The sequence below is a fragment of the Coffea arabica genome, chromosome 6c, assembly GCF_036785885.1.
Source record: "Coffea arabica cultivar ET-39 chromosome 6c, Coffea Arabica ET-39 HiFi, whole genome shotgun sequence".
Lineage (NCBI taxonomy): Eukaryota > Viridiplantae > Streptophyta > Magnoliopsida > Gentianales > Rubiaceae > Coffea > Coffea arabica.
Window position 1 is genome coordinate 35,899,989 of NC_092320.1, and position 144,179 is coordinate 36,044,167.

At 39.0% G+C, this 144,179-nt stretch overlaps 1 protein-coding gene across 1 annotated transcript; it reads right to left on the reverse strand.

Moving 5' to 3' along the window:
- Positions 1–39,336: 39,336 nt before the first annotated feature.
- LOC140008743 (uncharacterized) lies at positions 39,337–95,917 on the reverse strand. Its single transcript, XM_072053607.1, has 4 exons — positions 95,285–95,917; positions 43,564–45,051; positions 40,512–43,376; positions 39,337–40,326 (listed from the first exon to the last, which is right to left on the reverse strand). Exons 1-4 carry the CDS (start codon positions 95,915–95,917, stop codon positions 39,337–39,339), a joined length of 5,976 nt encoding a protein of 1,991 aa, XP_071909708.1.
- Between the last annotated feature and the right edge of the window lie 48,262 nt (positions 95,918–144,179).

Genomic DNA, 144,179 nt, shown 5'->3' on the forward strand with positions numbered 1-144,179 from the left:
TTGCAAAGGGATCATCGAGCGGCTCCTTAGCTGCAAATACAGGGAAAGTTGCTGAAGTTTTAGGGTTGGGGTTTGCTCATATAAAAGCCAAGAGAAAGGGGAGCCGCGGGAGAGAGTTTAGGAGAGAGGGGATAAAAGATTGACGGCTGAAAACTGGGCAGAGGGCTACGAAGGGAGAGTGAGGGTTTGCGGCTGAAAATCGGGAGAAAACAAAGCAAAGAAAGATCAAAGATAGAGAGGTAACTACGGGCTGAGGGTTTGAGGAAAGAAAGAAGAACCAAGTGAGGAATAAGCGAGAAGAGTAAAGAAAATCTGGGGAAAGAGACGAAGGAAAACAAAATTTTCTGCACAAACCTTTGGAACAAAAAATAATAAAACTTCATCATTTTCAACCAAAATCAGGAAATCAACCATAAAATCACTTATTCAACCACCACCAATCACTAATTGAACATTATCAAGATCAAAGGAAAGGTTCCTTAGTCACTTACCTTACAAACCCAAGAAAAGACCCAACTTAGCACCTTTGCTTCTCAAACCACTTCACTACACACCTTAATACTACCAAGAGAAAGGTTTTTATGGAGCAAATCCAAGTTTAATCGGTTAAATTGTTTGATTGAAGCAAGAAATGAAGAAGTAAGATGAAAGCTTTCCTTTCTTCCTTTCTTGAGAGAGGTTCGGCCATGAAGCTTGGAAATGGAGCAAATTTTTGGTAAAGTTTTAGTTTATTAAGTCAAATGGTAAGACATGGCATAAAAGTCAAAAATTCCACCCAATGGCCAAGCGACACTTGTCACTTAAATAATGAATCTCTATCTCTTTGTTCCCTCTCACACCAATCCATAAATATCTCTTAACACCTTGTAGAAAAATATCACTTAGCACAAAACTCCAACAAGTTATCAAAAATATATTACATTTACCGCACTTGCGGGTCCCACGTTCAAAATACGCTCTTAATTTCTCAAAAACTAATCGATACTAGAAAAATCATTTTAAAACTATCTTTGCTCATAAACTTTATCTGGGGAATTTTTCTAATCAAGAAAATGTAGAAAAGGCGGGCGATTAAATAAATAAACCCTAGAAAATTAGAAAATTTTCGGGTTCTCAAACTCATTTTTTTCCGGGGCGTCACAGATATACGGAATGGATGGAATCGGCAAGACAACTCTCGCCCAAAAGGTATATGGGGATTCTTCCGTCCACCGCCATTTTGATTGCTTTGCCTGGGCTTCGGTGGGGAAGGACTTCCGCACCAGAAGAATTCTTCTGCAACATGTCTGCCGAGCCAGGGATGACATGGCCTCATTTCCAGACTTGGACTTGGCTCAGAAGCTTTACGAGTTCCTGCAGTCCAAGAGATTCTTGATTGCTTTGGATGATGTATGGTCTGCCGATGCTTGGGAGTGCCCCCCGCGTTGCATTTTCGTCTCGAGAACCAACCGCCAGCAGAGTGCTGCTCACCGCTCACCACTCGGAACGACGGAGTTGCGGAGAAGATTTCTTCTTCATCAGCCGAGAACTTTCTCGGTTCCCTTTTTTCTGCTTAGTTTTCTCCAACCCTCTCTCAGCCGTTCTTCCTTCTCTTTCTGGTTTTTCTTTCAATTTCAGCCCTCAGCTTTCTTCTTCACGGTGGTTCCTTCCCCCTCACTCTCTAACTCTCAGCCGCCGTTTTTCTTTTTTTAGCCAAAAACCTCCTCTATACTCTCTACTCCGTTGCTGTTTTCTTTTCCTTTCCTTTCCAGATTTTCGGCCCTCTCCTCTCTATCCGTAGCTTTCTATTTATACTGCAGCCCCACCTTAAACCCTCAAGCATCTCTTCCATATTTGCAGCTAAGGGGCTGCTAAGAGCCCTTCCTTGCAAGTCGCGTATCCACCCTTTTTTTTAAATCTTTAATTAAATAAAATTGATTGATAATAATAAAAAAAATCAATAACAAAAACAACTTAATTAACATTGGATAAAAATAAAAAAAAACTAGAAACAACAAAGTGCAACTTTTCATTTTTCCTTTTTTTTTCATTTTTCATTTTCTCATTTTTCACTTTTTCCTTTTTCTTTTTTTCTTTTTTTTTTCTAAATGAACCAAGCAAAAATAAAAGATAAATTAAGTAGAAATGACTAAAATAGATAAATAAAGCCAAATAAAACAAAATTGCTCTTTTTTCATGATTTTTCTTTTGCCTTTTTTTCATGATTTTTCCTTTTTGAATTAATAAATGAAATAAATGTTCGTAAACTAATTAAAATAAGAGACACGAAACAAGAATCAAATAAAAAAACCTAAAATTGAAATAAATAAATCTCAAATTAAACTAATTAAATAAGTAAAATTCGAAACCAAAAATTTGGTGTCTACAGTTTGCCCCTCTTTGTCTTAGTTTTGGAAAAACTTGAGACAAAGAAGTAGACACCAAATGCTCACCTGTGTTATTCGGCTACGAGCGTCTCGAACAATGGACGCTTTAGAAATGGGGACTGACCCCTTTTGACAAAAATTTAAAATGGGATTGACCCAAACAGAAAATTTAAAATTGGGACTGACCCGAACAGAAATTTAAAACGGGACTGACCCGAACAGGAATTTAAAATTGGGATAGACCCACGGGATAGACCCGAACAGAAATTTAAAATTGGGATAGACCCACGGGATAGACCCGGACAGAAATGTAAAATTGGGATAGACCCACGGGATAGACCCGAACAGAAATTTGAATTTGGGATAGAGCCGAACAGAAATTTAAAATTGGGATAAACCCACGGGATAGACCCGAACAGAAAATACAAACGGGATAGACCCGGACAGAAATTTAAATGGGATAGACCCAGAGAGAAATGCAAATGGGATAGACCCGAACAGAAATTTAAATGGGATAGACCCAGAGAGAAATGTAAATGGGATAGACCCAAACAGAAATTTAAATGGGATAGACCCACGGGATAGACCCGAACAGAAAATGTAAAATGAAGAACTGTATAAGACTTGTTTGAAAAATTATCTAAAAATTTGCCCCAGTGTGATAAATTGGTCGGTGGGATAACATCTGAGCCTGACGGGGTGTGGACGGTCAGCGGGATAGAACCCGATCCTGCCGAGGTTGGCGGGATAAAACCCGGTCCCAACGTGATAAAAACGGTCAGCGGGATAGAACCCGGTCCTGCCGAGGTTGGCGGGATAAAACCCGGTCCCAACGTAGATAAAAACGGTCAGCGGGATAGAACCCGGTCCTGCCGAGGTTGGCGGGATAAAACCCGGTCCCAACGTGATAAAAGCGGTCAGCGGGGATAGAACCCGGTCCTGCCGAGATTGGCGGGATAAAACCCGGTCCCAACGTAGATAAAAAGCGGTCAGCCGGATAGAACCCGGTCCTGCCGAGAGAATTGGCGGGATGAAACCCGGTCCCAATGCGATAAGCGGTCAGCGGGATTATACCCGGTCCTGCCGAGAGAATTGGCGGGATGAAACCCGGTCCCAACGAAGTGAGCGGCCAGCGGGATAAAACCCGGTCCTGCCGAGGTTGGCAGTCAGCGGGATAAAACCCGGTCCTGTCTAGGTAAGTGGTCAGCGGGATAAAACCCGGTCCTGCCGAGATAAGCGGTCAGCGGGATAAAACCCGATCCTGCCGAAATAAGCGGTCAGCGGGATAAAATCCGGTCCTGCCGAAGTAAGCGGTCAGCGGGATAAAACCCGGTCCTGCCGAGATAAGCGGTCAGCGGGATAAAATCCGGTCCCAACATAGATAAAAAGCGGTCAAGAAATTGAATTTGATTTTCCAAGAAACAAGAATTTGAACTTGATTTTTGACTTTTGAATTTTTTGAATTTTTCTGATTTTTCGAGAGAATTTTTTTCAAAATAATTTGCCCCCAGTGTAGGGCCCTTTTCCCTTCTTTCTTCTCTTTCTTCGGCATCGGCCTCCCACATCACCAGATGCTTTTTCGTCGATTTCAACTATGAATACCTGCACAGGGGTTCACCAAAATATGACATGCACTTGAATTTCAAAAAAATTGCAACTACTATTCATAGAAAGAGTAGTGTGACTGAAAAATTTGCCCCGGTGTGGGTTTATTTTACGCAATCTTGCAAATAAAAATTTTGCCCCAGTGTGGGCCCATTTGATTGCAAAAATTGATTTGGATGCCCTTCCAAGTAAGAAACTGTGTTTCCTATACAATGTGAAGGAAATTGAATGTCTTGCTTAACTCATATAGGAAATTTCATGATTAATTTCTCAAAATAATGCCAAATTATGAAAGATCAATGCTTTGGGTAATGGATCACAATTTATTGGCTCATTTTTCAGGAGCAATCCAGTGATCTTATTTCTGATTTGGCTAAGGAAATGGGAGGTCAGAATTTGTCTCATTTTTGTGCCCCAGTTGTATGTAACCCATTCAATGTCACATCTTAATGAAAGCAAATAGTTTGTCACCTTCATTTCTTAAGAAAATTGAGTCAACATATAAGCTTTAAGTTCGCAACAAATGGGTAAGAACGATAGCTAAACACGCGAAAACTGGTTATACCCTTATGATCACAAATGATTGATGGATTTCTTATGAGCATAATACTCACTTTGGATTGTCATGAAGGAATAAGTCAACGATGGACTTTATTAGCTTGTAATGTGGCTTGAAACGATAGCTAAAGAATAAAACTTTCAAGGACATAGTACCGAAGATCGCATTTTCCCAAAATTGCCCCTATTTTGAACTCAAAAGATTTCAGACTTTGTCTGGATTTTCTCGTCATTCCCCAGGGACTTCAGCGTCGAATTTTTCTGCATTTTCCTTGCATTTACTTTTCTTGCTTTGCTTTTTGCCTCTTTTCCCTTTCCCTCAACTTGGTGGATTTTCACATGGTGAGTAGCGTCAACCCCGTACCCAAACAATTCAGAAATACAGCTAAAATTTTCCGGCATCAGAAATTTTCTTGACAGGGCCATTGCAAAGAACAGAAGTCAGGACTTTCGGCTTTCGTAATGAGGTCAGGTGGGGTGCTTAGAAAGGTTAAAACTTGAAAGCGGATTTCAAAAGTGGTTTAAAAATTCTGAGATCGCATTGTTATGCCAACCCTATTTTAGGGTTAAATCAGATTTTGCCCCAGTTTATGCTCAATTGAGGCTTTTTCTCTTTCATTTTCTTTCTGATTGAATTTTCTTTTGGCCTTTTGCCATTTTTTTTGAACTTTCACAAAATTTGTCCCAGTTTATTTGTAAACTGAGGTTATCTCTTCTTCTTTTGTTTTTGATTTTACTGCCTTTCACTTTTTCACTTCTTGAAATTTTCCTTTTCAACTCAAACTTGCCCCAGTGTGGGGTTTACGATTCTCAGGGGTTGCCAAACGAAGTATTTTATTCTGAAGGCTCAAAAGGGATAACTAGAGATAGAATGTTTGATTGGAAAAGAAGATGGCCTGACTTTCATTCCGCTCCTTACAATAACTCTGAAAGGAAACTTTCATTAATGGGAAATTTCTTCTTCTTTTTTTTTTTTTTTTGCATGTATTTGAATTAACTGACTGAGGAAGACCCTTGCTCATCCATATTTGTGAAACATAGGCGGTCCGCACGGACAAATCTCTTCATTTTCTTTCTTTTTTTTTCAAAATTGGACCCCAGATAGATTCAAATTTCTCCAATCTGTGATTCCCTCTTTTCTTTTCTTTTGGCATTTTTGCTTCTTTTTCTCTTTCTCTTTTTTTTTTCAAAAAATTCCCCAATGTGGGGGGCGATCATATGTGCACTCGAAAAGAACCACCAATTTTTAGCTCAAATGAGGATGCAAGGGATGATCAGTGTTTAGGTTGTAGAAATGATGGCCAAAGTATCATTCTTACACCTCATGACAACCCAAGTAACGAAATGGTCATTGAAAATCCATTCCCCTTTTTGATGTTTGAAAATTTTCCATGTAGGGTAGTGATCATCAAGGCGTTTATTTGAAACGAAATTATTCTTTTAAAGGCTCAAACGGGAGAGCAAATGATAAACTCTGTATAGATAGAGAAAAGAATGCTCGAAGTATCATTCCGAATTTTCAAAACAAACAAGAATAATGCACATTTTTGCTTTCACTGAGATGTGAGTTGAATCTATTTAGACACAACGGCCATTTTCAAGCCAAGGTTGCCCCAATTTGCAATTTATCAATCAATGTGACTGATTTTATTCTGGGCCAATAGAAGTGGGCAAAAAATATGAATTGTACAGTGAAAGAGAAAAGGTATCTCATTGGGCCTTTTGAGTGACCTCTTTCAATCTTGAGCACTCTTATTGATCACCAATTTAGTGTACACAAGGATTTTAGAAAGCATACACTGGCGAATTTTCAGGCTGGAGGTTGAAAACAAATCCCAATTTAGTCTTATTTCTTGAAATTCATCATGAAATTTCCAATGAGTAAGAATAAAGAATGAAATGTACACAAATTTACACAAAACAATAATTGTCCAAAACTTTATTGCTGAAAAAGTTTGAAACAAAAATTTCTCGTTCAATTATAACACAAATGAGAAGAGAAAACTTCTACAAAACCCCACATATACACTTTTGTCTCCCTTTCTTTTGGAGAAAAAAAAATGTATTAACGAATCAAATAAACAGAATTTTCCTTTGAAAAACAATTACAAAGCCTCTCAGAGACTTTAGCTTAGAGCTTTCAGATGGATCTTCCATGTTTTCAGATGGATCTGCCCTAGAATCAGATAATACTTGTAATTTTGACACCTTATTAGATCAGAAGTGTCATTAGATATAGAAAAATATTTTCCCTTTTATTGAAGTTTTTTATGAATGCAGGGGAGGGGGAAAACAAAAGAAAAATACCCTGAGTTAGTAAGAAAGAATATAAAATCGGTATGCATGTCCTATGGGGGGACCCTTTTTGTGCCAAGGGTAGGCCTAGCATGAAAATGCAATCCTCTAGGGTAGGCACTATACCATACCTGACGGATCCGATCAACTCATTGAGTAAAAAAAAATAATTTCAAAAATTTGGTCAATTGGATTGACGAGAGACACTTGTCAAAATGAGGTAAACATCCGAATGGTTTGATCACTTTTGATTGATACAAGAATTTGCAAAACGCACGGGTTTGACCTTGACGAACTTCCTATCGAAGAGACTGGAATTCGTTGCATGGGTAAAAACCCCAACTGATCAAATGGCTGAATGCAATGGATGGTTTTCTCAAAATCGACTAGGTTTTCCAATTTGAATTTTTTCATTGAAACTCTAATTGGTCAAATGGATGGAATGAAAGTGACAATTTATTTAAAATCGACCGAATTACCCTAAAAAGGGAAACAGGTCAAATGAATTGAATGAAATTTAATTTATCCAAAATTAATCAGATCACTCTAAAAAGGGTAAATTGATCAAATAGATTGAACGAAACTTGATTTATTCAAAATCGGCTCGGTTGCCCTAAAAATGGGTAAATTGGCCAAATGAATGAAATTGAATTAGCGATTTATTCAAAAATCTGCCGAATGACCCTAAAAAGGGTAAATTGGTCAAATGAATTGACAATTTATTCAAAATCGACCGGATGACCCTAAAAAGGGTAAATTGGTCAAATGAATTGATGATTTATTCAAAAATCGACCGGATGACCCTAAAATGGGTAAATTGGTCAAATGAATTGATGATTTATTCAAAAATCGACCGGATGACCCTAAAAAGGGTAAATTGGTCAAATGATCCTAAAAAGGGTAAATTGGTCAAATGATGGTTTATTCAAAATTGATTATGAATTGACAAAATGGATCGATTGAATCGGCCGGCCATTGGTGGTTTCAGAAAATTAGCCTATGAGCCTTCTAAAATCACGATTTGGCCTCAATTTATTCATCGTCTCAACAGGAGGAATCATTTGTGAATTTCTTCAAATTAATGTCCTTCACGTAAGGGATTTTTACCAATTTTTGATAAAATGGCCAAAAAGTGATTATTAGATGCTCATATTCCAAAAATCGTTCTTATGAAGATGATCGGATCCTACCTTACCTTGTGCACTACCCCTTTGGATGGTACAAAATGTAAACGTGCAAGTCTCACTGGATTAAGTATCCGAGACACAAGGTGGCTTATTCCTAAACACGGGATTCCCTATGTGGCATTCCCTTTTTAGGGTTATGCATGATGCCATTTATTAAAGCGATGTAAATATGCAATTCGAAATGAAACGTGACCTAAGGAACCCTTTATTTGCCAGGGTAGGCCTAAAATGGTATGGCATTATTAATTTATGAACAAAATGTACCACAATTTTCAAACGTGCAATAGCCTAACTACAAGGGTAGGTCCTAAAGGGAGGTCATGCCAGACCTCTTATTTCCTAACGTTTGTGAATGCAAAGGATAAGAAACAAGGAAACGTTAGTTCAACACATAATCACATAACACGTTGGACAATTAGATGATACAAAAGCAACAAAGAAATAAGGAAAGAGGGTGGGATCCCTCCCCTCGTGCATGGTGTCCCTAATAGGGTAAGGTCGACTCTACCCTAGGCAATTCTAAAATGGATGCATGAGGTTGGGGTTCACTAATCCATCTAGACTCGACAAGCTCAGGTCCCCAAGCCTTCAGACTTGGAAACCAAGGGTCATCACTCCCAAGGTTCCTTGTCGGTGGCTCGAGCGATTCCCCAGACGTTGCTACGCACACGTCGTGTTACGGCTACCCGTCTGGGTGAATCTAAAAAGAATCCTCAACCTTCGACTAAAAACTAATAGGTCATCAACCTAATGTTTAAAGCGGAAGATCGAGTGACCCCTCGGATCATGCTACGCGCACGTCGTGTCACGATCACATGTCCAAGTGGGTCGCCTAAAATCCTAATAGGGTGGAGTGGCGTGACAAGCCACTAAAAGAAAAATAAATGAGGGGTAAAAATAATTAAAGCGTATGCGCGTATGCTAGTGCTCGTTTGGAGGGGAGGGATCAAGAACCAACGCGAGGCTCTAAGGTGACACACACCCCTCCAAATGCAATGCAAGCGCGAGATAAGCAAGTAAACATACATCCAATCAACCAATCATACATTAGTGAGTGAGGGGGTAGTTTGATACGCGTGAAATGCAAAATCCTAAAAAAAGGAAAAAAATGCAACCCTAAAACACCCAAATGTGATATATGAAAAGGTTAAAAGAAGAAAAAGGTTGATTAAATCAAATTTGCTCGGACTCTCGAATTTCCCCAGTGGAGTCGCCAACTGTCGCGCCCCATTTTTTAATAAATAAATAAATAAGTTTAAAAAATGTATTTTTTGTGTTTGGAAAATGAATTGTGATTTAAAAGAAAAAATGGGTCTAAATGGGGGGTTGAAAATGCGACGATTTGACCCAAAATTATAGTTTAAAAAGGGTTTTGAAATAAAAAAATCGGAGTCGCCACTTGGTAATGAGTTAAGGTGTACCAAGTCACCTAAAAAATGAATTTTTAAAGAAAAAATAGGAAAAAGTAGTAAGAAACCCCTTTTAAACGACTCCTAGTCCACGTAAACCAAAGAAAAAGGTTTGGGAGTCACATTTGACAAAGGGGAAGGTAAGGATAAAATCCAAGGCACCCCTTTGACCTAGCCAGGGCTAGTTGCATGATTTAATCAAAGTTTTCCTTATTTTAACCAAAGAATTTATTACATTTGGATGCACTACATGAATGCAAAAGAAAGAAAAAATGCAAACCTAAATTCTAAAATGTCTCTTGTAAGGTTTTTGGTCCCAACCACATGAATTGTGGCGGCCAATAAAGGAAAACCTTATAGAGGTCGATTAATGCAAATGATAGCTAAAGTGTAAGTGTGCAAGTGTATAAAAAGATGCACGTGTGAAATTGTATGAAAAATCCAAGTGTTTGTGTGCCAGTGTATGAAAAGGTGCATGTGTGAAATTGTATGAAAAAATCCAAGTGTTTGTGTGCAAGTGTATGAAATATAGTGATAAGTGCATATAGGTGTAATTAAGTGCAATTTTGTGAAGTAGAAATCAAAATGAACAATAAGGAAAGGAAAAGTGATGAGGAAATGTGAATTGAAAAATGAGTAAGTGATAAATGAGAATGAATGAACCTAAAGGAATGCATCAGGTCGGGTGTGGGAATGACTCCTAACTTTTCGACTTCGATTTTCCCTTTGATTAGAAAGCAAAACTAGCATGCTAAGGCTATCGAATAGCCACACTCGCTCGTTTCCCTTATCAAAAGGGGACTCTTCAGGCAAATGTACCCTAACTAGCATGAGATGTAAGACCTAAAGTGAGGGGAAAGGGGAACCGAGGAGCATGCAAAATGATAGAAAAACTAAAAAAATGCATGACATGTAATGAACATGCAAACATGTACTAACGAGGGGAAATCCCTAAGGGTCTAGCATTGGACTAGCCCATTCTATGAATTCCGACTAGCGTTGGACTAGTGGAAACGTACATTCATCCATTCCATTCATCTACACTACGGAAAGCTAGTAGACATGCCAAACACTCATAAACACGTAGCACGTAGCACTTAACATGCTTGACTAGATGCAAAACCTAATAAAGCAAGTAACACGTAACACATAGGCATGCAACCAAGCTAATGAACCTATTACATTCACTAACTAAAACAAAAGGGGAAGGGGAAAATGGACCAAATTGCTCGCCACAGCCCTATCTATTACAAGCCAAGAGGTGTACACATACCCCATTAAAGAAAAAAAACTTAATAAAGCAAAAGTAAATGAAAGGAATGAAAGGAATTAAGGAAATGTAAAGAAAGCGAAGTAGACATGCAATTCACTTAGCACATTGGATCGCATAGGAGAGATAAAAAAAAAGGGGGTAAAAGAAATTATACCTCCCTTGGAATGGTGCCTTAAATGGAGTGAAATCACTTATTTATCTTCCAAAATAAAAGAAATGGTCAATGTACCAATTTATTTGAAGAAATTAAAGAAAATAGGCAAACACGAGCTCATTCGGTCATAAAGCCCCTAAAGTCATGACTTAAGTGCAATTGACAAAGCATGGTAGTTAATTGAAGCAAAACAATCAATGAAATCGCAAAACTAAAGCTGCCAGGGACCAAATTGAAGACATTATTCAATCGGTTGGGTCATAGTGGAATAAAGGAAGACTTGTAGGGTTAAAATGCAAACTACAAAACCTTTTGCATGCATGCAACGAAAGAAACATTCATCTGCAATTTTTCAACCATTTTCTGCAATTCTTGTGTTCATCGTAATGCCATCTTTCCATCCAAACTAAGCTAATATTTTTAACCCAACATCGCAGCCTTGATTCCAAAAACAACAAATTCACAAATATCAATATCCAAAACAAACCAAAAGAGACAAAGAGAAATGTAAGAATGGGAGCATGCGATTTTCTGAAAAAATTTCCTGCTATTGCTACCATGAACAAATGAATCAACATTTTTGATCAACGACACAAGCACAATCCATCTAAAATGATACAACGTGAACTGAACATTTAAAAAAAAATCAGCAGCAAATGGCCAAGCATAGAATCTGAATATTCATTTGTTTCTAGGTCCCCAACAAGAAAAATCTAGACCCATCTTTGTTAGAAAACGTTTGCAACATCTTAAACAATCAGTAAATAAAAACAAGATCATCAAATGAGCAACCCAAGAGAGAAAAACCGATTTTTCCTGTACTGCTGTATCGAGTCGAGCCTTAAGTTTGTTGCAGCGAATTTTGTGCTCGACGCTTAGTTTAAGGCAAACTGAAGCCCAGGTGATAGGATCGGCAAGTGTTTTCATACTGTTTGGTAGAAAGTTCTGGAGTTTAAACACCAAACCAATGGATCAAAAGGCATATGAAAATCTGGAATATTTCTGTCATTGTTGCTGGTTTCTATTGCCATGTTCACAAGTTCCACATAATAGCTTGCTACCTATACTCGTCATTTTCGAAACCCAACAATAACAACCCAGAAATGGATAACCAGCAGCAGATAGCTACAACACTCATCAAACTCACTCAACTTTCATGCTTATGAATCCGACCTCAGCTATTAGCACACGGGCTCTGACCAAACTCGGTCTAGTCAGAGTTTCTTTTGAAATCATTAAGACTGACTCTTTCAGCTCAAGATTGTCACATTAAGGCAATTTATCAGACAAACAACAAGCATGAGAGGATTCAATAATGCATAAATGAAAGAACAACAAAGAAAAGTTACCTCCGCTCCTTTTGGTAGCAAACAGCGCTTGAGTAGCAGAAACGATGAGCTTCAGCGCGGGTTAGAGGAACCTGGAAGATGTTCCACCTTCGGCTTCGACTGTTTTCGATGGAGATTGAATGCGGTGGTGGTGATGGCGAACAGCAGCAGCCGTGGATGAGGACTAGTGGTGGCTCTGGCAGATGTGTGAGGAAGAAGTTGTTGTTGGAGTGGGTGATGCTCAGAATGACCAAGGAAAAGGAGTTACTTGATCTGACTCGATGGATCCACCTTGTCAACGGTCGATTATTAGCGAGAGCCGCCCCTCGTTATCTAGACGAAATGCCAAAGCTGTTCCTGCCCTCCTTGGTCAACGGGAAGGAGCTGATAATATTTGCAAGAAGGTTCATGCTTGGAAATCACCCTCCCCTCCTGTTGAATCAGACGGCTACTTGGATGTTGATGGCATTCGTTCAGAGGACCAAAAAGACGATTTCGTCGTTATTGGCAGGGAAGACAAGCGGAGGGAGGTGATTTCTAGATTGCTGGCTGCTGATGACGCCCTCAATATTACTGGGATATACGGAATGGATGGAATCGGCAAGACAACTCTCGCCCAAAAGGTATATTGGGATTCTTCCGTCCACCGCCATTTTGATTGCTTTGCCTGGGCTTCGGTGGGGAAGGACTTCCGCACCAGAAGAATTCTTCTGCAACATGTCTGCCGAGCCAGGGATGACATGGCCTCATTTCCAGACTTGGACTTGGCTCAGAAGCTTTACGAGTTCCTGCAGTCCAAGAGATTCTTGATTGCTTTGGATGATGTATGGTCTGCCGATGCTTGGGAGTACCCCCCGCGTTGCATTTTCGTCTCGAGAACCAACCGCCAGCAGAGTGCTGCTCACCGCTCACCACTCGGAACGACGGAGTTGCGGAGAAGATTTCTTCTTCATCAGCCGAGAACTTTCTCGGTTCCCTTTTTTCTGCTTAGTTTTCTCCAACCCTCTCTCAGCCGTTCTTCCTTCTCTTTCTGGTTTTTCTTTCAATTTCAGCCCTCAGCTTTCTTCTTCACGGTGGTTCCTTCCCCCTCACTCTCTAACTCTCAGCCGCCGTTTTTCTTTTTTTAGCCAAAAACCTCCTCTATACTCTCTACTCCGTTGCTGTTTTCTTTTCCTTTCCTTTCCAGATTTTCGGCCCTCTCCTCTCTATCCGTAGCTTTCTATTTATACTGCAGCCCCACCTTAAACCCTCAAGCATCTCTTCCATATTTGCAGCTAAGGGGCTGCTAAGAGCCCTTCCTTGCAAGCTGCAAAAACGCAGCTTGCAAGTCGCGTATCCACCCTTTTTTTTTAAATCTTTAATTAAACAAAATTGATTGATAATAATAAAAAAAATCAATAACAAAAACAACTTAATTAACATTGGATAAAAATAAAAAAAAACTAGAAACAACAAAGTGCAACTTTTCATTTTTCCTTTTTTTTTTCATTTTTCATTTTCTCATTTTTCACTTTTTCCTTTTTCTTTTTTTCTTTTTTTTTTCTAAATGAACCAAGCAAAAATAAAAGATAAATTAAGTAGAAATGACTAAAATAGATAAATAAAGCCAAATAAAACAAAATTGCTCTTTTTTCATGATTTTTCTTTTGCCTCTTTTTCATGATTTTTCCTTTTTGAATTAATAAATGAAATAAATGTTCGTAAACTAATTAAAATAAGAGACACGAAACAAGAATCAAATAAAAAAACCTAAAATTGAAATAAATAAATCTCAAATTAAACTAATTAAATAAGTAAAATTCGAAACCAAAAATTTGGTGTCTACACTCGTTATCGAGTCTCATGGTATTTGTTTACGTGTTCTAAGGCGTGACGTTAATGCACGACGTACTTTGGACGGTGGTGCATGAAACCTCACCTACGTGAGTGGTGAGTATACTACTCACTTGGATGTTTATAATGTGGCTTTGCTATATGTGATTGTGATGCCTTGAAGGCTTGTTTGGCTATTGGAAATGATTAGGATGAGGGTGTACTTGACCGCCCTCATTCCTTTTATTCCTGTGAATGACTGTTTACCGTTTCACTGTATTACTGTACTTGCTATATGAGTTATTGGATTCCATTCATGGGATATTGTTTGGGTGTCGGTTGGACGAGTATCCAACGGCCCTACTGTATTACTGAGCTCGACCCCGTTGGTAGTCACTTGAATCGAGCCAGCGAGGGCTTGGTCGTGAAAATTGACTAGCCACGGGGACTGAAATGGGAATCTTGTGGTAATGAGACCCTTGGTTCCGGTGTACTCGAGTATCACCTAAAGTTACTGCTTGGAGTGCGGGCCCGGTTGGGGTATGTTGGGTGGAAGGAATGGAAGTAAAGTGAGGTCTACGGTTTGGTACTTTTAACATTGACGGAGGGTCAATGAGGTTGGATCAAGAATATAAGCGAGGAAATGGGCTCTTGAGAGCCGTCCGTATCCTTTTACCGTTTTGTTTCATTCCTTAATTGTGTACTTTAATTGAAAGGACATGCTATATGCTCTTTGTTGCTTATGTGGTAGTAACTCACTGGGCTTAAGCTCATTCCGTTCCATTTGTTTTCCTTACAGGAAAATGATCACTTTTGGAAAGGTTGTACTAGCAAGTTGAGCTCATGTAAATGTATCTTTTGAATAGCTCTTTGAATGAAACCCTAATGTGTATTGGGTTCGTTTTCTTTTGATTGGCAAACCAAACATGTATATTCATGATGAATGGTTTTTGTGGCATGCCATTTGGTTGTAAATGTTGAATTTCAATGTATGTATATGTTGGATTGAGGTATGGTTGAACTCCGGATTCTGACGTGTCCGGCATTGTTCATCATCGGCGCGTTTTTCATTTTTTTTTTATTTTGTGATTTTGACTTGTTTGCGCGTGTGGGTATGTTCTGGACCGTATTAGATCGACGTAAACTGATCCGTTAGTCCTGGCGAGAGTTGGGTAGGCAGTCCGCTAACCCCTTTGGTTCGCCTTAGGGGAAGGTGGGGCTGTCACAGGTGGTATCAGAGCCAGGTTTGAATTAGCCTGGGTGTTATAGGACTGTTTGATTTGAGGATTTGTTGTTTATGGCCTGTAAGCTTATATTTATGGTTAATTGTTCTTGTGGTGTAGGATGGCCGGACAGGGTGACCCTAGTACTAGTCCTTCGGGAGTGAGACCTCGCAGAGCACTCCCCGTGATCCCATATCAGATACGGCCAGGAGGGGCCGTTATTCGTTGGAGCCCGTCTAACCGTCTCCGACGGTGCGCGTGTAAAGAGAAGTATGCCTATCCGAACGCTCTCGTGTTTGCTCTGGACAAGGATCGTAAGGTGTTGGCTAGAGAGAATGCTCGACTTGAGGTCGAGGCGATCCAGGATAGGGCGACCAACGAGAAGCAAGCTGTACGTATTAAAGAGCTAGAATACGACGTGCTTGAGGTCGAAGATAGGGTTGACGACCTATGCAACCAACTGAGGGAGGCACGAGAACGCGAGCTCAAGCGAGCTCGCAAAGTCAGGGGTCGCGCTGAGGTGATCCTTAATCTGTGTGATGACGGGCTCGAGGAGGATAGTGATGAGGCCTCGTGTGCGGGGGCCGAGGCTGGGGAGGAGTCTACCCCGTCACCTGGGTCCCAGACCCCGGCAACTGACCAGGCCTTGACTTCTAGGCTTCTTTTGGGATAGTTTGGTGGGTTTTGTATGTACATAAGGATAGGGATAGAGCCTTAGCTAATCGTTTTGGTTGTTGGATTAGTTACGTGTAAATTTCTTTTGATAAGGCCATTCCTCGGGGAATCGTCTATATTTTTCTGACTTGCCTGTACATGACTCGACTGATTGTATATATGTGTGTGGCTTGATCTTGCTTGGCTTGTATATATGTTTGTGATCATGTTTGCAATGTATAAATATGTGTTATGTGAAAGTTTCGAGTGTTACTTACATGCCTTGTTACTACTTTGGTTTAGTACTCTTGCCTAGACCAAGTAAAACTTATGGAAGGTACTCGGAGTGGTCGGGGACGTGGGCGCGGAACTAGACAACCCACACCGGTTAGGGGTACGGGGGAAACCTCGACTGGACCCGATCTTGAACCACAAGCCGACCCCAATGTGTAAATAGCTGCTGCTATGCAGCAAATGACAAACCTGCTAGCACAAGTAGTGCAGCAACAAGCCCAGAACCCAAACCTTAACCCTGGAAACCCCAGAAACTCTGGCCATCATATCGAGAGCGAAGATAGAGCTCTCGAACATTTTCAAAAGTTTGCTCCGCCGAAGTTTGTTGGGGGACCCGACCCGGACGTTGCCGAGAGGTGGCTTGAAAAGATGGTTGACATATTTGCAGCCCTACACTACCCTGACGAACGGCAGGTGACTTTTGCTGTGTTCCAGCTTGAGGGGGCGGCCCGTTCCTGGTGGAACGTGATCCGACAGAAATGGGAACGGGAGCAGACGCCCAGGAATTGGGTGAACTTTATTCGAGAGTTTAATGCGAAGTTCTTCCCTCCTCTAGTCCAGGAGAGGAAGGAGGACGAGTTTATTAGGCTCCGCCAAGGGGGTCAAACTGTGGCGGAATATGAGAGTCAATTCACCCGCCTGTCCAAGTTTGCGCCTGAGTTAATCATGACTGAACAACGACGGATTCGGCGCTTTATTCAGGGTTTGAATGTTGAGATTCAGAAAGACCTCGCCGTGGCTCAAATCAATGCGTTTAGCGAGGTTGTTGAAAAAGTCCAATAGTTGAAAGTGCGCGGTTGCAAGTCCGGAACTTCCAGGCGAAGAAGCATGGCTTTCCTGGGAGTACTTCCGGACAGGGTGAAAAAAGTACTCCCTTTAAATTTGGACGAGAAACGGGTGGTGGTCGACAATCTGGTTCAGGCAGAGGGACTCCATTCAGGGGTGGTCAAGTTGGGCGAGGACAAAGGGGAAATGCTCAGAGTGGCTCGGCTTCAGCATCTCGCGGTCCCTGCAGGTATTGCGGGAAGTCAAACCACAACGAAGATAACTGCTGGAGGAAACAGGGTAAATGTCTGCGATGTTGAAGCGCAGACCACCAATTGGCCACTTGCCCAGTTCTGAAACAAGATGGAAAGGGAAGCCAACCACCGCCGAGGACCAATACTGGACCAGCAAAAGGAGATGGGTCCAAACCTAAAGTTCCAGCTAGGGTGTATTCCTTAGAGCCCCATCAGGTCCCAGAGTCTTCAGAGGTCGTAGAAGGTACGATCCCTATTTTCCACCGCTTTGCCAAAGTTTTAATTGATCCTGGTGCCACTCATTCGTTTGTTAACCCTGATTTTATGTGTGGCATCGATATAAAACCTGCTAGTTTACCATATGACCTAGAAGTTAGTACACCTACGGGAAATCAACGTTTGGTGACTAGTATGGTTTATAGGGATTGTGATGTATGGGTAGGTGAAAGGAGATTTTTAGGAGACCTGATTAGCTTGTCCATTAAGGGGTATGATGTGATTCTGGGTATGGACTGGCAAGCCAAATATAACGCCCAACTGGATTGTAAAACGAAAGTGGTAGAATTTCGCATTCCTGGCGAGGCAACCTTAAGGTTGGATATAAGGGGTAGGTTAGCCTCATCTGCTTTAATTTTGGGCATCCGAGCTAGGAAACTGATAAGTAGAGGGGCGCAAGGATTTTTGGCCTTTTTTATTAACACCCCTACGGATAAATTAAAGGTGGAAGACGTGGCCGTAGTGAGGAAATTTCCGGATGTATTCCCTGATGAGTTAGTAGCCTTACCTCCAGAACGGGAGATAGAATTCCGAATAGACCTGTTACCTGGAACTTCACCTATCTCAAAAACCCCTTACCGAATGGCGCCTGCAGAACTTAAGGAGCTTAAGCTGCAATTACAAGATCTTTTGGAGCGGGGATTCATTCACGAGAGTGGGTCTCCTTGGGGGGCTCCTGTCCTATTTGTGAAGAAAAAGGACGGAACCTTGAGGATGTGTATTGACTATCGGGGTCTGAACAACGTAACAATCAAGAATAAATATCCACTGCCCCACATTAACGAGTTGTTTGACCAGCTGCAAGGAGCAGTGGTCTTCTCAAAGTTGGACCTCCGACAAGGATATTACCAGTTGTTAATTAGGAAGGAGGACATTCCGAAAACTGTTTTCAACTCAAGATACGGGCATTACGAGTTCGCCGTTATGCCCTTTGGACTGACCAATGCTCCCGCCGTCTTCATGGACCTAATGCATAGGGTTTTTAAACCCTATCTGGACCGATTTGTCGTTGTGTTCATTGACGACATTTTGGTCTACTCTAAGACACACGAGGAGCATGAGGAGCATTTAAGGGTGGTGTTGCAGACTTTACGGGAACATCAACTGTATGCCAAGTTTAGTAAATGCGAGTTCTGGTTGGAGAAAGTAGCATTCCTAGGGCACGTAATCTCCCACAAAGGCATTTCGATGGACCCGGCAAAGGTAGAGGCTGTGACAAATTGGAAGAGGCCAGAAAATCCCACGGAAATTCGCAGCTTTCTAGGGCTAGCTGGGTACTACCGAAGGTTCATTAAAGATTTTTCCAAATTAGCAGGACCTTTAACTGACCTGACAAAGAAGCATGGTCGATTTATCTGGAACGCCCGATGCGAAACAAGTTTTCAGGAACTAAAGAGAAGATTGACTATGGCTCCAGTGCTAGTTTTGCCAAATGGAGTGGACGGGTTCGCGGTTTATGCAGACGCGTCGCGAGAAGGCCTGGGGTGCGTATTGATGCAGAACCGGAATGTGATTTCTTTCGCCTCTAGGAAATTGAAGCTTCACGAGCAGAACTACCCGACTCACGATCTGAAACTAGCCGCAGTTGTCTTTGCACTGAAAAAGTGGAGGCATTACCTATATGGGGTGACCTTCGAAGTGTATTCGGATCACAAAAGTCTTAGGTACCTTTTCTCCCGGAAGGAATTGAACATGAGGCAACGAAGGTGGATGGAATTCCTGGAAGATTACGACTGCACAATCAATTACTATCCGGGAAAGGCAAATGTGGTAGCAGATGTTTTGAGTCGTAAGGTGCAAGTAGCAGGGTTGATGATTAAGGAGTGGGATTTATTAGAATCCGTGTGCGAGTGGAGACCCTGTCTTGGGAGCCATAAGGTGATATTTGGCAATGTTAGGGTGACCTCCGCTCTACTGGAACGCATAAAAGAGGCGCAAGGCGAAGATTTGATGGTACGGAAGTGGAGAGAGAAAGTGGAAAAGGGAGAAACTATGGACTTTAATTTGAGTCCTGTGGGCATTTTGAAATATCGAAACCGAACAGTGATACCGAAGGATGAGTCGTTGAAAATGGAAATTCTGGAGGAAGCCCATCGGTCTAAGTATACAATCCATTCGAGCAGCAGCAAGATGTATCAGGACCTGAAAGGAACTTATTGGTGCGACAATATGAAGAGGGAAATCGTTCAGTACGTGCAAAAATGTCTTGTTTGCCAACAAGTGAAAGTAGAGCATCAAAAACCATCGGCTCTGTTACAACCCTTGGAGATACCCGAGTGGAAGTGGGAAAACATCACAATGGACTTCGTTTCAGGTTTACCGAGGACGAAAAGAGGACATGATGCCGTTTGGGTGATCGTGGATCGATTAACCAAATCGGCCCATTTCTTGCCGGTGAACATGAAGTATTCAATGGACAAGTTGGCCCGACTGTACATGGACGAGATAGTAAGACTACATGGTGTTCCTGTGAGCATCGTCTCTGACCGGGATCCACGGTTTGTATCCCGGTTTTGGCAGAAGTTTCAAGAAACCCTAGGGACGAAACTCAATTTGAGCACGACCTATCATCCTCAGACGGATGGCCAGTCAGAACGGACAATTCAAACTCTCGAGGACATGCTACGAACTTGCATTCTGGACTTTGGAGACAACTGGGGTCAGCACATGACCTTAGTAGAGTTTGCGTACAACAACAGCTTCCATTCGTCAATTCAAATGGCTCCGTACGAAGCCCTCTACGGATGCAAGTGTCGGTCGCCGATTTACTGGGATGAAGTTGGCGAAAAGAAAGCACTAGACCCAGCAACTATTCCATGGATGGAAGAGGCTCAAGAGAAGGTCAAGTTGATACGGCAACGAATCCAAACAGCTCAAAGTCGACAAAAGAGCTATGCAGATAATCGAAAAAAAGACTTGGAGTTTGAAGTTGGAGATCATGTATTTCTCAAGATCACACCCTTACGAAGTATCACAGCGGGCAAAGGAAAGAAACTTCAACCGCGGTACGTCGGACCCTACAAGATCCTTCAGAAGGTAGGAGCGGTCGAGTATCGATTGGAACTGCCATCCAGTCTCTCTCGAATCCACGATGTGTTCCACGTTTCGATGTTAAAGAAATATCATCCCGATCCATCCCATGTCTTACAACCGGAGGAGATTGAAGTAGACGAATTGCTTGCCTATGCAGAGAAACCGGTCCAAGTGCTCGATCGGAAAGTCAAAGAGCTCAGAAACAAGCGGATTCCGCTAGTGAAAGTGCTATGGAGGAACCATGGGGTAAAGGAAGCTACCTGGGAAGTGGAAGAGGAAATGCGAAAGAAGTATCCAAACCTTTTCGGGAATTAAGGTGAGAAATTTCGAGGACGAAATTCTTTTAAGGGGGAGAGAGTGTGAGAACCCGTAAATCCCTAATAATTTTCTTAGGGTTTTTCCCATTTAAAGGCATAATTTTTGCATTTTCTGGCTTAGGAAAATTCTCCTGGTAAATTTTATGAGTAATTATAGTTTTTAGATGATTTTTCTAGTATTGGAGAGTTTTTGAAAAATTAAGGATATATAATGGACGTGGGACCCACTAGTGCGAAAAACTCGGAAAAATTCGGCCATTTAGGTTAAATTCCGGATACTGGTAAAAATTTATCGGGTGTTAAGAGATAAGTAGAGGATGTGAAGTGATTGATGTGAGAGGAAAAAGAAAAGATAGGATTGCATTAATGGAGGTGACAAGTGTCACCATTGTATTGGAAGTGACTTATGACTTACTATTCATTTTTTTGACTTTTGACCAATTGCTTAAATATCTCAAAAATCACACAAAATTCATTCTTGTCTTCAACCTCTTGGCCGACTTTCTCTCTAGGAAAAGAAGGAAAAACTTCTCCAATTTTCAAGCTTCCAACTAGCTCAAATCCTCCAAAACAATTGCTTAAATTAGTTTCTACTCCATAAAATCCCTCCCTTTGGTGCTAGTAAGTGTTTTTGTGGAAGTGTTCAAGGAAGCTAAGATGTTCTACAACTCCTTTTCACTTGTTTACTAGGTAAGTGGTGCTTGAACTTCCTCCTACACCTAATGATGCTTAATTTGTGCCTAGTGGTGGCTAAAGTGCTGAAATTTGTGGTTTATTTCTTGGTTTGAGATGAATTGGTGAAGTTTTTATTTTATTGATGAATTTTCTGGTTTGATGTGATCATGATGTTGTGGTTGTTTATAATGGTTGGTAATGAGGGGTAATGACTCTAGTAGGTGTAAATGATTGATAATTGCAACCAATTTTGAGTTTGGAAGGAATTTGAGGAAGTTAGGGTTTCATAACCTCCTTTTCAGTCTGGTTTTGTATCATATGGTTAGAGGCCGAATTGGCCTTTACTTAAAACATGAAAGTTGTAGGTATTGATGTGTTGGAGGTGGCTGTAAAATTTCAGGTCATTTGGAGTAGTGTAGAGTGAGATATGTCGATTTTACTGTTGCTGTTCTGGGTTGATCAGAATGTGCGAACTGCGCTTGTAATCGTCTGTATTTACTGGAATTGCTTTGGATTTGGATGTTCGTGTCTTCTGATGAAATGTAGCTGGATGTCTTGGCTACCACATGCCTTTGGAATCAATGCATTTGGACCTGTATAGACTGAGTTGGACTAATTACAGCATAGTGTGATTTGTAAACCTGCAATTACGGTTCTGGTTTGGTATTCTGCAATTTTGACCGAGTTGTGCTAGGATTTGGACTGAGTGGCCTTCTACATTGTTGTAACCCTGTCTTTTAGCTTCGAGATGGTGGGTCTTACACCCTCATCCGATAATCGTAACGCATTTTGTACCATTACCGCATAAGGAGGCCAAAACTGTTTTGTTGTTAGGGCTAATATAATTACATTTCCTGATTTTCTGGTTTGCTATCATGCTTATATATGCATATGAAACCCTATTGGGGTTGTGATTGGCATGGCTTTATGACTCGTTATCGAGTCTCATGGTATTTGTTTACGTGTTCTAGGGCGTAACGTTAATGCATGATGTACTTTGGACGGTGGTGCATGAAACCTCACCTACGTGAGTGGTGAGTATACTACTCACTTGGATGTTTATAATGTGGCTTTGCTATATGTGATTGTGATGCCTTGAAGGCTTGTTTGGCTATTGGAAATGATTAGGATGAGGGTGTACTTGACCGCCCTCATTCCTTTTATTCCTGTGAATGACTGTTTACCGTTTCACTGTATTACTGTACTTGCTATATGAGTTATTGGATTCCATTCATGGGATATTGTTTGGGTGTCGGTTGGATGAGTATCCAACGGCCCTACTGTATTACTGAGCTCGACCCCGTTGGTAGTCACTTGAATCGAGCCAGCGAGGGCTTGGTCGTGAAAATTGACTAGCCACGGGGACTGAAATGGGAATCTTGTGGTAATGAGACCCTTGGTTCCGGTGTACTCGAGTATCACCTAAAGTTACTGCTTGGAGTGCGGGCCCGGTTGGGGTATGTTGGGTGGAAGGAATGGAAGTAAAGTGAGGTCTACGGTTTGGTACTTTTAACATTGACGGAGGGTCAATGAGGTTGGATCAAGAATATAAGCGAGGAAATAGGCTCTTGAGAGCCGTCCGTATCCTTTTACCGTTTTGTTTCATTCCTTAATTGTGTACTTTAATTGAAAGGACATGCTATATGCTCTTTGTTGCTTATGTGGTAGTAACTCACTGGGCTTAAGCTCATTCCGTTCCATTTGTTTTCCTTACAGGAAAATGATCACTTTTGGAAAGGTTGTACTAGCAAGTTGAGCTCATGTAAATGTATCTTTTGAATAGCTCTTTGAATGAAACCCTAATGTGTATTGGGTTCGTTTTCTTTTGATTGGCAAACCAAACATGTATATTCATGATGAATGGTTTTTGTGGCATGCCATTTGGTTGTAAATGTTGAATTTCAATGTATGTATATGTTGGATTGGGGTATGGTTGAACTCCGGATTCTGACGTGTCCGGCATTGTTCATCATCAGCGCGTTTTTCATTTTTTTTATTTTGTGATTTTGACTTGTTTGCGCGCGTGGGTATGTTCTGGACCGTATTAGATCGACGTAAACTGATCCGTTAGTCCTGGCGAGAGTTGGGCAGGCAGTCCGCTAACCCCTTTGGTTCGCCTTAGGGGAAGGTGGGGCTGTCACATCTCGCGCTTGCATTGCATTTGGGGGGGGTGTGTCACCTTTAGAGCCTCGCGTTGGTTCTCAACCCTTTCCCTCAAAATAGGGAGCACTTCATACGTGCACGTTTATTTATTGTTATCCCCTTTTATTTTTATTTTCGTGGGTGTTTCCCACACCGCCTTGTAGGATTAGGATCGATCGCCTTGGGTAGGCGGATGGTGTGCGCTGCGCCCATAGCGCTACCTAAGGGATCACTCGAGCCACCGATCGAAGGCCTTGGGAGTGATGACCCTTGGCCTTTGGGTCTGAAGGCTTGGGGACCTTTTAAACCTTATCGAGTCTAGTCGCATTAGTAAACCCCAGCCTCATGCATCCATGTTAGAATTTTCCTAGGTTAGAGTCAGCCTCACCCTCTTTTAAGCACATTAGGCACGAGGAAAGGGGTTCCACCCCTTTTATTTGCTTTTACTGTATTTCTTTTCTTAATTGCTCCCAATATGTTATGTGTACTATCAATTGCACTAACCATTTCGTTGTTTTCTTGGCTTGCATTCATGTGCCTTAGCAAATAAGCGGCCTCTTTGGCTCTTTTTAGTGACTTACCCACAAGATAACTCACATGTTTAAATTTCAGTTATTACACTTAATTTTCAATAAGTACATCTCATTTTTAGACCTTTTCCCCCCGATGCATTATTTATGTCCTTTAAGCCATATTTGTCACATATTTACATCGCTTTAATAAACTGGCATCATGCATAAACCCTAGAAGGGAATGCCATTTAGGGGATCCCGTGTTAGGAATAAACCACCTTGTGTCTCGGATACTTAATCCAAAGAGACTTGCACGTTTACATTTTGTACCATCCAAAGGGGTAGTGCACAAGGTAAGGTAGGATCCGATCGTCTTCATAAGAGCGATTTTTGGAATATGAGCGTCTAATAATCACTTTTTGGCCATTTTATCAAAGTTGGTAAAAATCCCTTGCGCAAAGGACATTAATTTGAAGAAATTCACAAATGATTCCTCCTATTGAGACGATAAATAAATTGAGGCCAAAATTTGATTTTAGAAGGCTCATAGGCTAATGCATCATAATAATTTTTTGAAACTACCAGTGGATAACTTGATTTTTTAATAAGTTCCCAATTCCATTCAATCCATTGGACCATTTCCTTCATCAATTTCATCCAATCCATTTTATCAATTTGTTCATTTTTAGGGCAACCTAGTCGATTTTCAATTCATTTGACTAATTTACCCTTTTTGGGTGATATGGTCGATTTTTGAATAAATCATTAATTTCAATCAATTCATTTGACTAATTTACCCTTTTTGGGTGATTTGGTCGATTTTTGAATAAATCATCAATTTCAATCAATTCATTTAACTAATTTACCCTTTTTGGGTGATTTGGTCGATTTTTGAATAAATCATCAATTTGATTAAATTCATTTGACCAGTTTACCCTTTTTTAGGGCGATTCGGTCAATTTTGAATAAATTCTCGATTTCATTCAACTCATTTGACCAATTTCTCTTTTAGGATGATCCGGTCAATTTTGAGTAAATTGTCAAATTTTCATTCAATTTGTTTGACCAGTTTACCCTTTTTAGGGCGATCCGGTCAATTTTGAATAAAATTCTCAATTTCATTCGATCAAGTTCCTTTTTTAGGATGATTCGGTCAATTTTGAGTAAGTTTTTAAATTTCACTCAATTCATTTGACCCGTTTCCCTTTTTAGGGTAATCTGATCGATTTTAAATAAATGGTCAATTTCATTCAAACCCATTCGACCAATTAGGGTTTCAATGTCGAATTCCAAATTGGGAAATCTAGTCGATTTTTGAGAAAACCATCCATTGTATTCAACTATTTGATCAGTTGGGGTTTTGACTCATGCTTCACTGAGGAAATTTGTCGACGAATTCCAATCTCTTCGATAGGAGGTTCGTCAAGGTCAAACCCGTGCGTTTTGCAAATCAAAGGTGATCAATCTATTCGGACGTTGTCCTCATTTTGACAAGTGTCTCTCGCCACTCCAATTGGCCAAATTTTTTAAAATTACTTTTTTTCACTCAATGAGTTGATCAGATCCATCAGGTATGGCATAGTGCATACCCTGGAGGATTGCATTTTCATGCTAGGCCTACCCTTGGCACAAAAAAGGGTTCCCCCATAGGACATGCATACCGATTTTGCAGTTTTGCCTACTAACTCGGGGTATTTTTCTTTTGTTTTCCCCTACCCTGCATTCATAAAAATGTTTCAATAAGGCGAAAATATTCTTCTATGTCTGATGATAATTTTGATCCAATTAAAGTGTCAAAACTGCAAGTGTTATTTGATTCTTGGGCAGATCCTACAATGAAAACATAAATGATCTATCTAGAAGCTCTACGCTAAAGCCTCTGAGAGATTTTGTAATTGTTTTCCAAAGGGAAATTCTGTTTATTTGATTTGTTAATACATTTTGTTCCAAAAGAAAATGAGACAAAAGTGTATATTTTGAGCTTTTTACGAGTTTCTCTCTTCTCATTTGTATCATAATTGAATGAGAAATTTTGTTTCAAACTTTTTCAACAATAAAATTTTTGGATAATCATTGTTTTGTGTATATTTATGTACATTTCATTCTTTATTCTTATTCATTGGAGATTTCATGATGAATTTTGAGAAATAAGACCAAATTGAGGTTTTTTCAACCTCTAGCCTGAAATTCACAAGTGTATACTTTCTAAAATCCTCATGCACACTAGGTTGGTGATCCGAGCTATACAATAAGAATGCTCAGAAAAGAGGTGAATGATCACTCAAAAGGCCCAATGAGATATATTTTCTCCTTTATTTAACCCCAAAATAAAATCAGTCACATTGATTGATAAATTGCAAATTGGAGCCATCTTTGCTTGAAAATGCCCACTGTGTCTAATTATATTCAATTCACATCTAAGTGAAGGCAAAAATGTGCATTATTCTTGTTTGTTTTGAAAATTTGGAATGATACTTCGAGCATTCTTTTCTCTACCTATACACATTTTATCATTTGCTCTCCCATTTGAGCCTTTGAAAGAATAATTTCATTTCAAATAAGAGCCCTAATGATCACTACCCTTCATTGGAAAATTTTTTTTCAATGACCATTTCGTTACTTTGGTTGTCATGAGGCGTAAAAATGATACTTTGGCCATCGTTTCTACGACCTAAACACCATTTATCCCTTGCATCCTCATTTGAGCCAAAAATTGGTAGGTTCTTTTTGAGTGCACATATGATCGCACCCCACATTGGGGAAGGAGATTGGGGAATTTTGAAAAAGAAAAAAAGAAAAAGGGGAAAGGGAACCGCAGATTGGGAAAATTTGATTCCACTTGGGTTCTAATTTTGAAAAAAAGAAAAGGAAGAGATTTGTCCGCACGGACCGCTTATGTTTCACAAAATATGGATGAGTCAGTTAATTCAGATACATGCCAGAAATTTCTCATTAATGAAAGTTTCCTTTCAGAGTTATTGTAAGGAACAGAATAAAAGTCAGGCCCTCTTCTTTTTCCAATCAAACATTCTATCCCTAGTTATCCCTTTTGAGCCTTCAGAATAAATTATTTCGTTTGGCAACCCCTGAGAATCGCAAACCCCACACTGGGGCAAGTTTGAGTTGAAAAGGAAAATTTTCAAGAAGTGAAAAAGTGAAAAGCCACAAAATCAAAAATCAAAAGAAGAAAAGAGAACCTCAGTTCACAAATAAACTGGGGCAAATTTTGTGAAAGTTCAAAAATGGCAGAAGGCCGAAAATCAAAAGAAGAAAGAAAATGAAAGAGAAAAGAGCCTCAGTTGAGAATAAACTGTGGCAAGCTTTGATTTAACCCTAAAATAGGGTTGGCACAACAATGCGATCTCAGATTACTTAAACCATTCTTGAAATCTGCCTTCAAGCCTTAACTTTTCTAAACATCCCACCAGACCCCATTACAAAAGCCGAAAGTCCTGATTTCTGTTCTTTGCAATAGCCCTGTCAAGAAAATTTCTGATGCCGGAAAATTTTAGCTGTATTTCTGAATTGCTTGGGTATGGGGTTGACGCTACTCACCATGTCAAAATCCACCAAGTTGAGGGAAAGGAAAAAGAGGCAAAAAGCAAAGCAAGAAAAGTAAATGCAAGAAAAATGCAGAAAAAATTCGACGTTGAAGTCCCTGGTGAGTGATGAGAAAAATGCAAACAAAGTCTGAGATCTTTAAGTTCAAAATAGGGGCAATTTTGGGAAAATGCGATCTTCGGTGCAATGTCCTTGAAAGTTTTATTCTTTAGCTATCGTTTTTAAGCCACATTACAAGCTCATAAAGTCCATCGTTGACTTATTCCTTTATGACAACCCAAAGTGAGTATTATGCTCATAAGAAATCCATCAATCATTTGTGATCTTAAGGCTATAGCCTGTTCCCACATGATTAGCTATCGTTATCCATATTGTTGCAAGCCTAAAAAGCTTATGTGTTGACTAAGTTTTCTTAAGAAATAAGGGTGACAAACTCTTTGCTTTCACTAAGATGTGATATTGAATGAATTACACACATTTGGGGCACAAAAAATAAGACAAATCTTGGCCTCCCATTTCCTTCAGACACTTCCCAAATCAGAAATAAGGCCCACTCGATTGGTCCTGAAAGATGAGCCAACCAGAAATGGTAACCCGTTATCCTAAGCACCGATACTAAAAGTGAGGAAGAAAACTTTTTGAATTTGGTGTTACTTTGAGGGATTCATTATGAAATTTTTGCATGAGTTCAAACTCGACGTTAAGTGTCTTCACATTGTATATATGACTATTTTCTAAATTTTAGAAGTGCTATTTCTCTTTGTTCAAATAAATGGGGAATCATCTGAACAAATTGTTGCAATCAAGGGAGCCCACACTGGGGCAAAATTTTTATTTGTGAGATTTCATGAAATAAGCCCATACTGGGGCAAATTTTTTGTAATACATTTGAGATTTTTGTCCAAAAATCAAATAATAACATTCTTCGAATCAATCCCGCTGCTCTGTCCAAAAATCAAATAATAACATTCTTCGAATCAATCCCGCTGCTCTTTTCATGGAATTTAAGTGCATGTCATGCTTTGTTAAGCCCCCCTGTGCAGGTATTCATGGTTCAAAATGACGAAAAGCATCCAGTGAGGCGGAAGGCCGATACTGCAAAGAGAAACAAGAAGAAGGGGGGAAAAATGGACCCAACACTGGGGCAAATTAGTTTGAAAAAATTCTCTCGAAAAATCTGAAAGGAAGGAAAAAATCAAAAGAAAAAAAATCAGAAAAAGAAAGAAAAATCAAAAATCAAAAAATCATCATCAGAAAGGTCAAAAATAAAAAAACTCAAGTTTAACTTCTTGCTTCTTGACAAATCAAATTCAATTTCTTGTTCACAAGATCACGTTGGGCCTGGACTTTGTGCCGCCAACACCGCTTACTTCGTTGGGACCGGGTTTTATCTCGCCAACCTCGGCAGGACCGGGTTTTATCCCGCCAACCTCGGCAGGACCGGGTTTTATCCCGCCAACCTCGGCAGGACCGGGTTTTATCCCGCTGACCGCTTACTTCGTTGAGACCGGGTTTTATCCCGCCAACCTCGGCTGGACCGGGTTTTATCCCGCTGACCGCTTACCTCGGCAGGACCGGGTTTTATCCCTCTGACCGCTTACTTCGTTGGGACTGGGTTTTATCCTGCCAACCTCGGCAGGACCGGGTTTTATCCCGCTGACCGCTTACTTCGTTGGGACCGGGTTTTATCCCGCTGACCGCTTACTTCGTTGGGACTGGGTTTTATCCCGCCAACCTCGGCAGGACCGGGTTTTATCCCGCTGATCTCTTACTTCGTTGGGACCGGGTTTTATCCCGCCAATCTCGGCAGGACCGGGTTCTATCCCGCTAACCGTCCACACCCCGTCAGGCTCAGATATTATCCCAGTGACCAATTCATCACACTGGAGCAAATTATTTCGACAAGTCTCTCTCAGTCAGAAAAAATCAAAAAATCAAAAAATCAAAAAATCAAAAAAATCAAAAAAATCAAAAAATCAAAAATCAAATCAAGTTCATCACGACAGGCTCGGGTTTGATCCCACTGTCCGATTGTCAAGACATTTCATTTTCACAGCCACTGGAGCGTGAGGTTAGTCCCGCCAGTGAGCACTTCATTTTCTCAGCCACTGGAGCGTGAGGTTAGTCCCGCCAGTGAGCATTTCATTTTCATTGCCGCTAGCCGTGGGTCAGTCCCACTAGTGTGCATTTCATTTTCATTGCCGCTAACCGTGGGTCAGTCCCCACTAGTGAGCATTTCCTTTTTTGCACCGCCACTAGCCGTGGGTCAGTCCCACTAGTGAGTACTCCATGATTTTATTTTATTCGGGCCAGTCCCATGATTTTTAAATTTCTTGTTCGGGTCTATCCCGTTTTAAATTTCCTGTTCGGGTCTATCCCGTTTTAAATTTTCTGTCTGGGTCTATCCCATTTACATTTTCTGTTCGGGTCTATCCCGTGGGTCTATCCCATTTACATTTTCTGTTCGGATCTATCCCGTGGGTCTATCCCATTTAAATTTCTGTCCGGGTCTATCCCGTGGGTCTATCCCATTTACATTTCTGTCCGGGTCTATCCCGTTTTAAATTCCTGTTCGGGTCAGTCCCGTTTAAATTTCTGTTCGGGTCAGTCCCGTTTTAAATTCTGTTCGGGTCAGTCCCGTTTAAATCCTGTTCGGGTCAGTCCCGTTTATATTCTGTTCGGGTCAGTCCCGTTTAATTTCTGTTCGGGTCAGTCCCATTTAAAATTCTGTTCGGGTCGGTCCCGCTTAAATTTCTGTCCCGGTCTATCCCGTGGGTCTATCCCATTTAAATTTTTTTTTGGGTCTATCCCATTTACATGTCTGGACGGGTCTATCCCGTGGGTCTATCCCATTTAAATTTCTGTTCGGGTCAGTCCCGTTTAATTTCCTGTTCGGGTCAGTCCCGTTCTAGAATTCTTGTTCGTTGGAATCATTTTGCAGCCGAATAATGCAGGTAAGTATTTGGTGTCTACTTCTTTGTCTCAAGTTTTTTCAAAACTCAGACAAAGGGGGGCAAACTGTAGACACCAAATTTTTGGTGTAATTTCATTTACTGTTTATTTTTAGTTTTTTATTTGTCGTGTTAGTTTTTAGCATAGAATTTCTTGGAAAAAAGGAAGAAAAAAAAAGGGAAAAATCATTCAAAGGACAAAAACAAGACACATGAACCTATTTTGAGGAGGAGATCTTGGCCTTTCATATTAGGTTTAGGGTTTAGTGTTTTGGGGGGCCTTAAAAGGAAAAAGAGCCGAAAACAAAAAAGGGGGGGACAATTAGATAGGAGGCTTCGTCGGAGGCTAGAGAAAAAGAAAAAAAAACAAAGAAAAAAGAAAAGAAAGGAGAGACGGACGGACTGAAAAACGGTGGTTGAAGGCAATCGAGAGAATTAGGAACCAGAAAACAGAGGCGGACGGATGAGGAGAGCTTCGATTGGAGAAGAAAAAGGTGGCCGGCTATAGGAAGAAAAGCAACAAGAAAAAGGCTGAAAAAAAGGGAAAAAGGGCTTGAGAGCTGAAGAGGACGGCGGCAGAATTTTGGGAACGAAAAAAAAAGAAGAAAACAGGGAGGCGGCAGAGTGAGGAAAAAGCAGAGCAAGGAGGGCAAAGGCTTGGGCAGAACAGAGAAAGAAAAAAAAAGAGAAAGAGAAATAGAGGGGCGGCGGCGTGAGATAGCTGCGGGGAAACTAACAAGTGAAGGAAAAGGGGAGGTGTCAGTGATCAAAGCAGGGAAAAGAATAGAGAGCAAAGAAAAAGGAAAAGAAGGAGGGAGAGTTCTGGCAGGAGGCTAACGGCGGCTAAGAGGAAAAGCCGAGGAAGCGTAAAAGAGCTACGGGAGTAGGAGAGGAGCAAAACGAAAAGGGGAAATCTGGAACGAGGAGAACTTCGTGAAAACTGGGCAGTGAAAGAAAACAAGGCAAAGACCCAAAAAGAATGGCGGACAGTGGAGAAAGGCTTCGGCAAGCTTGGGGAAAAAAAGAAAAGCAGAAGCAAGAAGGGAAAGGCCGCGACCAGGTCTGCCATTGCCGCCACCGGAACCCACCATCATCGCCCGTGGCTCTTCATCGTCAAGAGCTCTGTAAGTTTTCTATTTAAATTTCAGTTCTTCTCAAGAGTGTGAAATGGGTCTGCCGTGGCTTCGTCTAGTGTGATTCTCCTGTTAATTGACTTCATTTTTGAATACACATGCTGCATATGTTGATTGAGTTGAATGTCTTGATTTCTGATAAATTTTGGGGCTGATTGACTTCAATTTGAACAAAAATCTGATGAAACTTTTAATGCCCCCAATCTGTTCGATGTAATGTCTAGCCGAAAATTCTTTGTTAAAAGATGGTTTTGTTGCATTTGTACGTTTGAAAGAAATCGGACAAATCAGTGAGTTAGGTTTGTTACATCAGTTCTTTTGTTTTCCCTTTTGGTTGGCTGACGTATTGTTTCGAATGTCAATAAGGTTGTCTTGTGTCACTTCTGTCATTTATGATCTGCTCCAGAAGCCTAATTCATCAGTTTGGTACTTAAATCAATGTTTGTTTCTGATTTTTTTTAGAGGAGTAAATTGTTTCGGCCATGGATTTTTTTTGTGGGGAAAAGCAGCTACTGGAACTCTGGTTTTGTATTATGATTTTGTTTGTTTGGTCCTGAGTGACTCGGTTTGAGTCTTGGGGCATTAGTTGGTGTATCTACATGCTCCATTGGGGCTTATAAATTCTGTCCCATGCATGCTGAAATGGTAGAGAAGAAGCTGCCGCATGATTCGTTAGTCATCGTGGGTTGCTGAAATTCATAGTTGCTCCAAATACTTGATTCTCTTGCTGTGCAATTAGGATAGCTGGTATAAAATTACTATAAGCTATGAAGCTCTGACTTGCAAAGTGGCCTAAGGCAGATTTCGCAGGTCTTTCACCATGTTGCAAAAATCTGAACTTTCAAAGTGCTATTGGCTTCATTTCGAGTTTATTGATTTATAAACATAGCTTGCTTTTCTGGTTCCCTTATGAAGATTATAATTTAATTGGAAAAAAAAAAGAGAAAAAGAGAAGAAAAACAATGAAAAATGGAAAATGAAAAAAAGGAAAAGAGGAAAATCTTAGTCTTTTATTTTTTTATCTTTTGGTTACTAATTTTGTATATTTTATTTAAGTTTAAGTTTGTTTGAATTATTATTACTTTTATTGTTATTTAAACTAGGTTAAAAAAAAAAAGGGATCCGTTCATGCAAGCCGCGTATTGTCGCAGCTTGCAAAGAGAGGACTGGGCAGCCCCTTTGGTTGCAATTATGGAAGAGTTTGCTAAGGGTTTAGGGTGATGATTCCCGTATAAAAGGAAAGAGATGCAAGAGGGGGAAAGGACGAGAAGGGTGGCGGCTGCAAAATCTGGAAAACGGCAAAAGAAAGAAACAGAGGTAGGAGGGACGGCTGAGTTTTAGGAAGGAAAAAAAAGAAAAAGGGCCGAGAGGGTGCAGAGAAAAGGGAATGATGGCTGGAACAGAGCGCTGAGGAGAAAGAAAAACAGAAATCAAAGGGAGGCAGGGAGCGACCAAGAGGCTGGGGACGGCTGGAAAAATCTGTAGGGTAGGAAATTTGAGGGAGTAACTGCTGAAGGCCGAACGAAAGGGCTGGAGAGAAAGACACCGAGAAGAGAAAAGCTGAGGGAGATTGAGGGCTAGGAGAAAAGGAAGAAAATTGACGGCTGAGAGAGTAAAAGGGAGAGCTTTGAGAGTTTGGGAGAGACCGGCCAGAAGAGGAAGTCACGGCCAGGAGGGAGACCGAGAGAAGCCCAGATATCACCACAGTGGCTGATCTCCTGAGAAGCGGTCGTCGTTCACCACGCCTTGCAGACCGGATCATCGACAAAAGAGAGGCCACTGTAAGCCATTCTCCCCTCTAAATTTTGAGTTTTAAGTGCTGATTCCTTAAGCTTTCCAAGCATGTATATGCGTGATTGGAACTTTACAAATTCAAATCTGTGAGTTCCATGTTGCCTTGCTCTTGCCTTTAGCATCAAAGCTGTTGTCTTTTATGTCTGCCATTACCTTGCACGTTCAATGGGGAAAGTTTTAGGCCCATTTGGTGTTTGTTCATAGATTGAAATTCAATAGCAAGTCCCTAGCTTTGAAAAGAAAGGATTTTAGCATGGCCTGTCCATTCGATTTGTCGAATACAATCATGAAGAAAAGTCGCCTGTTTCGTTTTTTTATTGTCTGGTTTGGTTCGAATGTTGGAGCATTTGTCTTGGTTGTTGTTGGAACTTTTTGTTTGGACTGAAATCTGGGATTTGTTGCTCAGTTCATACACCACATGCATGCCCAAGCCAAAATTCTGATATTCAGCCTGAGTTGATGAAATGATAAGAAAGTTATAGCAGTTTTTGTCCTTCCTTTTCTGCATTTTTTTTCCAGAATTATCGTATGGTACCTTTCCAAGTTTCTGGTCATTTGATTGTGATCATCATGTAGTTTTTGTTGCTCAGTAAAGTGGGATTTTGAAATGAGGAATATCTAATCAAAGCTGTGCGTTTGAATCAAAAATCTGGTTTGCATGATGAAAATGAAAAGAAATGCCGTGGCTGGGATCTGCCGAATGCATGAGCTTCTTTGTGTCTTTTGCATGAAAGTTTCCATGCTATGTTCTTTACTTGATTAGATGTCAAAGTTAGGTGTTATGCTACCTCTTTTAAATTTTGGGTGTTGGATTGAGGAATGTTGGGACCAAACTTCATGCATTGTAATCTGAAATTTGAGTTTGGAAAGTAAAAGGCAGCAGTCCTGCACTTTTGGCTGCTGAGGTTTTTCATGTTGTTTGGAAATGTTTAATTTGTCCGTCGTTCGGCTGAGATGTCGTGAGATTGTTTTGGGAGCTTAGCAGTAGAGGCCAGCAGTGTTGCTTGGTCTGTGATTGCCGAAAAGAAAAATTTTTGCTGCAGTTTCCTTCCCTTCTTTTGTTGTTGATCAAAACCAGATTTGCCATCTTAATCCTGCAAACAGAATTTCATGCTTTGATTTGAGTCAATAATATCTGGTTTGATGAACTTGTTTATATGATGAAATGAATGTAGTTGTTGCTGGTTTGAATGAGGGGTTACTATTCACTATTGGGTCCCATTAGCAGTTGCTACTTTGGAAATGTGATTGATTAATTTTACTTTCTTTGTAACTATGTGTTGTTGGGTTGCAATTAAGGTGCAAATTGAGAGGAATTTGGGAATATGTTGAATTTGTTTTTGTTTATACTTTACTATTTAATTGGTGCCTTGACCCTTTTATTGTTTTGAAGCCATTTTTCTTTCATTTGGACACCACTCCAAGGGAGGTATAATTTCTTTTATCTTTTTTGTCTCTCCCCTATGTGATCCAACGTGCTAAGTGAGAATTGCATGTCTACTTGCTTCCCTTGCTTTTCCTTAATTCCCTTTATTTATTTCATTTTTACTTTTGCTTTTTATTTAAGTTATTCTTTATGGGGTATGTGTACACCTCTTGGCTTGTAATAGATAGGGCTTGGAGAGCACTTGATGAAGACCTATTGAAGACGTGTGCCTAGCTAGCAAATGTAATAGGTTCATTAGCTTGATTGCTTGCTTTTGTTGCTATGTGTTAATTTGCTTTATTAGGCTTTTGCATCTAGTCGAGCATGCTAAGTGTTATGTGCTATGTGTTTATGAGTGTTTGGCATGTCTACTTGCTTTCTATAGTCGTAGATGAATGTGATGGATGAATGTACGTCACCACACTAGTCCAATGCTAGTTGTGGCTCTTTATTCCGTTAGGAATTCATAGAAAGGGCTAGTCCAACGCTAGACCCAATAGGCCGTCCCCCTTTGGTTAGTGCATACTTGAATGTTCACTACATTTCATGCATTTTTCTTAGTTTTTATCATTTGGCATGCTCCTCCAATCCTTTTCCCCACATTTTAGGTTTTGCATTCTCATGCTAGTTATAGGGTACATTTGCTTGAGAGTCCCCTTTCGATAAGGGAAACGAGCGAGTGTGGCTACAAAATAGCCTTAGCACGCTAGTTCTTCCTTCTAATCCAAGGGAAAATCAAAGTCGTGAAATTAGGAGTCATTCCCGTGCCCGACTTGATGCATTCCCTTAGGGTCATACACTTGCATTCCTTTTATATCACCTACTCACTTTTTTAGCCACATTTTCTCACTACTTAGACTTTTTTCAATCTATACTTTCTCACCACTTTCTTCCTATCACTTATTCATTTTTCTATCTCACAAATGGCACTCAAATTGCACTTATACGTATCTAATATCCTATTTTTATTCATTTGCACACACAAGCACCTTTATTTTCTCACTCTTGCACACTTGCACGCTTGCACTTGAGTCCTCACTTGCATTAATCACGACTTCCATGAGAGCTATCCTTATTGGCCACCACAATTCATGTGGTTGGGACCTAAAAGCCTCATGAGAAACATTTTAGGTTTAGGATTGCATTTTTCTTTCCTTTTCGCATCCATTAGTCATATCCAACATGCGATACATACCTTGGGTAGAAAAATTAGGAAAAGTGGGGCTAAGTCACGCAACTAGCTTTGGCTAGGGTAAGGGAGTGCCTTAGGCTTTGCCTTTGCCTTCTCCCTTATCAAATGTGACCCCCGATCCCTTTCTTTGGTTACGTAGACCTAAAAGTTCTTCAAAAGGGTTTGTTTACTTTTTCTTTCAAAAACAAAACAAAATCATTTTTGGGTGACTTGGTACACCCTAACTCCGTACCAAGTGGCGACTCCATTTTTCATCCAAAAACCCTTTTTGAATTTTATTTGGCCAAACCGTCGCATTTTCAAGTCCCACGGCCTTTTATTTTCATTTTTTCACACACGTTCACATACACACTACTTTCACACACACTACACTTTCACACCACCATCAAAAAGTGGGGCGCGACAGTTGGCGACTCCACTGGGGACTTCCTAAGTAGGTCCAAGCATTTGATTTAGTCATTCTTTTCCCTTTTCTACCCTTGTTATGCATAGCATTTGGATATTAGGATTGCATTTTCCATTTTAGGACTTTTTGCCTCGCACACGTATCAAACTACTCCTTCACTCATGTATGTATGATTGGTTTTTTGTATGTATGTTTTACTTATTTTATCTCGCGCTTTGCATTGCATTTGGGGGGTGTGTATCACCTTTAGAGCCTCGCGTTGGTTCTCAACCCTTTCCCTCAAAATAGGGAGCACTTCATACGTGCACGCTTATTTATTGTTATCCCATTTTATTTTATTTTTGTGGGCGTTTCCCACACCGCCTTGTAGGATTAGGATCGATCGCCTTGGGTAGGCGGGTGGTGTGCGCTGCGCCCATAGCGCTACCTAAGGGATCACTCGAGCCACCGACCAAGGGCCCTGGGAGTGATGACCCTTCGCCTTTAGGTCTGAAGGCTTGGGAGCCGAAGCCTTATCGAGTCTAGATGCATTAGCGAACCCCAGCCTCATGCATCCATATTAGAATTGCCTAGGGTAGAGTCAACCTTACCCTATTAGGAAACACTAGGCACGAGGGAAGGGATCCCACCCCTTTCCTTATTTACTTTTCCTGCTTTTTATATCATTTAATTGTCCAACGTGTTATGTGATTATGTGTTGAACTAACTTTCCTTGTCTCTTGCCGTTGCATTCACAAACGTTAGGAAATAAGAGGTCTGGCATGACCTTTCTTTTAGGACCTACCCTTGTAGATAGGCTATTGCACGTTTAAAAATTGTGGTATATTTCGTTCATAAATTAATAATGCCATACCATTTTAAGCTTACCCTGGCAGATAAAGGGTTCCTTAGGTCACGTTTCATTTCGAATTGCATATTTTCCTGCTTTAATAACTGGCATCATGCATTAAACCCTAGAAAGGGAATGCCATTTAGGGGATCCCGTGTTAGGGATAAGCCACCTTGTGTCTCGGATACTTAATCCAACGAGACTTGCACGTTTACATTTTGTACCATCCAAAGGGGTAGTGTACAAGGTAAGGTAGGATCCGATCATTTTCATAAAGCGATTTTTGGAATATGAGCGTCTAACAATCACTTTTTGGCCATTTTATCAAAGTGGGTAAAAATCCCTTGCGTAAAAGGACATTAATTTGAAGAAAATTCACGAATGATTCTTCCTATTGAGATGATAAATTAATTGAGGCCGAAATTTGATTTTAGAAGGCTCATAGGCTAATGCATCGTAATAAGGCTTTTTGAAACTATCAGTGGATGGCTTGATTTTTTAATAAGCTCCCAATTCCATCCAATCCATTGGACCATTTCATTCATCAATTTCATCCAGTCTATTTTTATCAATTTGCCTTCAATTCATTTGATCAACTTACCCTTTTAGGGTCATCTGGCCGATTTTTAAATAAATCTTCATTTCATTTGGCCAATTCACTCATTTTTAGGGCAATCTAGTCGATTTTTGAATAAATCACCAATTTCATTCAATTCATTTGATTAGTTAGGGCAATTTTGTCGATTTTCGAAAAATCATCAATTTCATTAAATTCACTAGACCAATTTACCCTTTTAGGGCGATCTGGTCAATTTTGAATAAATTTTCGATTTCATTCAAATTCATTTGATCAAGTTCCTTTTTTAGGGCGACCTGGTCAATTTTGAATAAATTTTCGATTTCATTCAAATTCATTTGATCAAGTTCCTTTTTTAGGGCGATCCGGTCAATTTTGAATAAATTCTCGATTCATTTGACCAAGTCCCTTTTTTAGGATAATCTGGTCAATTTTGAGTAAATTTCACTCAATCCATTTGACCCGTTTCCCTTTTTAGGGTAATTCGGTCGATTTTAAATAAATTGTCAATTTCATTCAACCCATTTGACCAATTAGGGTTTCAATGTCGAATTTCAAATTGGAAAACCTAGTCGATTTGTAGAAAAACATCCATTGCATCCAGCCATTTGATCAGTTGGGGTTTTGACCCGTGCTTCACGGAGAAAATTTGTCAACGAATTCCGGTCTCTTCGATAGGAAGTTCGTCAAGGTCAAACCCGTGCGTTTTTGCAAATTCTTGTATCGATCAAAAGTGATCAATCCATTCGGATGTTTACCTCATTTTGACAAGTGTCTCTCGTCAATCCAATTGACCAAATTTTTCGAAATTATTTTTCACTCAATGAGTTGATCAGATCCATCAGGTATGGTATAGTGCCTACCTTAGAGGATTGCATTTTCATGCTAGGCCTACCCTTGGCACAAAAAAGGGTCCCCTCATAGGACATGCATACCGATTTTATATTCTTGCTTACTAACTCAGGGTATTTTTCTTTTATTTTCCTCCCTCCCTTGCATTCATGAATATATTTCAATAAGGTGAAAATATATTTCTATATCTGATAACAATTTTTATCTGATAAAGTTGAAAATTACAAGTATTACTTGGTTTTTGGGCAGGCCCTACAATGTGAATTAAAAAATTCATCTGAAAGCGCTCGTGCAAAACATCTAAGGGATTTCATTGCTCAAAGGGAAAAGGGGCTATTAAGAGAGAAAAGTGTGTATACACGTGTAAAGAAGTCCTTTAGAATTTTTCTCATATGTATTACTTTTTAAAAATTTTCAAACATTTTTTTTAATTTAATATATATATTATTTATTAAAAAGGAATCCTGAGTACATCAGACCCTATCATACATATCCCACCATCCGTCTACGGATCGAGGGAATTCCCAACTGATCCAATCTAATCGCCCCCCGAATCCATTGAGGCAAATCAAGCAATGACTGAAACAGTTGAGAGTCACTAAAGTCAGCCCCTAAATTAGCCAACCGATCTGCGGGAACATTCGCCTCTCTGTAGCAGTGAACTACTGTCCGAAAGTGCTGCTTGAACTGAAGCAAGTCATCCAAATCTCTCTGCATCTCCCAAGGACAAACACTCTCCCCTCGCACCATCCGAATCAAAGAAAGTGAATCGGACTCCAGGTGAATCTCCAGAAAGCCCCGGGCAATACAATGCTTAATCCCCACAAGTAGAGCACGCATTTCAGCCCGAAGGCTAGTTAAAAGACCAAAACGCTCCGAAAAACCGAAAACAAACTCCCCATTGCAGTCCCTCACCAATCCACCCCCTCCACTCAAACCCAGATTCCCCCGAGAGCATCCATCCACATTCAACTTCCACCCACTTTGTGGCATTACCCAATGCACCGTCCGGACACTCCATCTTTCTTGCCGACAAGACATCTCCCTCACTAATCCTTCCCACGAAGCGTCCGCACACCTTAGCGTAGGAAAGCGTGCCTGACAAACCTCTACTAACACCTGGAGTACACGGGTCTCCATATCCTGACCCCGCAACCTCTGACCTTCAAACACTCCCCGATTCCTCGCCTTCCACAACTCCCAGCAAATTACAGACGGTACTATGCGAAACACGAACCGCAAAAACTCATTGCTCCCTTTCCTTAGCCACCAAAGTCCTGCCATGTGCCGAAGAGTATGCACCCCTGCCATTTCTCCCGGATGGATCTCAAAGTACCGCCAAAGTGTTCGTGCCCCTTCACCAGAAAAAAACACATGTTCCAGACTCTCTTCTTGTGGCTCCTGACAACACCAGCATCGGGACGGCCCACAAATGCCAAACCTAGCCAGCTTATCCATGGTAGGAACCCTGCCCTGCATTAGCCGCAACATAAAGAAAGAAACTTTAACCGGGAGCCCCGCTGCCAGACTGAGGTATAGATCCACGAACGATGATCCACATTGCGAACAAGGGAATAGGCTGAGGATGTGGAAAACACACCAGCCGCTGTGGGTCTCCAAATCATACGATCCGGTCCTCGGAAGGAAGGGGGATTCACCTGCAGAATTTGGCCCACTAGCCCGGCATCTAAGTACTGACGAAGCATATGGACATTCCAAGCCCCCCCATCCACAAAGTCTGCAACCGAATGAGCCAAGAAAACGTCAACCTTACCACAAAGCGCTCCAGACCCCATCCAATTGTCATGCCAAAAATCCATCGAACCCTGGCGTATCACCCATCCGATGTTATCCTCTGCAACCTGCTGAACTGCTACCATCCGTTTCCATGTGGAGGAACACAGCGGACTATCGTCCGTAAAACACGGATGCTGACCCACGCAGTACTTCCCCATCATGAACTCCGCCCAGAGCGATTGCTGCTGCCTGAACTTCCACCAGAGTTTAACCGATAATGAATCATGCACACCCATCAGGGTCCGCAACCCCACCCCTCCCTCCTCCTGAGGGCGACAAATGTCCTTCCACCCAAGCCAATGGAACTTTGACCCACCATCCGATGCCCCCCACAAGAAATCAGCGAACAATCTCTCCAAGGCACCCATCACCCCATGAGAAGGGGACGCAGCCGCAAGTAAATGTATCGGCATTGATGCTAAAACACTTTGGACCAACACAATACGGCCTCCAACCAATAATAGCTGGTTTTTCCACGATAAAATACGCGATGCCACCGCATTATACATGTCTGCAAAATAGATCTTTTTCCTCCTGCCCACATATAACGGGCATCCAAGATACCGTACTGGAAATGCACGCTTCTGGAAACCCAAGACCTGACCTGCCGCGGCCGCCTGCCTTGGTGGAAAACCCGAATGGGTCAAAAAACAGCTTTTGTGGGAATTGATCCGCTGACCCGAGGCCCTACTGTATTCATCTAACACCTGCTTAAGCCTAGCTAGCGAGGAACGCCCTCCACTGGAGAAAATGATAACATCATCGGCATACGCCAAGTGCGTGATAGCCGGGCACCTGAGAGGAACTTTGAACGGAATGAAATGACCTTGATTAACCAACGCATTTAGGGCACTCGATAACACTTCAGCACCAATAACAAAGAGAGCCGGCGAAATGGGATCCCCCTGCCGAAGACCCCGCGTGGACCGAAAAAACCCGTACGGGGTCCCATTTACAAGAATGGAGAACCATATATTAGAGATTAACCGCCACATCATGTCAATCCAAGTTTCGGAAAAACCAAACCGACGGAGCACCTGTAACAGGAAAGGCCACGAGACCCTATCATAGGCCTTCATCATGTCCAACTTGATAACAATATTCCCCCCTCGATTCGGTTTCCTGATACCAGTCAAAAGTTCCTGGGCTAATAAAAAGTTATCTGCAATCTGTCTGCCCTTTACAAACCCGCTCTGCTGCGGAGAAATAAGTTTTGGTAGGATCAGTGCCAACCGCTCTGCTAATAACTTCGAGATGATCTTATTGGCAAAGTTACATAGGCTGATGGGCCGAAATTGCGAAAAATCCTGTGGGCTATCCACCTTCGGTAGTAAAACCATCGACGTAGCCATGATACCCCTAGGTATTTCCGCCCCACAGAAAAAGCTCACCACTGCTCGATACACATCCTCCGCAATCACTTCCCATGCAACCATAAAAAACTTCCCTGTAAAACCGTCCGGGCCCGCTGCACTCTCCGCATCCATGCTAAACACTATTCCTTTCACTTCCTCCAAACTAGGTATCCTAGATAGCATGTCGTTATCTTGGGTACTGACTAATCCCGGAATGTGATCCATGATGTGGTGGGGGGACTGAATACCGTCTGCTGAAAACAAACCCTGGAAAAAGTTCACAGCCGCCTCTCCTATTTGTGCCTCCTCCTCAGCCCACTCCCCATCAACCCCTCTCACCCGATGGATCATAGCCCGCCGCTTTTTCTCAGCGACCACCGAGTGGAAGAACTTGGTATTATTGTCCCCCTCCCGAAGCCACTTCACCCGTGCCTTCTGCCGCCAATAATCTTCCTCTACACTCAGAGCATACCTCAACCGTGCCTGTGCCTGATGTAGCTCACTCCTTAGCATACCCGTCGGATCCAAGTCATACCTCCGCTCCGCCTCCATTACCTCTTGCTCGGCCCCCCGTACCGTCGCAAAGATGTCTCCAAACGCTTGCCGCGACCACTGCCTCAGAGCCTGTTTAGCTCCCCGTAACTTCAGTGCCAAAACCTGCATGGGAGGCCCACTAACCGGCAGCGTCCAGCAAGCTCTAACTACATCCAAGAAACCCTTGTGCATAGTCCAGAAGTTCAGGAATCGAAAAGGCCTGGGCTTGTCATCCAATCGTGTAACCACCGACAACAGCAATGGCGAGTGATCCGACGGATCACGTCCCAAGTGTTGTACAGCCACCTGGTGCTGCAGATGCAGAGCTGCCCCATTCACCAACAACCTATCCAACCGTTTCCATATTCGTGTTGTGCCTGGGCGATTGTTACACCAAGTAAAGCGGGAGCCCGAAAAACTAACATCACTTACCCCCGCCTCCGCCATGAACTGTAAAAAATCCACTCCCTCCCGAGCTCTGAAGGGTAACCCGCCCCTCTTCTCACTCTCACTAATAATCACATTGAAATCCCCAACCAGAAACCATGGTGCCGAGGCCGGCTTATCTCTCAAAAGGTCCGCCCAAAGAACTTGCCTTTCCTGCGCTGTGCATTTGGCATGAATACCAGAGAGAATCACAGGAGAAGGAAACATTTGGGACTGAATATGAACCGTTAAATGCTGGGGAGACTCCCCTATGCAAGCACAATTAAACCCAGCTCGATAAAACAACCACACCGTCCCCCATTGATTAGCCATTCCCCAGTCCATCCCCAACTTTAGTCTTAAAGACGTTAAGTTCTGGACACCTGTCTTAGGTTCAACCACAACAACCAGCTGTATGGAATGCATCTTAATAATCTTCTTTAAACGTTTTAAATTAGGAGGTCGAGTCACCCCACGAATATTCCAAAATAGAAATTTAATCATGGACTAAAGTAGAGAAATCATTTTTGGAAACATGGACCCTAGGGCGCAAGATTCTGTCAGAGGGAAATCCCGCGCGGAGGCCGCGAGTACGAACCTTCGAATTGCTACCATGACTATCACCCTCCTGATTTCTCTCATGTATAACTGCGTCCAAATTCAATGCGTCCAGCTGCGACATCGACTCCTGCGCACGGAATCTGGGACTACCACCCCGTGGAGACAGGTTCCCCGCCCTTCGCTGTACCTCCAGGAACTCCGCCTCTGCCCTCGAGGGCCATTCCTGCCACGGCTCAGAGGACACGACGCCTTCCCGTTCAGGTTGCTCAGGTTGCTCAACAACCAGGCTGCCATTGGCCATGGCACCGCAGCCCTTCTCGCAAATAGCCTCCGCCATTACCCCAACATCTTGGTATTCTGGCACCTGAGCTTGTAACGTAGCATTCCGACAGTGCACTTGGGTGTTGGACTGCCCTCCCAAATCTGTGACCGTGCAGCCTGCCTCCTTCTCCTGCTCCTGCTGTGCCACTGCTGCCCCTTGCGGCTGGCATAACCCAGCACCCTCCATCAAGCTGATCATTTGGCGGTCCTGCTCCTGCAAATGCTCCTCCTGTCTCACCAAATGACCCGCTGACAGCGCGACCAGTGGTGGCCCTTGCTCAATCATCCCCACAGTTTCTGCGCCCCCATCCCTCCCAGCTGCCAAAGGTGGAACCACAGTCCCCTGCCCAGCCTCTATAGTGCCCGCACCATCGCCGCTTGTATCTCCTCCTCTTCTCTTCTGATAAATCTGCTTCACCTTAATCCTGGGATTGTTTGCTTTCAAACCAGGGTTCTTAACTCTACACTCCGCCTCCCCATGGCCCTGATGAAAACAATGCCCGCAATATCTGAGAAGATGTTCGGCTACCAACGATTGCCAGAACCCAATTCTATCACCGAATGCTATCCACACCCGAGTGGGAAGTTCTCTCAACAGATCCACTTCAACGCATACCCTTGCAGCAGTAGGCCTTGTTCCCTGCGCCGTCGCAGCATCCACACATAGCGGCCGCCCCAAGCAAGACACTATAGGGAACAAGCACTCCTTTTGGAACAGATGCACCGGCAATTTCGGCAGCGAGAACCACACGGGAACGATCGACCTCTCTCGATCTACATGGAAATCGATGGACCATTTAAAAACTCTCATGGGCAAAGCCTTGATATACCAGATTCCCCTTGCCCAAACTCGATAATAATTCGCTTCATCCGATAAACGAATTAAAACATGTCTCCTGTCCAGCAACCCAACAGAAAATTGAGCCTTCAAATCCATCGCCTGGAAAAACCTGCGCAAATCCTCCAGCACTGGTCGCCCTCTAGAGAAAAGTTCCCCGCGATGAGTAGCCACCACCGCGTTCACCTTTGGACCTGTCGCATTGGATGAAATAGACGAAAAAGATTTGGCATTGAAGCCCACCGCTTTGGACGCCACAACCTCAGCAAAAGATCGCCCTACATCAGGCGGATCTGCAGTTGGACGGCCCCCCTCCCCCGAAGAGGAGGAGATGGCGGCTATGGCGACCACGACTGACAAAAAACCCTAGTATACTAAAAATAGAAACCTCACCTCATGCACGGAAAAAACCTTCATTGGCAATAATGAAGCTTTTGTTCAGACAATTATTTGTTTTGTATAATACTCGAGTACATTTCATTCTTTATTGAGCTCATTGGAGATTTCATGATGAATTTTAAGAAATAAAACTAAATTGAGATTTTTTTTAACCTCCAGCCTGAAAATTCGCAAGGGTATGTTTTCTAAAATCCTTATGTACACTAGATTGGTGATCCGAGCTACACAATAAGAGTGCTCAGAATTAAATGAGGTCACTCAGAAGGCCCCATGAGATATCTTTTCTCCTTTACTTAACCCCAAAATAAAATCAGTCACATTGATTGATAAATTGCAAATTGGGACAATCTTTGCTTGGAAAAATCTCCATTGGTCTAACCAGATTCAGTCACATCCAAGTGAAAGCAAAAATGTATGTTATTCTTGTTTGTTTTAAAAATTTGGAATGATACTTCGAGCATTCTTTTCTCTATCTATACACATTTTATCATTTGCTCTCCCATTTGAGCCTTTGAAAGAGTAATTTCGTTTCAAATAAGAGCCCTAATGATCACTACCCTATATTGGAAAATTTTCGAATATAAAAAAGGGAACGGATTTTCAATGACCATTTCGTTACTTTGGTTGTCATGAGGTGTAAGAATGATACTTTGGCCATCGTTTCTACAACCTAACCGCTATTTATCCCTTGCATCCTCATTTGAGCCAAAATTGGTGGTTCTTTTCAAAACATCTATGATCGCACCCCACATTGGGGAGGGAGATTGGAAAATTTTTCAAAAAAAAGAGAAAAGCAAAAATGCTAAAAGAAAAGAAAGGAGGGAACCGCAAATTGGGGAAATTTGATTCCGCTTGGGGTCCAATTTTTAAAAAAAAAGAAAAGAAAAGAAAGAAAAGGAAGAGTTTTGTCCGCATGGATCGCCTATGTTTGAACAAGGGTCTTCCTCAGTCAGTTAATTCAGATACATGCCAGAAATTTCGCATTAATGAAAGTTTCCTCTCAGAGTTATTGTAAGGAACGGAATACAAGTCAGGCCATCTACTTTTTCCAATCAAACATTCTATCCTTAGTTATCCCTTTTGAGCCTTCAGAATAAAATACTTCATTTGGCAACCCCTGAGAATCGCAAACCCCACACTGGGGCAAGTTTGAGTTGAAAAGGAAAATTTCAAGAAGTGAAAAAGTGAAAAGCCACAAAATCAAAAGACAAAAGAAGAAAAGAGAACCTCAGTTCACAAATAAATTGGGGCAAATTTTGAAAATTTCAAGAATGGCAGAAGGCCGAAAAATAAAAAGAAGAAAGAAATGAAAGAGAAAAAGCCTCAATTGAGCACAAACTCTGGCAAATTTTGATTTAACCCTAAAATAGGGTTGTCATAACAATGCGATCTCAGATTACTTAAACCACTCTTGAAATCTGCCTTCAAGCCTTAACTTTTCTAAACACCCCACCAGACCCCATTACAAAAGCCGAAAGTCCTGACTTCTGTTCTTTGCAATGGCCCTGTCAAGAAAATTTCTGATGCCGGAAAATTTTAACTGTTTTTCTGAATTGCCTGGGTATGGGGTTGACGCTACTCACCATGTGAAAACCCACCAAGTTGAGGGAAAGGAAAAGAGGTAAAAAGCAAAGCAAGAAAAGTAAATGCAAGAAAAATGCAGCAAAAATTCGACACTGAAGTCCCTGGTGAGTGATGAGAAAAAATGCAAACAAAGTCTGAGATCTTTGAGTTCAAAATAGGGGCAATTTTGGAAAAATGCGATCTTCGGTGCAATGTCCTTGAAAGTTTTATTCTTTAGCTATCGTTTTTAAACCACATTACAAGCTCATAAAGTCCATCGTTGACTTATTCCTTCATGACAACCCAAAGTGAGTATTATGCTCATAAGAAATCCATCAATCATTTGTGATCTTAAGGCTATAGCCTGTTCCCACATGATTAGCTATCGTTATCCATATTGTTGCAAGCCTATAAACCTCATATGTGGACTACGTTTTCTTAAGAAATAAGGGTGACAAACTATTTGCTTTCACTAAGATGTGGTATTGAAGGGATTACATACAATTTTGGGCACAAAAAAATAAGACAAATTCTGACCTCCCATTTCCTTAGCCATTTCAAAAATAAAGTCACTTGATTGGTCCTGAAAGATGAGCCAACCAGAAGTGGTGACCCGTTACCCTTAGCACCGATGCTAAAAGTGAGGAAGAAATCTTCTGTAATTTGGTGTTATTCTGAGGGATTCATCATGAAATTTCTGCATGAGTTCAAACTTGACGTTTAAAGTTTCTTCACATTGTTCTATATGTGCATTCTTTTCTAAATTTTAGAAAGTGCGGTTTTTCTTTGTTCAAATAAATGGGAAATCATCTGAACAAATTTTTGCAATCAAGGGAGCCCACACTGGGGCAAAAAATTTTATTTGTGAGATTTCATGAAATAAGCCCATACTGGGGCAAAATTTTTTTTTTTTGTAATACATTTGAGATTTTTGTTCAAAAATCAAATAATAACATTTTTCGAATCAATCCCGCTGCTCTTTTCATGGAATTTAAGTGCATGTCATGCTTTGTTAAGCCCCCTGTGCAGGTATTCATGGTTCAAAATGACGAAAAGCATCCAGTGAGGCGGAGGGCCGATACTGCAAAGAAAAGGAAGAAGAATGAGGGAAAAATGGACCCGACACTGGGGCAAATTATTTTGAAAAAATTCTCTCGGAAAAATCCGAAAGGAAGGAAAAAATAGAAAAAAAAATCAGAAAAAGAAAGAAAAAATCAAAAAATCATCAAAAAATCATCATCAGAAAGGTAAAAAATAAAAAAACTCAAGTTTAACTTCTTGCTTCTTGACAAATCAAATTCAATTTCTTGTTCACAAGATCACGTTGGGCCTGGATTTCGTGCCGCCAACTTCACAAGATCATGTTGGGCCTGGATTTCGTGCCGCCAACATTTCATTGGGCAGACTCGGGTTTAATCCCACTGACCAATTCATCACACTGAGGCAAATTATTTCGACAAGTCTCTCTTAATCAGGAAAAATCAAAAAATCAAAATCAAAAATCAAATCAAGTTTATCACGGCAGGCTCGGGTTTGATCCCACTGTCCGATTGTCAAGACATTTCACTTTCATAGCCACTGGAGCGTGAGGTTAGTCCCGCCAGTGAGCATTTCATTTTCACAGCCACTGGAGCGTGAGGTTAGTCCCGCCAGTGAACATTTCATTTTCACGGCCACTGGAGCGTGAGGTTAGTCCCGCCAGTGTGCATTTCATTTACATCGCCACTGGAGCGTGGGTTAGTCCCGCTAGTGAGAATTTCATTTTCATAGCCACTGGAGCGTGAGTTTAGTCCCGCCAGTGTGCATTTCATTTTCACAGCCACTGGAGCGTGAGGTTAGTCCCGCCAGTGTGCATTTCATTTACATCGCCACTGGAGCGTGGGTTAATCCCGCCAGTGAGAATTTCATTTTCACAGCCACTGGAGCGTGGGTCAGTCCCGCCAATGTGCATTTCATTTTCATCGCCACTAGCCGTTGGGTCAATCCCACTAGTGCGCCTTTCATTTTCCCCCGCCGCTAGCCGTGGGTCAGTCCCACTAGCGTGCGTCCCATGATTTTCATTTTATTCGGGTCAGTCCCATGATTTTCGTTTTATTCGGGTTAGTCCCATGATTTAAAGCTTATTCAGATCAATCCCATGATTAAAAGTTCATTCGGGCCAGTCCCATGATTTTCGTTTTATTCGGGTCAGTCCCATGATTTTCGTTTTATTCGGGCCAGTCCCATGATTTTCATTTTATTCGGGCCAGTCCCATGATTTTAAAGCTTATTCGGGCCAGTCCCATGATTAAGAGCTTATTCGGGTTAGTCCCATGATTTTCATTTTATTCGGGTCAATCCCATGATTTTCGTTTTATTCGGGTCAGTTCCATGATTTTTGTTTTATTCGGGTCAGTCCCATGATTTTAAAGCTTATTCGGGTCAGTCCCATGATTAAGAGCTTATTCGGGTCAGTCCCATGATTTTCATTTTATTCGGGTCAGTCCCATGATTTTTGTTTTATTCGGGTCAGTCCCATGATTTTAAAGCTTATTCGGTTCGGGTCAGTCCCATGATTTTAAAGTTTATTCGGGTCAGTCCCATGATTTAAAACTTATTCGGGTCAGTCCCATGATTTTTAAATTTCTGTTCGGGTCAGTCCCGTTTTAAATTGCTGTTCGAGTCAGTCCCGTTTAAATTCCAGTTCGGGTCAATCCCGTTTAAATTTCTGTTCGGGTCCGTCCCGTTTAAATTCCTGTTCGGGTCAGTCCCGTTTTAAATTTCTGTTCGGGTCGGTCCCGTTTAAATTCCTGTTCGGGTCGGTCCGTTTACATTTCTGTTCGGGTCAGTCTCGTTTTTAATTTTCTGTTCGGTTCAGTCCCGTTTTAAATTCCTGTTCGTTGGAATCATAACACAGGTAAGTATTTGGTGTCTATTTCTTTGTCTCAAGTTTTTCCAAAACTCAGACAAAGAGAGGCAAACTGTAGACACCAAGTTTTTGGTTTCGAACTTTATTTATTGATTTAGTTTAATTTTAGATTTATTTTAGTTGATTTCTGTTTCGTATCTTTACGAACATTTATTTTATAATTTAATTGGAAAAAAAAAGAGAAAAAGAGAAGAAAAACAATGAAAAATGGAAAATGAAAAAAAGGAAAAGAGGAAAATCTTAGTCTTTTATTTTTTTATCTTTTGGTTACTAATTTTGTATATTTTATTTAAGTTTAAGTTTGTTTGAATTATTATTACTTTTATTGTTATTTAAACTAGGTTAAAAAAAAAAAAGGGATCCGTTCATGCAAGCCGCGTATTGTCGCAGCTTGCAAAGAGAGGACTGGGCAGCCCCTTTGGTTGCAATTATGGAAGAGTTTGCTAAGGGTTTAGGGTGATGATTCCCGTATAAAAGGAAAGAGATGCAAAAGGGGGAAAGGACGAGAAGGGTGGCGGCTGCAAAATCTGGAAAACGGCAAAAGAAAGAAACAGAGGTAGGAGGGACGGCTGAGTTTTAGGAAGGAAAAAAAAGAAAAAGGGCCGAGAAGGTGCAGAGAAAAGGGAATGATGGCTGGAACAGAGCGCTGAGGAGAAAGAAAAACAGAAATCAAAGGGAGGCAGGGAGCGACCAAGAGGCTGGGGACGGCTGGAAAAATCTGTAGGGTAGGAAATTTGAGGGAGTAACTACTGAAGGCCGAACGAAAGGGCTGGAGAGAAAGACACCGAGAAGATAAAAGCTGAGGGAGATTGAGGGCTAGGAGAAAAGGAAGAAAATTGACGGCTGAGAGAGTAAAAGGGAGAGCTTTGAGAGTTTGGGAGAGACCGGCCAGAAGAGGAAGTCACGGCCAGGAGGGAGACCGAGAGAAGCCCGGATATCACCACAGCGGCTGATCTCCTGAGAAGCGGTCGTCGTTCACCACGCCTTGCAGACCGGATCATCGACAAAAGAGAGGCCACTGTAAGCCATTCTCCCCTCTAAATTTTGAGTTTTAAGTGCTGATTCCTTAAGCTTTCCAAGCATGTATATGCGTGATTGGAACTTTACAAATTCAAATCTGTGAGTTCCATGTTGCCTTGCTCTTGCCTTTAGCATCAAAGCTGTTGTCTTTTATGTCTGCCATTACCTTGCACGTTCAATGGGGAAATTTTGAGGCCCATTTGGTGTTTGTTCATAGATTGAAATTCAATAGCAAGTCCCTAGCTTTGAAAAGAAAGGATTTTAGCATGGCCTGTCCATTTGATTTGTCGAATACAATCATGAAGAAAAGTCGTCTGTTTCGTTTTTTTATTGTCTGGTTTGGTTCGGATGTTGGAGCATTTGTCTTGGTTGTTGTTGGAACTTTTTGTTTGGACTGAAATCTGGGATTTGTTGCTCAGTTCATACACCACATGCATGCCCAAGCCAAAATTCTGATATTCAGCCTGAGTTGATGAAATGATAAGAAAGTTATAGCAGTTTTTGTCCTTCCTTTTCTGCATTTTTTTTCCAGAATTATCGTATGGTACCTTTCCAAGTTTCTGGTCATTTGATTGTGATCATCATGTAGTTTTTGTTGCTCAGTAAAGTGGGATTTTGAAATGAGGAATATCTAATCAAAGCTGTGCGTTTGAATCAAAAATCTGGTTTGCATGATGAAAATGAAAAGAAATGCCGTGGCTGGGATCTGCCGAATGCATGAGCTTCTTTGTGTCTTTTGCATGAAAGTTTCCATGCTATGTTCTTTACTTGATTAGATGTCAAAGTTAGGTGTTATGCTACCTCTTTTAAATTTTGGGTGTTGGATTGAGGAATGTTGGGACCAAACTTCATGCATTGTAATCTAAAATTTGAGTTTGGAAAGTAAAAGGCAGCAGGCCTGCACTTTTGGCTGCTGAGGTTTTTCATGTTGTTTGGAAATGTTTAATTTGTCCGTCGTTCGGCTGAGATGTCGTGAGATTGTTTGGGAGCTTAGCAGTAGAGGCCAGCAGTGTTGCTTGGTCTGTGATTGCCGAAAAGAAAAATTTTTGCTGCAGTTTCCTTCCCTTCTTTTGTTGTTGATCAAAACCAGATTTGCCATCTTAATCCTGCAAACAGAATTTCATGCTTTGATTTGAGTCAATAATATCTGGTTTGATGAACTTGTTTATATGATGAAATGAATGTAGTTGTTGCTGGAAATTGCCGCAAGCTTGAGAAAAGGCAACAGGTTTTTGTAGTTGCAGAAAATTTTGTTTCCTACGTAGTTGCATGCATTTTGAAAAGAAAATTGTACTTTGACCCCTAAATCCTTAACTAATTCTTCTAAGGCCCAATTATGTGCTGATTTGTTGCAATTAGGTCCTAGAGTAATTGCAAATTTGAATTATTACTTGACATTTGTTACTCATGGACCTTTGAAATTCTCAAATGCTTCAATTGGACTTGAATGAGGGGTTACTATTCACTATTGGGTCCCATTAGCAGTTGCTACTTTGGAAATGTGATTGATTAATTTTACTTTCTTCGTAACTATGTGTTGTTGGGTTGCAATTAAGGTGCAAATTGAGAGGAATTTGGGAATATGTTGAATTTGTTTTTGTTTATACTTTACTATTTAATTGGTGCCTTGACCCTTTTATTGTTTTGAAGCCATTTTTCTTTCATTTGGACACCACTCCAAGGGAGGTATAATTTCTTTTATCTTTTTTGTCTCTCCCCTATGTGATCCAACGTGCTAAGTGAGAATTGCATGTCTACTTGCTTCCCTTGCTTTTCCTTAATTCCTTTTATTTATTTCATTTTTACTTTTGCTTTTTATTTAAGTTATTCTTTATGGGGTATGTGTACACCTCTTGGCTTGTAATAGATAGGGCTTGGAGAGCACTTGATGAAGACCTATTGAAGACGTGTGCCTAGCTAGCAAATGTAATAGGTTCATTAGCTTGATTGCTTGCTTTTGTTGCTATGTGTTAATTTACTTTATTAGGCTTTTGCATCTAGTCGAGCATGCTAAGTGTTATGTGCTATGTGTTTATGAGTGTTTGGCATGTCTACTTGCTTTCTATAGTCGTAGATGAATGTGATGGATGAATGTACGTCACCACACTAGTCCAATGCTAGTTGTGGCTCTTTATTCCGTTAGGAATTCATAGAAAGGGCTAGTCCAACGCTAGACCCAATAGGTCGTCCCCCTTTGGTTAGTGCATACTTGCATGTTCACTACATTTCATGCATTTTTCTTAGTTTTTATCATTTGGCATGCTCCTCCAATCCTTTTCCCCACATTTTAGGTTTTGCATTCTCATGCTAGTTATAGGGTACATTTGCTTGAGAGTCCCCTTTCGATAAGGGAAACGAGCGAGTGTGGCTACAAAATAGCCTTAGCACGCTAGTTCTTCCTTCTAATCCAAGGGAAAATCAAAGTCGTGAAATTAGGAGTCATTCCCGTGCCCGACTTGATGCATTCCCTTAGGGTCATACACTTGCATTCCTTTTATATCACCTTGTGACGACCCCACTTCTCCCAAGGGCGGACCCAAGGGTATCGGCGGGCCGCCTGCCTAGCTCGCGCCAGGACTCAAAACTTAAAGTTCGAAAGAGCACTAAATACAATATATACAATCCAAAAGTTATATTTACACCATCAAAAGTCTCGAGTCAAACCACTCTAATATACTACAACCATAACCAGCAGAAGATAGACCCTAAGAAGGGTCCTTATACAAACCACCAAAACAAAAACAAACATCCTAACTGTCCAACTATTACAAACAAACTTAACTACACTAGTGTAAGTGCCAAAATCCCCGCGTCGGCCCCTGCTAAGGAAAACAAAAGGAATGGGGTAAGCTAAAGCTCCAGTCGTAAACTTTCCAAAAACGTAACAGAATTTGACGGTCAAAACAGGTCTGAGTATTTCGTTTATAGCTCAGGATATACTAATCCGTTTAATCTGAAAATTTACAGGAATATCCAGGACTTAAGGGACTACAATGTTGAAGAAGGAAACTTTGTCCAATTTTGAATGTAACAAGGTCAAAAATGCAAGACACTATACCAGAATCGCAAAACAGGATCACAAACCGTATTTGACCTCAATATGCGGTAATGGCACCAAATTCACTACGGTTATCGGATGGGGGTGTAAGACCCACCGTTTCGAAGCTAAGAAACAGGGCTACAACAATGTAGAAGGCCACTCAGTCCAAATCCTAGTACAACTAGGTCAAATATGCAAAATACGAAACCAGAATTACCAAAACAGGTTTGCAAATCACATAATGCTGTAATGAGTCCAACTCAGTCTATACAAGTCCAAATGCATTGATTCCAAAGGCATATGGTAGCTAAGACATTCCTCTATATTTCATCAGAAGACACCAACATCTAAAACCAAAGCAATACTAGTCAAAATGGCCAATTACAAGTGCAGTTTTCGCATTCTGATCAACCCAGAACAGCAACAGTAAAATCGACATATCTCACTCTACACTAATCTAAATGACCTGAAATTTTACAGGCACCTCAAACACACCAATACCTACAACTTTCATGTTTTAAGCAAAGTCAAATTCGGCCTCTACCCCTATGATCCAAAACCGGACAGAATTAGGGGTTTTGAAACCCTAACATTTCACATTTCAATCCAAATCCAAAATTGGTTGCAATTATCAACAATTCACATCCACTAGAGTCATAACCCCTCATTATCAACCATCATAAATGACCACAACATCACATTCATATTAAACTAGAAAATTCCTCAAAAATATAAAAACTTCACCAAATCACTTCAAATCAAGAAATAAATCACAAATATCATCACTTTAGCCACTACTAAGCATAACTTAAGCATCATTAGGTGTAGGAGTATGTTCAATCATCACTTACCTAGTATACAAGAGAAGAGGAGTTGTAGACCACCTTAGCTCTTCCAAACAAATCCACAAAACAACTCACAACCACCACTTGAAGGTGTTTTATGGAGCAAAATCAAGGTTAGATGGTTGGTTTTGATGATTTGGAACAAGATTGAAATGTTTCTTCCTTGTACTTGGAGTAAGAGAGAGAGAAAGAGAGGAAGAGAGGGCCGGCCACAAGGTGAAAGAAAATGGTGATTTTTGGTTAATTTTTTAGATATTTAACCAATTTGGTCAAAAGTCAAAAAATGAAATAGTAATTCATAAGTCTTCTCCAATGAAATGGTGACACTTGTCACCACCATTAATGCATTCCTATCTCTTCTTTTCCCTCTCCCATCAATTAAATCTCACTCTCTACTTATCCCTTAATACCCGATAAATTTTACACAGTATCCGGAATTTAACCTAATTGGCCGAATTTTTTTCGAACTTTTCGCACTAGTGGGTCCCACGTCCGTTGTTTATCCTTAATTTTTCAAAAACTCTCCAATACTAGAAAAATCATCTAAAAACTCTATTTACTCATAAAAATCATCTGGGGAACTTTTCTAATAAAGAAAATGTGGAAAAAGGCGGGCGATAAATAAAACTCCACTTAAGCTTTCTAATATAGTAACACTAGAGGTTTGCTAATCATTCAAACTTACTAAACCTTTGTAATTAAAACAAATCCTATATTTACTTATGTCAAGGCACACACTAGAATACCGAATATAAACTATAGCTTGAACCTTATACTCATAATACTTAAACTAGGATTTTCAAGCTCAACCGAATTAGGGTTTCCTTCCTAGCCATAAAACCCTGATTTTTTTCTATACCGAATATCAAATAACCCTAATATCGACTTACGAATGGACTGGGGCCTCACAATCTCCCCCACTTAGGACAATTTCGTCCTCGAAATTAATTCGTTGGTCAAAGTGTACCTTCAAAACCTGCCGAAGGGTCAATCGCCTCCGGTTGACCTATTGCATACACTCTTACTGTGAGAACCCGTAAAACCCTAATTATTTTCCTAGGGTTTATTACCCCTTAATTGCATATATTTTTGCATTTTCGGGTTTAGAAATATTTTCTGGTAGATTTTATGCGTAATTATAGTTTTAAGATGATTTTTCTAGTATTGGAGAGTTTTTAGAAAATTAAGAGTAAATAGTGGACGTGGGACCCACTAGTGCGAAAAGTTCGAAAAAATTCGGCCAACTAGATTAAGTTTTGGATACTGGAATTATTTTATCGGGTGTTAAGAGATAAGTAGAGGATGTTATTTGGATTGGTATGAGGGGGAAACAAAGAGATAGAGATTCATTTATGAAGTGACAAGTGTCACCATTTGATTGGTTGGACACTATTCACTTTTTGACTTTTTTTACCAAGTGATTAAATATCTTAAAATTTCACAAAAATCACCATTTCTTCTCTCTCTCATGGCCGAACCTCTTGCAAGGAAAAGGAAGAAAACTTCTCCAAGTTTCAAGCTTCAAACTAGCTCAAATCTTCCAAGAAAATTACTTAAACTAGTTTCTACTCCATAAATTCCCTCTAGTTGGTGCTAGTAAGTGATTTGGTGAGATTTTTTGGAGAAGCTAAGGTGTCCTACAACTCTCCCTCTCTTGTTTACTAGGTAAGTAGTGGTTCAACTTCCTCATATACTTCATGAAGCTTAAGTTATGCTTAGTAGTGGCTAAAGTGTTTAGATTTGTGATTTATTTCTTGTTCTTGGAGAAATTGATGGAGTTTTCAATTTTTTTGGGATTATTGCTGTTTTCATATGATCATGATGGTGTGATGACTTATGATGATTGGAAATAAGGGGTAATGGCTCTAGTAGGTGCATATGATAGAAAATTGCAATCAATTTTGGATTTGGAAGAATTTCTGGAAAATTAGGGTTCTTGGTTGAACATTCTGTCCGAAATTTTTGGTCATAGATAGAGGCCGAATTGGACTTTGCTCAAAACATGAAAGTTGTAGGTATTGATGAGTTTGAAGTGCCTTCAAAAGTTCAGGGCATTTGGAGTAGTGTAGAGTGAGATATGTCGATTTTACTGTTGCTGTTCTGGGTTGATCAGAATGCGAAAACTGCACTGGTAATTGGCCATTTTGACTGGAATTGCTTTGGATTTGGATGTTAGTGTCTTCTGATGAAATGTAGCTGGATGTCTTAGCTTCCATATGCCTTTGGAATCAATGCATTTGGACCTGTACAGACTGAGTTATACCAATTACAGCATATTGGGATTTGTGAACCTGTTTTAGTGGTTCTGGTTTGGTATTTTTGGCATATTCGACCTAGTTGTGCTAGGATTTGGATTGAGTGGCCTTCTATATTGTTGTAGCCCTGTTTCATAGCTTCGAAACGGTGGGTCTTACACCCCCATCCGATAATCATAGTGAAATTGACACCATTACCGCAAAATGACGTCAAAACTGTATTTTTCCGGGCCAATGCTAGTTACATTTCCGAAATTTCTGGTTTCCTCTATTGTTTGTAAATGTTTATGGAACCTTATTGGGGTCATGTTTGGCCTTGGTTTATGACTCGTTATCGAGTCTCATTGTATTTGTTGCATGTTTTTAGGGCGTGACGGTGGTGCACAACGTCCTTTTGACTAAAGTGTTTGAAACCACATTGTGCTAGCTTGGTGAGTGTACTACTCACTTATGTGCTATTACATGGCTTTGATCAAGGTACTTGAGATGTTGAATGTTGATTGATCCAAGTGAGAGTGTACTTTATCACTTTCACTTATTGTTTCGCATGTTATTGGAAAGTTATATGAAATGTTATATGAAATGAAATACATGACTTCAAATATTATCCATGAGCTCAACCCCATTGGTTATTGATTGAATCGAGCCGGCGAGGGCTTGGTCGTGCCAATTAATGTGCCTTGGGGCAACATCATAGGGAATCCTGTAGTATGAGAGACTCTTGATTCCGGTTTACTCGAGTAATACCACAATGCATGCGTTTGGATTTCGGGCCCGGTTGAGGAATGTTAGGAGGAAGGGAATGGAAGTTAAGAGGAGTCTACGGTTGGTTACCTTTCAGACATTGACGGAGAGTCAATGAGACCTGATCAAGAATTCAAACGAGGAAAAAGGGCTCTTGAGAGCCACCCGTATCCTTTTATCCTCATTATTAATGTGTGGCTTTATTTATTTTGGTAAATTGGACTGTTAAACTTGATGTATTCATGAACTTGGTTGCTTGAGTTGTATTCTCACTGGGCAATTAGCTCACCCCGTTCCTTTTGTTTTCCTTACAGGAATATGACTCTTTTGGAATGAATTTTGATAAATGGTTGTCGAATGAACTAGATGAATGACTCTTTTGTATTGTATATAAAATGGGACCCTAAATGTATCATTAGGGCCGTTTTCACTTTTGTTTTGGCAAACCATATATGTAGTGACTTTTGTATCACTTTTAAATGTCATTTTTGGTTTGTAAAGGCTAAATGTTATGTGGTATATGTAATTCGATGTTTGGTTGGGTTCGGACGAGTCGGTTACTATTCATGGCCGACTCCGGATTTTCAATTTCTTTTATTTTGGGTTATTTTGCCCTTTTGCCTTATTTGCGCTCGTTATAAGTTCCGGAATGTGAAAGATCGCTCTATACTGCACCGTTAGTCCTGGCGAGAGCTGGGCAGGCAGTCCGCTAACCCCTTTGGTTCGCCTTAGGGGAAAGTGGGGCTGTCACACTTACTGGCCCTTTAGGTCGATTGTCCCCTGCATTTGACGGCTTGGTTGTGGTCCCTTCTGTCGGTGGCTTAAATCCTTCCTTTTTCATCTTAGGACACCGGGCAATCAGGTGTTCGGTGCTACCACATTTGAAGCATTTGCGTACCGAACTATTCTTCCAGCAATTGTCATCGGTGTGATTGCCCCCACAGAAACCACAAGTTGACTTGAAGGCTGTACTTGCCCCTCCACGCTGGACACTCCTCGGCCCCTCTTGCACTACCTGACCCCGCACGAAGTTATTCGGGGTCCCTGCAGGTCGTGGACCATCCGTACCTTTATTTATCTTGGTAGGTGGCTCGTTTCGCGAGCTTTGTCCGACCATGGAATCATTTGAGCTAGGTTGCCTCCTTTTCCGATCATGGAAGGCTTTAACCTGTCCCCTCGCGGTCTCAATCCGCTGTGCCTTTTCTAGCGCTTGGCTAAACGTGTTCAACTGAGCAGCTGCTAGCGATTCCTGGATTTCCACATTTAAACCTTGAACGAATCGACGGATTCGTTTCTGTTCCGTTAATACCAGCTCTGGGGCAAAGCGAGAAAGTTTAGTGAACTGAGTTTCGTACTCCGCCACGCTAGATGCACCTTGACGCAGGCGGATAAAATCATCTTCCCGTTTCTCTTGCACGATGGGCGGCAAGTATTTCTCATTAAATTCTCGGGTAAAATTTATCAAGGTCCAGGGGGTTTGTTCGCGCTCCCATTTAATTTTAATCACGTTCCACCAGGCTCGAGCGGCTCCTTCAAACTGGAACACAGTAAAAGATATCTGCCGCTCTTTCGAATACCTAAGCGCGGCAAATATATCGAGCATACGGTCCATCCAGGTTTCTGCTAAATCAGGATTAGGTCCTCCTATGAACTTAGGAGGTGCAAACTTTTGGAACCGTTCTAAGGCACGGTCCTCGCCCTCATGATTATGTCCCGGATTATGTCCAGGGTTTCCAACAGTATTCCCGTGGCCCTGAGCCTGTTGGTCAATCATACGCTCCATCAAGTCAGCCATTCGCTGGATGGCTGTAGCTACTTGGTCTGGCTCTTGTTCATGTTCCATTTCAGGGCCTCGTCCTCGCCCTCTACCTCCACCTCGAGTACCGGAGGCCATCTAGTGTACAAGTCTATAATTCGGAACAATACGTATGCTTATTATCCAGACCATGAGCAAAAGAAGAGTCACAAAACTTACGCACAAAAGACACACAAAAGATAAGTTCAAAATTCTATTCAAATATATACACGTATTTACAAAGTCACACCAAAAGATTTACACATTACCCGACCTCCAGTCGGTACAAAACCCAATATACACGAGCACTCCGGCTCCAAAATCTAGTTAATCGGCCAAGTAACAAAAGGAATTAGCCGAATTAGTTCTAACAAAAGTCATACACTAGCTAAACAAAAGTACAAAAGCGACCCTAATCGCCTCCCCTAGGGCCTAGGTTCCCAACGGAACCTAACGTGTCCACCTCATCCATCCTCTCTGGACCGGTGGCCCGTGGCGGTGCCTCTGCGGCTAGATCTAGTAGGAGCTCGCAGTCGACCGACATACTCCGAGCCCTATCCCTCAGCTGCCTCTTCATAGCGAAGAGGTGCTGGTGTGTGTCCTGAAGCTGACGGTGCAAAGCATCCGTTCTCTCCCTCTCCTCTCGGAGACCCCGCTCCAAGTATCTCATACGCCTCGCCTGCTCACGGCCAACCGCTCTAGCCTCGTCGAGCTGCACCCTCAGAGTCTCGACCGTCCTGTCGAGGTAATAACGCTCGTCATCCAATGCTATGACTACCTCGTCGGGATAGCCATACGTATACCAACACGTGCAGGGTCGGCGCGACACCTGGCCGAAGGGGGAGTACAAGGTGTAAGGCTCTCCCAGCCTCTGCCTATAACGGATCGCCCGCTTACGCAGCACTCGATCCTCTGGGCCCCTCCTACTCGGAGGTCTCGGTCCCACACCACTGGGTCCCGCATCACTCGAACCGCCCGGATACATACCTACAAAACATTAAGTCGTCAGTCAACCAGCATTTCAGCTTAAAAGATATCATTCAACTTAAAATGGTCAAATACGCCTAGTGCCTATCGCGTATGTCCCACTTGGCCAAGTTCTCTAACCTAGGCGCTCTGATACCAACTGTGACGACCCCACTTCTCCCAAGGGCGGACCCAAGGGTATCGGCGGGCCGCCTGCCTAGCTCGCGCCAGGACTCAAAACTTAAAGTTCGAAAGAGCACTAAATACAATATATACAATCCAAAAGTTATATTTACATCTTCAAAAGTCTCGAGTCAAACCACTCTAATATACTACAACCATAACCAGCAGAAGATAGACCCTAAGAAGGGTCCTTATACAAACCACCAAAACAAAAACAAACATCCTAACTGTCCAACTATTACAAACAAACTTAACTACACTAGTGTAAGTGCCAAAATCCCCGCGTCGGCCCCTGCTAAGGAAAACAAAAGGAATGGGGTAAGCTAAAGCTCCAGTCGTAAACTTTCCAAAAACGTAACAGAATTTGACGGTCAAAACAGGTCTGAGTATTTCGTTTATAGCTCTGGATATACTATTCCGTTTAACCTGAAAATTTACAGGAATATCCAGGACTTAAGGGGCTACAATGTTGAAGAAGGAAACTTTGTCCAATTTTGAATGTAACAAGGTCAAAAATGCAAGACACTATACCAGAATCGCAAAACAGGATCACAAACCGTATTTGACCTCAATATGCGGTAATGGCACCAAATTCACTACGGTTATCAGATGGGGGTGTAAGACCCACTGTTTCGAAGCTAAGAAACAGGGCTACAACAATGTAGAAGGCCACTCAGTCCAAATCCTAGTACAACTAGGTCAAATATGCAAAATACGAAACCAGAATTACCAAAACAGGTTTGCAAATCACATAATGCTGTAATGAGTCCAATTCAGTCTATACAAGCCCAAATGCATTGATTCCAAAGGCATATGGTAGCTAAGACATTCCTCTATATTTCATCAGAAGACACCAACATCTAAAACCAAAGCAATTCCAGTCAAAATGGCCAATTACAAGTGCAGTTTTCGCATTCTGATCAACCCAGAACAGCAACAGTAAAATCGACATATCTCACTCTACACTAATCCAAATGACCTGAAATTTTACAGGCACCTCAAACACACCAATACCTACAACTTTCATGTTTTAAGCAAATCCAATTCGGCCTCTAACCCTATGATCCAAAACCGGACAGAATTAGGGGTTTTGAAACCCTAACATTTCACATTTCAATCCAAATCCAAAATTGGTTGCAATTATCAACAATTCACATCCACTAGAGTCATAACCCCTCATTATCAACCATCATAAATGACCACAACATCACATTCATATTAAACCAGAAAATTCCTCAAAAATATAAAAACTTCACCAAATCACTTCAAATCAAGAAATAAATCACAAATATCATCACTTTAGCCACTACTAAGCATAACTTAAGCATCATTAGGTGTAGGAGTATGTTCAATCATCACTTACCTAGTATACAAGAGAAGAGGAGTTGTAGACCACCTTAGCTCTTCCAAACAAATCCACAAAACAACTCACAACCACCACTTGAAGGTGTTTTATGGAGCAAAATCAAGGTTGGATGGTTGGTTTTGATGATTTGGAACAAGATTGAAGTGTTTCTTCCTTGTACTTGGAGTAAGAGAGAGAGAAAGAGAGGAAGAGAGGGCCGGCCACAAGGTGAAAGAAAATGGTGATTTTTGGTTAATTTTTTAGATATTTAACCAATTTGGTCAAAAGTCAAAAAATGAAATAGTAATTCATAAGTCTTCTCCAATGAAATGGTGACACTTGTCACCACCATTAATGCATTCCTATCTCTTCTTTTCCCTCTCCCATCAATCAAATCTCACTCTCTACTTATCCCTTAACACCCGATAAATTTTACACAGTATCCGGAATTTAACCTAATTGGCCGAATTTTTTTCGAACTTTTCGCACTAGTGGGTCCCACGTCCGTTGTTTATCCTTAATTTTTCAAAAACTCTCCAATACTAGAAAAATCATCTAAAAACTCTATTACTCATAAAAATCATCTGGGGAACTTTTCTAATAAAGAAAATGTGGAAAAAGGCGGGCGATAAATAAAACTCCACTTAAGCTTTCTAATATAGTAACACTAGAGGTTTGCTAATCATTCAAACTTACTAAACCTTTGTAATTAAAACAAATCCTATATTTACTTATGTCAAGGCACACAATAGAATACCGAATATAAACTATAGCTTGAACCTTATACTCATAATACGTAAACTAGGATTTTCAAGCTCAACCGAATTAGGGTTTCCTTCCTAGCCATAAAACCCTGATTTTTTTATATACCGAATATCAAATAACCCTAATATCGACTTACGAACGGACTGGGGCCTCACACACCTACTCACTTTTTTAGCCACATTTTCTCACTACTTAGACTTTTTTCAATCTATACTTTCTCACCACTTTCTTCCTATCACTTATTCATTTTTCTATCTCACAAATGGCACTCAAATTGCACTTATACGTATCTAATATCCTATTTTTATTCATTTGCACACACAAGCACCTTTATTTTCTCACTCTTGCACACTAGCACGCTTGCACTTGAGTCCTCACTTGCATTAATCACGACTTCCATGAGAGCTATCCTTATTGGCCACCACAATTCATGTGGTTGGGACCTAAAAGCCTCATGAGAAACATTTTAGGTTTAGGATTGCATTTTTCTTTCCTTTTCGCATCCATTAGTCATATCCAACATGCGATACATACCTTGGGTAGAAAAATTAGGAAAAGTGGGGCTAAGTCACGCAACTAGCTTTGGCTAGGGTAAGGGAGTGCCTTAGGCTTTGCCTTTGCCTTCTCCCTTATCAAATGTGACCCCCGATCCCTTTCTTTGGTTACGTAGACCTAAAAGTTTTTCAAAAGGGTTTGTTTACTTTTTCTTTCAAAAACAAAACAAAATCATTTTTGGGTGACTTGGTACACCCTAACTCCGTACCAAGTGGCGACTCCATTTTTCATCCAAAAACCCTTTTTGAACTTTATTTGGCCAAACCGTCGCATTTTCAAGTCCCACGGCCTTTTATTTTCATTTTTTCACACACGTTCACATACACACTACTTTCACACACACTACATTTTCACACCACCATCAAAAAGTGGGGCGCGACAAGTGCTGGTATGAATTTTGTGTGGGTTGAAGTTGCAATTTTGGTAGCAGAAACGATTGAGGGAAGTTTCATGAGCTGCAAAATTTTGCTGCAGAAAGCTTTCTCGTAGAATTTGCAGGAAGTTTGCATGATAATTTCTAAAAATTGCACTTTGGCCCCCCAAGTCTCCCTTTGTTGCACTAAGGCCCAAAACCTTCTGCAAATAAATCATTTTTACCTCTTTCAAGCTTAAATTTTTGTATGTTTTACGTGTGTTTTTTTTTTTCATTAATTCTGAATTTTGAAATAAAATTAGGCTTTAACATATTTGATTCACCCATTAGTTTGTTGGGTTTTGGTAAAATCGAAGGGGAATTGGATTTAGCTATTTATTTGAGTTACTTGGATTTGGGTTAGGTTTTTTTTTATTTGAGTTTGTCCTGGGCTGAGGGGTTGAAGCCCATCAATTTGTTGGATTATTCTTTGAGTCAATATAATAAAATGGCCCATTCCCTTTCGTTTTGGATTTCTAGTAGGCTGGGAAGCTTTGGCCCAAACAAATAAAGGAAATGGCCAAGTGGCTTGATCCATTAAGAAACCAGAAAATGCATTTGCGAATCAGTCCCTGGATTTTTCCTTAACTATATTGTGACCCCAGAAACATTCCATTTCATTCAATTGGGTCCTTACTTTAATTGCAAATGAGTCCTTGAACTTTATTTTTCTTTAATTTTGGCCCCAAAATTTTATCAATCTTTGCAATCAAGTCCTTTCTTCTTTTAACTTCTTAAATATGGGTTGTCTACATGATTTAATTGATTCAAATTCATGTTTATTTTTATCCTTTGTGATTATTTGCCAAATAAATTGGTACCTTGACCATTTCTTTTATTTTGGAGCGTAAATAAGTGGTTTTACTCCATTGGAGCCCCAATTCAAGGGAGGTACACCCTAATCCCTTATTTCTTACTACATTTGACTCTACGTGCCCTATGTGACTTTATGTGTTTAAATTGCATGCCTCTTAAATGTTTTATTATTATTATTATTATTCATTGACTTTAGTTTGTATATTTCTTTTTAGTTCAATTTTGATCATTCGAAAGGCACTTGAATGCCAAAGTTGTAATAGTTAGGGATTTAATTATTTTATTCCTTTTCCCCCTTTTAGATTGTAGTAGGGTCTCCCTAATGTAATAGATAGGGCTTTCTTTGCTTTATTTGCTTGGTGTGATATGTATGCTTGTGTTCTATGTGCTACCGCTTTCTTAGGGCTTTTGCATTTAGTCGAGCATGCTAAGTGTTACGTGCTACGTGTTTATGAGTGTTTGGCATGTCTACTTGCTTTCTATAGCCATGGATGAATGTACGTCACAACACTATTCCAACGCTAGTTGTGATTCATTCATAGAAAGGGCTAGTCCAACGCTAGACCCAATAGGCCATCCCCCTTTCATTAGTGCATACTTGCCTGTTCACTACATTTCATGCATTTTTCTTAGTTTTTATCATTTGGCATGATACTCGAACCCCTTTTCCCCTCATTTTAGGATTTTTGCACCTCATGCTAGTTATAGGGTACATTTGCTTGGAGAGTCCCCTTTCGATAAGGGAAACGAGCGAGTGTGGCTACAAAATAGCCTTAGCACGCTAGTTCTCCCTTCTAATCAAAGGGAAAATTAAACTCACAAAGTTAGGACTCCCCGTTCCCGTCTTGATGCATTCCTATAGGATTCATGCATTTTACTCATTCGCTATTACATACACTTCTACTTTATATTCTAACCCTTTTTCCACATTCTTACTTCACACTACTTTAATTTTGCACGTTTTCACTCAACTACTTACACTTTATAATATCACTTGCACACATGCACTTTATGTTATTTCACATACATTTTCACATTATTACTTTACTCACCTTATCTTGTACATCTATTTACACACTTCCACTTACACACTCTTGTTTTTATCACTTTTTTCAGTTCACACAAACTCACATTTTCACATGGCATGCATTCCACTCATTTTTACGTCATTTAGGATTATGTGTGACCTCTCCAAAGGATCATTATTGGGCTTCACAATTAATGTGATTGGCACCACTCAACCTTTGAAGAGAAATTTCCTCCATGTCTCCCTAGGTCTAGGTTTTTGCATTCATATAGTCATATCCAACATGCGATACATACCTTGAGTAGAAAATTAGGAAACGTGGGGCTAAGTCACGCAACTAGCTTTGGCTAGGGTAAGGGAGTGCCTTAGTCTTTGCCTTTGCCTTCTCCCTTATCAAATGTGACCCCCGATCCCTTTCTTTGGTTACGTAGACCTAAAAGTTTTAAAAGGGTTTGTTTAATTTTTCGTTCAAAAAACAAAAACCATTTTTTGGTGACTTGGTACACCCTAACTCTATACCAAGTGGCGACTCCATTTTTCATACAAAAAACCCTTTTGAACTTTACTTGGCCAAACCGTCGCATTTTCAAGTCCCACGGCCTTTTATTTTCATTTTTCACACACGTTCACATACACTCTCACACATCACACCATTATCAAAAAGTGGGGCGCGACATGAACTTTGGACAATTAGTTGGAGGAAAGTTGGAAAATTTGAAGGTAAAATTTCTGGTTGCTGGCCGAATGGAAGGGCTGAAGTTACAACCTTGGTTTTCGAAATTTTTATCATGATTCTAGGCTTGGTTTTGCTCAAAATATTTGTACTACTTTAGCCTACAAGTGTGTGCTGAAATTTGATTAAAATCATACATTTTAAGTGGCTTAAACCTCACATTTTGACCAAAACCATGGCCGAAAATTTTCCCGCAGGAGACTCTAAGTAGTCTTGGGAAATCTATCATATCTTAGTGTAGAAAAATCCAAATTGAGTTTTGATTGTTGCATTTGAAACTAGATTCAGTGTACTTTCTACCGTGAAAATTTCAAAATTTTTCCCAATTCCTATGAATATCTGTGATTTTCCAAAGTTGACTGAATTTCCACACCTGCTCTATTTTTCTACTAGATGAAGTAGCAATTTGAGGCTGGAATTTGACTGAGTTGTGGATAGAATCTTACAAATGTTTCTTCTGGAAATTGTAACCCTTTGAGTATATTTTCCAATGGCATAAATTTTATAAATTTTGGACTTAAGAAGCTTGAGATATGATTTTCAAATTGTGTCGCACAAAACCAGAAAAATTTTGTTTTCCTAAAACAGTCCTTATTTTCATTTCCAACTTCAAGTTGGAGTTGTTGAACCATTTTGAGCTTGATTTTCTTTTGAATAATGTGACTTGGCATAGTGGATCTCATGGCATTTTATATATGTGATTTTAGGAAGTGGAAGTGAGGTCGGAAGTGCACCCGAGCCGAACACTTGAACTTGTGCCATGGTGAGTGTTCTAAATGCATGAAAATGTTTACGTGAAATGTATCCTTGCTTGAATGAAATGCTTGTTTGATTGAAGTACTAGCTCTTGAATTGATAACATTTGGGACGAGGATGTACTTTATCATACTCGCTCCTTTGTGACTTGATATTGATATGAAATGAATTGCTTTGCTTGTGCTTGACTTCTTGGTTTCTTGGGTGGTTATTCCATTGACTTTCTTGCGTGCTTGGGGCCCCAAACCCCATTGGCTAGTTGGTCGAGTCGAGCCGACAAGAGCTTGGTCAGCACGATTGACGAACCGTGGGTCTTGTTGCTTGTCACATGAACTTGAACTTGTACTTGAGCTATACTCAAGTATTACCCTTCTTGAATTTTGGCATGCGGGCTAGGTAGGGGGTTGAACGTTGGTTGGAGAATGACGTGAGGTGGTGAAATACTTGTTAGTATTTTGGGAAAAATGTTAATGGAGTGTCAATGGAATTTTGCTCAAGCTACTTCAATTTGCTCTTAAGAGCCCCGTATCCTTTTATATGGCAATGTTAATTCTTAATTGACGAGTACCCGACGTGTACATGCATTATGGCTGTGAACTATGGTTATGTGGTGTGAATATGATATTATTGTTGCATGACTTTCTTGGAACCTCACAGGGCGAAAGCTCACCGTTTAGATTTGTTTTCCTTATAGGGGGTGAGCACTTGGGCAAGTCAATAGGAAGGGCCAGATCTTGTCAGAATCTTTGCTGTAGCTTAGTTGTACCAACTTTTAGTTTTGTTTTTTGTAAGTTGGGAACTCAACTTTTGTAAGTTGAGCTAGTAGCATATTTCAAGATTGCATCGATCACAATCCACTATATTTAGCCAGAGATCTTTTGTATTGACCATGTAAATGTGACTTTTATTTTGAAAGGACTTGTTATTTAGCTAGCGCTTGAGCCCTGACGAGAGTTGGGCAGACGGCCCGCTGAACCCTTTGGCTCGCCTTAGAGAGAGATGGGATCGTCACATATTGTATTATGATGTGAATAGAAATCATGATTGAATTTGGAAAAGTAGAACCAATTGAAGAGATTGGATATATGACTGTTGTTATGGACTAGTCCAGTAAATGTTTGGCTAGGGTTTCTATAGATGATGGCTAGACTATCATGTGTGATACCCTAAATTTTGATACCCCAAATTTTAGGATACTATTTTTGTTTAATCTCAAAGAAAGGATTATGGTTTCTTTATTTTATTTTTGTCTTAAAACATTGTTTTATTTCAAGACTAGAAACCTTACTTGTACTTTAAAACCCTAGTTTACTTGTGACTAGCAGGTTATGTTTAAATCCCTCATATTTGACTCAAAACCCTAATTTTATTCTATGGAATTGTAAAATTCATCACACTTTTCTTAAAATTCCTTTTATTTGGAAACTATTCATTTAATATGATCCTACTACTCAATCATTCCTCAATAAGTGCAAATGAACCTAGAGAGTAGGGTTTCACTCTTCGTTTTCAAGATTGGAGCAAATTAGGGTTTTCGCGATTTTTCGCCGTATGATTTTTCGATACGGGGCAAGGATCAAATTTGGTGTTTAAGAGTGACTTTTGGGTGAGAAATAATATGTGATTAGATGCAATAAATAAAAGTTAGTGAATAGGAAGTAAAAACCCTAGTACGTGTGTTTTTAAGAAAAACGGCGCGAACTGGCGGGTACCGCGCACTAGCGATTGAACGCACCACTTGATCACCACTTTCTTACCATACAAGCTTATTGATATTTGAGCAAAATATCTTCTCAATTTCCAGCTAGCTTGACCGAAATTTGAGGCTAGAAATGCAAGAAAGAAAGAGAAAAAAATGAAAGGTGACTTGTCGCCACCTAAGGGCTTCTTGACCAAGAGAGATGGTCTTCCTTTTTAGCCCAAATTTTGCTCATTTCCCTTCATTATTTCAGCCGCTTGGCCGAACAAGAGAGGAGAGAAAGAGAGAGCAAGAAACAACTTCCTTCTTCTTGATCTTAGCCATCCAAGTGAGAAATCAAACTTCCAAACCGATTAAAGTGCTAGTTGTGAGTTGGGAAGCTAGGGGAACTAGAAATTTCCAAAGGAGGTGGAGTATCACTCTTCCAAGCTTTGTCGTTGAGGTATAAGATCTGATCATGGTTCTTGTTCTTTTAAATTTTGGTTTAAGATGTTATCTAGTTCATGTTTTGGCTTGATTACAAGATATGCAAGTTGTTGGGATAATTTTGGATGATATATGCAAGTTAGGGTTTAATAAATTTCTGCCTAAACTTGTTGTATGGTTAGTATATGTTGTATATAAGATTATATAAGGGGCTTTGGTAGTGTTGGAAGCAAGAAATACATAGATTGTCATGAAAACCCAAAAACTCCAGATTTCTGGAATTTTATGTTTACATTCTGTCCGGTTTTAGTGCTCCCTGTTAGAGGCCGAATTAGGCTTGGAACGAAACATGAAAGTTGTAGATAATGGTGTTTTATAGTTTCCTACAAAATTTCAACTCAATCGGAGTAACGTAGCCTGTGAAAAGACCAAAATACCCTCACTGCCCTAGGATATTTCCAGTGATCCGTTTTGGACAGTTCATCCAATTGATTGTGTTTATTCACTATGATCCGTGCTGTTTTAGTCATCTATCAAAACATGAAAATTTTAGTACTCTGTCTTAGATTTTCAACGCCACCAACAACACCTTAAACGGATCAGTGTAGCCCAAGTTATAGCCAAAACACTTGCACCTGTTTTGTACCTTGGATTGTGTACGTTTTTGAATTTTGCTTCTGACCATGTTTTATCCGTTTTGATAACGTACGAAATGGGTGTTAACCTCTTCATAATAAATGTAGATCTTGGTCTTAGCTTCGAAACGGTATAAAGTGCATCGAAATTCGAGTTCCGTAGCTCCTGTTATGACCAAAACAAGATCGATCATCAGAACTGCCTTGAATCTGGACAGTTCTGACGGGTACTTTGACACTCAACTTTCGTTCTGTTCTGAATGGATTCAGGTCTTGGCCAAAACATCAAAGTTTTAACCTTATATCTCAGTTTCTAATTCCTTTTGAATTTTCTGATTTGGATTTGTGAGCTGGGAGTTATGGTCCAGCAAACATACCCTGTTCGTTACTCTAGAGTGCGAATTCCTGGAACGGTTTTCTGTACTTTTGACCTATTTTCGTTTAGATCCGGATTGAGGTGTCTTCATGAAAACTGTAACCCTTCCTCTTAGCTTCGTAACGGTACCTCATGTACCTTGATCCGACACTCGTAGCTTCAATTAGGCTCAAAACAGTTTTGACGGCAAAGCAATTAGGTTACCATTCCCGTTTCCGTATGCCGTTTCCGCACTCGTATGTGCCGATTTTGCCGTTTTGCTTGTTTTAGGCATATTAGTAGCCGTTTATGATATTATGTGACGCAATCTTCTATTTCAGACGGTGGTGAGCTAGGTGGAGCCGGTGGGGCCTACTAGCTACTCCTCGCGGCACAAATTTCAAACTTTTGCTCTTTTGTTCGTTGAGTAAGTATTCAGACCGCTCTTATGTGTTAGTTGCTTATGTGTTTCGATATATATGAAAAGGGTACCTAGGCGAGGGTGTACTTTATCGCACTCGACCTAAACCCTAATTTACGCGCATATTTGTACATGGCATATGTATATGAATCATTTTGGAACTAAACCCCTTGAGCTTATGGCTCGGGGTGACTTTTGAATAAATTTTGTGAAGTTTGTGAGTTTGGGGCCCGATCTCATGACCTAGATGGACTATTCGAGCCGGTTAGGGCTTGGTCGAAGTCAGTCCAACCTAGTTTAAGGTCACCAAGTTTGTGAATCCGGTTCACCGATTATGTGGACCAAGTTTGTGACCCGAGCTTGTGAACCAAGCTCAATTTTGTTCGCTCGAGCAAGTTTGTGAGGTGTCTGGCCAGAGAGGGTGATAAGGTGTACGGTGGGAGTACAAGTGAAGTTCTACGGACCATTATTTGTGGTCGACGGAGTGTCGGCGGGAGGTCACGCATGGCAAACGATCTGGCTTTGGAGCCACCTGTATCCTTATTATGTGATGTTACTTTTTTGCTTTTGCTTTGCTCTTACTGTGTAACTGTTGTTACGTGAAATTTATGCTTTTGCCCCTGTTTACTTACTAAGCATATAGCTTACCCCGTTCTATTTGTTTTCCTTAGCAGGGGGCCGACACGGGAATCGCTCGGGAAGGTGGTTAGATTTTGAGCTATAGAATACTTGAATTTGGATTTGTTAAAAGTTGACGAGTAAGATGTATATAGTTGGCGTGGTGGTTGTAGTTATCAGTTTTCTAGGTTTTACTTTCTGGTACTCGTGATATGTAATTCTTGGAGAATTGGATGTAATATTTGAGATTTATCTTATATTTCATTGGAGGACTGTAGTGAGTGAGTGAGTGAGTCCCGGCGAGAGCTGGGCAGGCGACCTGCCGAACCCTGGGGTAGGCCCTAGGGGAAGGTGGGGCCGTCACATCATGTGTGTTTGAGAAACTAGCACTATAGACCTATTTCCCTTCTTTTATTTTCATGTGGACTTTTAGGTGTTCCACTCTTGTGATATTAGATAACTGTATTTTGACTCTTTATTGACTACTCTTACCTATACTCTCTTGATACTTACTCTTCTATAGAAATATATGGACTTGGCCTTGATCCTATTGTGAGGACCCAAAAAATTTTCTTATTTTTATCTTATTTAATTATTTATTCACTCGTTTTCTCCGAATAATTTATTTCATTTTAAATCCATTTACATGGAACAATGCCTTGCTTATGTTTTTAAAACGTTTTGTTAGTAAAATTTATTTTTCGGAGTCTCATTTAGTAAGGAATAATGAGTACACATTTTCCGAGGTAAAATTCGATTTGAGAGTGCAATAATCTTGAAGAATTAAAAATGATCAATAGTGGACTAAGAAAAGTTATTTGAGAGATTAGATGTGAGTGAGTTAAAATTTAAGTTTATACCGTGCACGCGTCGAAAGTTTCTCGAAAGTCGCGCATGTACAAACTAATTAGAGATTTGAGGAATTAATACTTGTGAGGACTCATGTTTTTATTTCAAAAATAGTTATTTTTAGGATTATTTACCCTAGTATTAGTGAGTTATATTATCGTTACAAGAGTTTCTCTTAAGTTTCGCTTTATCGCACGTGAATTGGAAGTTCGTGTGACAACCCCACCTTCCCCTAAGGCGTACCAAAGGGGTTAACGGACTGTCTACCCAACTCTCGCCAAGACTGTTAAGACGGTTATATACAATCTAAAATGTTTCGAAAAATAATAGCGTGTTTAAACGATTCAAAATCGCGAAATGAAAAACGAAAATCGAAGCCGCACATGAATAGTGCCGGCCACGTCACAATCCCCTACCGATTACCATCAAATCATATAAACCCTGAAATTAGACATTTACAAACCAAAGTAATACATGAACATTTCCAAACACGTTTATATACGTAAAGTTGCAAATTTACAACTCAACAGAGAGGTTGGATCAAAATACACTTAAGGTTTTCCAACCATCGAGGAGCTATACAAAAAATATTAAACTAGCTCCACTTGGCTTCCAAAATCACAGTCTCCCAAAAGTTATTTATATCCCTGTAAGGAAAACTCTAACGCCCCTGACCAATATTGTCCCACAGTTAACCACCCCCATTGGGCCATGGGTTTTGTTCCTGGAGGTGGGGTTATAGCCCATAACAAGTGAAGAGCCCAAACTCGCAGGTCAAGAAACCCAGCACCCCTCCAAAAGGCCTCGGTCAGGTGGGAGAGACCACTACAGGCTATTAAAGAAGCCCCAGGACTTCCTTCCTAGCCGATGTGGGATCATTACAATCCACCCCCCTTAGGGAACCCAGCGTCCTCGCTGGCACACGGGGGTCGGGAGTCGGCTCTGATACCAACTCTAACGCCCCTGACCAATATTGTCCCACAGTTAACCACCCCATTGGGCCATGGGTTTTGTTCCTGGAGGTGGGGTTATAGCCCACAACAAGTGAAGAGCCCAAGCCCGCAGGTCAAGAAGCCCAGCACCCTCCAAAAGGCCTCGGTCAGGTGGGAGAGACCACTACAGGCTATTAAAGCAGCCCCAGGACTTCCTCCCTAGCCGATGTGGGATCATTACAATAGTGTGAGAGCCCGAAATTTTCTTAAGTACTAGGTTTTATTTATTTTTTTTCTTTTAATTGCACGTTTTTCCACATCTTATTTATTTGAAAAATTGTGAAAATAATTTTTTTTGAGTAAATATAGTTTTTAGATGATTTTCTAGTATTGGTTAGTTTTTGAGAAATTTAAGAGCGTATACCGGACGTGGGATCCATTCGTGCAATAAGTGTGGTAAATGTGGTTCATTTGGAGTAGCTTTGTATACATGGTGTTATGAGATAATTAGGGGTTTGGTTAGTTCATTAATTCTTGCAAGACAAAAGAAATGAGATAAGCTTGGAATGGACACATGTTGCCTTGTGATTGGAGCTTGGCAATTGACTAGTCTTTCTTTACCTTTACTAAACCAATTTTGACCAAAATTTGTCTTTCATTTTCACCTTCTTGGCCGGCCAACTCTAGAGAGAAAAGAAAGAGAGCTCTTCAATTTTTGCTCCCTTTTCTTGCCAAAATCTTGTAATCCAGCCATTTATTTCTTAAATTCCTCCATAAAACTTACTTGCTAGGTGTGATTGAGGTGCTTGGTGGTTTTTGTTTGGAGGGAGAGACTCTCATCTACCTTGCATCTAGTGTTTGTAAGGTAAGTGGTTAAGAAATTGTTTCCTTGTTGGTTATGAGGTGAAATTAGTAGGTGTGGTAGTTGAACAAGTGATCTTTTGGATGATTTCATGACTTATGGTGAAGATTGATGACATTTTCTATTTAATCATGAATTTTCGGATTTAATATGATTCATATGTTGTGGCTTTCTATGATGATTGGAAATGATATTGAAGGAAGCTAGAAGGTGGAAAGTGTGGTTAATTACAAGAAATTTCTGTTTTGGAAGGAAAATGGGAAAGTTAGGGGTCATTATCTTACATTCTGTCCGGTTTTATTGCACCATGTTAGAGGCCGAATTGGCCTTGGATTAAAACATGAAAGTTGTAGGGAATGATATTTGCCTACAAAATTTCAGGTCAATCGGAGTAGCGTAACTTGAGAAAAGTCGGAATTACCCTTGCTGCCCTGGTTTTACCCGAATTTGAGAGTTGCATCTGTAATTGGTGAATTTGGTTGGGATTGCTTCTGATTTAGTTGTTGAGGTCTTCTGATGAATTGTAGGTCTGGTTCTTAGCTTTCGGATGGCTTTGGAATTACTGAATTTGGACTTAGGTAGCCTGATTTATGATGTTTCCACCAGAATGCAATTTGTGAACCTATTTTTGCGGTTCTAGTGTAGTATCTTACATTTTTACCTATTTGCACTCAAAACTGGATAGAGTTTCCTTCTGGAACATTGTAGCCCTGTTTCTTAGCTTCGAAATGGTGGGTCTTGCACCTACATCTGATAATCGTAGTGCCTTTGGTGCCATTACCGCAAAATGATGTCAAAAAACTGTTTTTCTGGTTTTAAGCTTAACTTTCATTTCCGGACTTTTTCCTAGCTTGAATTGTACTTGTACTACTTGGAGCTTACTGAATGGCTATTGAATGAACTTATTTTGTGTGTGCCTTTGGGAGTGATTGAGGAAAACAAAAGAAGCCTTGATGGCTGGAAAAGTAAAGAGAGACAAGGGGAAGTGCTGTCCAAATGTTTGTAGGAGCTTCGGTACAGTCTTGGGGAATTTGCTATATCTTGATGTAGAAATGTCAGAATTCAGTTCCGTTTGTTGTGTTTTAAACTAGATTCATAGAGCTATAAACCGTGTGAATTTCAGATCCTGTTTCTATTTTTCCAATTTATGGTGATTTTTCAAAGTTGACTGAAATCTTGTACCTGTTCTGTCCTCCACTGGATAAAGCAGCAACTTGCGACTTGAATTCGACTGACTTACGTTCTGAATCTTACAATAGTGTTTTCTGGAAAGTTATAGCCCTTTGAATATATTTTCCAACGGTATAACTTTTATTAATTTTAGACTTACAAAACTTGAGATATGATTTTTCATATAAGGTCGCGCGGAACTGGAAAAATTCTGTTTTCCTAGTATCGATCTTGCTTTCTTTATCTACTTCAAATTTGGAGTTGGTCAGTCATTGTAGGAAGGGCTTTGAGGTTGTTCATGCTTTTAAGAATAATTGATACTTTTTTACTCCGAGGTCACCTCTTTGCTTTGCATTAATGGTTCCTTTGACTAGGCATATGGCTCGTAACCGAGTCTCACTTGCGAATTCCATACTCGGTCTTGAAGTCGAGTCTTAAGTGTTTGCCTTGATTGTTCTAGGAGGTAACGACGAGTGAAGCCACAGTTGGGAAGGAAACTTTTGAAATTATCCTTGTTTGATCAGGTGAGTGTACGACTCCCCTGAGTTATTGTTAAACTGGTTTTCTGTACTTGTAACTTGCTACTTGAATATCTTTCCTGACCGTTTATCTTGTATGAGACGAGGGTGTACTTTATCACACTCGTTCTCTTGCCTGTACTGAACAAACTGGAATCTGTTACTTGTACTTGTTATGTACTTGAACTTGTTACTTGCACTTGTTATTCGATCGTTTGGAAGTGTGTCCACGATCGTCCTGTTAAACTTGATCGTCCTGTTAAACCTGAGCTCAACCTCATGGGGAGTTAATTAAATCGAGCCAAGCAAGGGTTTGGTCGAGAAAATTGACAATCCGTGGGTGCCTGTTTTTATGGAATCTTTTAGTATTGAGACTCTTGATTCCGGTATACTCGAGTATTACCATTCCTGTTTTATTTGGCGTTCGGGCCCGGTAAGGGGGTATGAATGGTGAATGGGATTCGGCGTTAAAGCGGTGTTCTATTGGACTGGTTTTCTTTAGTTGGAAGTTGACAGAGGGTCAACGTAGTCGGATCAAGTATTGCAACGGGAAATTGGCTCCTGAGGGCCATCTGTATCCTTTCTATCTCAGTTTTTACATATCTCCTTAATTGGTACACCTATGTGATTAATTGAGCATGAAGTTCCTTGGTCCTTCACTGTTATTATTTTTGGTACCTCATTGAGCTTATAGCTCACCCCGTTTTGTTATCCTTGTTTTCCTTACAGGAAAATCTTTTGGGAACAATGATGTTTGGAAGCATGAGTTGAGCTAGATATATATTCTTTTGTATAGCTCCTCAAGAGATATAAATCTTGAATGTATTTTGATCCAACAACTCCCTTTTAATGTGTAATTTTGCAATCATGTATTTATATAAAAGTGTTTAATCATGTACATGTGTTACCCCGCTCGAACGTGTTCATTTTGTTGGATACATGGAGTTCAATGACATTACTGAGATTTCGGACGAGTATAGTATCCAAGTGTGAAAAAAATAAAATCTGGCAGGGATTTCGACAATATTATGAGTTGGTAAGTTACATTTAACCTGGAGGTTTCCCAATCGTTTGTTTTGTTTGGTTTCTTTCACGCGTGCTATAGAATTGGGAGTGATTCGACCCCGTAGTCCCGGCGAGAGTTGGGCAGGCGGTCCGCCGAACCCTTTGGTTCGCCTTAGGGGGAGGTGGGGCTGTCACAAAAACAAAGGCAATAGAGTGAGTTTTCGCCCAATGAGATACCATCACCTAAGTAACGAAGTTCATATAAGCACAAAGCTACTCAAGCCAAAGGCATTCAATAAGTGAGTCAACTAACACCACATTTCAATAAAGATTTTTAAAAGGATACGGACGGCTCTCAAGAGCCCTTTTCCTCACTTGCCGTACTTGATCTCGCCCCGTTGACCCTCCGCCAATGCTTAAGGAGTAACCAATACCGTAGACTCCACTTTCTCCAATTTTCGTCCACCTCACATACCCCTACTGGGCCCGAATTCCAATCAGTTTAGAAATGGTAATACTCGAGTATACCGGAATCAAGAGTCTCATACCCAATGATTCCACATAAACAGTCCCCATGGCTTGTCAATTTCCTCGACCAAGCCCTTACTGGCTTGATTCAATTGACCACCAATGGGGTTGAGCTCAGAGTTAATAGTAAAGGTCGTTGGATACACGTCCAAACAGCACTAGTTCAAGTGTATTCAAGTGAAATTCAATTGATATAATAAACAGTCACTTAAGCCATAGAGTATGAGGGCGATAATGTACACCCTCGTCTCAACCAATATCATCAGTAAACACAAGCATTCCATTCATAGATTTCAAGTATAATGTGAAAGCCCCACCTCACCCTAAGGCGAACCAAAGGGGTCGGCGGACTGGCTGCCCAGCTCTCGCCAGGACTACAGAGTCGAATTTCACGAACCGTATAGTACGTGTGATAGGACCCAAAGAAAACGAACAAATGAAACCACCAAGCTCTAATATCACTTACCAAATCATGTGGTGAAACAGGACATTGATTAAACACTCACCAAAGCCATAGAAACGTAACATCTCCCTGAATACACTTAATAGACAAGATTACATACTTATACATGTATTTACATCGGAGTCTTCAGCAGTTTAACTTGAATTACAAGCCAAAGTGTTCATACTGGTCAAAATATAGTTAGGGTTTCAGTTACAAAAAAGCTTAACAAAATAACATATACATTAGCACGACCCCTTTCTTCCAAAACCGTGGTTTCAAAGCTTGTCCCCTGTAAGGAAACAAAGATAATGGGAAGGGGGTGAGTTTACGCTCAATGAGGTACCAAAATAATAGCAAGTAAGAATCATAGAACTTCATATTCAATTAGTCACATATGCAAATAAAATAAAGAAATTAACAAACACCATAGATAGAAAGGATACAGGTGGCTCTCAGGAGCGAAATTCCCATTTGCTTCACCGAAACTTGATCGAAATAATAGTTGACACTCCGTCAACTTTCCAAATAAAGTAACCAGTCCCGTCTAGTAGAGCACCACTTTACACCAAAATCCGTCCACCAAACTTACCCCTACCGGGCTTGAACTCCAAATAGTTCAGAAATGGTAATACTTGAGTATACCGGAATCAAGGGTCTCAATACCCAAAGATTCCAAAACAGACTACTGTGGTTCGTTATCTAATCGACCTGGCCCTTACCGGTTCGACTCGAGTAACTAGCCACATGTTTTGAGCTTAGAGGTCACAGAAAAGTCGTTCGATACAAGCCTCCAAATGACGTCAGAACAGATACAGATACAGATAACAGATCCAAATTCACATAGTACATAGGCATACAGACAGATAAGAGAACGAGTGTGATAAAGTACACCCTCGTCTCAAATAGAATGAACAGATAGTACAGTAATTCATATCACAGATTGCATGTACAGAAACCAAATTAAACAACAAAAGAGGGGAGTGGTACACTCACCAATTCAAGTAAAACAATTTCAAACGTTCCCCCCTGAAGTACTTCCTGGATCACCAGCACGTCCTAAAATGATCAAAGTAAAACAATTATGGTTCCTATGGGAACGACATTCACAAATGAAACTCAACTATGAATCGTATGCCTAACCCAACGAACTACAAATGCAACGGTGCAAAAGCATGATTTTGGAACAAAACGTAACGAGAGGACCTAGGGGTTGAACGACCCAAAATCCCTTCATTTCTACCAAAAGGCAACTCAACTTAAAGGAACCAAACGGCCTAGAAAATTGGACAGCATTTCCCCTAAATCTGCTTACTTTTCCAGCTATCATGGCTTCACTTTTCATCAAATCAGTCGCAATGTCACACACCAAACAATCTCATTTCAATAGCTGTTCAATAGGCTCAAAGTTTTACAGGTACAAATTCAAGCTAGGAAAATGTTCGGAAATGAAGTTTAAGTCAGAAAACAAAAGACAGATTTGACGTTGTTTTACGTAACGGACAACTGAGGCTATGCTTATCGAATTGGAATTAAATTTTTACCATTTTGAAGCTAAGGCAAAGGCCTACAACTTTGATGAAGATCACTCAGTCCAGTTCGTAGTGTAGCTAGGTCAAAATTACAATATACGAAACCAGAATCTCACAAACCGGTTACCTAACCGCACTATGGTTAGACGAAAATAACTCAAGCTACCAAAGTCCGATTGAGGTGTATCTTATGGTGTTTCGAAACCAAGACATATACCTACATTTCTTATGAAGACCTCCAAAGCCAAATCATGCATTTTCATGGTCAAAAATGGAATTCCTCATGAAAACAGAAATCTGTCCATGAAACAGGGCTCATGGGCAGTCAAGGGTATTTCGATCATTTCAAATACTACAGTACTCCGATCGGGCTGAAATTTTACAGACAGCTATAAAACATCATTTACTACAACTTTCATGTTTTGTACTAAGCCTTATTTGGCTTCTAACATGCCCAAATAAATCCGCTCAGAACAGGACAAATTTGAAACCCTAAACCTGGAATTTCCGCACAAAGCTGAAATTTTCCACAACCAACTACAACTAACATATAAAAGCCTCATTTTACACCATATCAAACCATTATTCATGGCCAACCACTAATGATCATATAAAATCAGAAAAATCCCCAATAAAATCTGAAATTTAACTAATTCTACCTCAAACCACAAAATCTTCCATAAAATAACATACTTAGCCACTACAAACCACTAATTGACCATTATTAGGAACAAAAGTAAGTTTCCAAGCAAAATACCTTAAACCCTCAAGAAAGGTAGTAGCTTAGTGGTTCCTTCTCCAAAATAACTCCACCAAGACCTTGATACACCCTTAGTAAGTCACCTTTGTGGATAGATTCAAGATTTAATCTGTTGGATTTCAAGTTATAAGCAAGAAATGGAAGATGAAAGTTGAAGCTCTCTTTCTTTTTTCTCCCTAGGAGGTTCTGCCAAGAGGATGAAAATTGGAGATGATTTTGGGTCAAAATTGTTCCTATTAGTAAAGGTAAGAAAGTTAGGTAAGTCAACCATCCAATTGGGTCGTGACACATGGCACCCTTAATGGTTCAAGCTTATCCTTTTGTATCTCCAAGATTAAACCATCTAAGTAACCTCTAATTATCTCTTAACACCTAGTATATTAATCCCGGTATACAAAACGTAATCTAATTGGTCGAATTTATCGCACTTAACGCCACTAGCGGGTCCCACGTCCAATATACACTCTTTATTTCTCATGAACTAACTTATACTAGAAAAATGATTTAAAAACTATATTTACTTATAAAATCTCAGAAAATTCAATATAATAGGGTAGAATGACAAAAATGCAGGCGAGAAAAAAAATAAAATTAGGAAAATTTACGAGTCCTCACATATAATAAAGCCATGAAGTAACAATCATGTGAGTAGTATACTTACCAATCAAACAAAGAGAGTTTTCACAAATTTCTATCCAACAAGCGCCTTGCGTCACTGGCACGCCCTAAAACATTCAATAAAACACAATGAGACTCGATTACGAGTCATAAATCCAAACCACACATCACTAATGTAAAGCCGTAAGAACTTGAAAGTAATATAAGGTACACTTGGTGCTAAAGGTTTAGACAACCCCAAGGTCCCTCATTAACATGTAAAGCAACCCAATTCCAAGAAAGGATATGGACCTAAAATTTGGACAGCATTTCCCTTAAAATTTCAGATTTTCATCCTACAATCAATCACTTATATCTCCCCAACAGAACCACATACCATTGTAAGTCATAGGCCATTCAATACACCTTATTAGGGTTACAATACCCTTTAAACAAAGCCAATGTGACGACCCCACCTCCCCCTAAGGCGTACCAAAGGGTTCGGCGGACCGCCTGCCCAGCTCTCGCCAGGACTCACTCACTATCTCAATCGAGTCACGTACACACATTCATGAACCATAAATAACATTCCCAATTCAAGCTTATAATTTACATTAATAGAAATCGAAGTACGAAGTCTCAATACACCAAACTAGATCAAAACGAATACAATCCAAATACAACATGTTCCATCCGAGGAATAGCGTGAGTACAAGTCAAAATCAAACAGCTAGTCTATGCTAGACTTTACATATCTCACACCTCGCTCGTACCCCTGAAAGGAAAACAAATGGAGTGGAATGAGCTAAAAGCCCAGTGAGGTTCCAAATAGCAAATTGACCATTATTTATAAGTACGAGTTTTCGATATAGCAAAGTAACGAGCATAAAGTGTTCATAAATGTGAACAGTAACACGTCAAGTAGCAATCTTAAAATGAGCGAATGTAGAAAATTTTTCAAAAGAAACAATAATCCAATAAACAATAATTACTCCAAAGTATAAGGATACGGATGACTCTCAGGAGCCAAATTCCCATTACATTACCAGAAGCTTGATCCCGTAGTAGTTGACACTCCATCAACTTTCAAGTAAATAACCAATCCAGTAGAACACCACTTAAACGACTCTCCGTCCACCGTTCAACCCCCAGCTGGGCCCAAAATCCTCAAGAACACGGGTGGTAATACTCGAGTATACCGATTAGTCGAGGAGATATCACTCCACTCGACAATACAAGAGACCCAGGGTTCGTTACCCAATCGACCAAGCCCTTGCCGGCTCGACTAGAGTAACTCGCCACAGGGTTTCTGGAATTCCAGGAAGTGCGCGCATCATAAACAAGTATATCAAGTCAATTGCAACAATAAACAAGTATATCACGTAAGGGCAAGTGCGATAAAGTACACTCTTGCCCTATCAATTCACGTATATAACATGTACTCATATTGGTCACGTATCAAGTTCAAGTATCTAGTGCAATTCGGTATTTGAAAGCACTCACCAAAAGATATAGTGCCTTTACTGGTCACTTTCAGGTTATACTCCGGGTTCGGAGTCCAAATCTGCGATAAAACTCAGTTTGAGAACTTTGAAACATGACTAAGATTCGAAACTTAGACGTTTCGTTCAATAAAATCAAGAAATTGAAATTCACTCGGATGGTAGTCGTGAAACACTTGCTCGCTTTTTAAATGGTAAAACTTTGTAACATTTATACTTGAAAATGCCATGCAAGTCGAAAGTATAAGGAAAACATACTCCGAGCAATCATTATTTCCTTTCTCAAGGGTACAAGTTCGGCCAAGTCCTTACTTATATACCTCGGAACAAGAAGACTCAAGTACCCTAGATGGTTCAAGCAGTAATCACTCTTAACCCTTACTCAAGTTGCAAGTAGTTCTCTAGTCTTCGAGCGTAAATTTGGGCAGCATGCCCCTTGTGTTTACCTAATTTTCCAGCCATTTAGGCTTCATTATTTTTCTTCAACAACAACCCAACATCATACATATCAGCAATTTATGTCAAGAGCCGTTCCATAGGCTCACAATATCATAATAACAAGAATCGCATTAAGGACAAGTGCAGAAATTCAATTTAGCACAAGACAGATTTGACGTACAAATACGGAAATAACATATCCGAGGCTACGCTTATCGGATTGAGGCGTAACCTATGCCATTTCGAAGCTAAGATACAGAGCTACAATGTTTATAAAGGTCACTTTGTCCAGTTTCTAATGTAACTTGGTCAAATTCTCAAATTACTAAACCAGAAACGAATTCATCGGCTGTTTAAATGCATTACGCTGTAACGGACATAACTCAGTGTACAAAAGTCCAATTCAGGTGTTCTTAGAGGAATTTTAAAGCTACTTCATAACAATACAACTTTCATGTTTTGGCCCAGAGCTAAATCAGTACGGCTCCTAGTCAAAAAACGTGATAAACTGGACTTAACTGATGAAACGGACTGCTGGGAAATACTTAGAACAGTAAGGGTATTTTGGACTTTTCACGTCCTATGTTGCTCCGATTGAGCTGAAATTTTGTAGGCACCTATAAAATTCTATTCTCTACAACGTTCCTTCTTTGACCCAAAGCCAATTCGGCCTCTAACACACAGATACAAATTCGGACAGAATGTAAGCTAGAATTTCCAGAAATCTGAAATTTGTAGTTTCTAGTGCAACTTTCCCCAATTTCTCACCTCTCACACTACCAAAACATCTTATACAACATTAATTGTAACATACAAGCATCATACATCAAGTTGGGCAGAAATTCCACAGCCCTAGTTCATCAAATAAATTGGGGAAAAACTTCTACACATGCTAGCATCCATGAATCCACCACCAATCAAGCTACTAAGCTTACTTTAACCATGATTGAAAGAGAAAGTTAGAGAGATATCATCCTCTTACCTTGATTAGAGTTCACCAAGTGTAGCCCAAGCTTTCTCTTTCCAAAATTTCACCAACAATCACTAACTAATCACTCAAAGGTAAGTTTAATCGGTTTAGAAATTTAATTTGTCACTTGGTTGGTTAGAATCAAGAAGAAGGAATTGTTTCTTGCTCTCACTTTCTCTCTCCCTCTTGGTCGACCAGCTGCTGGAAAAATGAAGAGGAAAGTGCAGAAAATTGGTTTAAGAAGGCTAGTTAATCACTTGGCCAAGAAACTCTAGGGTGGCGACACTTGTCGCCACCACCACCTTTCATTTTTCTCTTTCTTCCTTGCTATTTTCTAGCCTCAAATTTTCGGTCAAAGCAGCTGCCAAACAAGAAGATATTTTGCTCAAAAGTCAATAAGCTTGTAGGGTAAGAAATTGGTGGTCAAGTGGTGCGTTCAAACGGTAATGCGCGGGACCCGCCGGTTCGCGCCGTTTTTCTTAAAACTCACGTACTAGGGTTTTTACTTCCCATTCACTAACCTTACATCATTGCTACTACTCACATATTATTTCTCACTTAAAAGTCACTTTTAATCATCAAATTGATCCTCGGCCAGTACCGAAAATTCATCCGGCGAAAAATCGCGAAAACCCTAATTTTGCTCAAATCTTGAAACCGAAGTGTAAAACCCTATTTCCAGGTTCATCTGCACTTATTGTTGAACAATTGGGTAGTAGGGCCTTAATAAATAATAATTTTCAAATAAAAGGAAATTTTTTAAGAAAACGTGAGGAATTTACAATTTCAATAATTAACATTAGAATCTCTAGTAAAATATGAAAGATTTAAGAAACCGTTTAGTCACAAGTAAACTAGGGTTTTTGATTAAAACATTAGGGTTTCTAGTCGTTTAAAACGAAATAAGGTTTTAAATCAAACCCGAAGAAATATACTTTAATATTTTCTTCACAAACAACCTCCTAATATTCGGGATGTTACAGCCAATTCAAGAGTCCCACAATAACCCTAGAAAAGCCCCAATTCAAAACCTTAAATCTGAAATTTTCCGTACAAAACGGAAATTTTCCGCAAAAAGCTACAATTAACACACCAAAGCTTCATTCTAGACTATACTAAGCCATCATCCATGGCCAACCAACACTAAACATATGAAAGCAGAAAAATCATGCATAAAATCAGAAATTCATCAATCTCTACCAAAAGTTATGAAATCTTCCACAAAATCACCTCTTTAACTATCACAAGTCCCTAATTTAACATTATCAAGAACGAAGGAAAGATTCCTTAGCCACTTACCTTGCAAACTCAAGAAAAGAAGCAACTTAGCACCTTCTCTTTCCAAACCACTCCACCAAATACCTCAATACTACTTAGCAAAGGGTTTTTATGGAGAAATTTGAAGTTTTAACGGTTAGGTTTTAAGATTGAGCAAGATTGAGAAGAAGAAAGTTGAAGGTTTTCTTTTCTTTTCTCCTTAAGAGAGTCGGCCAAGGGAGATGTGTATGAAGATGAATTTTGGGTCAATTTTTGGTTATTTAGTAAAGTTGATAAAATGGTCAAAGTCTAAGAAGTAATCACCAAGTGACACTTGTCACCTTTTTGGTTTAAAGTTATCCTTTTGTCTCTCCAACATCAATCCATTTGGTAACCTCTAATTATCACCTAACACCTAGTGATTTACTCCCTGTATACAAAACTTAACCTAATTGATCGAATTTTATCGCACTTACCGTACTAGCGGGTTCCACGCCCGGTATACACTCCTAATATCTTATGAACTAATTTATACTAGAAAAATGATTTAAAAACTATATTTACACATAAAAATTATCTAGAAAATTTTTCTAATAAAGAAAATATAGAAAATACGTGCAATTAAATAAAATAAAGCCTAGAAAATAAGAAAATTTTCGGGTTCTCACAATTCGCATTTTTCGCGTCAAATTGACTCAATGGAGATTTAAGAAATTAATACTAGACTACTAAGAGTTAATAATTATAATGTTAAAGGAAGTACACTAGAGGTTTAGTGCACAAGTGAAACTAACCCGAGAGAAAACGGACACGACACGCGCGCACGCGAGTACTATTCGTAGTTGACTTTTGCTCAAACTTTTAACCACAAACACTCAAGTTTCTCCAAGAAGCTTCATTCATCAGCCCACCCTCTCTCTTCACTCTCCATAGCCGGCCAACACTTCAAGGAAGAAGAAGAGAAAAACTCTTCACCATTTCACTTCAATTCTTGCTCCAAATCCTCTACAAATTACCATCCAACCTCAAAATCATTTGGAGATTCACTTAAGCTAGGAGATAGGCATCATCTCACGGTTTTTCTTGGCGCTTTAGAGGTGCAAAAATTTCTGGTTTCTCTCACGGATTAGGAGGTAATCATCCAATCTTCTAATCTCGGCTTTAGTGGGTTTAATCTAGACTATGAAGCTTGTAACTTCATTATTGATGTTGTTATTTGAATTGGAATGGTTAATGTGGGCTCTATGAAATCCCACCTTGGTTGTATGGGTGATGTGATGATATAATGCTTGATTTGGGTTGTTTAAGTGTTGTTTAAGATAATTATGGATAGAGAATCGAAGGAAAGTTGAAGGAAAATTTCGTAGGAAAGCTGACTGAAATCTGCCCTAATTTTGCCGTGGCATTAGTTCGAATTTTTGTTGCTCAAATGATTGTGAAACTGATGTATATATGTTACATAGTGTGTATAGAAAGTTTCTACCAAAAATCAATTGATTTGGTTGAGTAAAAGTTGAAATTTCGAAATGAAAGGCAAACTGGAAAACGTGTTTTGGGCTGATGAATAGTGTCTCTTTAATTGAACATATCTCTCTGTACAAATTTCAAAATCGAGTGCCGTAAAATTCACCATCTGGTTCAAACTAAGTGATCCATTGTGGTACACCAAATTTGTCTGTTCTGTTCTACTGTTCTGTTTGAATAGCAGTGGGAAGCTGCAACCTGTCACCTGAATTCAAACTACCTATGAACTGATTTTCCAAACAACTTCTTCTGATGAAATGTAGCCTTATGATTCTAGTTTCCAACGTCACCAACCATTCTCAATTCCAAGTTGTATTGAGTGAGATATGGTACAATTTGTAAACTACAGCTGAGCTAGAAAACCCTACTTTTTGCTGGCCAACTAATTTGGTTGTTTGTGAGATGCTTTGCTTTGAAAATTTTGATGTCAACCAACTATCAATTGCTTATGAAATGTTTCTTGGACCTTGGTTTCACAAATGAACCAAAATGGGACTGATTTCATGGTGCAAAGTGTTTAAAAAGGGAAAGAAAGCAAGAAGACAGATTTGTCTTGGAAATTTCTTGAACTTTGGTAGTTTTGTTAACTACCTTCCCGTATGAGTTTTTACATGAAATTTGGTAGAGGATTAGTCCTCATTTGGGAGTTGAATTGTACCAAATTTGGTGTTATTCTAAGTCCATTTGATACCCAAATGATGACCCAAAGTTTACTTTCAAATCTGGAAAATTCACTGTTTAATAGTGAAAATTTTCCAACTTTGAGCTACTATATCTTGACACTCAAAACTCCAAATCTAATTCCGTTTTTTGTATTTGAACCCTTGATTGAAATTCTTATCGTGTTATGAACTTTAGAGGCTAGTTCACTTCCTGTGAATTTTGCCGAATTTCCAAAATTTGCCGAAAAAACATGATCGAAACTGTCATGTATGCTCAAGTCAGCCACTTTGAGCTGAAATTTGAATGTCTGTTGTTTATAATCTTGGAAAAGTGTCTTCTAGGAACTTTTAGTAATTTGAACTAAGATTCCAATGGTACAAAGTTTTCCAATTTTGGACCTATTGAGTGAAAGATATGAAATTTCAAAGATTGTCACTTAAAACTGAAATTTTCCGACTCGATGGGAAATGAGTTTTTAGAAACTCTTCTCCATCCTTTGAAGTTGATTGACCATTTTAAACTTGATTTCATGGAAGAAATCAGTTTTTTCTTTTGTGTTATTAAACCCCACTTTTGAGTCTCGATTTACGAGTATTTAACGCTCTCTTTCATGACATTTTCTTAGTATTGTACAAGTGTACAATCTTCCTTGTTAACAAAGGGTTTATAAGTAATAGTATGTGATAGGCAATTATTATTTGCTCAGGCGCTCAAGGGGACCTTCAAGAGGATCTCGAAGCGGACGTCTAAACACTTGTTTGAGCACTTACTCCCTTACTTTGATTGGTGAGTGTCAAGTGCATGTTATGTGGTTAAAAACGTGAATTATTTTGCATCAATTATGTGAAATTGGAAATTTTGAATCGAGTGTGTACTTTATCGCACTCGTTCTCTTTCAAATGAAAATTTTATTCGAATTTGGCTATGTGCATCATACTTGAAACCGTCAATTGGAGCGTTGTCTCATCGACTTATATTCTTATAATTCGTATTCGTGGTTCACATTTGGAATCGTCGAATGGAGCGCTGCTCATCGACTTATATTCGTATTCGTATTCATATTCGGGGGACGCCCAAACTCATAGGCTAACCTTGTAAGTCGAGCTGGCATGGGCCTGGTCGAGAAGCTTGGTGAACCATGAGATTATTTGTAAAGCTTGATCTATTTGAGAGATCTCTCTTAGCATACTCGAGTAGTATCGCCTTCTAAATGATGAGCGGGCCCAGAACAGGGAGTGTAACGGTGAACAGGATTCGTGAAGTAAAGTGGAGTTCTACGGATTAAAAATGCCTACCCGGATGATAGAGTGTCATCACGTGGAGGTATATGATCGAGACCCGGCGAAACAAGTGGAAATTAGCTCTTGAAAGCTCCCGTATCCTTAAAAAGTGTGTTATATTATAAATTGTGAATTACTTGAACTTTCTGACTTCAATTCTTGTACATATGTTATCGTTACTTGTTACTAGAACTATGTGTTCGCATGTGATGTTTTGTTTTTTTCTCTTGGCCTCACGAGCATCCGCTCATCCCGTTAGATTTGTTTTCCTTAACAGGAGCTGAATTGGAAGGAATTATGGAGAAGCCTACTTGATGGATCTTTTGACTAGAATTTTGGGAATGTACTTGACTAGACATCTTTTGAAAGTCGTATATTTTGCGGAAGTTGATATACTTTGAAACTTGTGATGTAAGATTGAATATCTATGTATGGAAGCGATTTATTTTCTCTACTTCGACTTGTATATTTAATTGTTGTCCCTTTAAGTTTGAATTGGTATTGTATCGAGTCCTGGCGAAAACTGGGCAAATGTCCTGCCGATACCCTTGGGTTCGCCCTTGGGAGAAGTGGGGCGTCACACCTATCCTTCTGAGAGTGAAACTTCTGGGGTATGGGAATTCCGAGGAAAAGGGTTTGGATTCTAATCTTATATACAACCTCTTGGGGAACTTAGGATGACCGCTCTGATTGAGGATGGAAAAAGTACTACTGGGGGGAAGAGGGCATAGTTTCTTGTTGCGCATGCCTTTTGAGATGAGTGTATAGTGGAGAGTGAGTTAAGGTGCAAAACTTGTGATCTAAGAAGTATAATTCAGTGCTTCATTATGTGTATAAGACCCAAGAATGGGAGTAAGTGGCATAGTATCTTGAGGTATTTTCTTACTTGTGTTTCACTTTCTCATTTATCTTAGTTCAGACTAGTTAATGCTTAGTTTGGAAGTAAAAGACCTTAAGAGATATATGGTTAGAGTTTTAACTTGTGATTAGCCACTCCTATCGATCTTTCGATCTATCTGGCAAGTTGTCATTTGAGTTAATGTGAAGTGGTGATATGAAGAATTTGAAAAATATACATGAGGAAACAGAGGTTTGTCGAAAGGAGGTAGAGTTCTACAAGAAACTAGTTGACCACTGGGAAGGACGATGGAAACAAGAGTGAGTTACTGAACAAGAACATGAAAAGGCGAGGAAATTACGAGAAGAAACTAGAGAAATTGCGAAATAAGGTATGAAATAAAATTATTGGTGCATTCACCTACTCAAGTTGTCTCTCCCAGACATTCCTAACAACCAAATTAAAAGTGGTGAAGGAAACTCCCATGATACAAAGAAAGAAGAGACACATTAAGAAGAGATTTGTAACTATTAAGTGTGAAATCTATGAGAAAACTTCATACTGGAAGGTGTGAGTTGAAAATTGGTGCCTTGTAGATGCAGCAACTTTGGACGTCAAGTGAGAGACTGCTCGAAATAAATGACTTAAGCTATGGAAAATCTGCTTAGTCGAAATTTGCCCTTCATGATGTTTTATCTAGAAGAGTTATATTTGTCGGACTATATATAGCGAAAGTTTTATGTAGTAAGTTGGATTCCAGTTATAAACCTTGAACTTGAAGCCTGATGTTTGCATTAGTAATATGAAATGTCTATGTTCGGTTGGCATTAAATTCCTATCCATGAGTCAATTGCTGCAATTTAGTCTCGAATTTAAGCAAGGATTCTTCATTTGTGATTAGTAAGGAAGGAATTTTAATGAGAAAGGGTGATACGTGTTTAGCTCGGATAAGTTGGAGAAAACCCTGTAAAAGAGAGAACTCGAGTTTATTTTGCAAGCAAAGGGTGAGAATTTTGAGGACGAAATTCTTTTAAGAGGGAGAGAGTGTGAGGACTCAAAAATTATTTTATATTTTCTCTTAATTTAAAAAAATAATTTATATTTTCTTTTATCTTAATTTCATGGTGACTTTAATGGTCGAGTAAAGATTTCTATCTTTTCCCTTTTATAATTTGGTGCATGTTTCATTTGATGCATGTTAAGTCTCATTGATGCAAGAGGGCAGGCTGACCAAAGCATGGCAAGTGAAGTTCAAGTGGAACTAAGTGGTCCAACGACTAGAGCGCGTGCCAAGAATTTTAAAGAGACAATGCAAGCCCTAGTTTGTGCCACTTACGATGGAGTTGACCATGCACATATTAGAACTGAGCTTGAGCAAGACAAAACAATTCGTTATACTCTCATTCAAGCTCTTGAGCCAAGTGAAGTGGAGTTGGGAGCTTCATCCGAAGTTTAAGTGTCAATTTCTGTTTTGGTTCGTTATTTATTTGAGTCGTTTTGCTTAGTGTTATTTAAGCAAGGGCTCAATGATAAATTACCTTGCTTTATTTAATTGTTAATTGCTTTCATAGGTTCGGCCAAGGCTAGGGTTTCAAGAGGGCCGAATGTGTCATTTAATTTTGGGATAACTAGTGATTACAAATCACATTAGGTCTAGGGTCTATGTAAGGCTATAAATAGCCAAACACTTCCAACGTTTTCATTAGTTATTCAATAAATCAGAATTTGAATGTTTTAAACACCTTTCTCTTGTCCAAGAGAATCCTTTTTGAATACTTGAGAATTTGCTCGAGAGTATTCATCGAACTTATCAATCAAGTATACACCTTGGTTGTGGCATTCTTCCACCATAACATTGATTCACTTGAACAATTGTGGGTTGAGATTCAATTCGAGGTTCACAATCTAGGGTTAGAGGAATCAAGTGTTATTCCGCAACTCCAACTTGATTCGCTTCATCTAGATCCGGGACTATGTGGGATACAAGTTAATACTTTCGAGCCGGTTCGTATCAGTTGGTATCAAAGCTAGTTGACAAATTCAAGTATATCTTGTTTGTGACGCCCCGAAAACTAGGAGTATGAGAAACCGAAAATTTTTATATATTTTCTCGACATTATTTTGTTTTCTTGTCTCTAAGTTTGTTTTCTTCAATATATTAATTTTTATACATTTCTATAAGGAAATATAGTTTCCAAATCATTTTCTTGATCCAAGTTAGTCCACGTTAATTTTGAAGTGCGTTTTGAACGTGGGACCCGCAAGTGCGGTAAATGCATTATATTTTTGACAACTTGCTAGAATTTTGTATTAAGTGATATTATTTTACAAGGTGTTAAGATATTTGTATTGGAGAGACAAAAAGATAAGTTTTAAATCTAAAGGTGACAAGTGTCACCATCTAATTTACTCTTGACTTTGACCATTTGACTTTACCTTTACCTTTACCAAATAAATATCAAAAATTGACCAAAATAAGCTCTTATTTCAAGCTCTCTTGGCCGACTTTCTTGCTCAAAGAAAGGAAGAAAACTCTCCACAATTTTGGTCTCGAATCTTGCTCAATCTCTCAAATCAACCGTTTAATCTTGCATTTGTTCCATAAAACTTCTTCTATTAGTGTTTGTGAATTGTTTGGTGGAGTTATTTGGAAGGTTAAGGTGCCTAGTTGTTCTCTCTCTTCTATTGCTAAGGTGAGTTGTGAGGAACCACTCTCCTTCCTTAATTGATGCTTAAATCATGATTAGTGGTGGTATAAGGTGCAACTTTATGGATTATATTGTGATTTTTGGTTGAGTTGGTGAAGTTTTATAATTATTGGGGATTTTTCTGTTTTAATATGAACATGATGGTGTGGCTATATATGATGATTTGAAATGGTATATAATGATTCTAGAAGGTGGAAAAAGTGGAAGATTGCAAGTAATTTCTGTTTTGGAAGAAATCTGGAAAATTAGGGTTCCTTGGTTCTTCATTCTGTCCGAAATTTTAGGTCATAGATAGAGGCTGAATTGGCCTTGGTTTAAAACATGAAAGTTGTAGAGAATGGTAGTTTATAGGTGCCTACAAATATTCAGGTCAATCGGAGTAGTGTAGAATGAGAAAAATCGAAATTACTATTGCTGTTCTGGTTTTACCCGAATTTGGGAATTGCTTCTGTAATTGGTTGTTTTGATCAGGAATGCTTCCGAATTGGTTGTTGAGGTCTTCTGATGAATTGTAGCCCTATGTCTTAGCTTTCAGATGGTTTTGGAATTTCTGGATTTGGGCTTAGGTAGCCTGATTTATGGTGTTTCCGCTAGAATGCGTTGTGATTCTGGTGCAGTATCTTGCATTTTTTACCTGGTTACACTCGAAACTGGGTTGAGTGACCTTCTGCAATATTGTAGCCCTGTCTCTTAGCTTCGAAACGGTGGGTCTTGTACCTTCATCCGACAATCGTAGCACCTTTGGTACCATTACCGCAAAATGACGTCAAAACTATTTTTCTGGTTTTGAGCTTCACTTTCATTTCCGGACTTTTTCCTAGCTTGACTTGTCTTTGTACTACTTGGAGCTTGCTGAATGGCTATTGGATGAACTTGTTGTTGTGTGTGTACCTTTGGGACTGGCTGAGGAAATAATGAAGCCATGATGGTCGGAAAAGTAAGCAAATTTAGGGGAAGTGCTGTCCGAACTTTGAAGGGACTTGTTTGCATTGAGTTTGTGATCTAAGACTTGGATTTGAGCAAGGCAATGTTATATGATGGATGATTTCTGAGCCAAGGAGGTGAGTGACCTCAAACTATTTCCAAAGTTATTTATGAACCGTTTCCTGCATTATTTACTTTTGAACTGTTTCCACAGTTACTTTTGAACCGTTTTCTTGCATTATTTACCTTTAAATTGTTTCCAAAGTTACTTTTGAACTGTTTTCTTGCATATCATGCGTGCTTGCATATGAGTGTTCCTTGTTGCTATATTCCTTGATTTATTGGCTTGTTATTATTGATTGATAATGTGTTAAGTGCTTTCAATGATTGTTAAAACGAGTTTTCTAGGCGAGTGTGTACTTTATCGCACTCGACCTAAATAAATATGAAATTTTCAATGATTAATGATTAAATGCTAGTTGCGCATGAATGTAAGCCGTTTGGCTGAACTGGCCACTGCCCTTTGTTACCGATTGACTCGAGCCAGAAGCGGACTCGGTCGGGCGATAGGGTAACCCTGGGTGAATTTGGTATACTCGAGTATTACCTTGTAGTCCGGCTACGTCCGGATGGGTGGAGTCCGGCCAATGGTCAGATGGGTGGAGTCCGGTCAACGTCCGGAAAAGGGGATGAACGAACAAAAGGATGAACGAGGGATTCTACTTACAAAAAAATGTGTTTTCAAACGATTGGAGGAATAAGGGGAAATGTCAGGGGAACGAACGAACAAACGAATAGCTCCATGTAAGCCCGTATCCTTTTAATGAATGTTACTATCGCTTTCCATTGTAAATGTTCCTTGAATTATTGATACTCCATTTTAATGTATTGTAAATGTTGTAATTGTTTCTAGACTTATCATTTGATTCTTGACATCATTGATTTATGACATCATTGAAATGAACTATTGTGAAACCGATTTGATTACTGATTTTAATGGTTACTCGCTGAGCTTCTAGCTCACCCCAAAAATATTTTATTTCCCTCCACAGGGCTCGTGGCGAAGGAAGGACTTGTAGTACTTGTTCACGTGACTGGATGGCATATATCTTGTATAATTTGGATTTGGAATCATTTTATGTATAGTTGAGAATCGTTTCCGCTTCGCTTATGACATGTAATCATTGGAGACTTGGATGTGTAATTGTTGGAGAATTTGATGTAATTTTTGAGATTTATATTGTAATCTGTTTGAGGAATGTAGTGAACGACTGAGTCCCGGCGAGAGTTGGACAGGCGACCCGCCGAACCCTCTGGTTCGCCTTAGGGTGAGGTGGGTCCGTCACATTGTTCGTGTCAAGTAAGTTTTTTCGTGTTATAAATTCTGGTCGTGTCTTACTCTCTTAGAGTTGCTAAGGTCTCGTGGTCTTCCTTGTTGTTTCGCGTCTTGTTGCTTGCTGTCCGAATTTCCAAATCTGTTTGCATCATGTTTTGATCTTGTCAATGTCTTGTTGTTTCTTGAGTGTTGTCCAAAACAAAAGCGTACAGTGCACGCTATTGTTCACGACTCTGAAACAATTTTACTGTTCATCATCACTGTTCATCTCGAAGTTACTGTTCATCCGACAAAAAAAAATTCCAGAATATATTTTCCTATTTGTTCTTGATGATTTTAATCCTTGAGTGCTGTCCATGATTGCATCTAGTAGTTTGCTAGGGTTTTCTTGTTAAGTTGTGTTGGATCTTGTGTTCCTTACACTAATCGTGGCTGGTTCCTTTGTTTCTTGGAAATATACAAAATTTCTTGAAGTTCTTGATAACCTTTCGTGAATTTCTGGAAATTCTTCAATAAATCTTGAAGTTCTTGGGTTGACAAGTAAGGTTCTTGAATTCTTGAAATCAAAGTTGACCAAATCTTGAACCTTGGACAAACCTTAGTTCTTGTTTTCTTGAACAAGAAAGTTGCGGTTGATCTTGTGCATAACTTGAGACCGAATCTTGTTCTCTGAGCATTGATCTGTAGTGAAGGAAAAGATAAAAAAAAATCTGTTTTACGTGAAAAAAAGAGCAACGCAAGAAAAGAAAGAACACACTCGATCCTTCTTGAAGTAGAACAAGAAAGCAATCTGAAATTGGGATTCCAAGTTGACTTGGGATTGAAAACAATTCCTAGTCACACTCAACTACCAATTCAAACTTGCCAAATTCTTGCACAAAGCCTCACAAATCAGCACCCTAACCTTCCAAAAACAAACCCAAGAAACCTTGATTAAACTTCCAACAAAATTCCAGCCAAGGTACAAATTGGGTAGAGTAATTTCTAGGATTTCAAAATTTCTGCCAATTGCTTGTTGTTCTAGCCATGGTTAACAATCTATCCAGCGTTAAAAGTTAGATTTTACAATAAAATTGTGAGTTTTATTCACTTCTCTTGTCTAAGAGAGCTTTGCTTGAATACTTGAGAGTTTTCTTAAGTTATTCAATTTGAACTTGTCAATCAAGTATACACCTTGGTTGTGGTGTTCTTCTACCTTTAACATTGGTTCACTAAATCATTCAATTGTGAGTTGAGATTCAATTCAAGGTTTGCAATCTAGGGTTTAGAAGGGTCAAGTGTTTTTTCGCACTCCAACTTGATTTCTTCGTCTAGATCTGGGACATTAAGTTTTGAGTCCATGTAAGGCTATAAATAACCAAGCACTTTCATTGTTTGAAGTAGCTTCAATATACATAAGAATTTTGTGTGTTTTAACACCTTTCTCTTATCCAAGAGAGTTTCTTTTGAATACTTGAGGATGACTTGAGATTATTCAACAAACTTATCAATCAAGTATAAACCTTGGTTGTGGCTTGCTACATTAGTGCAACTCCCAGGATCAACCACCAAGCTACAAACCTTGTCTTTGATATGATAACGCGTGTAGAATATGTTTTCGCATTGTAGATCCTCCACGCTAATTTGAGTAGCTGATGCACGTCGAGCTATTAGGCCAACACAATCTGATGTGGGCTACTCTACTTCGATTTCCTCCTCTTCATCCTCAACCAAATATGGCATCTTCTCGTACTCATCCTCTTCATCCGTTAGCATTTCTCCTTTGGGCATCATAAGCATGACCCGTTGGTTCGGACATTGGGAAGCAATGTGTCCAAACCCTTGACACTTAAAGCATTTAGTGTCGCAGTTTCTTGGTTTAGGGGCTTCTTGGTTGGCCTTGAATCCGTCTCTTGGAGTTGGTTTGGGGAATGAAGCATTAGGCTTCATGGCTCCACTTGGTTTTGACGAATTTTGTGCAAACGAGGTGGTATTCTCACTCCTTATGGTCGAGCTTCTGCAATTTCTAGATTGGAAGTTGGGGTTTTGGCAAGTTGTACCCCTCCTCTTGAGTCTCCTTTCCATCTTGACAGCTTTGTCCAACAGTTCCCCCATATTAAGGTAGTGTTGAAGCTCCACAACATCTCCAATTTCGGCCCTTAACCCCCTTGCAAATCGAGCCATAGTTGCCTCCTCATCTTCTCGAACATCAGCCCTCATCATTGCCATTTCCATCTCCTTGAAGTAGTCTTCGACTATCATACTACCTTGAGTGAGGGTTTGCAATTTATGGTGCAAATCCACATGGTAGTAACCCCGTATAAAGCACTTCCTCATGATCCTTTTTAACTCCTCCCAAGTTCGGATGGTTGGCTCCTCATTCCTCCTTTGTTTGATGAGGAGTTGATCCCACCAAATAGCTACGTAGTTCGTGAATTCTATGGCAGCCAACTAGGGGTGTGCAAAGTCGAAAAATTCCGATTTCGAATTGATTTCGGAATTTCAGTAATTCAGAATTGAATTTGGTAATTCCAATTTCGAATTGGTCAAAATTCGGTCGAATTCGAAAATATATTTTTTGAAATCGGAATTACCTATTTCGAATTGGGGAATTCGAAATAGGAATTCAAAATCGTAACTATGATTTCAATTTCATTTAATAATATATAATATAATATTTTTAACAATATCTTATATATGTAATATATAATTTATATTATATAACATAATAAGTTAATAACAATAATACTAATACATCTAACAATTAACAAAAATTACAAAACAACCTATCAACCTCCAAAATGACCAAAAAGCAAAAGTGCAAATTGAAATTGCAAAACCTAATCTGTTAACTCTTTCGCATCTTCCTCATCGTCTCTCAAGTCTGAAGACTTACCAAGACTCAAGTCTCACTGTCTCACTCTCACCTTCCTTCCTCCACCTCCACTGCCTACCAGTCTTCAATCGAGAGTCACTCAGTCAAGACCCGAGAACTAGAAGGAGCTCAACTATTCTACCTTCAGCTTTCCTATTCCTCAGGACCTCAGCTTACTCTCTCTCACTCTCGATTTCACCTTCATCTTCATTCTTCACACTATCTTCAAGCCCAACAAATAGTCTTCACTCTTCATCTTCAAGCCATCATCAGCCTTTATCTTCAAGGACAAATTGAGGTACGCCGTACACGGCTGATATTACTTAGCTTTCATCTATGTTTCTAGTTTATTTTTCTTAGGCATTTCATCAAACAGCTTGTAGGAGAGTTGAGGGAGTTTCCTCTCTATGGTTCTTGAATGGTGTCACTACTTCCAGGATGGGAGCCAAGTGAAGCCACCAAGCAAAGCTCTGCCATTCCTCAGAAACACCCACAGTATTCGGTAACCCTTCTTCTTGTCTTTCCAATGGCTTCTAATATCAAAGCCTCTACCTTTTTGCTTTGGATTGCTCTGTCCCTCCCTATCTTGGACTCATCCTCCCTCGTACCTCAAACTCCTGTGCATTTTATTTCAATTTTGAACCCTCGGGTAGGAAATTATAACGTCCACAATTTTAAAAATAAGGGAAATGTATCTTTTTTCAATGTTTTCTTTTGGTAATTTTAGATGAAGGGAAGTCAAAATCATGGACAAGAGAACTAGAACTTGTGACCCAAATTGGGGTAGCAGAAACTGTTGCCAGGTTGGATTCCAAACAAAAAAAAAGGGAAAGGATCCAATTTGTCCTTTTTTTCCCTTTGTTGGATTAACCATTCCAGTACTATGTTCCACCATTCCATTAATGATCCGCACATGGCTCCCCAATCATAAAAAATTATGACTGGGGAGGTAATATGCTACCTTCCAAGAAACCACTACTACTTGTTTTCCACAATGCAAGAGGTCCGTCAATTGACACAGTATGTAAAGGGGACTGCACCTGGGGAAGTCATTAAATTCGAACAGGTTTTTCCATTTTTGAACAAGAAAAAAAAAGGAACAGGTTTGAATTCGATGAATTCAAAATTCGGTTCAGAATCGAATTCGAAATCGAAATTGGCCAATTAAAATTTGAAATCGGTGGGGAAAATTCATGTCCAAATTTTGAAAAATTCCAATTTCAAACTTCCGATTTATCGATTTTGATTTCGATGCACAGCCCTACTGCCAACTTCACATTTTGAGACTCCATGTAGTGGTTATAGTCAAAAATCAACTCAATCTTCCTTTCCCAATCCAAGTATGCTTCGGGGTTCGATTTACCTTGGAAGGTGGGAATTTTAAGTTTTATTCCCTTGAGTTGATCATCCCCATGTTTGGTTCGATGTACTTCGTCCCTCGTCCCTTGATCTTCGCTCTCAAATTCCCTCTCCGAATTGGAGTCACTTAGTTTATTCAAGGTGAGTTTTCCCCTAGTTTTCTTAGAGGACTTCTTTGATGATTACAATTATTCAATCTGCTCTTGCATGGACTCAAACTTGCAGTCGAATCTTCTTTACATTTCAGTCCACATAGCATCCATTTTTAATGCTAGTTGTGCAAGGGTAAGGTCATTATCGTGAGCCATGTTGTTTCCTGCAAAACTCAATAAACATTAGTAGTAAATGCCTCACCTATCTCCTTTACGTGTTTCCCCTCGCACTTGTGTTTCACTGATAGGTTTTTGGGACAGAAAGGCAGTGGAAATTAAAAAAAATTTTCCCAAAAAACCTACTCAAGGATCACCCTAGATTTTACATATGGTTCAAGAAGAGAGGGAAAAACGGATTACCTTAATCCGTGTGACGTTCCTCTGCCGAATTGGAGAAGATAAACAACCCCTTGAGCAGTCCAGATGTCCTGCCTCTATCGAAATCCACGCAAGAGTGATATCTGGATTGTCACTATGATATATGTGTGAAAGTGATGAAAGTTGTTAGCTTTTCTTTTCACCTTTCCTTGTCTATATTTTTTCTCTCTATGTATGTCTCATACACCTTTTTTTGCTCCATTCTCTATGTATGCCAAAACCCTATTTTTCCCTTGAGAGAGTCATAGGTTTTTCATTATTCTAATAGAGATAGGATTCGTAGAAAGAAAAAAGGAAGAAATAGGTTTTTTTATCCAATAACAAACTCTATCCTTCAGCTATATGATAGATAGGAGATAACTATTTTCTCCTATCTGCTCAAATAGGCCTGGAATTCATTTTCTTTGTAATTAAATCCCGAAAGTATCTTATACTTTATTTCCAAGTCTTCACTCGAACACATAATTTTAATCCAGAATCAAAACTCTAATGCATGTGATCCAATAGGCTCCAAATACATTGGCAATAATTATGACTTATAATTCCCAAAAGGAATTAAATAAACTAAACAACTTTATTTGATCATTAATTACAATAATTAATTAATTCATAATTATAAATCATGAGGGGTCTAGCAACACATCATGACCACTCAAGTACCCGGAATTAGTCAAGGGAATTTTGACCTAACCTTTCATGAGAAATTACCATGTAATTATTATCCTTTCACCACTGATATCCAATTAGTCAAGGAATAAGGAATAAGTGCCAATTCCTTAATGGCTAATTAAATTTACTAGTTTCCAAAATTAACCTTGTGAGAACCCGTAAAAACCCTAATCTTTTCCGAGGGTTTTATTTCCTTTAATAGCATGTTTTCTGCATTTCCTGGCTTAGGAAATTTTCCTGAGGAATTTTTATGAGTAATTATAGTTTTTAGATGATTTTTCTAGCCTTGGAGAGTTTTTGGAAAATTAAGAATATATAATGGACGTGGGACCCACTAGTGTGAAAAGTTCAGAAAAATTCGGCCAATAAGGTTAAGTTTCGGATACTGTGTAAAATTTATCGGGTGTTAAGAGATAAGTAGAGGATGTGAAGTGATTGATGTGAGAGGAAAAGAAAAGATAGGAATGCATTTATGGAAGTGACAAGTGTCACATAGCCATTGGTTGGACTTGGTGAACACTATTCATGCTTTTTGACTTTTGACCACATTGAGTAAATATCTCCAAAAATCACCAAAATTCACCATTTTCTTTCTCCTTGGTGGCCGGCTCTCCTAAGCTCAAGAAGGAAGGAAAACTCTTCAAGTTTTAGCTACCAATTAGTGCAAATCACCCAAAATATTTGCTTGATTGTGTTTCTACTCCATAAAATCCTTCCACTTGGTGCTAGTGAGTGCTTTAGTGAAGCTTTTTGGAAGAGTTAAGGTGTCCAACATCTATACCTCTCTTGGTTACTAGGTGAGTGGTGTGTGAATTCCCTCTTACACTTAATGAAGCTTAAGTTATGCTTAGTAGTGGCTAAAGTGATGATATTTGTGGTTTATTTCTTGGTTTGAAGTGATTTGGTGAAGTTTTTATTTTTTTTGAGGAATTTTCTGGTTTAATATGAATGTGATGTTGTGGTCATCTATGATGGTTGATAATGAGGGGTACTGACTCTAGTAGGTGTGAATTAGTGATAATTGCAACCAATTTTGGGTTTGGATTGAAATGAGAAAAGTTAGGGTTTCATAACCCCCTTTTCTGTCCGGTTTTGGATCATAGCGTTAGAGGCCGAATTGGCTTTTGCTCAAAACATGAAAGTTGTAGGTATTGATGATTTTCAGGTTTCTGTAAAATTTCAGGTCATTTGGAGTAGTGCAGAGTGAGATATGTCGATTTTACTGTTGCTGTTCTGGGTTGATCAGGATGGCAGAACCGCACTTGTATTTGGCTATTTTGACTGGAATTGCTTTGGATTTGGATGTTGGTGTCTTCTGATGAAATGTATCTGGATGTCTTAGCTACCATATACCTTTGGAATCAATGCATTTGGGCCTGTATAGACTGAGTTGTACGAATTACAGCATAGTGTGATTTGTAAACCTGCAATTACGGTTCTGGTTTGGTATTCTGCATTTTTGACCTAGTTGTGCTAGGATTTGGACTGAGTGGCCTTCTACATTGTTGTAGCCCTGTCTTTTAGCTTCGAGATGGTGGGTTTTACACCCTCATCCGATAAGCGTAACGCATTTTGTGCCATTACCGCATTAGGAGGCCAAAACTGTTTTTGTTGTTGGGTCAAATGAGTTACATTTCCTGATTTTCTGGTTTGCTATAATGCTGGTATATGTTTGCAAAACCCTATTGGGGTTGTGATTGGTATTTCTTTATGACTCGTTATCGAGTCTCATTGTACTTGCTTACGTGTTCTAGGGCGTGACGGTGGTTCACGACATTCTCCTGACGGAAGTGCATGAAATAGCACTTAATTGATTGGTGAGTATACTACTCACTTAAATGTTACAATGTGGCTTTGGTATATGTGAATTTGATGCCTTGACGGCTAATATGGCTATTGAAAATGATTGAGGTGAGGGTGTACTTGACCGCCCTCACCCCCTTGTGATTCCATTCATGACTGTTTACCGTTTTACTGAAATACTGCACTTGCTATATGAGATATTGAATTCCATTCATGGAAAACTGATTTGGTGTCGTTTGGACGAATGTCCAACGGCCTTACTGTATTACTGAGTCAATTGGATCGAGCCGGCGAGGGCTTGGTCGTGAATATTGACGTGCCACGGGGACTGTACTGGGAAATCTTGTAGTAATGAGACTCTTGGTTCCGGTATACTCGAGTATTACCAAAATGACTGATTGGAGTGCAGGCCCGGTTGGGGTATGTTTGGTGGAAGGAATGGAGTGAAGTGAGGTCTACGGTCGGGTATTCTTAAACATTGACGGAGGGTCAATGAGATTGGATCAAGAATGTAAGCGTGGAAATGGGCTCTTGAGAGCCATCCGTATCCTTTTACCGACTTGTTTTACTTCTTAATTGTGTACTTGAAATGAAAGATTTTGCTTATGTGATCTTTATTGCTTATGTGGTAGTAACTCACTGGGCTTAAGCTCATTCCGTTCCATTTGTTTTCCTTACAGGAAAATGACCACTTTTGGAAAGGTTATACTTGTTGGTTGTCAAGTTGAGCTCATGTAAATGTATCTTTTGGATAGCTCTTCGAATGAAACCCTAATGTGTATTGGGTTCACTTTCTTTTGATTGGCAAACCGAACATGTATATTCGTAATGAATGGTTTTTGAGATGCCGCTTTGGCTTGAAATTGTTACATTTCAATGTGTGTATGTTTGGTTGATATTTGGTTGGATTTCGGATCAACTCGTATTTCAAACGGCAAAAGAAAAATTTTGGCTACTCTCGGCCTAGTATCTGGATTCTGATGTGGCCGGTACTGTTCATCATCGGCTTCGATTTTCATTTTTTTTATTTGTGATTTTGACTTGTTTACGCACGTGGGTATATTTCGGAACGTATTAGATCGACGTGAACTAATCCGTAGTCCTGGCGAGAGCTGGGCAGGCAGTCCGCTAACCCCTTTGGTTCGCCTTAGGGGAAAGTGGGGCTGTTACAAACCTTAGATTAGGTTAACTTGAAAATATTCTTCAATTAACCTAATGTTGTGAGAACTCGAAAAATTTTCACATTTTCTAACCATTGTTTTATTTCCTTGCCTACATTTTTATACCGTCCTTTAAAATATTAAAATTTCTATGCATTTTTATAAGTACAGTTTTAAATCATTTTCCTAGTATAAGTTAGTGTACGTTAAATTTGAAGTGCGTGATAGACGTGTGACCCGCTAGTGCTATAAAACTTTAACGACTAGGTGATGAGGTATCAAGGAATATTATTATACAAGGTGCTAGAGAATACTTACTTAGAGGTTTGTTATATGATGTAACCATTGGAAGACAAAGGATTAGAGAAAACACTAGAAATGCCAAGTGTCACAGCATCATTGGAGGTTGGACTTTGACCTAATTTTCTTCACTTTACAAAAACAAATTTTGACCCAAAATTCCTTCATTTTTCCTTTTCTTGGCCGGCTGTTTTGATGAGAAAAACAAGAGAGAGTTCTTCAATTTCTAGCATTCAAACTTGCTCAAATCTTGAGTTTTAGCCAACCAAATTTGAAACTACTCCATACAAGTGTTCACTAAGGAAGCTTAAAGGCTTTGGTGGAATTATTTTGGAGGGTGAAATACTAAGCAACCATCTTTCTTGAGGTTACAAGGTATATTTGGCTAACAACTTTTCCCTCCTTTCAATATGGGCAAACTAGTAGCTTATGGTTGAGATTTTGATAGTTTTATGTAATATTTCATGAGTTGAGGTGGTGATATGAAAATGTTCAGTTTTATGGTGTAATTTCTGCGCACATGTGAAGTGTAATGGTTGGCCATGATTTACTAGCTTTGATGTATGAAAAATCTTGTGTTTAGGTGCTTGTGTACTTTGCCTAAAGAAATTTCTGGTTGGTGTGCATAAATTCCAGCTTAGGGTTTCCATTTGGTAGTAATCTACCCTGTTCCGACCAGTTTCATTCGGCCATGATACAGGCCCAATTGGGCTTAGCTTAAAACATGAAAGTTGTAGAAAATAATATTGTATAACTTCCTGTAAAATTTCACCTCAATCGGACCATTGTAGCTTGTGAAATGACCAAAATACCCCTAACTGACCACAAGCCTTGTTTCACGGACAGTTTTCTGTCCTCTCTGAGATTTCGATTTTTGATCATGAAAATGAATGATTTGGCTTTGTAGGTCTTCATAAGGAATGTAGATATATGTCTTGGCTTCGAAACGCCATAAGATTCGTTTCAATCCGATAAGTGTAGCTTTAGTTGTAGTTGTTATACCGAAAGGTGTATTCTATTGCCTAGGATTTGTATGTGAAATTGTGGTTGATTTGAGATGAGTTGGTGTTGATTCTAGGATGGAAAAGTAAAGGAAAAACAAGGGGAAATGCTGTCCATTTATTCCCTTGTAGTTTGAATAAGTGAAAGTGAAATTTGAAATGTGATTTGGTGATGCATTGGGTTTACTTTGCTTAGACATGCTTAGGTCCACACTAATGGTGTTATATGAGCTAGATTTCACTTGAAATTATACATTTCTGCATGATGAATGTGATGACCATTTTAAACATGATACTTAGTTACAAATGTCAAGTTTTGAACATCAAATGTTTACTCATCTTCTTCCTAAAACAAAGAGGAGTTGCATAGGATTTCTCGGCCACAAAACCTATTCTATCAAGCAAGGCTTTGGGTGTGAATTTAGGGTTTGCTTATCTTTCTTTTTCATATGATTTTACTCAAAACACTTGTTATACATTGTTTCTTTGCATATGTGTTGGTTTCGAGCCGAACAAAGAGCTTTACGAAAAATTGAACAAAACTATTTTTCATATCCGGCCAAGTTCTGGCCAGATTCTGATGGGGCACTATTCATTTGTTTTTCGATGAAAGTTTCTAAAACCTTTTAGTTTAGTTTTATGTTTGGTTTGGGAAACTATTAGTTATTCATGTCCTTTGATCTAAATGTACTCTTTTCACTTCCAAAATTATATTTATACATTGTCCTAGTAATTATTCGAATTTTCTTCGATTCATCTAAATCTTTGACGGTAGAACTGTAATGTGTTTTCTTAGTTACTCTTAGGGTTCCTTGGTGATTGAGGGTGTTATCCGGAAGGATACTTTGGATGTTATTTTGCTTAAATAGGTGAGTGTTCTTTGTACGTTATGTTTTCAATGACTATGTGGATTATTGTGACTATGTGACTATTTGTGCATATTTGATTAAATGTTAAATATTTGCAAAGATTTCAAAAATGAATTTTGCTAGGCGAGTGTGTATTTTATCGTACTCGACCTAAATGAATGTGGAATTTACAATGATTAAATGATTAAATGCTACTTTTGCATGAATGTAATCCGTTTGGCTGAACTGGGCCCTTGCCCTTCGTTGCCAGTCGACTCGAGCCAGAAACGGACTAGGTCGGGTGATAGGTAACCCTGGGAAAATATTTGGTATATTCGAGTATGACCACAAAGATTGGTGGAGACTGGCCAATGTCCAGTAGGGAGAAATGAAATGAATGAATTCATGGCAGGAACAGTGGAGGGGTTTTCACTTACAAATGAAATTATTTCAATGCTAGAGGAATAAGGAAAAGATTGGTGGAATGAATGAACGAAGGGCTCCATGTGAGCATGTATCCTTTTAATGAGTGTGTTATCATTGCTTTATATTGTAAATGTTTTCTAGATTACTTGTTATTACATGATTAATGTATTTGTTTAATTACTTGGCTATGTGTATGAAACCTCACTGGGATTTTAACTCATTCCGTTAGTTTTGTTTTCCATACAGGGGATGCGAGTGAGGGCGTGAGATTTGTGCAGACTAGCCTGGACAAGTTCTTTTGAATTTTGTTTTTTCGCTTTTCTCGTGCTAGTGCTCGGATAGGATTGGATATATTGGGAATTTAAAGCCTTTGTTATATCTGGGATTGTATATCTGGTTAAGATTGAAATGAATGTAAGTATACGTTTCAAGTTTGGGAATTGTTATCTCACTTTTCCCCGAGATTATATCTTATTTTGGTTTGAAGAGAGTGAATGAGTCCTGGCGAGAGTTGGGCAGGCGGTCTGCCGAACCCTTTGGTTCGCCTTAGGGGAAGGTGGGGATGTCACAGGTGTTATCAGAGCCACTTCGTGTGATCTCTGCGTGCAGTGAGCTTGGGCCAAGTGGTGTTACGGTCCTGATTTCGTGAATAAGTATGAAGGACTAAGTGCTCTTTTGAGCATAAGCTATGAATCATGAATTGTTATAGGTCTTAAATCTTTATCATGGTACTTGAGGACAATAGATATATACGTCAGGTAGGAATCTCAATTGTAGATAATTTACTCTTGGGACTGGCCAGCTCGAGTGGTGAATTATCTCGGATTCTTGTACCCGAGTAAGCGGGAGTTGAGGGCAATACTAAGGACTTGCGATCTTTATTGCGGGGAACAGGAATGGGCTAATGTTTGGTGAGAGTAATTGCCAGGGGTTAACGGACGTCTAGTTCGGTTAGTAAGAGAAATGAGAGATCAGACGGGGGAATATTTTAATCGAGTATGGAACGGCATGTTGTGTTTTCTTCTTGTTTTGCCGTGTATTGCTACTGTATGTATTTGGCTTGTGGCATTTCAATACTTACCTGTATAGTATTTGCTATACTTGATTATGTTCAACTTGATATCTTTGTAAATTTGGGGTGCTATATCTTGCCATTTTAGTCCATTTACTTTGTTTACATACTAAAACACCTTTTGAAAAAAAAAAATTTTTTGAGGACAAAATTTCTTATGAGGAAGAGAGTGTGAGAACTCGAAAAATTTTCACATTTTCTAAGCATTATTTTATTTCCTTGCCTACATTTTTATACTGTCCTTTAAAATATTAAAGTTTCTATGCATTTTTACAAGTAAGTACAATTTTAAATCATTTTCCTAGTATAATAAGTTAGTGTACGTTAAATTTGAAGTGCGTTATAGATGTGGGACTCGCTAGTGCGATAAAACTTTGACGACTAGGTGATGAGGTATCAAGGGATATTATTATATAAGGTGCTAGAGGATAATTAGAGGTTTGTTATATGATGTAACCATTGGAAGACAAAGGATTAGAGAAAACACTAGAAATGCCAAGTGTCACTACATCATTGGAGGTTGGACTTTGACCTAATTTTCTTCACTTTACTAAAACAAATTTTGACCCAAAATTCCTTCATTTTTCCTCTTCTTGGCCGGCTGTTTGAGGAGAAAAACAAAAGAGATTTCTTCAATTTCTAGCTTCCAAACTTGCTCAAATCTTGAGTTTTAGCCAACCAAATTTGAAACTACTCCATATAAGTGTTCACTAAGGAAGCTTAAAGGCTTTGGTGTAGTTATTTTGGAGGGGGAAAGACAAAGCTACCAGCTTTCTTGAGGTTACAAGGTATATTTGGCTAGCAACTTTTCCCTCCTTTCAATATGGGCAAACTAGTAGCTCATGGTTGAGATTTTGATAGTTTTATGTAATATTTCATGAGTTGAGGTGGTGATATGAAAATGTTTAGTTTTATGGTGTAATTTCTGCTCACATGTGAAGTGCAATGGTTGGCCATGATTTACTGGCTTTGATGTATGGAAATCTTGTGTTTAGGTGCTAGTGTACTTTGCCTAAAGAAATTTCTGGTTGGTGTGCATAAATTCCAGCTTAGGGTTTCCATTTGGTAGTAATCTACCCTGTTCTAACTAGTTTCATTCGGCCTTGATGTAGGCTGAATTGGGCTTAGCTTAAAACATGAAAGTTGTAGGAAATTATATTTTATAATTGTTTGTAAAAGTTTGGCTCAATTGGAGCATTGTAGCTTGTGAAATGACCGAAATACCCCTGACTGCCCACAAGCCTTGTTTCACGGACAGTTTTCTGTCCTCTCTGAGATTTCGATTTTTGACCATGAAAATGCATGATTTGGCTTTGGAGGTCTTCATAAGGAATGTAGGTATATGTCTTGGCTTCGAAATGCCATAAGATTCGTTTCAATCCGATAAGTGTAGCTTCAGTTGTAGTTGTTATGGCGAAAGGTGTATTCTATTGCCTAGGATTTGTATGTGAAATTGTGGTTGATTTGAGATGAGTTGGTGTTGATTCTAGAATGGAAAAGTAAAGGAAAAACAAGGGGAAATGCTATCCATTTATTCCCTCGTAGTTAGAATAAGTGAAAGTGAAATTTGAAATGTGATTTGGTGATGCATTGGGTTTACTTTGCTTAGACATGCTAAGGTCCACGCTAATGGTGTTATATGAGCCAGATTTCACTTGAACTTATACATGTCCGCATGATGAATGTGATGACCATTTTAAACATGATACTTTGTTACAAATGTCAAGTTTTGAACATCAAATGTTTACTCATCTTCTTTGTGACAGCCCCACCTCCCCCTAAGGTGAACCAAAGGGTTCGGCGGACCGCCTGCCCAGCTCTCACCGGGACTCACTCACTCACTACAATCCTCAAATAAATTACAATATAAAACTCAAATATTACATCAAATTCTCCAAGAATTACATACCATAAGTGAAGCGGAAACTAATTCTAAGCGTGGAACATACACATACCCCCACTTCAATTCCAAACAGTCATACTAGCCCAACTATTACACAAAATGAATCCTAATCTAAACTGTACAAGATATAAGCCATCCAGTCACACAAATAACGTAACACAAGCTCTCCTTTGCCTCGATCCCTGTGGGGAGAAGAAAACATTTGGGGTGAGCTTGAAACTCAGCGAGTGAACAGTAAATTCAGTAATCAAATAAGCTTTACAATAGTGCATTTAAATGATATCAAGAATTAGTGATCAAATATGGGTATATTGCTCCTAGGAGCCAGTGAAATCCTTGTACTTAAATATCCAACGCTCCCTTAGATCAAGTAACAGATAAACAGAAATAAGGAGCCATCGTGCTCCAAAGAATGCATAAACAGTAATGGAGATGTTGGTTCTAAGCACAAGATTTTCACCAAGAACTCATCAGAGCCAAAATGTCATGGCACACACACAAACACAATGATATGCAATCGTGTAACCAATGCAAGAATTATTTCAAAAGTAACTTTTGGGAAATAGTTGAGGGATCACTCACCAACCACGGCTCATGAACCTTATCCAGCATACATCATTGCCTTGCTCAAGTCGAAACCCTAGATCACAAATATCAGGTCAAGCAAAGGAATTCTAACATTATCAAGTTTCTATCACCTCTTGGCACTTTAATCACAATTGGAGCTACACTTATTCGATTGAAACAAATCTTATGGCATTACGAAGCTAAGACATATACCAACATTTCTTATGAAGACCTTAAAGGCCAAATCAAACATTTTCAGGGTCAAATATCGAAATCTTGGAGAGGACAGAAAACTGTCCACAAAACAGGGTCTATGAACAGTCAAGGGTATTTCGATGAATTCACAAGCTACAGTACTCCGATCAATCTGAAATTTTGCAGCCAGGCAGTAAACTCAAGTATCTACAAGTTTCATGTTTTGAGTAAGGACCGATTCAGTCTCTCTCAAGGTCAAACATACAGTACAAAAACAGGACAGATTACTACCACAATTGGAAACCCTAATCTGGAATTCATGTACTCTAACTGAAATTTCTTTAGGTAATCAAACTAACATACCAAAGCTTTCTTTACCACAATATCAAGCTATCATGCTATGGACAACCACTACTTATCACATGAGGGTAGAAATAATACCATAAAACCTGAAATTACATTTCTAAACTAATCTTTGCATAACCATCACTAGTTACAATTAAGGCTAGTAATTCCACCTTTACACTAGAATAGCTTCTACTAATCATATACATGGCAAATCAAAGATGAAATCACTTAGACAAAGTCTGGAAATCTCACTAACATGGAACTTCACCATCCCAACTTCCAAATCACCTGAATCTCTATAAAATTAATCAAGATCAGCTTATCCAATACTTAATCACAAGATTAAAGAACAAAGAAGCTTCTAATGATTAGGCCTTCAAACACATTGAAAACAAGCAAAGCAAGATCCTTCATTTCTACCAAAAGTTAACTCGACTCAAAGTAATCAAGTTCTCTTAAAGATTGGACAGCACTTCCCCTTAATTTCTTTATATTCCACCCTATAAACAACACCAATACCATCTCAATTCAATCACAATTACACACAGTTCATAAGAAATAAAACACATCCAATCAGCCCCACAATACCCTTCCACCTGAGCCAATTAATAGCTCCACAAACAACCACAATTAAACCCCAATTCAAAACCCTAAAACTGAAATTTTCCTCTCAAATATGAAATTTTCCGCAAATGACCACAACTAACACACAAAGGCTCCATTTTACACCATAACAAGCTATCATTCATGGCCAACCAACAATTATCATATAAAATCAGAAAATTCACCAATAAATCCAAAATTGGCTAAGCTTTACCCTAGCCCATGAAATCCTCCACAAAATAGCATATATAACATCGCTAATCCACCAATTTGAAATCAATTGAAGTAGATAAGGATTTCTTAGCAAGATACCTTCAAACCTCAAGAAAATAGGTAGCTTAGTGCTTCCTCCTCTAAAACAACTCCACCAATAGCTTGTAATCACCTTAAAGATGAAATTAATCAGAGCAATTTGCAAAAATAATGCTTAAATATCATGATTTAGTGAAGGAAATCAAAGGGAAAGATAGCCGGCCAAGAAAGGAGCAAGAAATGGAAGATATTTCAACCAAAAGCAAGATAAGAAGGAAGAAAATCAGCTGGTCAAACCTGGCTGCAGAGGTGACACGTCACAATCTAGCCGGATACATGCCATGTCACAATTTGGTCGGAATCTGGCCGAATTCGAGGCAAAGGCGAAAACCGATTTTTTTCAAAATACACAAACAATCCGGCCAATAACTGGCCGGATTTGGTCTTGCCATTTCCCACCAAATTTTTTTCCGTTTCTTTTCCTTTCGGGCGTCGCATTCTTCCCAAAACAAAGACGAGTTGCATAGGGTTTCTCGACCACAAAACCTATTTTATCAAGCAAGGTGTGACAGCCCCACCTTCCCCTAAGGCGAACCAAAGGGGTTAGCGGACTGCCTGCCCAACTCTCGCCAGGACTAACGGGACAGTTTACGTCGATCTAATACGTTCCGGAACATACCAACGCGCGCAAATAGGTCAAAATCACAAATAAAAAAAATGAAAAAATCGAAGCCGAAGATGAATAGTGCCAGACACGTCAGAATCCGGCCAGTGAGTGTCAAAATTTTTTTTTTTCCCAAAACCTCTCACAATCCGGCCGGAAATCCGGCCAAGATTCCGGCCGGATTGTCTGGCCGGATACTGGCCAGAGAGCAACTGGACGGATCCATTTTCCCACAAGGCAATCCGGCCCTCAATCCGGCCAGTTTCTGGCCGGATTCGGCCCTGTTCATCCTCGCCAAATTTTTTTCCTTTTCCATTTGAAATGCATATTGATCCGAAATCCATCCAAACATCATTCAACCATATATACATGGAATTCCAATGTTTACAAGCTAAACGGCATACCAAAATATCCATCTAGTCCATAAATGTGCAAATAGACAATTACAACCAACCATTGGTTGGAACAAAATACTTAGGGTTTTCACCCTCAAGGAGCTATTCAAAAATACATTTACATGCTCAACTTGACAACCATCTAGCACAACCTTTCCCAAAAGTGATCATTTTCCTGTAAGGAAAACAAATGGAACGGAGTGAGCTAAAGCTCAGTGAGTTACTACCACATAAGCATCCAAAATCACATAAGCGCAACCGTTCAGTTCAAGTATGCAAGTAAGAGGTAAATCAAATCAGTGAAAGGATACGGACGGCTCTCAAGAGCCCATTTCCTCGCTTATATTCTTGATCCAACCTCATTGACCCTCCGTCAATGTTAAAAGTACCAACCGTAGACCTCACTTTACTTCCATTCCTTCCACCCAACATACCCCAACCGGGCCCGCACTCCAGTCAGTAGCTTTTGGTAATACGTATACCGGAACCAAGAGTCTCATTACTACAAGGTTCCCCAGTACAGTCCCCGTGGCAGGTCAATTTTCACGACCAAGCCCTCGCCGGCTCGATTCAATTGACTACCTAACGGGGTTGAGCTCAGTGATATAGTAAGGCCGTTGGATATTCGTCCAAACGACACCAAATCAGTTTTCCATGACAGGAATTCAGTAAATCATATATCAAGTGCAATATTTCAGTAAAACGGTAAACAGTCATGAATGGAATCACAAGGGGGTGAGGGCGGTCAAGTACACCCTCACCTCAATCACTTCCAATAGCCAATTACGCCTTCAAGGCATCAAATTCACATATAACAAAGCTACATTGTAACATTTAAGTGAGTAGTATACTCACCACTCAAGAAAGTGATGTTTCATGCACCGTCGTTAAACGAACGTCGTGCACCACCGTTACCTCCTAGAACAAGCAAACAAATACAATGAGACTCGATAACGAGTCATAAAGCCATGCCAATCACAACCCCAATAGGGTTTCATATGCATAGACAAGTAGCATAGATAACCAGAAATTTCAGCAATGCACTAACTTGACCTTAACAAAAAAACAGTTTTCATCCCCCTTTTGCGGTAATGGCACAAAATGCGCTACGCTTATCGGATGAGGGTGTAAAACCCACCATCTCGAAGCTAAAAGATAGGGCTACAACAATGTAGAAGGCCACTCAGTCCAAATGTAACGGCCCCACTTTCCCCTAAGGCGAACCAGAGGGTTCGGCGGACCGCCTGCCCAGCTCTCGCCGGGACTCAGTCATTCATTCAAACAAATCAGAAATCAAACCTCAATAGAGAGCAAACCAGGATCCAATTCATTACCACAGGAGTACATAGGACACGAATCCAAAACTTAAAGTAGAACTTAGATACATTCCAATCTCAAAGGACTTGCAAAAACAAAGGGGTACAAAAGTTCTCGATACTTCATACATCCGACCCTTGCCAAAAGCTAGGGCGAGAACCATAACAAAAGAAAACCAAGAGCTAGACCCCGCTAGTCTATACCGGCTCTCGTCCTTGCACGCCTTCCCCTGTTAAGGAAAACAAAACTAAAGGGATGAGCTGGAAAGCTCAGTGAGGTTCCGATCACATAAACAAACAAGCAGTTCCACTCATTCATTACAGATAACCAAGAATTCCAGATACAAGTATAAGTGAAAGCGATAAACACATTCATTAAAAGGATACGTGCTCACAAGGAGCCATTCGTTCATTCATTCATTCTCCTTTCATTCCTCCCCTACCTTCAATCATTTGAAAATGCATTTTGTATCAATAAAACCCCTCGTTCATACATTCGTTCATTCATTTCATTCACCCCGTCCCTGGCTTTTGGCCAGGCTCCACCAGACTTCATGGTAATACTCGAGTATACCGAATCGTTCACCCAAGTTCCTAGTCGCCCGACCGAGTCCGCTTCTGGCTCGAGACGACCGGTAACAAGGGCCAATGGCCAGTTCAGCCCAAAAGGCTTACATTCATGCACAAGTAACATTTCATTCGCTCAATCATTAAAATTTCACAATCATTTAGGCTAAGTGCGATAAAGTACACACTCGCCTCGAAAACTCATTTTTAGCAATCATTGAAAGCATTTAACAGGTTATCAATCGTTTATACAAGCCATATAGTCATAAAACATAACAAACAAGGAACACTCACCTATACACGCAAAATCGCCCACTTCTCAATCACCAATGAAACCTAAAATGACACAAAGATCACATTACAATCCATCTAACATGATTTAGATGAAATCATGAAATACCCGACTACTCGCGAGTAAACGCACTAAAAGATTTTCAAAGTGTAAAGAGGGCATTTGAATCCGTGGACAAGAATAACTAGGGTTTCGTAACCCTAATGCAAACCCAAACCAAGAGGGTTATAACATCTCTAAGAGGAAACACTTAACTCAAAACAATTCAAAATTCCAATAGAGAGGCTAAGAAAACATTCTTTCGGAATTGTTTGTATGGCTCAAAAGCATATATATTCAAGTGACCAATAAATGACCGAAGCCTTGATGAAAGTAAAAGGAAACAAAATACTTTAACTTCCACCCTTAAAACCTTGCTTAAAAGCAATTCACTTGTGGCCGTTAAAACCCGAACTCATACCTCTATCGGTTGGAAAGGCTTAAGGACCATTTGAAGTTTGAAACGAAAAGGTATCATGTTTTCAAAAGATAAAACGGTCACATTATTTGCCAAAGGCAATATACGAGTTCGAATAGAAATTTAGTCTTCGATCCTTTATTCAAAAACCCGAAGACGCTTCCAAGGAAATACGTTCAATATAATACAAAATACATTTTCGAAAACCACTTTAACTTATTCATTTTACAAGAAAATAAACGGACGGCATGTCCCTTGTGTTTACCTATTTTTCCAGCCATTAACGGCTTCATTATTTTCCTCAAATCAGTCCCAACATGTCATATAATATAATCTCATGTCCAAAAGCCGTTCACTAGGCTTACAATCATATAAATACCACAATAAATACAAAAGCAGGCTAGAAACATTTTTAGATAAAACAATACTTGACAACATTTTGCGGAAATGGCACTAAAGGCACTACGATTATTGGATTAGGGTGCAAGACCCACCGTTTCGAAGCTAAGAGATAGTGATACAACAATGTAGAAAGTCACTCAGTCCAGTTTGTAGTGCAACTAGGTCAAAAATACAAGATACCAGATCAGAACCGTAAAAACAGGTGGACAAACCACGTTCTGGTTAACGAACTACAATTCGGTCTACGTAGGTCCAAATCCATTGATTCCAAAGCCAAATGATAGCTAGGACATCAGGCTACATTTCATTAAAAGACCTCTACAACCAGTTCAGAAGTTTTCCTAGCCAAAATAGCTAATTACTGCAACAATTCCCAAGTTCGGATGAAACCAGAGCAGCAGAGGTAAATTCGACTTTTCTCACTCTAAACTACTCCGATTGACCTGAAATTTTACAGGCACCTCAAACACATCAATACCTACAACTTTCATGTTTTAAGCAAAGGCCAATTCGGCCTCTAACTAGGGTGAACAGTGCCGGCCAGAATTGAAGACAATGAAGCCCTAAGTTTTCCAAATTTCCTTCCAAACAACATTTTCTTGCAATTAACCATCATTCACACTAACTAGCCTCATTCTATAACATTTCCATTCATTATATATGACCACTTAGACAAAATCATATGCAAACAGAAAAATCATAATTAAATATCAAACTTCACCATAAATCACCCCAAATCAAGATATAACTCACAAAATGACATGTCCAACCCTTACACTTCACAATTTAACCATAATCAATGCAAGAGAGAACTTTCTTAATCATCTTACCTCACAACTCAAGAAGACTAGCAATTCCAAGCTCCCCTTTAAAAATCACTCCACCCAAAAGCTTTAACCTTCCAAGAAGCTCACTTGTATGGAGGGAATTAAAAATCTATTGGTGAAGTCCCAAGATTGAAGCAAAAATCAAAGATGAAGATTGAAGAGTTTTTCTCCCTTTTCCTCTCAAGTTAGCCGGCTGAACAATGATGAAATGAGATATTTTGGGCCAAAAAAATGAGATAAGAATGAAGGAAACAGCCGGTCAAAGCCTCTGACCGGCTGTGACACGTCACAATCCAGCCGGATTCTTGGCCGGATATGAGGCAGAGGCTAACTCAAATTTTTTTCAAATTCCCTCAACAATCCGGCCAGCAATCCGGCCAAGATCTGGCCTGATTTCCGGCCGGATTCGGCCCTTCCCCTTTTCACAAAATTTTTTCCTCTTTTCCGAATTCGATTGCCGCGCTCAACCGCACTTCTAACACATACACATATACACATATCTCACACACAAATGCACATAACAATGAACCTTCCATTGTTTAACCGAAAGGGTTAACAAATTTTCACCAAAAATGGAGAAAAGAAAATAAGCAAAAGGCCAAGAAAATTGAGGGAAGTTAGGGTTCTCACACCAAATCCTAGCACAACTAGGTCAAAAATGCAGAATACCAAAACCAGAACCGTAATTGCAGGTTTACAAATCACACTATGCTGTAATTAGTCCAACTCAGTCTATACAAGTCTAAATGCATTGATTCCAAAGGCATATGGTAGCTAAGACATCCAGCTACATTTCATCAGAAGACCTCAACAACCAAATCCAAAGTAATTCCAGCCAAAACAGTCAATTACAAGTGCAGTTTTCACATTCTGATCAACCCAGAACAGCAACAGTAAAATCGACATATCTCACTCTACACTACTCCAAATGACCTGAAATTTTACAGGCACCTCAAACACATCAGTACCTACAACTTTCATGTTTTAATCAAAGGCCAATTCGGCCTCTAACCATATGATCCAAAACCGGACAGAAAAGGGGGTTATGAAACCCTAACTTTTCTCATTTTAATCCAAACCCAAAATTGGTTGCAATTATCAATAATTCACACCTACTAGAGTCATTACCCCTCATTACCAACCATCATAAATAACCACAACATCATGATCACATTAAACCAGAAAAATCTCCAATAAATTGTAAACTTCACCATTTCATCCAAAAACAAGAAATAGACCACAAATATCATCACTTTAGCCACCACTAGGCACAAATTAAGCATCATTAGGTATAGGAGGATAGTCAATCACCACTTACCAAGAAAACAAGAGAGAGGAAGTTGTAGAACACCTTAGTTTCTCCAAAAACCTTCACCAAAACACTCACTATCACCAAAGGGTGGGATTTTATGGAGTAGAATCTAATTTATGTGGTTGGTTTTGGAAGATTAAACTAAATGGAAGCTTAAAAGTTGAAGAGTTTCCTTCTTCTTTGGTCTAGAGAGAGCCGGCCATGGAGGAGAAGAAATGGTGAATTTTTAGTGATTTTTGGAGATATTTAACTCAATGGTCAAAAGGTCAAAAGAGTGAATAGTGTCCAAGAAAGTCCAACCAATGATACAATGACACTTGGCACCTCATTAATGCAATCCTATCTTTTCTTTTTCCTCTCACATCAATCACTTCGCATCCTCTACTTATCTCTTAACACCCGATAAATTTTACACAGTATCCGAAACTTAACCTTATTGGCCGAATTTTTCCGAACTTTTCGCACTAGTAGGTCCCACATCCAATATATATTCTTAATTTTTCAAAAACTCTCCAATACTAGAAAAATCATCTAAAAACTATAATTACTCATAAAATTTACTAGGAGAATTTTCCTAAGCCAGAAAATGCAGAAAACATGTCCTTAAAGGGGAAAAACCCTAGGAAAATCACTAAGGGATTTACGGGTTCTCACACAAGGCTTTGGGTGTGAATTTAGGGTTTGTTTATCTTTCTTTTTCATATGATTTTACTCAAAACACTTGTTATATGTTGTTTCTTTGCATATGTGTTAGTTTCGAGCCAAACAAAGAGCTTTACAAAAAATTGAACAAAACTATTTTTCATATCCGGCCAAGTTCTGGCCAGATTCTGACGGGGCACTGTTTCATTTGTTTCCGATGAAATTTTCTAAAATCTTTTAGTTTAGTTCTATGTTTGGTTTGGGAAACTATTAGTTATTCGTGTCCTTTGATCTAAATGTACTCTTTTCACTTCCAAAATTATATTTATACATTGTCCTAGTAATTATTCGGATTTTCTTCGATTCACCTAAATCTTTGATAGTAGAACTGTAATGTGTTTTCTTAGTTACTCTTAGGGTTCCTTGGCGATTGAGGGTGTTATCCGGAAGGATACTTTGGACGTTATTTTGCATAAATAGGTGAGTGTTTTTTGTACATTATGTTTTCAATGACTATGTGGATTGTTGTGACTATGTGACTATTTGTGCATATTTGATTAAATGTTAAATGTTTTCAAAGATTTCTAAAATGAATTTTGCTAGGCGAGTGTGTACTTTATCGCACTCGACCTAAATAAATGTGGAATTTACAATGATTAAATGCTACTTTTGCATGAATGTAAACCATTTGGCTGAACTAGGCCCTTGCCCTTCGTTGCCAGTCGACTCGAGCCAGAAGCGGACTGGGTCGGGCGATTGGTAACCCTGAAAAAATGTTTGGTATTCTCGAGTATGACCACGAAGATTAGTGGAGACTGGCCAATGTCCAGTAGGGAGAAATGAAATGAATGAATTCACGGCAGGAACAATGGAGGGGTTTTCACTTATAAATGAAATTATTTTATTGCTGGAGGAATAAGGAAATGATTGGTGGAATGAATGAACGAAGGGCTCCATGTGGGCATGTATCCTTTTAATGAGTGTGTTATCATTACTTTATATTGTAAATTTTTTCTGGATTACTTGTTATTACATGATTAATGTATTTGTTTAATTGCTTGGCTCTGTGTATGGAACCTCACTGGGCTTTTAGCTCATTCCGTTAGTTTTGTTTTCCTTACAAGGGTTGCGAGTGAGGGCGTGAGATTTGTGCAGACTAGCCTGGACTAGTTCTTTTGAATTTTGTTTTTTCGCTTTTCTCGCGCTAGTGGTCGGATAGGATTGGATGTATTGAGAATTTAAAGCTTTTGTTATATCTGGGACTGTATATCTGGTTAAGATTGAAATAAATGTATGTATACGTTTCAAGTTTGGGAATTGTTATTTCACTTTTCCTCGAGGTTACATCTTATTTTGGTTTGAAGAGAGTGAACGAGTCCTGGCGAGAGTTGGGTAGGCGGTCCGCCGAACCCTTTGGTTCGCCTTAGGGTAAGGTGGGACTGTCACAAATGTAGTCAACCTTTTAGGGTTAATTTCCCACTAATGGCCATCCGGATATCAACTCCTACTATCGGAGTAGTGAATCCTATCTTGATCACTCATTACCTTTCCGTGCTTCACACTACACCCAATCTCTGTTCTCTAAATCACTCTCAATGAGTAACAAGCAATAGAGTCAAAATGTAGTGATTCACACTCAAGACACTATGGTGATCTCAAGTCGTAGGATCATTTACATAACTTACCACGAGAGATACAACCATTGGCACTAGATAGATATCCTATTGGGATCTCTAAGCGGATCATTCCAATGTATTTGTACTTTACAAATCATCTACACATTAATCTCAGTATCTATGTACCATGGTTGATGAGAATAACCACTACTTACATTAAATAGAAACTAATTGTATACTAGTCTTTACGTACTAATGATGTCCTAGCTCATTAGTACTATGACTAGGAAAATTTAAGAAATTACTATAAATGTGATTGATATCTCATAGTCATCAATACTTGTGACCCCCATCACATTATTAAGTATTCTAAGGACTTTATCAGTTATATCTAGCATTTAACAAATGAAGAAGAAGTTATTAAAATACAAACATAATAAGGAATGTATTAAACAGAATCATTGTTTTAGGGCATACATTCCAACAATCTCCCACTTGCACTAAAACACTTCATTCATGACATTCAATCCAAATGATAATACATGACTTTCATGTTTCTTTTGAGAAAGAACTTTAGTGAGAGGATCAGCTATGTTATCCTCTGTAGGGACTCTCTCTATCTTTACGTCATTTCTGGCAATGATTTATCTAATTAAGTGAAATCTTCTAAGTACATGTTTGGATCGCTAATAAGACCTAGGTTCCTTTGCTTGAACAATAGCTCCATTGTTATCATAGTACAGAGTAATTGGATCAACAATGGTTGGAACCACACCAAGTTCTGTCACAAACTTTTTAATCCAAACGGCTTCCTTAGCTGCTTCCGAGGCTGCAATGTATTTAGCCTCTGTTGTAGAATCTGCTGTGGTGTCCTTGTGACAGCCCCACCTTCCCCTAAGGTGTGACAGCCCCACCTTCCCCTAAGGCGAACCAAAGAGGTTAGCGGACTGCCTGCCCAGCTCTCGCCAGGACTAACGGTGCAGTATAGAGCGATCTTTCACATTCCGGAACTTATAACGCGCGCAAATAAGGCAAAAGGGCAAAATAACCCAAAATAAAAGAAAATGAAATCCGGAGTCGGCCATGAATAGTAACCGACTCGTCCGTACCCAACCAAACATCGAATTACATATACCACATAACATTTAGCCTTTACAAACCAAAATGACGTTTAAAAGTGATACAAAAGTCACTACATATATGGTTTGCCAAAACAAAAGTGAAAACGGCCCTAATGATACATTTAGGGTCCCATTTTATATACAATACAAAAGAGTCATTCATCTAGTTCATTCGGCAACCATTTATCAAAATTCATTCCAAAAGAGTCATATTCCTGTAAGGAAAACAAAAGGAACGGGGTGAGCTAATTGCCCAGTGAGAATACAACTCAAGCAACCAAGTTCATGGATACATCAAGCTTAATAGTTCAATTTACCAAAATAAATAAAGCCACACATTAATAATGAGGATAAAAGGATACGGGTGGCTCTCAAGAGCCCTTTTCCTCGTTTGAATTCTTGATCAGGTCTCATTGACTCTCCGTCAATATCTGAAAGGTAACCAACCGTAGACTCCTCTTAACTTCCATTCCCTTCCTCCTAACATTCCTCAACCGGGCCCGAAATCCAAACACTTACATTGTGGTATTACTCGAGTAAACCGGAATCAAGAGTCTCTCATACTACAAGATTCCCTATGATGTTGCCCCAAGGCACATTAATTGGCACGACCAAGCCCTCGCCGGCTCGATTCAATCAATAACCAATGGGGTTGAGCTCATGGATAATATTTGAAGTCATGTATTTCATTTCATATAACTTTCCAATAACATGCGAAACAATAAGTGAAAGTGATAAAGTACACTCTCACTTGGATCAATCAACATTCAACATCTCAAGTACAAAGATCAAAGCCATGTAATAGCACATAAGTGAGTAGTACACTCACCAAGCTAGCACAATGTGGTTTCAAACACTTTAGTCAAAAGAACGTTGTGCACCACCGTCACGCCCTAAAAACATGCAAACAAATACAATGAGACTCGATAACGAGTCATAAACCAAGGCCAAACATGACCCCAATAAGGTTCCATAAACATTTACAAACAATAGAGGAAACCAGAAATTTCGGAAATGTAACTAGCATTGGCCCGGAAAAATACAGTTTTGACGTCATTTTGCGGTAATGGCATAACTCTCACTACAATTATCGGATGGGGGTGTAAGACCCACCATTTCGAAGCCAAGAAACAGAGCTACAACAATGTAGAAGGTCACTCAATCCAGTTCCTAACACAACTAGGTCAAATATGCAAAATACTATACCAGAATTCCCAAAACAGGTTTGCAAATCACACAAAACTGTAATTACTATAACTCACTCTATACAAGTCCAAATGCCGAAATTCCAAAAGCATAAGTTAGCTAAAACATCCAGCTACATTTCATCAGAAGACACCAACTCCAAAATCCAAACCAATTCCAGTCAAAATGGCCAATTACTATCGCAGTTTTCACATTCTGATCAAAGCAGAACAGCTACAGTAATTTCGTCATATCTCACTCTACACTAATCCAAATTACCTGAAATTTTGTAGGCACCTTTAAAATGTCATTCCCTACAACTTTCATGTTTTGAGCTAAGGCCAATTCGGCCTCTATCTAGTACCTAAAAATTCGGACAGAATGTACCCTTAAGAACCCTAGATTTTCCAAATTTCTTCCAAAACAGAAATTGGTTGCAATTAATCACTTTTCCCACCTCCTTAAGTCATTATAGATCATTTCCATACATCATAGAGAGCCACACCATCATGCTTGAATTAAAACAGAAAATTCCCCAAAAATAATAAAAGGTCATCAATTCAACCACAAATCAAGAATTAATCCATAAACTTGCATCTTCTACTTCCACTAAGCATGATTTGAGCATCAATTAAAGAAGGAGGGTGGTTCTTCACAACTTACCTTTAAAACAAGAGAGAAAGAGCTATGGGTCACCTTAACCTTCCAAATAACTTCACACAACAACTCACCACCACTACTTGAAGGTGTTTTATGGAGAAAAATCAAGGTTGGATGGTTGGTTTTGATGATTGAAGCAAGATTGAAGCCAAAACTTGAAGAGGTTTTCTTTCTTCCTTTGAGAGAGAGGGCCGGCACTTGAGAGGAGAAAATGGTGCAATTTTTGGTTAATTTTGTGATTTATTTGGTCAATGGTAAGACATGGAATAGTAGTCTTAAAGGTAACCCAATCAAATGGTGACACTTGTCACCCAATTTAATGCAAGTCTATCACTTTGTTCCCTCTCACATCAATCCAAATAGCTTCCTCTAATTATCTCTTAACACCCGATAAAATAATTCCAGTATCCAAAACTTAATCTAGTTGGCCGAATTTTTCCGAACTTTTCGCACTAGTGGGTCCCACGTCCGGTATCTGCTCTTAATTTCTCAAAATCTATTCGATACTAGAAAAATCATCTAAAAATTATATCTGCTCCTTAAATTTATCTAGAAAAATTTTCGCATCACGAAAATGCAGAAAACAAGTCATGAAAAATAATAAAACTTAGAAAATGAAAATTACGGGTTCTCACATAAGGCGTACCAAAGGGGTTAGCAGACTGCCTGCCCAACTCTCGCCAGGACTACTAAGACAGTTATATACAATCTAAAATGTTCCGGAATAAAATAGCGCACTTACACGATTCAAAATCATGAAATGAAAACGAAAATCGGAACCGCAAAAGAATAGTGACTGCCACGTCACAATCCAGCCAGAACCCAATTGAATACAGATAACGTTATATAACTCTTGAGAATGAACATTTCCAAACCGAATAGGATACATGAACAGGGTTAAATAGTTTTATATACATACGTTTGTAATTTACAAATCAAAAGGAAAATACTTGGATCAAAGTACATTTAGAGTTTTTCCAACCATCGAGGAGCTTTACAAAAGAATATATTAAAACTAGCTCAACTCGTGCTTCAAAACATCATAGTCTCCAAAAGATTGTTCCCTGTAAGAAAAACAAAATTTAACGGAGTGAGCTTTCGCCCAATGAGGTACCATCACTCAGGCATTCAAGGAGTACATAATCACAATGATACACAATTCAAATAAGTTCATCAAGTGAGCACAACTAACACCACACAATAAATGAGAGAAAAGGATACGGATGGGTCTCAAGAGCCCTTTTCCTTACTTGCTGTACTTGACCTCGCCCCGTTGACCCTCCGTCAACGCTTAAGGAGTAACCAATACCGTAGACTCCTCTTTCTCCAATTTCCGTTCACCTCACATACCCCTACCGGGTCCGAATTCCAACCAGTTCAAAAGGGTAATACTCGAGTAATTTGGAATCAAGAGTCTCATACCCAATAATTCCATAGAAACAGTCTCCATGGCTTGTCAGTCTCCTCGACCATGCCCTTGCTGGCTCGAGTCAATCGACCGCCGATGGGGTTGAGCTCAGAGTCAACAGTAAAAGTCGTTGGATACACGTCCAAATGACACCAGTTCAAGTATATTCAAGAGATATTCAATTGATACAGTAAACAGTCACACAAGCCATAGAGTGCGAGAGTGATAAAGTACACCCTCGTCTCAACCAATCTTAGCAGTATACACTAGCATTCAAATCATAGATTTCAAGTATAACAAAGCCATGAAGTAACAATCATGTAAGTAGTACACTCACCAATCAAACAAAGAGAGATTTCACAAATTTCCGTCCAACGAGCGCCTTGAGTCACCGGCACGCCCTAAAACATTCAAGAAAACACAATGAGACTCGAACACGAGTGTTAAACCTATCCACATACTACTAATGCAAAGCCAAAAGAACTTGAAGGTAAAATAAGGAACACTTGGTGTTAAAGGTTTAGACCACCCCAAAGTCACTCATTAACACTTAAAGCAACCCAATTCCAAGAAAGTATATGAACCTAAAATTTGGACAGCATAACTCCTAAAATTTCATATTTCCATCCTACAAAAAAATCAATTATATTTATCCAACACAACCACAATTACAATTACAAGTCATAAGCCATTCTATACACCTTAGTAGGGTTCCAATGCCCTTTAATCAAAGCCAAATCAAGAGTTCCACAACAACCCTAGAAAAGCCCCAAATTGAAACCCTAAATCTGAAATTTCCGCACAAAGTTGAAATTTTCTGCAAATAACTACAATTAACATACCAAAGCCTCACTTTAGCCCATATCAAGCCATCATCCATGGGTAATCAACACTTATTATATAAAATCAGAAAAATCATGAATAAAATCAGAAATTTATCAAACTCTACCAAAAATCACCAAATTTTCCACAAAATAACACTTTTAGCTACCACAAGTCATTAATAAGCCATTATTAAGAACAAACAATGAATTTCTACACCACATACCTTGACACCTCAAGAAAGGTAGTAGCTTAGGTTTCTTTCTTCCAAAACAACTCCACCAACTTCCTTAATCCTACCTTGCAAATGATTTTTATGGAGAAATTTGGAGTTTTATCGGTTAGACCACAAGATTGAGCAAGATTGGGAAGAAGAAAGTTGAAGGTTTTCCTTTCTTTTTCTCCCTAAGAGAGTCGGCCAAGAGAGATGTATATGAAGATGAATTTTGGTCAATTTTGGGTTTTAGTAAAGTTCATGAATAGTGGTCAAAGTCCAAGATGAAACAAGAAAGTGACGCTTGTCACCTTTTAGGCTTAAAGCTATCCTTTTGTCTCTCCAATGTTAATCCATCTAGGCAACCTCTAATTATCTCTTAACACCTAGTAAATTAATCCCTGTATACAAAACGTAACCTAATTGGCCGAATTTTATCGCACTTACTGCACTAGCGGGTCCCACGCCCAATATACATTCCTAAAATCTCAAGAACTAACTTGTACTAGAAAAATGATTTTAAAACTATATTTACTTATAAAAATTATCTAGAAAATTTTTCTAATAAAGAAAATATAGAAAAGGCGTGCAATTAAATAAAATAAAGCCTGGAAAAATAAGAAAAATTTCGGGTTCTCACAAGTCCTGTTTGGAACTTTTCCAACATACAGCAGCTCCATTAAGAGTAAAAATGAAACCTAACTGCGACTTATAGTCATCTTTATCTGACTGAAAACTTGCATCAATATAGCCTTTAAGTTCCAACTAACATTTTTCCATATACTAAGAACAAATCTTTAGTCCTTCTCAAGTACTTAAGAATATTCTTAACGGCTGTCCGGTGACCCTCACCCGGATTAGCCTGGTATCTGCTCATAATACTCAGAGCATATGAGACATTAGGTCTTATACACAACATAGCACACATAATTGATCCAATTGCTGAAGCATATGGAACATTACGCATTTTATTAGTCTCAACTTGTGTCTTAGGACACATGCTCTTAGAAAGGCTTATACCATGAGTCATAGGTACAAACCCCTTCTTGGACTGATCCATGCTAAACCTCTTTAGCACTTTATCTATGTATGTAGATTGTGAAAGACCAAGCAGCCTTTTAGATCTATCTCTATAGATCTTAATGCCTAATATATAGGTTGCTTCTCCTAAATCTTTCATGGAAAAGTTCTTTGACAACCAGCCCTTTACTAATTGTAACATTGGTATATCGTTTCCCAATATTAATATGTCATCCACATATAGTATAAGGAAAACAATTGAACTCCCACTAACCTTCTTGTATATACAAGGTTCATCCGGATTCTTGAGAAACCCAAACTCTTTGATTGTCTCATCGAATCGGATGTTCCAACTCCTAGATGCTTGCTTAAGTCCATAAATGGACCTTTGTAGCTTACATATTTGACTAGGATTTGAAGATGTAAAACCTTCAGGTTGTGTCATGTACACATCTTCTTGCAAATTCCCATTAAGAAATGCAGTCTTTACATCCATCTGCCAAATCTCATAGTCATGATATGCCGCTATTGTAAGCAATATCCGAATGGACTTAAGCATTGCTACTGGTGAGAAAGTTTCATCATAATTGATTCCCTCTTTTTTCTTATAGCCTTTGGCTACCAGTCTAGCTTTATAGGTAATCACATTTCCTTCCATGTCTGTCTTCTTTTTGAAGACCTATTTACACCCTACAGGTGGATCAACCAAGGTCTTGTCGTACATGGAATTCATTTCGGAATTCATGGATTCCAACCATTTGGAGGAGTCTGGACTATCCAACACTTCTTGGAAGGTAGTAGGTTCGTTATCGTGAATGACTAGTACATCATTGCTTTGGTTCATAAGAAATTCATATCTCTTGGGAGCTAAGTGTATCCTTACTGACCTACGGGGCCCTTGTATATCCACAGCTTCTGTATGCTCACCATCATTATGTGGCTGAAGTTGTTCTTCAACAGGTTGCTCAACGTTTGTTTGATGATCTTGAATTTCTTCAAGATCTATTCTACTCCCACTATCTCTTTCTAGAATAAACTCTTTTTCTAGAAAAATAGCATGTTTTGAGACAAACACCTTTTGCTCAATTGGGTTGTACAAATAGTATCTTGTAGACTCTCTTCTATACCCTACAAACAAACACTTGTCAGATGTAGCATCAAGCTTATCTGATTCTGCCCTCTTTACATAAGCTGGGCAGCCCCAAACCTTCATGTAGGATAGATTTGGTTTCTTCCCTTTCCATATTTCATATGGAGTTGAATCAACAACCTTTGTGGGTACTGTGTTAATAGTATAGGAGGCAGTATCCAATGCAAATCCCCAAAATGATTTTGGGACACTCGAGTGGCTCATCATGGACCAGAGGTATGAACTCGTATCCCACGTAGTTCCGGATCTAGACAAAGCAAATCAAGTTGGAGTTGCGGAATAACTGTGACGCCCCGAAAAAAAAAAATGAATTTGAGAACCCGGAAATTTTCTAATTTTCTAGGGTTTATTTTTTTAACGCCCGCCTTTTCCATATTTTCTTGATTAGAAAAATTCCCCAGATAAAGTTTATGAGCAAAAATAGTTTTAAAATGGTTTTTCTAGTATCGGTTAGTTTTTGAGAAATTAAAAGCGTATTTTGGACGTGGGACCCGCAAGTGCGGTAAATGCATTATAATTTTTGACAACTTGTTAGAATTTTGTATTAAGTGATATTATTTTCCAAGGTGTTAAGATATTTGTATTGGAGAGACAAAAAGATAAGGTTTAAACCAAAAGGTGACAAGTGTCACCATATGATTAATTCTTACTTTTGACTACTATTCATGCCTTTACCAATTTAAGCAAAAATTGACTAAAACTATCTTCATTTTCTCCTCTCTTGGCTGAAATTCTTGAAGAGCAAAAGAAAGAAAAGCTCTCAATTTCTTCCTTCTATTTCTTGCTCAATCTTCAAATGCAACCAATAAAACTCCAAATCATTCCATAAAATCTCTTTGCTAAGTGATCTTGAGCTTGGTTGTGAAGTTGTTTGGAAAGCTAAGGTGATTTGTTGCTCTATCTCTTGTATGGCTAAGGTGAGTAGTGGATGAACACCTCTCCTCCCTCTAATGATGTTAAATTCATGCTTGGTGATAGTATGAGATGCAATTTCATGGATTATTTCTTGAGTTTGGTTGAATTGGTGAAGTTTTATTATTTTTGGGGATTTTTCTGTTTTCATATGGATATGATTAGGTGGTCATGTATGATGATTGGAAATGATGTTTAATGACTCTAGGAGGTGGAAAAAGTGATTAAGTGCAATCAATTTCTGTTTTGGAAGAAATTTCAGAAAATTAGGTTTTGTAGTTCTTCATTCTGCCCGAATTTATTGCACCATGTTAGAGGCCGAATTGGCCTTTCCTTAAAACATGAAAGTTGTAGGTATTGATGAGTTTGAAGTGCCTGCAAAATTTCAGGTCATTTGGATTAGTGTAGAGTGAGATATGTCGATTTTACTGTTGCTGTTCTGGGTTGATCAGAATGCGAAAACTGCAGTAGTAATTGGCTATTTTGACTGGAATTGGTTTGGATTTTGTTGTTGATGTCTTCTGATGAAATGTAGCTGAATGTCTTAGCTACCATATGCCTTTGGAATCAATGCATTTGGACCTGTATAGACTGAGTTGTGTTCATTACAGCATAGTGCGATTTGGGAACCTGCAATTACGGTTCAGGTTGTGGTATTCTGCATTTTTGACCTAGTTGTGCTAGGATTTGGACTGAGTGACCTTCTACATTGTTGTAGCCCTATCTCTTATCTTCGAAACGGTGGGTCTTTCACCTTCATCCGACAATTGTAGTGCCTTTGGTACCATTACCGCAAAATGACGTCAAAACTATTTTTCTGGTTTTGAGCTTAACTTTCATTTCCAAACTTTTCCCTAGTTTGACTTGTACTAGTACTACTTGGAGTTTGCTGAATGGCTATTGGATGAACTTGTTGTTGTGTGTGTACCTTTGGGTTGGAATGAGGAAATCATGAAGCCATGACGGCTGGAAAAGTAAGCAAATTTAGGGGAAGTGCTGTCCGAACTTTTAAAGGATTTGTTTGCATTGAGTTTCTGATCTAAGACTTGGGTTTGAGCAAGGCAATGATACATGATGGATGATTTCTGAGCCATGGAGGTGAGTGACCTCAAACTATTTCTGAAGTTATTTATGAACCGTTTCCTGCATTATTTACTTTTGAACTGTTTCCAAAGTTACTTTTGTACCGTTTTCTTGCATTATTTACCTTTAAACTGTTTCCAAAGTTGCTGTTGAACTGTTTTCTTGCATATCATGCGTGCTTGCATATGAGTGTTCCTTGTTTACTGTATTTCTTGACTTATTGGCTTGTTATTATTGATTGATAATGTGTTAAGTGCTTTCAATGATTGTTAAAACGAGTTTTCTGGGCGAGTGTGTACTTTATCGCACTCGACCTAAATAAATATGAAATTTTCAATGATTAATGATTAAATGCTAGTTGCGCATGAATGTAAGCCGTTTGGCTGAATTGGGCCCTGCCCTTCGTTACCGATCGACTCGAGCCAGAAGCGGACTCGGTCGGGCGATATGGTGACCCTGGGTGAATTTGGTATACTCGAGTATTACCTTGTAGTCCGGCTACGTCCGGATGGGTGGAGTCCGGCTACGTCCGGATGGGTGGAGACCGGCCAACGTCCGGAAAAAAAAAAAGATGAACGAATAAAAAGATGAACGAGGGATTATTTACAAAAAAAATGAACGTATCCTTTTCATGAATGTTACTATCGCTTTCCATTGTACATGTTTCTTGAATTATTGATACTCCATATTTAATGTTTTGTAAATGCTGTAATCGTTTCTGGACTTATCATTTGATTTATGACATCATTGATTTATGACATCATTGAAAAGAAATATTGTTAAACCGATTTGATTACTGATTTTCTGGTTACTCGCTGAGCTTCTAGCTCACCCCAAAAATATTTTATTCCCCTCCACAGGGCTCAAGGCGAAGGCAGGACTTGTTGTGCTTATTCACGTGAATGGATGGCCTATATCTTGTACAGTTTTGGATTTGGAATCATTTGATGTATAGTTGGGAATTAGTTTCCGCTGCATTTGTGACATGTAATTATTGGAGACTTGGATGTATATTTGTGGACCATGTGATGTAATTTTGAGATTTATATTGTAATCTGTTTGAGGAATGTAGTGAACGACTGAGTCCCGGCGAGAGCCGGGCAGGCGGCCCGCCGAACCCTCTGGTTCGCCCTAGGGGAAGGTGGGGTCGTCACAATAACACTTGATTCCTCTAACCCTAGATTGCAAATCTTGAATTGAATCTCAACCCACAATTGTTCGAGTAAGTGAATCAATGTTATGGTGGAAGAACGCCACAACTAAGGTGTATACTTGATTGATAAGTTCGTTGAATACTCTCAAGTCATTCTCAAGTATTCAAAAGAAACTCTCTTGGATAAGAGAAAGGTGTTAAAACACACAAAATTCTGATGTATATTGAAGCTTGTTATAGTGCCGAGCATTCCAAGGTAAAATTCTAAAATAGCGCCAAAAATCGATTATGTGATTGTTGATAGATTCTCTAAGATGGCACATTTCATTCCTTGTCATAAAACTGATAATGCTAAGCATGTAGCTGACTTGTTCTTTAGGGAAATTGTCAGGTTGCATGGAATGCCACGCACCATTGTTAGTGATAGAGATGTCAAGTTTCTTAGTTATTTTTGGAAATCTTTATAGAGTAAACTAGGAACTAAACTCTTGTTTTCTACTTCCAGTCACCCCTAAACGGATGGTAAAACTGAAGTAGTTAATAGGACACTCTCTACCTTATTGTGTGCTATCATCAAAAAGAATCTTAAATCATGGGAAGATTATTTGCCACATGTCAAATTTGCTTATAATCGTACTGTCCATAGCACCACACACTACTCACCATTTGAAGTTGTTTATGGCTTTAACCCTCTCACACCTTTAGAATTATTACCTTTACCTATGTCTGAGAGAGTTAATATGGATGGATTGAAACAAGCAGAGCAAGTGCGTGCCCTTACATCAAAAGGTAAGAGAAAACATTGAAAAAAGAACGTTTCAATTTATTCGCCATGCTAATAAAGGTCGTCGCAAGATGATTTTTGAGCCAGGTGATTGGGTATGGATTTATATGCGCAAAGAAAGGTTCCCGATGCAACGTCGCAACAAACTCTTGCCTAGAGGAGATGGACCTTTCCAAGTGGTGGAGCGCATCAATGATAATGCTTACAAGTTGGACCTACCAGGTTAGTACGATGTCCACACTACCTTCAATGTGGCTGACTTGAGCCCTTATCTTGCAGATGATGAGCTTGATTTGAGGACAAATCACCTTCAAGAGAAGGGGAATGATGCAAGAAGGCGGGCTGACCAAAGCAAGGCAAGTGAAGTTCAAGGGGAACTAAGTGGTCCGATGACTAGAGCGCATGCCAAGAAGCTTAAGGAGACAATGCAAGCCCTAGTTACAATGGAGTTGACCATGCACACATTAGAACCGAGCTTGAGCAAGACAAAACAGTTCGTTATACTCTCATTCAAACTCTTGAGCCAAGTGAAGTGGAGTTGGGAGCTTCATCCAAAGTTTAAGTGTCAATTTCTATTTTGGTTCATTATTTATTTGAGTCGTTTTGTTTAGTGTTGTTTAAGCAAGGGCTTAATGATAAATTACCTTGCTTTATTTAATAGTTAATTGCTTTCATAGGTTCGGCCAAGGCTAGGGTTTGAAGAGGGCCGAATGTGTCATTTAATTTTGGGATAATTAGTGATTACAAATCACATTAGGTCTAGGGTCTATGTAAGGCTATAAATAGCCAAACACTTCCAACGTTTTCGTTAGTTATTCAATAAATCAGAATTTGAGTGTTTTAAACACCTTTCTCTTGTCCAAGAGAATCCTTTTTGAATACTTGAGAATTTGCTCGAGAGTATTCATTGAACTTATCAATCAAGTATACATCTTGGTTGTGGCGTTCTTCCACCATAACATTGATTCACTTACTCGAACAATTGTGGGTTGAGATTCAATTCGAGGTTCGCAATCTAGGGTTAGAGGAATCAAGTGTTATTCCGCAACTTCAACTTGATTCGCTTCGTCTAGATCCGGGACTACGTGGGATACGAGTTCATACCTTCGAGCGGGTTTGTATCACTCATAGTGCATGATATTAGTATGACTGACTAGTTAGGTGTGTGTAACAAATTTGGTGAATTAGAGGGAGTTTTGTACAAAACGGATTAGGTGACAAGAGATCTTAAGAGTTAATTGGAGGAGAGTTAGATATTTTGGTGAATTAGAGACCACTATTCAGATATTACTCCTTGTTTTATCACTTGTCAAACAACTACAACTTCTTGACCAATTAGATAAGGATTTCCCTTGGTTTGTCACTTGTCACTCTAGTACAACTTCTTGACCAATTAGATAAGGATTTCTCTTGGCTTGCCACTTGTCTAACAACTACAACTTCTTGACCAATTAGATACAGATTTCTCTTGGCTTGCCACCTGTCACTCTATTACAACTTCTTGACCAAGACTTGGACCAAGATATGTCTTGCCATTATCTTTTCTTTTCACAACCCTCCTTCTTGGGCAAACTTCATGAGAGAAAAGGGATGAAATATTGCCTCCAGCCTTTCTTCAATCTGACTTAGGTTTTGTGGGAAAAAGAAGGAGAGGACTTGGTTTGTCCATCAAACTTGGTTTGAGCTTGGAAGGAAAGAAGAGTTGATGGATTATGGGTTGAGTTTCATCTTCGTTTGGAAAGAAAAAGAGATAAAAATACTAGATCATCCTTCTCTCTTTGTCTTATGTTTAAAATAAGTGAAATCTTGTGGTGAATCTTGTGGTACTTGAACTTGATGCCTGAGTTCTTAGGGTTTGGATGGTGTATGCACTTATGGTGATTTTCTTGTTAAGATTTTGGCTATAGATACCTATTTTTATGTTGGTAATAAAACCTTATGGATGTGTTAGCTAAGTTTGCTTGAAATTGTGGAGATTTAGTTGAAGGAATGATTGGAAAAATAATTGAGAAACCATGTGCTTGCTGTGATACCCTAACCTTTAGGATACTATTGTTGTTTAGCCTCAAAGAGAATATTACGATTTCTTTATTTTATTGTTTTGTTTTACAGACTAGAAACCCTAAATTCTAGAAATAAAGTCTAATTAAAAACCCTAGTTTCACTTGTGACTGGCCGTTTTCTCAAAGTTCTCATATTTTAACCGAAACCCTAAATTCAATTTATGGAATTGGAAAATCCCTCATGTTATCTTAAAAATGCCCTTTTATTTGGAAATTATTATTTATTAAAGCCCTACTACCCAATTATTCCACAATAAGTGTAAATAAACCCAGAAAGTAGGGTTTCACTTTTGGTTTTAAGATTGGAGCAAAATTAGGGTTTTCGCGATTTTTCGCCGGATGAATTTTCGGTATGGAACAAGGATCAAATTTGGTGATTAAAAGTGACTTTTAAGAGAGAAATAATATGTGAGTAAGGGCAATGATAAAAAGTTAGTGAATAGGAAGTAAAAACCCTAGTACGTGTGATTTTAAGAAAAACGGTGCGAACTGACGGGTACCGTGCACTACCGATTGAATGCACCACTTGACCATCATTTTTTATATACTTCATCTCTTTAATATTAGAGCCAAACATCAGCTATAAATCTGAGCAAGTTGGCCGAAATTTTTGACCAAAAACAACAAGGAAAAGGAAAAAAATTAAGAACCAATCTTGAAGCAACAAGTGGTAGTCTTCCCTTGGTTGGTTGACTAATGAACTTACCTCATATTTATCCCTAAAACCAACTCCAAAGCTCTTCATTTCTGCACCATCACAGCCAAGAGAGAGAGAGAAAAGGGAGAGCAAGAAAAACAACCATTTCATCTTGAGTTTGATCAACCAAGTGAGAAAGAAAGGAAACCAAACCGATTAAAGAGTGAGTTGTGAGTTGGGAAGCTAGGGGAACAAAAAATTTCCAAAGGAGGTGGAGAATCACTCTTCCAAGCTTTGTCTTTGAGGTATAAGATCTGATCATGGTTCTTGTTCTTTTAAATTTTGGTTTAAGATGTTATCTAGTCCATGTTTTGGCTTGATTACAAGATATGCAAGTTGTGGTGATGATTTTGGATGATATATGCTAGTTAGGGTTTAATAAATTTCTGCCTAAACTTGTTCTATAGTGAGTATATGTTGTATGTAAGATTATATAAGGGGCTTTGGTAGTGTTGGAAGCAAGAAAATAAAGAGATTGTCATGAAATCCCAAAAAAAAAAACTCCAGATTTCTGGAATTTTATGTTTACATTCTGCCCAATTTCAGTACTCATATTTAGACGCCAAATTAGGCTTCACCCAAAACATGAAAGTTGTAGAAAATGATAGTTTATAGGTGACTACAAAATTTCAGCCCAATCGGAGCTATGTAGACTGTGAAAAGACCAAAATACCCTCACAGTTCTAGGTTTCATTCCAGAGTTCCGCGTGGACAGTTTAGTCTTTTTGGTTGTGTTTATTCACTATAATCCGTCGGGATTTAGCCATTTTCCAAAACATGAAAGTTTTAGTACCCTGTCTTATCTTTTCAACTCCACTAAGAACGTCTTAAACGGACCTCGGTAGACTGAGATATGGTCATTTGAATGCAGGACGGTTGATTAGCCGAATAGTTGGAACCAGGTTATATGAATTGGGAATTTGACCAGGTTACACTGGAAATTGGACCAAGTGATCTTCATAAAAATTGTAGGCCTTTGTCTTAGCTTCGAAACAGTATAAGTTGTGTCTCAATCCGATAAGCATAGTATCAGTTGTGTCATTTCCGCAAAAACCCGTCAAAACTGTCTTTTGTTAAGTTTCATTTCTGCACTTGTTATTAACTTAATCTTTGTTCTTGTATTGTTTTAAGCCTATGGAATGGCTATTGAACTGACTTTGAGATATGAATAACTTTGGGTTGGATTGAGTAAAAGAATGAAGCCTAAATGGCTGGAAAATTAGGTAAACACAAAGGGCATGCTGGCCAAATTTACGCGCAAAGACTATAGAGAGACACTTGCGACTTGGGTCGAGTTGATATGAATAGTACTTGAACCATCTAGAACTTTGGCTATCTTGTTGTCGAGGGGTATATGTTAAAACCTAGCCGGACTTGTACCCTTGAGGAAAAGACATAATAATCAATGTAAACCCGTTTTTCTTGCACTTTTGACTTAAAAGGTTATTTCCAAGTATACATGTTACAAAAATGTTCAGTTTGAAAAACGAGCAACCATTTTGTGACTATTCACCCAGTGAATTTCAATTTCTTGACCTTTATTGAACGAAACGTCTAAGTTTCGAACCTTACATGTTTTTCCAAGTTCTTAAGCAACTTTTTATCGCAGATTTGGACTCCAAGCCAGGAGTACCATCTGGACGAGATCATTAAAGCACTATACTTGTTTTGGTGAGTGCTTTCAAATACCGAATTGAACTTGATACTTGAACTTGATACGTGACCAATATGATTACATGTTATATACGTGAATTGTTAGGGCAAGAGTGTACTTTATCGCACTTGCCCTTATGTGATATATACTTGTTTATTGTTGCAATTGACTTGATATACTTGTTTATGATGCGCGCACTTCCTGGAATTCCAGAAACCCTACGGCGAGTTACTTAAGTCGAGCCGGCAAGGGCTTGGTCGATTGGGTAACGAACCCTGGGTCTCTTGTTTTGTCGAGTGGAGTGATATCTCCTCGACTAATCGGTATACTCGAGTATTACCACCCGTGTTTCTTGAGGATTTTGGGCCCAGCTGGGGGTTTGAACGGTGGACGGAGAGTCGTTTAAGTGGTGTTCTACTGGAATGGTTACTTACTTGAAAGTTGACGAAGTGTCAACTACTACGTGATCAAGCTTCTGGTAATGCAATGGGAATTTGGCTCCTGAGAGCCATCCGTATCCTTATACTTTGGAGTGATTATTGTTTATTGGATTATTGTTTCTTTTGAAAAACTTTTACACTCGCTCATTTTGAGATTTTCACTTGACTTGTTATTGCTCACTTTTATGAACTCTTCATGCTCGTTACTTTGCTATATCGAAAACTTGTACTTATAAATAATGGTCAATTTGCTATTTGGAACCTCACTGGGCTTTTAGCTCATTCCACTCCTTTTGTTTTCCTTTCAGGGGTACGAGCGAGGCGTGAGATATGTAAAGTCTAGTATAGACTAGTTGTTTTGACTTTTGACTTGTACTCGCGCTATTACTCGAATAGAATGTTTTGTATCCGGATTGTATACACTTTGAACCAGTTCAGGTATATTGAGGTTTTGTATCTTGATTGTGCATCAATGTAAATTATAAGCTTGAATTGCGATGTTATTTATGGTCTATGGATGTATGCGTGTGATATGAGTGAGTGAGTCCTGGCGAGAGCTGGGCAAGCGGTTGGTACGCATTAGGGGGAGGTAGGGTTGTCACACTTGCTAGCCGAAAACAGGAGCTGAATTTTTAGCCTTGATTTCCAAAAATTCATGATGATTTTAAGTTCAATTTTACTCAAAACACCCTATGAGACTTTATACTACAATTGTATATTGAATTTGAGTCAAGGGAGTGAGGTTTTGTTAGTGAAAGTTGCATTTTCTCTCATTATTAGCAATCTGAAAATTTTCACCAAGAAGTTCTGCGCAGTTTTGAGAAATTGGCTATAACTTCGTATAAAAAGGTCATAATTGAGTTCCATTTATTGCATTTGAAACTAAACTCATAGAACCTCCAACGGTGTAAAATTTAGGGTTTGATTCAATTTCTATAAAGTCCAGAAAATCTGCAAAGTTTCTTGAAAATCATAACTGTTCTGTTCCTACACTTGTGATCGCAGTGATTTATAACATGAAATTTGACTAATCTATGAGTTGAATTTCATGAAGATGTCTTCTAAAGCCTCTTAGTGCTTCAAGTCTATTTTCTAATGGTGTAAGTTTTGTGATTTTTTGACTTACGAAACTCAAGTTATACCTTTTCAAAAAATGTCACCAAAACTAGAAATTTGTTCAAAGCTGGTTGACAGAGAGACAGCAATTGTTTTTGGCTTTTCTCTTGGTTTTGGTATGGTGAAATTATCTTGTTAATGCCCTAAATACTTGATTATACCATGATCTATCATGAGAGTGAAAATGATAGGTTTTAAGAGGTAACAACCTCATTTTTTCTTGGACAGTTTAAGCTCAAATTCGTGGATGGAAACGAAATATTTTTGCACTATCTTTTACTTGAACCATTGACCTAACATATAATTTTCCCCTTGAATTGAACTGGAAACTATATGATTTGGGGTGAGTTTACTTAGTTGACTTGGAGGTAATTTCCTTAAAATGTTGTGGTTTGGAAAAGTGTGACATCTTTAAGATTGTACTTGAGTATGGCTAGGTGAGAAGGTAGTCATTAATCTAATTACTTGAACTAATTTTGAATCTTGAGATTCTTGTCCTGTTTTCTTCACAAGTCTTAGCTATAAGCGACATGCTCTTGCACCGTATCATGCTTGTCACATTGACCAATCATGCATGAGGTTTCTCCCCTGGATTTGAACAAGAAAACTATGCAATTTTGAAAGCTATATGGGGGTTAAACCTGTAAATTACTTTATTGGCTAAGTGAAGCTTTGAAATTCATAATTTGCATTGATATTGGCATGAAATGGTTAGACTCTTGATTGTTTATATGATCATAGGACCCGAGAGTGACCAAGTGAAAGAACCATGGTTTGAAGTAAAAAGATTGTGATCAATTGGTGAGTGTTCCAACTGTTCCATGCTACTTGTTGTTCAAATATGACTTGTTGCTTGAATTGGCTTATTATTGCATAGGCGAGTGTGTACTTTATTGCACTTGATCTAACTTAACTAAGCTCTTGATATCCTATTTACAAGTGAACTATTTGCTAGTGAACTGATATACGTGTGCATGAGTTGAAAGTCGGTTGGAGATGTTATCTCATCGACTATATTCACTACTTTAGATCCCACACCCTACTGACTAGTTGGTCGAATCGAGTCAGCAAGAGCTTGGTCGAGGAGATTGGCGAGTCATGGGTATTGTATACTATTAATTCCACTAAATACAGATTCTCCACTGATTACTATTAATCCACTGGATATAGTCCATTGGAATCGGTATACTCGAATATTACCACTACTGTTACTGTTTGATGTTCGAGCCCGGTAGGGGGTTGAACGGTGGACGGAGATTGGAGTAAAACAGTGATCTACTGGACTTATTACTAAATTTCAAATGTTGACGGAATGTCAACGGATTTGAAAAATGCTATTGCGGAACTGGTTGTAAGTAAAACATTGTACGGGACTAAGTGCTACGCTTGAAATCTGGCAGGAGCACTATATCATCTGTATCAACGTTTGAATTCTGGGTGCTCTACCTAGAACCTGGTAGGAGTCACCGTATCAGTAACGTATCATTTTCTTACTGGTGTTAAATTGCTTATTTGAATATGTAAACTATTAATGACTCTGTTTGTAACTGTTTACAATCTTAGTTATAAGATTTCAATATATGTGATTGATATCTTGCCAATTTGACTGCATGTTTCTTGGAACCTCACGGGAATTCTAACTCATCACTTTATTTGTTTTTCCTTAATAGGATGTGGGGATGACAGAGACAAGAATAGTACTAGTTTGTAATAAGAAATCTTAACCTTGTATTTGATCGGTCCTGTATTATGGTACTAGTTGTTCATGTTCTTACCTTTTGGCTTGTAAATGTAAATTTTGGACGATTTGTAGCATGTAAATGGTATATTGAAGAATTTTAGTGTCATTGATTTGATATCCAAAGAATAGTAAGTTCGAAAGTTGTAATCCCCATTTTAAGTAATTGCCGTCCTATTTATACTTAATGAATTGATTGAACTATTTGTGTTTCGATATGTTTAGTTGTGCACATAAGTATGGATGTTTTGGAAAGTTGGATGGTTTGTAATATTTATTGGGGAGTTTCCTGCTTACTTTGGAGTTAATGTTATCTCCTGCTTACTTTGGAGTTAATGTTATCTCTGAAGTTGACGTTAGTGAGTGAGTCTTGACGAGAGTTGGACAGGCAGTCCGCTAACCTCTGGGGTACGTCCAAGGGGAATTAGGGTCATCACAGATTTTGCACTCACTTATTCATATAACTTGAACAAGTCAACTTAGTTATTTGTACCAACAGCCTTCTGTAGGAACTTTGGTGCAAAGTTATTATAAGGTTATTGCTTAATGCACATAGCACAAGATAAAATAACAAGTAATTGTTATCCTTAAGTCTTTTTATTTCTCTTAACTGTATATTTCTAAAACTATCTCAAGTTTACTATAATTGAGATTTTTGTTAGAAAGAAATGTTAAATTTGCTTTTGATTTACACAAACTACTTGGAAAATGAAAGCAAAGGCTGCAGCTGGGAAGAAAGAAAGCAAAATGTTGCAATCTGAAGCAATAAATATTTTCAACTCCATGGTAAATTGCAATGTGAAAAGCCAAGAAATAGAGAAAATCTAATGGAATAGTCTTTTTTTAGGAATGTATAAGTTTATGATGTCACTCATGGTACTAATATATGTAAAATAGCAGTAATGTTGACATCATATAACTTCAAAGATGATGAGAATTACCTTTGTTTATATACCATCTTTTATTTCAAGTATAACTATAAATATTGGAAAACGCATAATAATATGTCTTTCAAACATTATGAGATATGAATATGTGGTTAACTATATTCTGAATGGTGTGGCTTGTACAATGTAGCACAATACTAAATGGAATTGTGCTTGCTAAGTTGTAGTTTTTATTCTTGTAAGCAGTCTAATTGGAATGTAAAAAATAATACCACAATCTGGTGGACGTTGGTTGTGCGTATGCTACTCCTTTAGACTTTACTTTTGGTGATGTATTTGAATCCATTACTCCAATATCTTTTGATAGAGTAATGCATTTTAATATTTACATATGGTGGGATTGTTATTAGCATGTTATGGATGACAGCTTATATAAACAATTTGTTTGGCAGTAGATTAGCATCCATTGCTCAAATAGCTTTTGATAGAGCAATGCATGCTAATAGATGTAAATGGTTTGCTAGAAAAATGTTGCTTAACAACCCATTAGTACTACATATATATTTTAGGATCATGTTAATGATTTTCTTTTTAACTTGGTTTGTCTTACAACAAACCAATTTGCTACACTTCTCAAATAGACTTATGCAGTTTTTTTATTCCCAAGTTCATTTACACACATTTTTCACCATATTGGGCAGTGATTGTGCTCAGCTCAGCTACCCTTCTTTTAGTATCTATCTATCTATCTATTACCCTATAAAAAGTATGAAAAGTTTTGGTGTGTAAGAGTGCAAGCAAAAGTTGATCTTCGTTTTTGTGATACTAAAATTGCCATCGACACCAACAAATTAACAAATTACATTGTATTTCCTTAATAATTAATAAGAATTATACTAACAATTACAAAGAAACATTCCTTGAATTGTGGTTAATTAAACCAAAAAACAATTCATTGAATTTCATCAATAATTAATATCAATTATACTGAAAATTACAAAAAATGAAAAACATTCCATGGAGTTATAGTGAATTAAATCGAAAAAAAGAAGAACAAAGTTCATTTATAAATTATAAAAAATATATATAGATATATATATAATCTCAGTGGTTAATAATATTTTACACCCCTCTCCAATAAATAGACAAATTGCATTGAATTTCATTAATAAATAATATCAAACATGCTAACTGTTACAAAAAATGAAAGATTCCTTACTTTTTTTTTAATTTATCAAAGAAAGAAGAACAAAACTTATTTATAAAATATCCAAGTTTAAAGAGTACTTTACACATGAAACAAAAATATAATAAATCTGTATTATGAGTCTCTTAAAAAGTACCACAAGTCCTTTTTTTTGGATACAAGTAAATTAAACCTTAAGAGCACCTTTTTAATATACATATATTAATATTGAGTAAGAAATTTCAACACAAAATATAACAGAAGATGAAGCATGAGGGTAGGCAAAGAGTTTTATGTTGTGAATTTATTTATTTAAATTGCAACAAAAATTAAATTTAATGAACTTTATTAATGGCATTCTTGTAACAACTAACAACATTAAACTGCCATTAATGAATATTATAAGTATCAATGCCAATCATAGGATAGTCATAGTTAAAAGTGAAACATCCCTTTGAATTATGGTGAATTAAACCAAAAAGATATTATTTTAGATAATATCAAATTTCAAAGATGAATAAAAATATATCCAAGTTTAGTTTTAACTATTATATAATAAATAATCTTCATGGGTAACAATTTTTAATCTTATAAACTCTACAATTACAAAGCATGTCATCAATGAGAAATACATATAAGTTTCACCAAATCAAAACATTTCTCTTAAAATTCAAGCTATTTAAATTCAAAACAATAGAATTTTAATATTTTTAAATACTATTATAATTATTACAATAGCACTACAAATCATTTTACAATCCACCATTAGCAAATAATAATAATAATAAGAATAATAACAACAACAACAACAACAACTTAAAGAAAAATAGTAGATTATCCAAAAAGTTAAAAATTTTAACTCAAATGACATAAAAGAGAACATTTAAATCCTCCAAATTTAATAGAAAGACAAAAACATTGGTACTATTATAGAATAAAAGTGCTCTTGGGACAAATAATGCTTTATTCCTTGTGTATTTGTGTTGGTTAGGGCAAACCAAGTTCAGAAAAAATATATATAATAATATGAATATTAAATATCACATTGTTTGACTCAATTACATTATTCCTTCAAAACATTTGATTTTCTAAAAGTTTTAAGGAAAACAATCTAAAAGCATCATGTTCACGTGCAAATCAAATGATCCATTACTAGTCATTTATAACAAAAGTAAAACAAACCACACACATGAATATATGAGCAGCAGCAATGGTCTAAAGATTGATTGACCTCCTTACTTATTTGATAATTCCTTTGCCATATTTGTTTTCTACTGGAGCTTTATTATTTTCATTTGAATTGTGTGCTTCTTGTGTCGACCCCACCTCTCCCTAGGGTGTACCCCAAGGTTTAGCAGACCGCCTGCCCAATTCTCGACAGGACTCACTCACTCACTTCAAAAAAATAAGTTACAACTTCGAAAGTAAAGGAAATGATAGTTCCCAAGCTTAAAAAGTACATTTATACTCATTTCTATCTCAACCGTTCATACATTTCCAAGTATAACAAAAGATCCAAGTTCCAGTTAACTTCCAACCCTAATCAAGCACTAACGTGAGTACAATCACAAAATTCGAAAACTAGATTACGCTAGCCTGTACCAGTCTCACACCTGCGCTCGATTTCCCTGTAAGGAAAACAAAACTGATAGGGTGAGCCAAAGTTTAGTGAGGTTCCAAAACATCATGCAGACCCAAGTAGCAAGTTGACCACTATGTAAAACTTGAAATATCAAAGTAGCGAGCATAAGAGTTCATAGAAGTGGACAATAACAATTCAAATAGCAAATCATTAGATATCCAGCATTTCCAGGTAAAAGGATATAGTAGTTCTTGCGAGTCAATTCCGCCATAGCTTCGCCAAGTAGTAGTTGACACTCCGTCAACTTTCAAGTAGACTAACCAGTCCAGTAGATCACCACTTAACTCCAATCTCCATCCACCAATAAACCCCCTATCGGGTCCGAACTCCAAAATAAACAGTGGTGGTAATACTCGAGTATACCGAATCTAATGGACCATATCCAAAAGATTACACAATAAACAATAAACGATAAACAATAAACAGTACCTGTGGTTCGCCAGTCTCCTCGACCAATCCCTTACTGGCTCGATTCGACTGACTAACCAATAGAATTAGGATCCCAGGTAGTCATGCTGTGAGGACTCGCAAAAATTTACTTATTTAATCTCCTATTTCTAGCTTATTTAATTATTTATTTGGCCTTTTACTCCGAATATTATTTTCTAAGCTCTTGAGACTTAATTACATGGAAATATAGTTTCTTTATATTTTTAAAATGACTTGTTTCAAAAATTAATTTTCGGAAGCTCGTTTAGTGAAAATAGTGAACACGTCTTTGGAAATCTTGATCGATTGAGAGTACAATAGGTTTGAAATATTGGAGACATGTACAATGGACCTAAAGTAGGCATTTTAATATTTAAATACTCAAATGATAGTTATTAGTACTATCGTTATAAGAATTTTTCAGAAATTTCGTCTTATCGCGCATAAATTGGAAGTACGCGTTTTTACGCGCGCAATTTAATTTAGGAACTTTAGACCCTTATTTTGGGACCATTAAGAGTGAATAATATTTATATGAGTATAAGTGCATTAGAGGTTTAGTGCACTAGTGAAACAAATGCAAGAGAAATCGAGCACAAAACACAGGAGAGTTGACTTTTGGAGCATTTTGGGCCACACATTCTTAAGCTTCTCATGGGTGCATCACACTAGATCAAAACCCTTCAATTCATCACCCAAAAGTGGCGTGCAACACTCTTCCTCTTTGCTTCCAAAACAGCCGTGCATCAAGAGAAGAAAACAACACCAAAGTTCTTCATTTTTCTTCATCAAATCCTCACCAAACTTTCACTAAATCAAACCAAAACTGAACCACACATAGCTAATCACTTGGTGACCAACTTAAGCTATAAAAGAGGCTCGATTCTCACCATTTTTCTCAGCTTTTAGAGGCCAAAAATTTCTGCTTAAGCCATCATCAAAGGTAATTAACGATCAAACCTTCAAATCTTGATTTATGGAAGTAGTATTGCACTTATGAGCTTGAAATTCCTTGTGGGTAACTTTGTTTATGTTGGAAATTGTTGAGTGGGCTCTATGAACTCCCACCTTTGTCTTGGGGACTGATATCATGCTTGATGATGAAATTAATGGTGGTTTAGTGCTTATATTAGTAGATTAATGTTGTATTGTTGGTAGAAAATCAAAGGAGGTGCTTGGAGCAAAAGTGACCGTTTTACCCCTGCCTTGTCCGACCGTTTTCGTGCCAGATTTTGAGATTCTAATGAATTGATTATGTTGTTTATCTATTATTGTAAGTGTGTACAAAACTTCATTGAAAAATAACATGATTTGGTTGGTCAAATGAGTTGATTTCCAAAGTTAGCAAAACTGGAAAATGAATCCCGTATTGCCCAGGCAGTCATTTTGTAACGGCCATAACTCTTTGTTCCGATATCGAAATCAAGTGCCGTTTGTGGCATTAGAAACTAGACATTCCTAGCTTTCCATCGGTACCAATTTCACATTCTGGTTCCACTTGAGTGAGCCACACCATTCGATTGAATATCACTGTCCTGTTTCGTTGCTCTCCAGGAGACAGGACAGAAATTGCTTCTTGATGCTCAAAAACGAGCTATTTGTGAATGGAATTTGAAAATGGTTTCTTCTGAGAAAATTCAGCTTTAGAAGAGAGCTTTCCAACGCCATCAACCACACCCAATTCCAAGTTGAATGGAGTGAGTTGTGGCCAAAGTTTGAAACTGCTACAGTGATAGAATTTTCCACTTGGACAGATTTGTAACTAACAATGATTTGGGACTTGTTGTTTTGGAAACTTTGATGTCCGACATCTACCAAACTTTAGATTAGATGTTCCTTGGACTTTGTTTCACAAATAAACCAGATTTGGGTTGGTTGCTTTGGACAAAATGTTTAAAAAGGAAAGAAGAGCTAGAAGACAGTTTTACCTTGGGAAATTTCCTGAACTTTGATGGTTTAGTTAACTACCTTCCCGTGTGAATTTTCAAATGAAATTTGATAGAAGAGTAATCCTCATATGGAGGTTTAATTGTACAAAATTTGGTAATATTCTAAGACCATTTTGATATGCAAATGATGTCACAAAATTCGCTCATCGAATCTGGAAAACTTTTCGTTTTCTCTTAGCCAAATGGTCAAATCTGATTTGGAGAGTTTTATTTCTAGAATTTGGATGTCAATGGTCTTTAAATTGCTCAGTGGATGTTTATGAACTCTTGGTTTCAATAATGGAGAGATTTGGAACTGATTTCATGGTACAAAAAGTTTGTAAACGAAAGAAAAGTGAGAAGGTAGTTTAGCCTTGAAACTCTTCATAAACTTTGGTTGTTTTAATGACTACCTTACCGTGAGAGTTTTTGTACGAAACTTAGTAGAAATGTTGTTCACACATGGAAGATTTAGTGTACCAAGTTTGATGTATTTCTAATGCCAACTTGATGACCAAATGATATTTCAAATCTAGTTTTAAACCTGGAAAATAGCCCAACAGTCTTAACTTTTTCAGCAACTTGGAGCTACTATATCTTGGTGCTCGAAACTCCGTTTCTCGTTCCGCTTGTTTTGTTATACTCTTGGATTGCAACACTAATTGATTTCTAAATTTCAAAGGTTAGTTCAAAACAAGTGAATTTTGCCGAATTTCTAAAGTTGGCCAAAAACCAACTTAAATCTGCCTTGGTAATTCAAGTTACCAACTTTGAGCCAAATTTTGAGTGTCTTTCACTTACATTCGTGGAAAAGTGTCTTCTAAGAACTTTTAGTACTTTGAAAGAGGTTTCCAACAGTACCAAGTTTTCTAATTTTGGACTTGTAAAGAGTGATATATGATTTTT

What these genes read in the sequence shown, in the direction of transcription:
- LOC140008743 (XM_072053607.1), bottom strand. Translation starts at nt 95,917, where the DNA reads ATGAGGAAGTGCTTTATACGGGGTTACTACCATGTGGATTTGCACCAT. An exon ending in ATGAAGAGGAGGAAATCGAA is followed by an intron (nt 45,052 to 95,284) that starts GTAGAGTAGCCC and finishes TTAGTATACTAG; the next exon opens with GGTTTTTTGTCAGTCGTGGT. An exon ending in TAGTGGGCCAAATTCTGCAG is followed by an intron (nt 40,327 to 40,511) that starts GTGAATCCCCCT and finishes CGGCTAATGCAG; the next exon opens with GGCAGGGTTCCTACCATGGA.